The following is a 129,342-nucleotide window of genomic DNA, read 5'->3' as shown; positions in this document are numbered from 1 at the left end:
GGGGCGGAACCTAGAAGTAAACACTTCTGGGTCCACTGAGTACTTAACCTGAAAGTACTCAGCCTGAAGTGTACTTAACCCGAGGTATGACTGCTCACAGGACAATCTAAGGAAGCCAGCCCCCTTCTGCCCCATAGGACCCTTTTAGGGTCGCCATATTTTGAAGAGCAAAAAAAAGGACATTATGACGACTCTCATTTTAAATACCCCTACTATATGTAGGCTACAGAAGCTGTGATATATTGTGGAGGAGGACAGGAGAAGAGAAGAGGAAAGCAAGCCTTCAACCACTAGTTATAGCTATGTCTCATCCAGAAAGTATAGCCAGAGACATTTTCGGGGGGGGGGATCTAACCATACAGAGATTTTACCCCTGAAAAAGAGGGCGTGTCCTGGAAAAAGAGGACACAGGTTAACCCTACAAGTGCCCAGTCTCAGATTACCAGAGCACCACTGCCGCCTTGGGAGTTTCTGAAGGCATTCTGTTGGTCACAGTTAGAGGGCTAAAGGCAACTAAATTCTACTCAGAATAGACCCATTGAAATTAATCAGCCCAAGTTAGCCATGTCCATTAATTGCAGTGGTATACCCTGAGTAGAACTTAGCTGGATACAACCTCAAATAATAATGGACCCTTGGTCTGATCCTGAAAAGCTGTTTTTCTGAGCTTAAGCTCCACCTAATGCAGTGCTCAGGACAACACTGTTCATCGCCTGTGCCACAAACACTGCAAATTCTGTGTTCAGAAAGCATAAATCCACTCGCACCAGGGGCTGCGTTTTGCTCTGCTAGCAACGAATCCAGAGAAAGGATATTCCCCACCTGAGCAGTAAAATATTCAAGGACTGCTTTTAATTTGTAGCAATATTGTGCAGTAAAACAGCAGGTGGCACTATAATATCTAATATGTGCTGGAGTCAACAACTAAAGACAAATAGGTTGCAGGACACTTTTTCTCTTTGCCTGCTTTTAAGGAACCTATTGCCACTTTCTGCCTTTGACTTATGCAGCTCATTATTTGAAAGCAGCCCATAATAGTCTGCATAGGAGCTCTTTCTTAGCTATCCATTGTAACGGTTACGCTTCCCGAACGTTAGCAGCCAAAGTTCTAAAATGCTAAAATATTTTAAACCTAAGGATGTAGGCTTCTTTAAAATGTTTAACCACCAAGCTAATCCTCCGCCTGCCCTGGCTTGGGAATGTGTACCCAACACCAGAATGAACACCATGCAAAGATAGTCAATGTGGCACCCTCCAGATGCTGTTGAACTACTCCTACCATTACCCCTGACTATTGGCTATGATGTCTGGGGATGATGGGACCTGGAGTCCAACTGGATCTGGAGGGCAACTCAATGGCTAATCTTGGCATAATGAAACTTGTGACATGGTCCCATATACATGGATAATAACAACAACAACAACAACAACAACAACAACAACAACAACAACATCCCAACAGGATATTAAAAACATGATAAAACATCAAACATTAAAAACTTCCCTAAACAGGGCTGCCTTCAGATGTCTTCTAAAAGTCAGACAGTTGTTTATTTCCTTGACATCTGATGGGAGGGCGTTCCACAGAGCGGGCGCCACTACCGAGAAGGCCCTCTGCCTGGTTCCCTGTAACCTCACTTTTCGCAGTGAGGGAACTGCCAGAAGGCCCTCGGAGAGCAAGGGTGGAGAACATTTTGCAGCCTGAGAACTGCATTGGGTAACCTTTTTAGAGGACTGTGTGCCTGTGGTGGACAAGGCCAGAGCCAAAAGGTAGGTGGGATAATGGATGTGACTCTTCCCTTTGTACAGAAGTCAGAGAATGATGCAGGCAGGCACGCAAGCAAGTGGCCTTGTCATAGTTAAGGGCATATGAGGATGACATGTTCATGATGAAGGACCAGTGAAAGGGAGAGTCCCAAGGGCTGGATAAAGAGTGTCCTGAGCCCCACACTGCTGTCAGGATAAGTCAGGCTCTGGTGCAGGAGGAGGAAGAGGAAGAAACAAAGGCGGGACCTGAAAGGCAGGAACTTGAGTTGGAAGGGGTGAGGATCTCCCCTTTCCACACCATCTTCTGTCAGCTGGGAAGAAGGAACAGAGATGCCAGTTCTGCCCCCTGACTTTCCTTCAGAGTGGAGAGTCTCAGCAGAGACTTTGGAGGGCTTGGAGAAGCAACAGGGATAGTTGAACCAGAGGCGGCAACAGCTGAGCAGGAGCCCGAAGAGGATGGAGCAGTCTTGTCACTTAGAACCAGGCACCGCCTCTGCAGGTGGGAGCAGGCCCACCTACCCTGCAGGAGTGGCACATCTGCATTCTTGTAAAGTAAGCAAGCCTTGCAAGTGAGTATGCCAAACCTTGGCTTTAAAAGCTTGGCGGTGGAGGTGTGGAAACTTGTTGGGACAGTTTTGTTGCTTTCATCCAGTTCTCAGTTTCTTGCCCTGCTCTTGAATTCCTGAACCATGAACCTTGTGCCTGCCGCAGAGCTTGGAGTGTTATTTGCCTGAATGAATACCTCATTCTTACTTACAAGAAAGAGCCCCTGCTTCAGGGGGGTTTCTGGGTTGGCATTGGGAAGATAATGAGGCCTAGAACCCTAGGCCTGAGGGTCTTCACCAGAGTCAGTTTTGGGGAAAGTGGAGGATCAGCGCAGGCTTAAGCCTGTATTAATGTGCCATGAATATCTTCCGATGTTTTTGGAGGTCAGCTCCCATCACCCCTGACCATTGGCCATGCTAGTGGGGCCTTGTGAGAGTTGAAGTCCAACATCTGGAGGAGAGCAGGCTGGTTCCCCCTGTGCTCACACATTAACCCAACTGGTTGCCTTGGTATCCCTCCTGGGATGGGAGTAGATACTATTTTACTGTTAAAGAAAATGTATTTTAAAAGCAGGAAACATGCCTATACTGTGCATGTTTGATGTCTCCTGGGAGCACTCCACTCTCTGAAAACTAGTGAAGATGTATCCGGTGCTTCCCATTGCCTTGTATCGGTGTGTCATATAACAATAGCAGTCTAGTACTGGATTCTTAATAATATAACAACATTAACCACAGTAATTAAGCCTCTTCTGTGTGCAAATCCCCATAATTAAACACAATCCTGTCATTGTTCTATATAAGCCTTTAATAGGTTTTTGGAAGATAATAGAATTACCGGTACTAGTTCCTTTATATTATCTTGGGATGTGGATGGCGCTGTGGGTTAAACCACAGAGCCTAGGGCTTGCCGATCAGAAGGTCAGTGGTTCAATTTCCTGCAATGGGGTGAGCTCCCATTGCTCGGTCCCTGCTCCTGCCAACCTAGCATTTCGAAAGCACGCAGTGCAAGTAGATAAAAAAAACGTATTTTTCGCTCCATAATACACACTTTTTTCCTCCTAAAATGTAAGAGGAAATGTCTGTGCGTCTTATGGAGTGAATTTGTGGTCCCTGGAGCCGAATTGCCCAGGGGTGAACTGCAGATAGTGCTTTTTTATATATAGAAAGAGGTAAAGGCTATAACAAGAGGGAAAGAGAGTGTTGAAAGGACCCGCTCAGCAGCTGATTGCAAGAGATCGGGGAGGGAGATAAGGGAGCTAGCTCCCGCCCCGCCCCACCCCCTTGCCCGGGCCTTCATTGTTGTCTGCAGAGAGAGTCTGCTTGTTTCCCCAGCGACAAGTGACTGGCTGATTAGATTATCTGTCTGGAAACTGTAGAAATGGGTCCCTTTCCTTTCCTAGAGAAGCTGCAGAACTGTGAGTTGAACCCCATAAAACAGGATTTTTTTTCCCTTTGCAAGGTAACCTCAACAACTTTGAGCTGATCCTCAAAAATGGAGCTTTCCCCCTTTGCAAAAAAGATGCACAACTGTGAGCTGACCGCCCCCCAAAAACGGGACTTTCCCCATTTGCAAAAAAAGTTGCACAACTTTGAGCTGATCTTCAAAAAAAATGGAGCTTTCCCCCTTTGCAAAAGAAGCTTCCTCAAATATTTAATTGGGGGGGGGGGACAAAGGCACCTAGGCCTGTAGGAGTTGGCTGCTATGCCTAGGACAATTCAAGAAAGCAAAAAAACAATTCTTGTTTTCCTGCTCTAAAAACTAGGTGTGTCCTATGGTCAGGTGCGTCCTATGGAGCGAAAAATACAGTAGGTACTGCTCTGGCGGGAAGGTAAACGGCGTTTCCGTGCGCTGCTCTGGTTCACCAGAAGCGGCTTAGTCATGCTGGCCACATGACCCAGAAGCTGTACGCCGGCTCCCTCGGCCAATAAAGCAAGATGAGCGCCGCAACCCTAGAGTCGTCCACGACTGGACCTAACGGTCGGGGTCCCTTTACCCTTTACTTTATATTATCTGTTTGGGAATTTATATTCCATTCGATATTGATCAAACCTTCTAGTGGTGTAGAAAAAAAACAAAAAAAAACAAATTATCAGTTAAAAGCAATGATTTAAAGCATTTTTAAAAAATGAAATCAACAATCAGATTAAAACATTGTTCAACAGTGGAATGGTCTCCCTTGGGAGGTTCTGGACTCTCCTTCCTTGGAGGTTTTTAAGCAGAGGCTGGATGGCCATCTGTCATGGGTGCTTTAGCTGAGATTCCTGCATTACAGGGGGTTAGACTAGATCACCCTTGTGGTTCCTTCCAACTCTACAATTCTATGATTCTTTGTCTAGATAGACTTGCCTAAACAAAAGAGTGCAGTGAAGATACCTTCCTGGTGTCAGTGGGCAGGGAGTTCCAAAATGTAGGTGCTACCACACTAAAACGACCTCAGCCCAGCAAACCTGAAGGAGCGCCTCCACCCCCATCGTTCAGCCTGGTCACTGAGAGCCAGACTGGGGAGATGATGCCCACAGGTTCAGTGGGTAAAGGCAGTGTTACAGATTGGTAAGTCACCTAAGACTTTGATCTATTATGCTCACCACTGCTTTCTATTAGTCAAGCTTAGGGCTGTTTTGGGGAGGCAAGCCACAGAAGAAACCAGGCCTGGGGATCATCTCCCCCCAACTGAAAAGCCAACAGAAAACATTTTTTTTAAAAAAACATAGAGTTTAAAAGCATTCAAAAAAACCATTTAAAACACTCTCTTAGTCAATGATTTCAGGGTGGCAGGAACAATATTTCAGGCCTAGGTAAACAGGGATGCTTTTACATTCCTCCTGGAAGTCAGTAATGACAGTCACAGATGCACCTCACCAGGAACAGCATTCCACAAACGTGGAGCCACCACTGAAAAGGCCCTTTCATGGGTCAGGTAGCCCCAAGTAGTGGCACCAGCACCAAGGCCTCCCTGGTTGAACGTAGGCTCCAAGATGGTTGACAGGAGGCGATTGGCTCTCCATATGTTGTTTGACTACAATGTCCACCATCCCTGATCATTGGCCGTGCTAGAGACCAGCAGTTCCTTGTCCCTGTTCCAGGGGCTGCTTTGATTCCCTCTCCACTAAATAATACTGCCTTTGAAGACGGCTGTGGCATTTATTAAAAGCTGTACATAGCTAAGGAAAATGAAATCAGAGCTAAGGTCCCGTTGACTTCAATGAACTCTGTGTTAGCTACAGTCTAGCACGCACAGAGAGGCAATTGAAATGAAGACTAATTTCCCACTGAGCAGTAGATTCTCATGCGTTGGAAATAGTAGTTCCATAAGTTTGGGAATAATGAATTGCAAATGGAAAATGGCATATTGTGCGCTGGAAAGAGCAATTTGTGTAGCATGAATAAGCGACTGCAAAATTACCATCCTAAATGTTGTGATATGTCCCTGCAGTAAATTCTTAAAACTGCCAGGAATTTATTTGTGAAACCTGACAAAGAAGCTTACAACTTTCTTTGGCTAAGAGTCCTAAGTAAGCCAATTTGTCAGGGCAGGCATAGGCAAACTCGACCCTGCAGATGTTTGGGGACTACAACTCCCATCATCCCTAGCTAACAGGACCAGTGGTCAGGGATGATGGGAATTGTAGTCTCAAAACATCTGGAGGGCCGAGTTTGTCCATGCCTGTATCAGGGTGATTTGTATCAAGTCAGGGTGACTGGATACAAATGAGTCCAGAGCATCTGAATCTTTTAACAGTTGTGTTGTCTTCTGGACCTTGATGATGGGATTCAGGCTCCACACAAGCGCGAGTAGCTTATCAAAGTGTTTCCTGGCAGGGCTCTTAAGAGAGACTTCCAGCAGGCTTTTCCTAGACCAAGGGTTCCCCAACTATGGTTCGCGAACGACCAATGGTCTGTGAGCTTCATTCAGATGACCTGTAGCATGTGTGTGAATAACATCCATCACATTAAATAACCACATGTATTTTTCATATCTATATTCATATTGATTTTTAATTCTATTTTTATTTCTCATTCAAGTTCAACACATTAAACTTTTAATTTCATATATAGTGGTTGTTGTTGTTTAGTCGTTTAGTCGTGTCCGACTCTTCGTGACCCCATGGACCATAGCACGCCAGGCACTCCTGTCTTGCACTGCCTCCCGTAGTTTGGTCAAACTCATGTTCGTAGCTTCGAGAACACTGTCCAACCATCTTGTCCTCTGTCGTCCCCTTCTCCTAGTGCCCTCAATCTTTCCCAACATCAGGGTCTTTTCCAAGGATTCTTCTCTTCTCATGAGGTGGCCAAAGTATTGGAGCCTCAGCTTCACGATCTGTCCTTCCAGGGAGCACTCAGGGCTGATTTCCTTAAGAATTGATAGGTTTGATCTTCTAGCAGTCCATGGGACTCTCAAGAGTCTCCTCCAGCACCATAATTCAAAAGCATCGATTCTTCGGCGATCAGCCTTCTTTATGGTCCAGCTCTCACTTCCATACATCACTACTGGGAAAACCATAGCTTTAACTATACGGACCTTTGTCGGCAAGGTGATGTCTCTGCTTTTTAAGATGCTGTCTAGGTTTGTCATTGCTTTTCTCCCAAGAAGCAGGCGTCTTTTAATTTCGTGACTGCTGTCACCATCTGCAGTGATCAAGGAGCCCAAGAAAGTAAAATCTCTCACTGCCTCCATTTCTTCCCCTTCTATTTGCCAGGAGGTGATGGGACCAGTGGCCATGATCTTGGTTTTTTTGATGTTGAGCTTCAGACCATATTTTGCGCTCTCCTCTTTCACCCTCATTAAAAGGTTCTTTAATTCCTCCTCACTTTCTGCCATCAAGGTTGTGTCATCTGCATATCTGAGGTTGTTGATATTTCTTCCGGCAATCTTAATTCCTGCTTGGGATTCATCTAGTCCAGCCTTTCGCATGATGAATTCTGCATATAAGTTAAATAAGCAGGGAGACAATATACAACCTTGTCGTACTCCTTTCCCAATTTTGAACCAATCAGTTGTTCCATATCCAGTTCTAACTGTAGCTTCTTGTCCCACATAGAGATTTCTCAGGAGACAGATGAGGTGATCAGGCACTCCCATTTCTTTAAGAACTTGCCATAGTTTGCTGTGGTCGACACAGTCAAAGGCTTTTGCATAGTCAATGAAGCAGAAGTAGACGTTTTTCTGGAACTCTCTAGCTTTCTCCATAATCCAGCGCATGTTTGCTATTTGGTCTCTGGTTCCTCTGCCCTTTCATGGATCAATGCCTTGTCGTGGCGAAGGGGCTTGAATAACTCAGAGAAGCTATGAGCTATGCCATGCAGGGCCACCCAAGATGGACAGGTCATAGTGGAGAGTTTTGACTAAACGTGATCCACCTGGAGAAGGAACTGGCAAGCCACTCCAGTATCCCTGCCAAGAAAACTCTATGGACAAAGACAACAGGCATACAGTGGTACATTTGGTTATGAACGCTTCTGGTTACCCAAGCTTTGGGATTACGAGCTCCACTAACCCGGAAGTAGTTGCTCCTGGTTGCGAACTTTGCCCCAGGATGCGAGCAGAAGTCGCGCGCCAGAGGCACCATTAGCGAAAGCGCACCTCAGGATAAGAACAGTTTCAGCTTAAGAATGGACCTCCGGAACGAATTAAGTTCATAACCAGAGGTACCACTGTATAGCATGCAGCACAGTGTGTTGCAATTGGTCTGGAGCGGAATGCGGAGCTTGGAAGCCACTGTTTTAGGCCAAGGAACAGAAGGAACCTGGAGGCTGGGACATTGCACAATGTAGTCGCAGAGCCTGAGTGCAACAGAATTGTGAAGAGGCAGCTTTTCAGACTTCTGCATGATGAATTGCACCTGCAGAACTTCTACCCCGTATACAAGAGGTTGGGAGCCCGTACCACAACCCAAAGGGGAAGCAGTAAGGACCACAGACTGCTCCGAGTGAGCAACTTGCTTGTACCAAGGTTGGGAGCAGGCCAAGCCATTTTATGCCTTCTCCATTCCCTTGAGAGGACTTCAGAGCCTTAAAGGGCCAACCCTCTGGCAGTCCTCCTTCATTCCATAGGCTCCCTTTGGGGTGCGCTTCTCGCACTGCCATATGGGTGTTGGAGGCATCTGTTTCGTCAGGGGAAGGAAGGTGCCCTTGAGACTCCAGCAGCAGGCTGCCCTCTGTAAAGGAAGACACCTGGTCGTCACACTAACATACCTCTGAGCTTTGAGTTGAGGGAGCACCTAAGCAAAACACCTTAGAACAGGTGTGGGAGATCTTTGGCCTTCCGGATTGGCCATGGTTGATGGGGCTGGTGGGAGAATTGCTTGCTGGATCAGGACATTGGATAGCATCCTGTTCTCACAAGGGCCAGCCAGCCAGATGCCTGTAAGAAACCAGGGAGCAGAAGAGCACAATTTCCTCCCGTAGTTTCCAGCAAAAGGTTCCCCACACCTGCTTTAGAAGATCGGGGATCACTCCTAATGAAGGTCAATGGTACTCAATTGCATGGTCCTATGTGGAGTTCAGCCAGCCCCCGCATTCCCCCGTTTTGTAAGCTTTGAGCTTTGTGCTCTCTGCGGTACATGCTATTGTGGAAGGGAGCATACAAAGGACTTTTTCATCCCTTTGCTCACTATAACTTCATAAAGCTGCCAGTTCTTTTGAGTCATTATTTAAAGCTCTTGCCCCCTGGGACATTTCTGCGCAGCATTGAAAGACTTCACAATCCTCTCTTTGAACTTGAGTTGCATCTAGGCTTTGTTTTATTTTATTTTACGACAGTAGCAAACAATGGGGACAGAATCCGAGTTCAGTACATTTTCATACATGGCTGCAAAATGCATAATGATGATGATGATGATATTCATTTATGAATCGCTTCCCATGAGGCACTCCCAAAGAAATTTACAATATAGTAAAAACATATATAAAACAATTACAGTTTAATGATAATTGCGTGACTATTGTGCCGTTAGTCTATTTGGCATTTTAAATAGTACAGATATTTTGGACTCCACTCCCAAAAGTCCTTACCTGCATGGAGGGCACAAGGTTGGAAAAGGCTGGTCTATGGTACATGACTTTTATGTGTTTACCGAAAAATGTAATGTATGAAAACACCATTTAGGGAGTTCCAAAACACTGGCTAGGAATAGCACTCCTCATAGACCCATTTGACCACTTTGATCAGTGAAATTGGCACTAATACAAGTGCTACATAATACCCATTTGTAAGAACTCGATAATTTAGTGTGGAACTTTGGAACTCCCTGCCTATTGATATCAGCCTATTGAAATCAGCCAGGTACCTTCACTGTACTCTTTTCTGTGCCTGCTAAAAACATTCCCATTTAGGCAAGCTTACCCAAATGCTTAGAAACTTGAGGTGATTTTAATCCGTTTTAGTATTTTAACTTTTGTATGTTTTAAAACAGGGTTGTAATTTTTTCCTTGATTTTACTTATTTATCTTTCATAAACCGCTTAGTTAGTTAGTTAGTTAGTTAGTTAGTTTGTTTGTTTTTAGTTTAACAATCAAGTGGTGCATGCATTTTATGGGAATAAATACATAAATCCCACCAGTCTTTATCCAAGGAGCTTGTTCAGTAATGGCACAAGACCCTACAGGAGTGAAAATCCTCCCGTTTGGAATGCTCTGCATAAACAAGGCCAGAATGATATTTGCTCTGCCGAAAAATGGGAAATAAATATTAGCTTATCGGAATAACATACAAGAGGATCTGGCCTGCTGTCAGGAAGCTCATTAACCTCATGGAAAGTAAATAAATCCACAGAGAAAAGGATGGGTGGGTTTCCTCCTCTCCCCCCCCCCCCGGCAATTCAAGAGGAGCCACGTCATGTTTAAATACAAAAACAAGTTTCACGAGTTGGACGGGCCTGCTGCTGCTCAGGAAACTCCATTCCATCCTCCCTTCCAGCTGGTCTTCTGCATTTATCCCAACAGTCAGAATTCTGTGGCAACATCTAGGTCTCATTCACACTACCTATATATTTGAAGCAGTATCCCACCACTCCTCCACCCAAGGATCCTGGGAAATGTAGTTTGTTTACAGTGCTGGAATTCTCTCCCTCTGGGGGCGGTGTCTCTTAACAACTCCCTTAACAAATGACAGCCCTTAGAATTGTTCAAGGCCAGATGCCTCATTTGCAACTTGTTGCTTCCTGGTCTGGGGTGGCCCTTGAACATGAGAGACCCTCTCCAGAACATAGAAGTCTGGGAGAATTGAGTAGAAGTGTAGATTTTTGTCCCCAATAGCAAGATTTGGAGATCCGGCACTGAACAGTTCAGGGGGGTGGAGAGACAGAGAGATTGGAATCAGGACTGCAGTAATGGGATAGGAGCGGTTTAACCTTTCCCCTCTCACATCATTTTCCTGATGTAAATTGATGTTACCTGCTGTGATTTGCTCCAGGTTGCAATATTTGAGGCTTTTTACAAACACACTTTCCCTCTCATAATCCTAGAACCTGGGGCATCCAGGGAAGCAGAATGCAGGAGGATTCCCGGGGGGGGGGGAATGCACACAAAGTACTTCTACACACAACTCGTCGTTAAACTACAGAATTTACTCCCAAAGGAGGCAGTTATGGCAACCAACTTGAATGGCTTTAAAAGAGGATTGGACAAATTCACGAAGGAGAAGGCTGTCAGTGACTGCTAGCAAGGATGGCTATGCTGTGGCTCCCTGGTTGAAAGCTGTATGCTTCTGAATACGAGTTCCTGGGAATTACAGATATGAGACCTGTTGCATTCAGGTCCTTCTTGATAGGTTCCCCAGAAGTATCTTGTTAGCCATGCTGGACTACATGAGCCACTGGCCTGATCCAGTGAGCTCTTATTCTGTTCTTAGGAGAAAACAAACCACAGTCCTGATTCAGTATGGGTTCCTTTCTTCACGACAGCTTTTTAATAGATGTGAGATACAATCACCTATCTTCCACATAAGTCTATTTATTCCTGTGCTACTATGTCTTTTAGCAGCCTGTTTTATTTTTAACAACAACAACAACAATATAATGTGGGACTATGAGCTGGCATTCAACCCCCATGTAGTACTGAAAGGTGGAATAAGCATTATTTTATCTATATATATAAAAAAATGTAAACTGGGTACAGTATGTTCCTTCGTCTCCAATGTTCAACAAAACCGCTTGACCGATAGCATTGAAATTTGGACACAAAGTCAAATGTGACTACCCCAGTGACCCGATACCGTTTTCAAAGACAGATGTCTCCAGCCGTCTTAAGCATATCTGGCGCCATGGTGCGAAGATCCCTCTGGTGCCCCCCCCTGTTTCCCAGTGCGGCTGTCTGGAGGGCACAGTGTGGCTGCCATGGGCGCCGCAGTGCGACGCGCCCCTTGCGCCCCTGCGCCCCCCAACCTTGCCGTAGGGGCGGCCCTGGATGTGTCACCAAGCCAGATAAAACCCCCCAAACCCTGTGTTTCAGAACACACAAATCATACGAAAGTGCATGCTGAAAGCTCAGGAGATATTGCAAAACAGTGCCCTCTAGTGACGGCTACACTGGTACTGCACCTAGGAAAGCTTTCCTCTCCACAGTATCTCGGCTTGGCTTTGCAGACTAGGCCGCTTTCCAGACTAGGCCAAGTGGAGATGGGGCTTGCCTGGGTGGGGAAAGGGGAGGGGCGGGATAGGTCATGGGTCGGGACAGGGTGGGCCCAATCACAGGGATGAGCTGGGGGTGGGGAGAGGAGGGGGCGGGATAGGTTATGGGTCGGGACAGGGTGAGGGGACTCACAGGGATGTGCCTGTGTAAACATAACAAGCATAAAACAGGGGGACTCTGAAGGTGAGGGGAGTCTGAAGGGGGACTCTGAGGCTCCATTTAACAGACTGAGCCACAGCAATGCGTGGCAGGGCCAGCTAGTAAATAAATAAAAAGTGGGTGTATCCAGTGCCTTAACAAGCTTGGCCAAAAAGATGTACACCAGGTGAAGATGGGAATGAGGACAGAAGTCTGCAGCTGAGTGATTCCTTGCATCATCACACGAGTACTTGATTTGCTCTTAAACTTTGGTAAACCTGGTGTGACTTTTGCAGCTGCTGCTAAAGTTGCAAAACAATGAAGCACAGGGCGGAGCAATGGAGAACTTCTGAAACAACAATGGGGTATTAGCTCTGCCCAAGGCATGATGGAGAGCAGCAACAACCGGGAAAAGATAGACAATGTTTTACAAGGACAGAAAGAAACACCACGGACAGAATAATTGCCACACACAGGAAGAACAAGGATATCGTTTTAATGCTTCACCTGTAGTTTTATAAATCATTTAATGTGTCAATATGAGTGGAAGTTGTTAAAATTGCAGTTGTTGTACAAGGGATTGTTATTTTGACTTGAGTGTAATTGAAATTAATAAGATTTGGAACGCAGAAATAAAGTAAACCATCAAACTAGCATGCAGGGGCCACCTAAATTATATAATTTGGCATCTGAATGATTGGTATTAGTAATTGTATTATAATTTGGCATTGTTATAATGGATTGTTGTAAATGAAAACTAATAAAAATTATTTATAAAAAAACCTTTGGTAAATCTGTTCCTGCCTACCCGAGCCCTGCACTGTTGTGTTTCTAAGCTTATTAAAGGACACCAGACTTTGCAACGTTCCTTAGAAGTACCGGTAGGTGTGCTGGTTGCTGGTCCTGCAGATAGGATTTAGGTGGGAGTTCAGTTGTTGATGGTGCAGAGACACTGGTGTCTCCATCAAGTGGAAAAAATAGGTTTGCTTGCCCTCTCCTTTGTCACTCCTAAGGAAAGGGTGCTTGTGACAGACCCTGGTCCTGTTTAATGAGCTTTCATCCTGATTTGTTTGCAATGAGATTAGACAACATAATGATTTGTTTGTGGGGAGGTAAGGATTGAGCAATAATTGTCATACCCTTTCCAGTGCATTTCCTCATCATTCTTCTTACCGCAAAAACAACCCCCCAAAATAGGGGCTTTAATTTTTCAGCCTGGATGGCATGTGATTGAATCCCAGCAGAAAATAGTCTGCAAGCACCCACTGTCTGAAGTAGAGGTGTAAGAAGGCAGGGGTTTCCATTCTGTATTTGTTGCACTCGGCATGGTTTCCATTCTGCTGCAATCCGTCTTCTGCCAGGAACTGTTATTCATCTCACCGTCTGCTAGGGTTGAATTTAATGCAATTAATGACACAATTCATTATGTAATCACACACCATTCATTTCAACACAAAGGAAGTATCAGAAAAATGGGGTTGTGGGAAAACAAACTTAATTATGTATCATTTGTGGACTAAACATGTGCCCAAGACATACTTGCCTGATTTCCATTCCTGACCACAAACAATCATGCAAACTGCAGAAAATTCTGCTCCCTTGTCCACTTCAAGTGAAATTATCCACCATCCCTACTGCTAAGTAATTGGTGGGAGATCTTGTTTGCCTTTTCAGACATTACTTCTGTGTCCTAATAAAACCATTCAGAAGAAGGAGATGGACAGACAGATTTGCAGTAGGACATTACTCTATAAGATTACCAAAATACAAAATAATATTTACTGAGGACGTATGATGCAAATCTATCTTATGCTTCAGGCTCAGAGTTAGAATGTCAACACTTGTTCATGTCCAGCGGACACAGATTTATGTCAGTTTATGCTCAGCAGGGCCTATGTAATAGGAAGGAAGATGAAGGTGGAGCAGGACAGAGATGCTGACAGCCTGAGGAAGTGGAAGAACATCTGTGACCATGTTAAAATAGCAGCAGTTATGGCATTGCACAGGATATTCTCACAGAGGCTACAGCAGGTGCTTGCCTCAAAACACAGCCATTAAGCAAGTTTTGGAACATTTTGGGAGGCTGTGAGAACCAAGCTCTGGAGGCTACTAGATCAAGGATTTCATTGTGGCTGCAGATTGTATTTCCATGTTTTAACTGGTGTTGAAATGTGTCCTCCAATTTCTCAAAAGTTTACTTCCCCTGCAAAATAAGCTTCCATTTTCCTGCATATTTCTCAAGGTGACCATGGCTGAGTGGGCATTTGAACTCTGGCCTCCCAAGTCCTAGTCCAGCATGCTAACTGCACTGTCATGGTGTTAGATAAATGAGTGGAAACTCCTCAGTTCTTCCTTGGATGGACACTTTATCTCCCAGAAAGAGAGGCTTGACAATATGGCAATAATGGGGTCACATTAACTCCTGTTGAAATGTTGTTGTTTTTAAAGGTATATATCCCATTGGATAAACCTAGGCCTTTGGGTATTCAAAGTAGCTCTTTTGATCTCTGCCAAAATGTGCAGATAGAATTTGAGTATACTGGCTTGCATTCAGAACAACATGGCATTCTACATTGCCATCTGTCTAGGAATAGCAGTATTTACTTAATTTATTTAAAATATTTATGTCCTGCCTTCCTGACTTGAAGGGAACCTACAGATAGCAACACATAAAATACAAGAGCAAATCTTAAAATGCAACAAAAAAACTGAGTCAAGAAACTCCCCAGATTAACTAAAAGAACATAAATAGCAAGAAAGTTAAAATCACCCACACAGCTGTTTATATCCAGTGCTGAACATAGGATAAATTTAGTGTAGCTGGAGTTGATGTTCAATAAACCAGTATTGATGAATGAACCAATTTGGTCTCAATCCTAAATACATTTGCTAAGGAACAAACACAATTTAATTCAGTGGGACCTATTTCTATGGGGATATATGAGGAAGTTGCTTTATGGGGAGCCAGACCATGGGTCCATCTTGATAAGTATTGTCTCCACTGAGCGGCAGCGACTTTCCAATGTTTCAAGCAAGAATCTCTCCCAGCCCTACTTGGAAATGCCAGGAATGGAACCTGGGACGTTGATGCCCAACTATTGAGCTTCAGCCCTCCTGGGAAAATATGCTCAGGATCAGATCACTGGGGGAGATAGCTATTTAAACCAAGCCAGAGATTATCGTTTTACAGCAGTTAAAGAGAAAGAGTCACAAAGCTGTGTTTAAAGAGAAGTATTCCTGTGTGCCTACATTCTATGTTTGCATGTTCCCAGTTGCCACCAGTTTCTCCAGTTTATATCTCAGTCAACAGATGGGGAGAAAGAGGCTGCCTGAGACTTTAAGAAGCTGCTTCCCGTCTGAGCAGAGAAACCGATCCTGACCTTAGGTAGGTCAAAGCACAACAGATTCTCGACCCCAGTGCCAACAACAGCTCTTTCTGTAAAATCATATTTCATATTCTCAGATGCTCCTTCAGGAATATCCTTCAGCGTTGTTAATGAGATCACAGGCAAGGTTTCCAGTTGGCAGGCCGGCCGGCCTAACCCTTCCTGTTGCCAGCAAGTCAAGAGTGACTTTGTAAGACTGCCAGACCCTGCACTGATCGGCTCTCTCTCATTTTCCTTTGCCTGCCCTTGGCTTCTGGCGGTTGAATCCTTCCTTACTGGGACCAGTTTATGCCTACATAACATCGGTACTGCTGACCTCATCCCCAGAAACTGACGCCAGGTCTTCATCACCCCTGATCCAGTTCAGGTGTCAGCGTCAGTTCCCATGGGGGGGGGATGGTGTAGCAACAGGCAATAAAGAGTGTCAAAGGCTCTCACCAATCATATCATTACCTGACTGAAATCCCCCCTTGTTTGCCTTATGTAAAAGGTACAGTATCCGTCACCCAATTTTGTCTGTGTGTCAGCACTGCCTTCTTTCTTTGGGTTACGCTGCACCGCCTGATAGCTTTGCCTGGCTCTGAATGGAATCACAGAATAATAGCATCAGAACAAATAACCTGCAGGGCCCATCTTGCCTAGCAAGCCTAATATCTCACACAGAGACAAGGCCAGCAGCTCCCTCTCTCCCCCAGCTGAAGACGGCAGCATTAGCACATTGTGGCACAGGGCTGCTTCGCCAGATGAATGAAGCCATCAGAATCAGTGGCAGGAATGAGCCCGCCTAGATAAAGAAGTGCAGTGAAGTTTAAAATAAGTTTGTGTGTGTGTGTGTGTGTGTGTGTGAAGGTGGTGTGTGTGAGAGAGTGAGAAGGGGGGGATGGGGGACAGGATGCAAAGCCACATGGCTGCAGTCGCTGTGGAACGTGAAGGCATTATATAATGGAAACACAGCCTGCATTTTCTGGAGCATCATGAATGTGAAGCTCAGAAAGCCAGTGCAGGAAAGCCAGGTGTACTTTGCAAAGGCCCCAAGGGGTGCACAAAGGCAGAGGCAGGTGCAGATAAAAGATATTGCTTTCTTACCCAAAGGCAGTGGGAGAGTCAAGGTGATCTGTGAAAACTGAGCAGGCAAGTTGGTGATATATGGGGAAATGCTCCAAAGAAACCATATTGCGGAAACCTTACTACAGTGTGATTATCCACCAAGATCTATCATTGCTTTTAGGGCTGATTTGCAAGGGTTACTGCACTTGCAGTAAATCAATGTTGTTGTTGTTTTGTCTATCACCACCACCCGTTTACTCTCTTTGCTTTATCATGCTTTCTGAAAGACCTCCGTCCCCACTTTTCTTTGGTCAAATTACAAGTCTGCAGGAAATATCTTGTGAATTTTTCAAGACTGGTCCAGCACCTAATACATTTCAGGTGCTTTTAGGAATACTCAGTGATGATCACACGAGTCTTTCTTGCTTTACAGAACCTTTGACGATAAGTATCAACCAGTTCCTAGCATATCAGAGAAGATTTCAAAGATTGTGGCAATGGTGTCCTCTCATTGACTGCAGATGTAAGTAGCAACCCTGCTTTGTTTGTCTTTACAAACCTGATGTTTTGGTTACTTTGTAAAATACCTTATGTCTCTTGTTTTGCTTCCTATCTAGCAGCCCTCCCAGTTGCCGACTCTTCGGACTAAGTGGATCAGCTCCAACCTCCTCCTTTTCTGAGTTCATTCGCGCCTGCTTGTGCTTCCGGCAAGCTTTGGCTGTGTTCTAGCCTGCTTTACTGGAGCCTGTCTTGTCCGTAGGTTTCTCTGTTTCTATTCTGTTTCCTTGAATGAAGAATCAACTTTACTGCTTGTCTCTGAGACTCTGTGCTGACCTGCAGCTGAACCAGGCCTGACAGCATGCTAATTGAAATGTACTCGGAGTCGAGAGTGAATTTCATGCTCTTTATTCAGCTCATAGTCATCAAGGAGAAGAGGAGAAGAAGAATGGCTCTTTTCCCAAAACCATCTACTTATATACATTATTTACACAATGGGCCTTGCGTGATTGGCTACTTCAGGGCTACACCTGTGGGCCAATTATATTGTGGATTGACTTCTGCCTGCAGCCTGATTGGCTGCTCCTACAGGCCAATCAGGTAGCAGATTCACTTCTGCCAGCCGCCTGATTGGCTGCTCCAGCAGGCCAATCAGGTTGCGGATTCACTTCCACCTGGAGTTGGATTGGGTAGCTCCCGCTGATTCTGAATCCTATTGTTCTAGGATTCAGCTCAGTACATAACACTAATCATAGCCGGAAACAGGATACCATTCTAAATGGATCCACCAGAGCCCTTTTTGGGCTATCAGTCCGCTTAATTTCTACAGAACTTACTTTTAAGCAATTCTGTTTAGAACCTGTTCTCTAGCATTACGTATCACAAAGAATAGCCTGCCATAAGAACACAAGGAGAACTCGTTGGATCAAGCCAATGGTCCACCTAGACCACCAGCTTGATCTAGACCAGCATCCTGTTCTCCCAGTGGCCAACCACTATGGGAAGACAAAAGGCAGGACTTGAGGGCAACTTGTCATTCTCAGCAACTGGTATTCAGAGAAGCTTACTACTTCTGATAGTGCAGGTAGAACGCAAAGCTTAATGAAAACAGAAATATCTTTGGAGATGCAGATGGTATAGAAACATCATGAGATAATTTTATTGATTTATTATCCAACAAGGCAGGATAAAGGGGGGGGGAATAATCTAGATTTTTCTCTCACTTCAGCACTTTTGTGGCAGCTACCGAGGTGTTTTCCTTGTTTACCAGACACTGCCAAGGGGAAATCACAAGAACACAAGATAAAAGCCACCTGGCTTCAGGCTTATCTTATTATGTTTTTTGAAGAACCAACTCCTAAGCACAATTCCCAAAACCAAAAACTGATGATGAAATACTTTTGCTCTCTGTATTTCAATTTTAATTCAGGCAGGATCCAATTAATTCCCATCTGCTTACTTCCAAGGTTCTTCTAAGAGGAAACTTTTTTATATTTATAAGCCAGAAATATCATAGAGGAATAGTTGTAATTCATTAAGTTCAATGCTTTTTCAAAAAGTTGTGGGTTGTTGTTTTTTTGGCAAGCTGACTATCCTTGAATATTTAAAGAAGGGTTTACATCTAGGGAAGCTTATAATGAGCAAGACTGCTCATAGTGTTGCTGTGTTAAAAAAGGCTCTGCTCACTGGATACTAATTAGGGAAGTTCCAAGAGAATGCATAGATTCCTAGCACTTTCATTCCAAATATATATAAAGTTGTAATCCCCCCTTCTGATGAGTAGAATGCCTTTCCTTCCAAGCTCTGATGGGCAGACCCAAGAGAAATGCCATGGTGTTGACTCAGAAATATATATTTTTACCGTCTTCTCTCTTTTAAGCATGCTACAAACACCAGTTTCTAGGGACGGTAGTGAATATTTGCAGGGATGGAGAACCTGTGGCCTTACAGTTCAAATGTTTTTAGACCACCGCTCCCATCGTCCCTGACAATTAGTCATGCTGGCTGGGCCTGATGGGAGTTGGAGTCCAGCAACATCTGGTGGGCACCATTTTCGTTACTCCAGTTACTTGTCCATTAGCCCATCTGGTTGCCTTAGTATCCCTCCTGTGATGGGAGTAGATATTATTTACTCTTAAAGAAAATGTGTTTTGAAAGCGGAAAATATGCTTTGATTGCACAAGCATCCCAGTAGCACCGGATCAGAGGTGGAAAACCTGTATCCTCCAGATTCGTTGTACCACAACTCCCATCATCCTTGCCCATTGGCAGTGCTGGTTGGGGCTGATGGAAGTTGTAATCCTACATCTGGAGGGCCACATACTGTCCATCCTTGGAATGTTGCCAATGCAGTACAGCACTTGCAAAAAGAAAGGCAATTTTCAGCTTCTCGAGCATGAGATTTTGGCTTTCTTCTGTATTTCCTTAATGTGTTCTGTCTGTTAATCAAATCATGCAGCTAATCTGACAGCAGTACCATTGGCTATAGACCTTGATATGGGGGCTGACTGGCCATTTAATCATATGGCATAATTTTGCTGACTGGATGATGAGAGGACCCCAAACTTCACTACACTGAAATTGCATTAATGCCTCTGAGCTGGAATTATTGGAGAGGCCTTCACATTTTGATGCCATTAAATGTCTGGGGCCTGGTTTCTTAAAGGGCTCCTTCACTCACACAAACCTGCCTGAGCTCTTCCACCAACTTCAGAGGTGCTGCTCTTGGGCCTGTTTCCAGTGGCAGGTAACAGAGGCAGGACCTTTCTTGTGGTGGCACCACAATTCTGAACCCCTGTTCTTGGGGATGTCCGGCAGGTCTCTTTTGAACCTCCCTCCAGGGCAATTTTATTTAACTAAATGTTTGCAGTTTGAATTTTGTCTTGCCTTATTTGTTGCTTAAAATAATTGATTTCATTGACTGATGTTGTTTTACATTGACAATTTAATGATGGTGAGCTGAGCCCCCCGCCCCCGCCCCAATTCTGTTTCCCACAGCTTAGCCTTGGCTTCTCAAACACTCAAACACATCCACGGGATGGGAAGCATTTTAATCAGAAGCAAAATGTTCTCACATGAAGAAAGATTTCATTCAGCCACATCAATAGGAGGTATTATTCTTTATAACGAAAGGAGACATAACATTTGCATGAAGTTCAGACATCATAATGTGAGTTGGCTGTTTCTAGGATTTTTCTTTCTTTTGTTTGAACTTCCTAAACTGATGTCTACTCCATCAGTCAAGGTAACACACTTTAAAAAAATACTGTACAATTGTTAACGAACCATAGGCTGTGAGTGAGAAGATATTTATCCTATAATGTGCCATTTCCCTTGAAGATATACAGGAGGGAAGTTAATCTCTGGACAATTTCCTTTGCGAATACATTACCTTTCTTTCATTCCCATACAAAGTTCACCGCCACCGCCACTTGCAACAAATCACGTGACTGATCCTCATTTCGTTCACTAAACATATAGCTTTTTAACTGCTGAAAAAGCAGTTTGGAGCAACTGGCAGCAGCAGAGAGTGTCTCCATGCCACCCAGGGAGCTGTGTGTGCGTGCGTGTGCGTGTGTGCGTATGCCCACGCCAAGGGCAGGAAAGGAGTGGAGGACAAACAGAGCCCACCATGTCTGCCCAGCCCATGCCACCTCTGGAGCAACAGCAGCCCCCAGAGGCATGGCTATTGCACACACACAATAGCCTCTCTCTCTCACACACACCCCAGGATCCAAGCCTTGCAAGGCCGCTCGGGGGGGGGGGAGCGTGGGGATGCGGCAGCCATGCACCATTCGATCCCAGCCTCTCTGTTCTCAATGGACTGGGTAGGCCTAAAGGGGTTGTGTCTTTGCATGAATCTACAACACATGCTTTTGGCCCTGTCCATCAAAGTGACTAAAATGTGTGAGGCATTTGAAACAAACAAAAAAGGACTGCCAAGCTATTCTGTGGGTGTTTGCAACACAGGCATGAGGGGCAGTGTTAGGGGCTGGCTGGATGGCGAGGAGTGGCGCGAGGCACTAGTTGGGGAATCCCCAAGGTGAAGCTCCCAGTCCGGGGATTGGTGGTGGGACACTGAGGAGAAGTCAGAGGGAGAAGAGTGGTTCGAGTCTGAAGGGGCACGTGGCTTTAGTGAGCAGGGAGAGCCTGTGACAGGGAGCAGTTCAGAGTCAGACTCAGTGGCTGAAGCAGAGGAGGGTGGGCCAAAATCTGAAGAGTCTGCCTCTCCTACTACAACAAGCTCCCCTCCCCACTTGTCTCCAAAGATGCACAGAGTGATGCGTAGGGCAGAACAGAGATTACAGGTGTGCCGGTGCAGTTGGAGACTGCTTGGGAAACATCTGGCAGAGGAGGACCCGTAAAGGCGGGGACCATCAGTCCTAGCAACTGCTCCACAGAGCAAGGTCTATAGGGAAGTGGTATGTACAGTGGTATGTTGGTTCTCAAATGCCTTGGTACTCAAACAACTTGGAACCCAAACACTGAAAACCCAGAAGTGTTCCGGTTTGTTTTGGAAGCCGAACATGCTCCATTTGAGTGTTATGCTTCCGTTTTGAGTGCCACACTTCCATTTTGAGTGTTATGCTGAGGTCTGTCTGCTTTTGATATTTATTTTGCGTTTTTGTTTTTGTGGCTTTTTTGTTTTGTTTTTGTGATTCTGTAGAACCCAGTTCAGCTACTGATTGATTGATTGATTGATTGATTGATTGTGTGTCTGCAGTACATTGTTTATTGCTTTCATTTTATGGATCAATGGTCTCAAATCAGAACCAGTGAAGGCGGTGAAGGTCCTGTGTGAGTGTCTGGAGGCGGTTGGAGGATGGATGGCGGTTAACGGATCGAGGTTGAATCCTGACAAGACTGAAGTACTGTTTGTGGGAGACAGGAGGCGGGCAGGTGTGGAGGACTCCCTGGTCCTGAATGGGGTAACTGTGCCCCTGAAGGACCAGGTGCGCAGCCTGGGAGTCATTTTGGACTCCCAGCTGTCCATGGAGGCACAGGTTAATTCTGTGTCCAGGGCAGCTGTCTATCAGCTCCATCTGGTACGCAGGCTGAGACTCTACCTGTCGGCGGACTGTCTCACCAGAGTGGTGCATGCTCTGGTTATCTCCCACTTGGATTACTGCAATGCGCTCTACGTGGGGCTACCTTTGAAGGTGACCCGGAAACTGCAACAATCCAGAATGCGGCAGCTAGACTGGTGACTGGGAGCAGCCGCCAGGACCACATAATACCGGTCCTGAGAGATCTACACTGGCTCCCAGTACGTTTCCAAGCACAATTCAAAGTGTTTACCTTTAAAGCCCTAAACGGCCTTGGTCCTGTATACCTGAAGGAGCGTCTCCACCCCCATCATTCAGCCCGGACACTGAGATCCAGCGCCGAGGGCCTTCTGGCGGTTCCCTCATTGCGAGAAGTGAGGTTACAGGGAACCAGACAGAGGGCCTTCTCGGTAGCAGCACCCGCCCTGTGGAATGCCCTTCCATCAGATGTCAAGGAAATAAGCAGTTATCCTATTTTTAAAAGACATCTGAAGGCAGCCCTGTTTAGGGAAGCTTTTAATATTTAATGCTGTATTGTTTTAATATTCAATTGGGAGCCGCCCAGAGTGGCTGGGGAAACTCAGCCAGATGGGCGGGGTATAAATATATTATTATTATTATTATTATTATTATTATTATTATTATTATATGTTAAATTGCTGTTTTAGGGTTGTTTTTAAAAGTCTGGAACGGATTAATCCATTTTGCATTACTTTCTATAGGAAAGCGCGCCTTGATTTTGGAACGCTTTGGTTTGGAACGGACTTCCAGAATGGATTAAGTTCGAGAATCAAGGTACCACTGTATGGTGTTGCATGCATAAAAGTTAACTTCACTGACGACTGTCTCTGCTTTTTTTGCGCTGAACAGCACTGAACCCAGCCCTGACACCTTGCCTCATGGTCCTGTTCCCCTGTACTCAAGCCCCACCCGCTGAGAGGGGAAAGTAAGGGCGTTGCTTTCAGTAGGCATCCAGAGAAGGTGGGTGACAGGCCTGGGGGAAAAGAGCAAAGCAGCAAACCATCTTCTTTCCCAGCTGCGGTCACATTTGCACCATACATTTGAAGCACCCCAGAGAATCCTGGGAATGTAGCTTGTTATGAGTGCTGGGAATTGTAGCTCTGTGAGGGGTAAGCTACATTTCCCACAATTCTTTGGGTGGGATCAGGTGCTTTTAGCGTGTGTTAAATGCATGGTGAGGAGGCGACCTGCATGGGTTGTTAAAGGAACAGGAGGGCACGCTAGGTGGAGACCTGGGACCCCTATACCTATCACCTTTAAAAAAATGCAAAATTAGAACACCTGTGAAAGTTGCCAAGATAACCAGCGACAGGGCAGGATCTAAACAGAAGCAAACAACGGGAGACCCAAATAATCACCTGTCCCCAAGTTCTGTAATGAGCAGACTGTTTGTCTGGGGCAATTAACGTCTTATGAACCTCTTCCCCATAGAGTTGCTGTCAGCAGCTTTGCTGGGTAGTTTTTCAAGCTCATAAGGTGGCCTCATTATTGCACACCTTGTGAACCTTTCACCCCCTGAACCAGCACGGCCTTCTCTTTATTTCCCTTCATTAATCACCGATCCTTACATAAGCGTGCCTTGACAGGAAAAGTTGTTCTCTTACATTTATTGCGCAACCAAAAAGGTTTTGGGTGAGAATGACTGTTCCATGTGAGAAGAAACTTTGGCGTCTCTCGAGAGAACAAACAAGCATGGATATCCATGAATTGGGCCATGAATCAAAGTATTCTTGAGGGAAACAATCAGTTCATCCATTTACATATATGCTACATAGTTCTGGAACCTTTTTAAAAAACATTTTATTGTCGTATTGCTATTGTTGTTTTCCTCTGCCTTTTAAAATGATTTTTCTGTATTCTTTTTCTTTCCCCCTTTTTCTTTTTCTTATTTACTTTAGCTCACTGTAATTCTCGCAATAATAATAAAAAATTAACACAGCCTGCGTCCATCTGGCAGCAGCTCTCCAGGGTTTCGGACAGGAACCTTTCCCAGAGACCCTCCCAGGGATTGAAACTGGGACCTTTTGAATGCAAAGCATGTGCCCTATCATGGCGTTAGAGCCCTTCACTGTGACATGGACAGATTGACTCAGCAGCATCTCAGGTGACAATCTGAAGACACTGCTGTTTGATCTGCTGATGGAGACTTTGACGAAACAAATAGGAGGAAGCAAAGGCCAGGATGAATGGTACCAGCATCCGAAGCTGGCCAGCTCCCTGTTTCACAAAATGATGGTTTCCCATTAAAATTCCAGTTCTTATCTGCACACTTCCCTCCTCCAGCCATGTGCTTCAAATGCAAAACAAAATTCCTGCCCAGTAGACACACTGCTAGTTTCAGATCCCTCAATGGGGATTCTTTGTTTCTATCAATGCTCCTTTTGTGTCCTTGGAGTGGAGGAATGAGGTAAGTCTGCTGGATCATGCCTAATTAATTGATAATGATACTGTGCAGTATTTTACCAGGAAGCAACATAATGAGGGAGCTGTGACATTTTAACTGTTTTGCAAAGCAAAATAGCTCTCGCTGTTTATGATTGCAGCGCAGGAGTCCCAGAATGCTGACTTACGAATGGCTGCACACTCCAAATGTCAAGTATTAAAATGCACCTCTCTTCCTCACAGATTACTTCTTCTGCACTGACATTATTTCATTTAAGATGAAAGGGCTGAAGATCACCATCGGCAAGCAACCACACTTTTCCTTTCTAGAGAACCAAGCTTCATCGAAACTAGCTCCACAACCTTCTCTTGCAGTTCATTCATTAATTTTGGTGGAGCCTCTATGGGGGGATTATGCTGCTTGAGTCAAATCTTGGGATCGGGATATTAATGCCAGCAAAGTATTAAATTCTGCTCCTTTACAGATGGCCGTTTAAAAAGGTCATTCAATCACACTTACTTTTAAAAAATAAATTGCTCAGATGGGTTGCTGTTAAAGAATCTTATAAAATCTTCCAGTTAATATTCATGGAAATGCATAACCCTCTGCAATAAGGTAGGCTCTACAGAGAGCTCAAGAGCCCTCTTGCTAAAGTTAGGAAATCTATACGTGACACAAAACGTTCTGAAAAGATGTGGTAGCACGATTACTTGCGTTCTCAGGATAAAGACTTGTCCATAATCTGTTAACCATTGGCAAACATCTGCTTGGATTATGAGATTTAGCAATGGCCAACCACTCAGCACCTAAAGAAAGTGGTCTGGGTCATCCTAGGCATGCTGACACTCTAGAAATACATCTATTGCTGCAGCTGTATGGCAAAGAATTTGAAAACCAAGTGTCCATTGAGATCTCTCCACAAAATCCACCTTTCCTGTGATGCCCTTTGGTTAAACCTTTAGTATTTATCCACAACAGAATACTTATGTATTTATCACATTCACTCCCTACGGTCAAACTCTATAGTGTAAGGCCTCTCTCTTCTTCTTATTTTGCAAGGTAACCGTTATACACATAACCAACAGTGCTGCATAAAATACATAATGTTGAATATATCTTTATGCATGCATGAAAACAGTAACATCTATGCAGTCCTGTGCATATTCATCCAGAGGTCCTACTGAGTTCATATTGTAAAGTAAATGCGCATAAGGCTGAAACCATAGAAGCAAGCTAGACAGGGCATGAAATGCGTCAGTTTTGAAACTGTTAATAGGTACTGCCCCATGGGCATAGCCAGGATTTTTATGGGGGGGGGAAGAACCTCAGATTTATATTGATTTTGATTGATTTAGAGGGGCAACTGCCTCCCTGCTCCCCCTTGGCTACTCCCATGTACCAGCCCCTCCAATTCACAAGGGGACCATGGTGCATGGCCATGGGGAGGAGCTTAATCCTGCCCTGCTAATGCAATCCTGATGAAAATTCACCCGCCTCCAAAGGAGCTTGCTAGGACCAAGCAGCCACCATTGAGAAGGGCGATTCTCATCGAGACCATGGGGAGGGAAATGGTCAACCCCAGTGCTTTCTTTCGGGGGGGTGCAGGGGGATACATACCTCTAAACATTTTGTGCATCTTTGTACTTTTGTCCATTTACCGTATTTATTTCCCCCGATTTGAACTATAAAATGGTGATTTTCTTGTGTCAAAATGAGAGTACTCCTAAACATTTTTTAAGAAAAAGAAAAGCACTGGTTAACCCTCTTTCCTGTATGCAACAGTCCTTATGAAAAGTGCCCTCTCCTGAAACACCTTTTATTTATTTATTTTGTTAAAGAGCACAGCCCTTTAAGTTATGCATTTACTATTCAGATCTTTTGAAACAAAGCTTCTGCTTATTGCCTCTCTCACCCCTCTCACAGGCCCTTATTCCTCTGGTATATGCATAGCAGTTTTCCAAGCATTCCCGCCCCCCCCCCCCCCCGCTCAACCACTGACTTCACATCTGGAGTCTGAACTGCAACAGTAAGGAGTCTTTGGTTAAGCACTTTCTTTTTCGAAAGGTTGTTTCTCCCCCCCCCTTGTGACCTCGGAAAACCCTTCTCTCAGCAGCCATGCAAATGTAAACTGATCCAGGCTGCAAGCTGCAAGCCTGAAGAATACACTTGAACAGTGTGAGTGTCACTTGAGAGCCCACTGTTTAATTATGCAAGAATCTCAGTTATGCTCTGCCAGAGCATCAGAGTCAGGAGGTTAAGAGGACTAGAACTTTATCTCTGCACAAAAATAATAAAACATTTCAGAGCTCGGCGGAACCTTACAACAGATTAGAAACAGGCCGCATTCTGGAAACAGGAAATTCTTCCTATGACAGAACCCCCCCCCCTACCTTATTTACAGCGCTTGCTGCAATCCTATCCAGAGCTATGCATGCTTAAGTCCCACTGACTTCAGAATTTAAGCATGCTGAGACCGTAAAATAATCCTTGTGATACCAGGGGAAACATTTGCCTGCTGACATTATGCTATGCCTGTGAGAGACACAGATAGACCTTTGGGGATTTGCACGAGGGTCCATTAAGTTCCCTGCAATGAGCCTTGCCTGTGATGGTGGTGTGGCGGCAGAACCAGGTGAGGTGAGCCTAGCTGTATCTCTTGCTAAAGCGGCAAAAGTTCTTTATAATCTACCCCCAGGTACAGTTGCTCCAACTGCTGGGCAATGTATTTATAAAGTAGGGTTGCCAGACTCAATAGAGGACAGGACTTCTGTGCCTTTAATTGCCCTGCTCTCTTTTGAGTCTGGAAACCTTAAAGAGAAACCAGCAGACCCTTTGCTTGGAAATTAAACAAAGGGCCTGCTGGTTTCTGGGCAATTAAAGGCACAGAAGTCCTGCCCTCTATTGAGTCCGGCAACCCTATTAGAAAGGCAACTTTTCCTTCTTAACAATTATTCAGCGGCTACATTCATAACTTGAGGAAAATAAACCTGTTTCATGGCTCATTTGTGCCACAGCCATTTACTTAAGGAGGGCCTCCCAAACTAATTGACATTAAAGCTCCTAGACCGAGGGGGGCGGGGCGGGAAGAGACATCTAAGCATACTTGTTCTCCTCACTCCCCGATAGTCCTGGCAGCCCTGGGAGTCATCTTGTTGAGGAAGTGAGTGGAACCAGCTGTTGCTGATGACTACAGTCAGAGAGCTACAAAACCAGTAATGCTGCGGGTTGTAATAGGGGTGCCCTCCAATTTCATTTTTATTAAGAGTGCCTCTTGTGTGGGTTGACCTGACTGAGGGCACTTCTTGGTGAGAGGACGGAGGGCCAGGGAGGGGCGTGTGCAGTTCCAACCTGGGCGAGAAGCCGATTGCTTTCTGGAGCAGTACATCTGTGCGACTGATGGCTTTATTTATACTGCGCTGGCAGCGAACAGCTTCACTGTCTCCTTGGTGTTCCTTCCTGCAATACAATTTGAGGCATGGAAGAGGACTGAATGCTCATAGTGGTGGTTGGTGACTGGGTGGGAGGTATTGGCGTAAATGATGTGCTTGGTGTGCCAGTTCAATGGGATGGCTGATATTGAATGAGTAGGCATTATATAATTTGTATAGATGTAATGGCAGAATTTGGGGGGTGGGGCGTTTGTGCTAGAGGGGTATGCACATTTTGTGAGGCAGGATATGCCTTGGCAAGAAGGAAGGAATCCCTGGCTCTAAATATATTTCAAAATGAACTGCTATGGGTTTTTTTGGGGGGGGGGGCTTTGTATTGCTTTACTGCTTTTCATTGTAGTTCTGTTTAATATTGCATGGCATTGTTTGCAGTTTTTTAGTTCCATTGTTGGTTATCTATTTATTTTGTACAGTACTGCATTTATTGTTTTGCAAACTACTTAAATACTGTCTGAAGTCTGTTAAAAATAGGTCAAAGTCTGAGGCCTGTTAAATATAGGTTGGATCCCAAACACTGAATCTTTATAATGCCTTAGGGCAGTGGTGATCAAACTCAGCACTTCAGCTGTTTTGGGACTACAACTCCCATCATCCCTAGCTAACAGGACCAGTGGTCAGGGATGATGGGGATTGTAGTCCCAAAACACCTGAAGGGCCACGTTTGGCCATCACTGCCTTAGGGCATCTGAGCTTTAAATTCGAGGATTAGAGGCACAGGTTCCAAGTTGCAAGGTGTGGTAGGGATGAAGAACTCATGCTGTTGGGCTCCAATTCTCATAAACCCTAGGCAGCATGGTCATCTTAGGGATAATAGGAACTTCCCCTTTAGGGAAGTCATAGGTTTCCCATTGCTAAATGGCTTTCAGGCCCACCCAGGGCTTTTTTCAGCTGGAACTCGCCGGAACTCAAGTTCCGGTACCTCTCAGGTGGGCGCTATTGCTATTATAAGAGAACAAGGGAGGCGTTCATGTTGAGGTCTGGCACCTCTTTTTCTAGAAAATTATCACTGGTATGCTTCAGCCACCCATCACCGACCATATTACAAAATAAACAATCCGTTACATTACAGATCTTTGCCCATGCCCGCTGTCAAAACAGAGCTTTTTCAGCTAGTCTGCCTAGGCATCAGCTGCAAGTGAAAGGACAGTGGGACAGGCAATGTTGCAAAGAAATACAAGGTTTTAAGGTACCTCTCAGAATGTGAAAAAGAGACTCCCAAGACTTAGGTCTGAATTTTAAAGCAACGTATATTAATATATGAATTCAGGGCTGCATGTGTCACATATTTGGTCTTCCTACAACCTAGGTAAGTAACTAAGTAAGTAATTCATTAGAGAACACACATTTTAGAGCACATTTCCACCCTAAATGAATCCTGGGAACTGTAGTTTACCACTCACAGCGATACAATTACTAGCACCCTTAACAAACGTGTTTTTTGGAGGGGGCTCAGAGTGTTCTTTAAATGCATGTTGTGTACCCAATCTACAGACTATTGGCAAAACAAATCTTTCTGCCAGAGCTGCAATTCTATGCCTAGCAAAGCATGCTTAAGGCTGGGTACTGGGTATCAAGAGTCCTATTTAAAATGTGTATCGGCCTTCTATCGCAATCCTCCATTTTCACGCTTAGAAATATAGCACTCATTTAGCACAGTCCAGCATGCTAGCTTTTGAAAAGAAACTCAAATTGGTGGAATTTTGTTGTCTCTAGTGAATGAAAGAATTTCAGCCTGCACTAAATCAGCTAATTGTTCTGACAGCTACTTGATCATATTAAATTAATAATGAATAAAACATATGAATATTTAAAAAGCATGGCGTTGAAAATGTGCAGCACATAAACATATACTGTATTCATAATAAGGGTAAGTGCAAATATCTTGGTTCTAAAAATAATGGTGCTGCTATTAAATAATTCACATACATTGAAAAGGCTCAGGTCTTATCCATACCTTTCTTCTGCTCCTTCCAGGTCTGTGCCAAAGCACCCCCACTTATCCATACCTTTCTTCTGCTTCATGTCTTATCCATACCTTTCTTCTGCTCCTTCCAGGTGTGTGCCAAAGCACGCCCACCTTTTTTTTTTTGCTCTGGAGCTTTCCCTGCAAAAACCCGCTCTTGAAAGCTCAGTCAGAGCAAACGTCAATTTGTTCCCTAATTGATACCACATTGAACAATATTGAGCAGTATACCACATTGAACAATATTGAGCAGTATAAAGCTCAATATTGAAGATACAAGGAAGACTTATGAAATCAAAAAATACCCACAGTCCTATCACATTTCAGGCGACGCTGCCCTTCTCAAGGTTACTTAACCTACGTAGTTACAAGAGAAAGACAAAGCTTGGCACCACTTCTGAACAACAACCCCCTTTGAATAACTCCCTCAGATAAGGGGTATATAGCCCCAAATATGTTGGGAATCCTTTTTTGTTTTTTTTACATCTATATACACATTGAGTAATCTACTATGCATCTCTGGGATGTACCCTTCTGGGATAGCTCCGTCAGCAGATCATGAGACTCTTCATCTCAGGCTTGTGGGTTTGAGCCCCACGCTGAGCAAAAGATTCTTGCGCTGTGGACTAGGTGACTCCTGAGGCCCCTTTCAGCTCTACAATTCTATGATTCCACAATTCTACTACTTTCTAAAAAAATAAGCTGCAAACTGTACTGCTAGTGGGCTTAAGAAGTCAGAACAATTCCCCTCCTCAAACATTGTGTGGTTGACACTAAAACGGCATGCCTCTGGCCCTGTGTGTTCAACTGCTGCTTAATCTGCACTATTAGCCTCTGGGCAATACTCAGTGTTGCACTACGGAAGTTTGATCTGGCTTTTGAAAGTTAAGTTGCTGTTAACACAAAAGCAGTCCTGCTAGTCTTCTTCCCCAGCAGGGGGCCGGTCCACTGTCCCTCAGACCTTGTGGGGAGCTGGACTATATTTTGAAAAAAAATATGAACAAATTCCTATGCCCCACAAATAACCCAGAGATTTATTTTTAAATAAAAGCACACATTCTATTCATGTAAAAACATCAAGCAGGCCCCACAAATAACCCAGAGATGCATTTTAAATAAAAGTACACAGTCTACTCATGTAAAAACATGCTGATTCCCGGACCGTCCGCGGGCCGGATTTAGAAGGTGATTGGGCTGCGTCTGGCCCCCGGGCCTTAGTTTGGTTAGTTTCGGGACCCCTGGTATAGTCACTGAAATTACTGGACTAAAGTTGGTCATGTTCATTTATTCCAGTGAGTCTACTCTGAGTAAAACTTAATTGACTACTACCTTCTTCATACTCCGGAAAATATTATAATAAAAGAGTTTGTTCCCACCTAATATGAGATACACATTTTTATTTCTGTTGTAAGAAAAAAGCCCTTTCCAATGGGTTTGACACATTATTATATTTTAAGCTGTCTTATCCCTAAAAGAACAAGGCAGATTTAAAGCATCAAACATAACGTATTTCCCTTGGTGTATTGCAATTAGGCTGCTAGAAGACAGCACACAGAATCTTTGGAATATTTTAGAATGTTCATAGCTGGATAGGAGAAGGAAACAGGGAACAGTTCCCCCTGGTACGTATGTTTCATTCCACAGGCATGGGAACAAACCCAGGCTACAGACTGTGGTTAAGGAGGAGAGAGCTGAAACAAGATGCTGGGTTCAAATGACACTTGGCTTAGGTGTCACACCATGTTGAGGTAAAAGAAGCAAGAAGCAAAGCAGCTACAATTTTATCTTTGGAAGTCTGTGCATTTGCCATGGCATGTCTTAGTGTTATGGGCAAATGTGGTCATTGTGACAAGGACCCATGCTGTGTGTAGGGTGGGGAGCATAGTTTATTTAATAAGCATTAATTTAATAAGGATTTCACCCTGAATTGGGAACTGGCATGTTTGTTCTAGAGCCCACAAATCCCCTAATTAGCAATGGGCTTCCTCTACACACAGGAATGTTGTAGAAACTCTTGCCCAACATTGTTTTTTAGCTATCCTATTTTTGGCAACTAGCAGGGCAGGCAGATTTCAGGCTTGTAGGATTTACTGTGGTTTTTTTTTACTAAACCCTGGAGGTCCACCAACTGCAACCAGGTGCAAAATAGTGGGTGGGGTGGGATGACACACACTTAAAGGTACAGGATGCTTCCGAATGCACGCTTAACTCATGAATTTGTTTTCAGAACCTGAACTCCACACAAAAGTCCATGCCTGGTTTTGTCACCAAAGCTTGCTTTATTTCAGCAGTCAAGAGAATTGGTTTTTGCGGCATTGTTAAACAACTGAGAATAAGAAACTCTTGCCACAAATTGTCCCCTGATATCCTTATAGACCTTGATCCATTTACTGCTCACCAATATTAAATAGCATGATAGGAAATCAAGTTGGTTTTACATTTAGAAAAAAAGTAGGGAACAGGAGATCCAGGGCCCAAGACCTGAGGTGCCAAGACCTGGGGCTCAGTCTGCTGGGCCATCTCATAACAATGCCTATGAATGCGAGAATGGATAGAATGCTGAAAGCACCTATGTATTAATTAGACCAGGAGGAGCAGGGCAGTCATACAGGCATGGGCGTAGCCAGGAGGGCAGCTGCCCCCCTAAATCAATAAAAATACTCAGCTGAGGTTTTGTCCGCCCCACCATAAAACCTGCCCCCCAACATAAATACTGACCAGTGCAATGCTTACAGGGTCTATTTTATCCAAAAAAAACCTTTTATTTATTGACTGACTGATCCACCAACCAGAGGCAGGTGCAAAGGTGGCCAGGAGTGGAAGCACAATGTGTGTATTAGGATACATAGTACATAGGCATGGCTTAAAATGCAGCAAAGCTATTTCCTCCCTGTTGTGTTTGATGTGTTGTGTATTGAGTCAAAGGATTTTATATCTGTATTATTATTGTCTGTATTTGCATTAGGATAAAGTAACTGCCTTTTGGTCCCAGAGGGTACAGCTACTATTGGTTCATTTAAGCTGCTGTATTTGGATCCTCTGTCTTATTGGTTTCCTCCAAAAGGCAGCACTGTGATTGCGTGATATTGTTCCCTCCAAAATGTATCCCTTCCTAGCTAGTCCCCTGTCCCTATAAATGTAGCTTTCCTCTCCTCAGTCTTCAGTCTTGTTCACTTTAATAAAGAGCTGTTACTAGAGAACTGTCTCCAGCATGTTTTGTCAAGAGAGCTGAAATCACAAACCCCACGTCACAACAACTGGCGACGAAGGTGGGATCCGGAATGCTGAGGAGCGGTTAAACACAACCCTGCCTCAGAGTCCGGATTGCAGCTTAGAACAAGACTCACTGGCCAGCTGAGAAGACGACCCTGCCCGCTAGGACAATGGAGAGTCCAAGGGTATTGGAGCCCTTCCAGCCATCAGAGCCCCACACCTGGGAAGACTACGTCGAACGCTTCGAGTTCTTCGCAGTGGCTCAAGGGATCACCGATGCCAGCAAAAGAAGGGCCACATTCCTGAGCTACTGTGGGCCCGAGACCTTCAAGCTAGCCAAGGCATTACTTGCTCCAGCGAAGCTGAGTGAGACATCTCTCCAAGATATTCTTGCCTGCCTAACAAGCCACTTGGCGCCTACTGAGACCAAGATGGCCCGGCGGATGGAGTTCCATAAGAGGCAGCAGCATGCTGGGGAGTCTGTATCCGCATTTCTGGCTGAACTCCGGAAGCTCGCTCAGCACTGCGGCTTCCAAAATCTGGAAGAGACTCTCCTGGATCGGTTTATTGGTGGTCTGAGCAGCAAGAAAGCCAGAAGACGCATCGTGGCTAAAGAAGAGGTTACCCTTGCTTCAGCCTTGAAGGAGGCCACCGCCACGGAGAATTATGAAAGAGAGGAGCTTGATGCCAGTCGCAAGGCCACTAAGCCACAGATAGAAGTTGCGCATGCCATGGACGAGCTAGAGGCTACTCCAAGCCAGAGCCCAGTCCGTGGGGTTGAGTCGGTGCGTCAGGCCTGCACAGTGCACAGAGATCGCCGAGGCAGTTGCCCAGGTTGTGGCGGAAACCATGAAAGGAAGAGTTGTCGTTTCAGGGATGCTATCTGCCGGACGTGCGGAAAGACGGGTCACATCGCCAGGGTCTGTAGATCGGCGGCGTCGGGAGCGACAGGAGCACCTAGACTGGAGCATCGCAGACCGCCCACAGCAACTCGTTTTCTAAAGGACTGCCACTACGTAACGGAGATCAATGGGAGGGCCGTGCAGTTTCCAGCGCAAGGCAAGGCACACGTCAAGGTGAAGATTGAGGGTCAGCAGTGCGACATGGAGGTGGACTCCGGATCTGCATTCACCATCGTGTCAGACCAGACCGCGAAGACATTCTTCCCCAGGGGTAAGTTGCCCCCTCTGGAGCCCTTTCCGGCAACCTTGCAGTCGTACTCAGCAGGCCGCATCCATGTTATGGGAATGTGTGCCGTGAGAGTACAGTTCCGGGACAAACAGGCTGTACTCAAACTGGTGATTGCGAAGGGCAGTCGCCCCAGTCTCCTGGGCACTGACTGGTTCCCTGCCCTGGGACTGAGTATCTCAGGGCTTAATTCAATCCAAACCTGCCCTGAGATGAGCGAGGTATTATGCAAGGAATTTGCTGGTCTCTTTAATGGGAAACTGGGTTGTTATAAAGGGCCCCCAGTTGACTTCGAGTTGGACCCCGGGGTGGCTCCAATCCGACTCAAACCAAGGCGAGTGCCATTTGCACTGCAACCCAAGATCGAGGCAGAGCTGGATAAATTGGTCAAGCAGGGAGTTCTCTCACCCGTGGACTCTGCTAAGTGGGAGACTCCAATCGTCACGCCCCTTAAAGCAAATGGGGAAGTCAGGATATGTGCAGATTACAAATGTACTATCAATAAGGCACTCAGGGGAAACTCATACCCCATTCCAGTTGTATCACATCTGTTGGCTAAACTGGCTGGGGGCAAGGTGTTCGCCAAAATTGACCTGGCACAAGCTTACCAACAGCTGCCAGTAACCCCACAATCAGCGGAAGCACAGACTATTGTCACACATAAAGGGGCGTTCAGAGTTAACAGATTACAGTTCGGAGTTTGTGTGGCCCCAGGGATTTTTCAAGGGCTCATGGAACGCCTGTTAAGAGGTCTGCCGGGGGTCTTGCCATTTTTTGATGACGTTTTGATTGCTGGAAAAGACCCACAGGAACTGGTTGCGCGTGTCCGTGCAGTGTTGCTCAAGTTCAAGGAGGTGGGGTTGCAACTGAAAAAGGAAAAATGCAGTTTTGGGGTGCCAACGGTGGATTTCTTGGGGTTTAAAATTGATGCATCAGGCATCCACCCCACAGATGCTAAGATTAAGGCCATCATCGAGGCACCACGACCACAGAACAAGACGGAGTTGCAGTCATTCCTGGGACTTATTAACTTTTATCATTCGTTCTTACCCCAGAAAGCTTCGGTAGCTGAACCATTACATAGACTATTGCAGAAAAAGAATGTGTGGCGATGGGGGCGGGAGCAGCAGAAGGCTTTTGACTCCTTGCGAGGAATGCTGAGTAGCAGGAGCGTCCTTGCTCATTATGATGAGTCAAAGCCGCTGGTCCTGGCATGTGATGCCTCTCAATACGGTCTGGGGGCTGTGCTGAGTCATAGGGAACCGGATGGGTCGGAAAAGCCCATCTCTTTCTATTCCCGTACGTTGTCGCCCACGGAGCGCAACTATGCTCAAATTGATAAAGAGGCACTGGCTATTGTGTCCGGAATCAAAAGGTTCTATGATTATTTGTACGGTCGCCAATTCTCCATTGAAACGGACCACAAACCACTGTTAGGGTTGTTCAACCCAAACAAACAAACGCCACAAATTCTCTCCCCCAGAATGTTGCGTTGGTCAATATTCCTGAATGGGTTCCAGTACACCTTGACCCATGTGCCGGGGAAACAATTGTGCCATGCTGATGCGCTGAGTCGCTTGCCCCTTCCTGGCGGGAGCAATGAGGATCCTGCTCCGGCGGAGCACATTATGATGCTAGAAACACTTCCGGGGGCTCCTGTAACAGCTACGGATATAGCTGAGAAAACGAGGAAAGATGCTGTTCTCTCCCGTGTGCTCACTTGGGTGGGGAGGGGGTGGCCAGGTGGTCCGCATGAAGAAAAATTCAGGCCTTATGCGACAAGGCAGCACGAATTGTCCATGCATAAGGGTTGTCTCCTATGGGGAGATAGGGTGATCATCCCAGCACCACTGAGAAACAGGGTTCTTGAGACGCTTCACATGGGACACCCGGGAATGGTCAGGATGAAGTCGCTAGCCCGATGTTATGTGTGGTGGCCTGGAATGGACCAGAACATAGAACAATGGGTACGAACATGCAAGGCATGCCAAGAGGTGCGGCCAGAAGTGGCCAGAGCACCAGTCCACTGGTGGGAGCAGTCCAGGACTCCCTGGAGCCGGCTGCACATAGATTTTGCGGGGCCATTCCAAGGGAAGGTCTTTTTGGTTATCGTTGATGCATATTCCAAATGGTTAGAAGTGGCGATGGTCCCTAGCATGGCATCAGCTGCCGTAATCAAGGTGTTGAGGCAGCTGTTTGCTACCCACGGGTTACCTGAGACCATTGTATCAGATAATGGGGCAGCTTTTGTATCCCAAGAATTCAGGGCATTCTTGGCTGATAACTTCATAAGAGGGGTCACATCCGCGCCCTTTCACCCATCCTCCAATGGGCAGGCTGAGCGCATGGTAAGAACAGCCAAAGAATCCATTGCGCGCTTAATGGAGGGTAACTGGTTGGCTCGCATTGCGCGAATGTTATTTTTGCAGCATGCGACGCCGTGTACTGCGACGGGCAAGTCGCCAGCCGAGCTGCTCTTAGGTAGAAGACTGGTAACGGTGCTGGATTATGTCCACCCAGACAAAATGCCAAACCGTAATTCAAGAGCAACCCCCCAGGCTGAGACTGACACAACAAGGTATCTCGCCCCTGAAGATCTGGTCTGGGTGAGGAACTATTCACGAGGTCCGCGGTGGGTGGCCGGTGTGATCACCCGGGCTAGTGGACCTGTGTCCTATTATGTGACCTTGGAAAATGGGCAAGTTTGGAAGAGACATATAGATCAGCTGAGGCGCCGGGCGCTCAGCAGGGAGGAGTCAGATAATTCATCCCTGGCTAATGACGCACAGCTGCGAGACCAGAGTGAAGATGGCCCAGAGGTGCAGTCACCAGGGGCTTCAGCAAATGAACCAGGGTCTGCTAGTCCTCAGGATGATGAGGTACAGGTAGGGGACCCTGAGATGTCTGGGACTCCCTCTGTTCCTGATGAAACCCCTATAGCAGCCCCTCCACCACAGGTAACACCCAATCCAGAACCTGCAACACCTGTTGTCAGGAGATCAGGTAGAAGTTGTAGGACCCCACAGTACCTGAGGGATTACGTCTGCTGTGCTCACTAGGGGGGGAGGGGTGTTGTGTATTGAGTCAAAGGATTTTATATCTGTATTATTATTGTCTGTATTTGCATTAGGATAAAGTAACTGCCTTTTGGTCCCAGAGGGTACAGCTACTATTGGTTCATTTAAGCTGCTGTATTTGGATCCTCTGTCTTATTGGTTTCCTCCAAAAGGCAGCACTGTGATTGCGTGATATTGTTCCCTCCAAAATGTATCCCTTCCTAGCTAGTCCCCTGTCCCTATAAATGTAGCTTTCCTCTCCTCAGTCTTCAGTCTTGTTCACTTTAATAAAGAGCTGTTACTAGAGAACTGTCTCCAGCATGTTTTGTCAAGAGAGCTGAAATCACAAACCCCACGTCACAACACATAGTACATAGGCATGGCTTAAAATGCAGCAAAGCTATTTCCTCCCTGTTGTGTTTGATGTTGCATTCTTAAATTGCTGTACACAACAAAGAGGGGGCAGGGATGTCTTCACCAGATGTGCATTACTCAATTTGCCACCTTTCACCTACAACACCCCTCTGCCCCAAACTCCAATGAAGCAGCCACCTGTGCATGTGCAACAGCTGTCTCAAATGCACACGGCTTAGGTTTTCAAATCAGATGCAAGCCGGCTTGAGAAAAAGATCGTCCAAAAAGGAGGTTTTTTGCAATATTAGAAACATAATCCAGGCCGGCCCAAAACATTTGGGTGCCTGAGGTGAACCACAAAATGGTACCCCACGCCTTGCTGCCATAGAAGGAGGGATGAGTGAAGATGTACATCAGGAAGCGCGTGGGGGGGGGGTTCTGTTTCCCCTGTGGATCCTGCACCTAAGGCGGTTGCCTCACCTTCCTTCCTGGAAGGGACTGGGGCTGGGTATGATACTAAAGGAATTGGGACCGGGAGAGTAGGAAGCACTGGCTGATGGGCGGGACCAGGTTCTTAGCCTGGCGTCCTTCCTGGGAGATGGTGGGTGCAGCCTCCCAACCGCAGCTGCACCAGGGCATCCAAAGCGTGCACCTCCTTCCCGATTCAACAGGGTTCTCGAATTATGCGCTCATCTCAGGAGGAAGCTCAGGGAGAAGCAACCAAGCAAAAATGCGCCAAGAAACAGAATTCACAGCCCCGCGCTGCCCCGTTCCCCACCTCCCGATTAGAGACCACCTGGGAATAAGAGGCCAAACACGCCTGCGGATCTGCCTAGCGGACCTTGCTAACAGCGACTCCCCACATAGCCTCACGTGACAGCCTCTAGCCGTCGCGCGGCAGTCAATCAGGGGCCAGCTTTGCGCTTCTTTCCGCAGCCAATGAGGCGGCCGGCTACGCAAGGCGGGGAGAACACCTACCGCGGCCAATCAGAGCGGCGGTGGCCTGAACAGCGGGGCGGGGCAGGGAAGGCGCCACGCCCCTCCTACTCTCACTCTCTCTCCCCGTCCCGGAGCTCCTCCTCTTTCTCAGGGGGAGGGGTTGCTTTTTTGCGGTTTGGCTCCGCCTGGGCAGCCCAACCCGACGGGCACCGAGCGGCGCGGCGCGGCGAATGAATAAGGGGCTGCGGAGCGGTCGCGACGGCCCCCGGAGCGGAAGGGGCGCCGTTGGGCGCTGAGGTAACGAGGAGGGTCTGTCGCCGGAGATTCTGGCGGGATTCTTTTCCCTCGACCTCTCTCCCTCCGCGCTTTCGCTTTTGCCCTGAGGGGAGAGAGGCTGGTGCTGCTGGGCGCGCGGGCAGATGGGGTTGCGCTGCTCGGCGAACGGACTTGGCGGCAGGGCGGGGCTCGCGTGAGAGAGAGAGAAGTAAGCTGCTCCTTTGACTGACGGACGGAGTGTCCCCCTGGCGCGTGAGCGGGCGGCGGTTGGGACGGTTGGGAGCAGGTGAACAGAGCTCAACCGCCGCCTCCCTCCCTCCCACCCACAGGCGTGTTTGTACTCGGAAGTCAGAAAGCAACAACAACAACGGCGCGCCGTGTTCCGCGGGTGCTTACCAACCCCTAGTAAAAGTGCGCGCGCGGTTGTCGCGCTTTCCCCCGAAGGTGAGGGACCTGCTGGTCGTGGGAATGCCGTGCGGGAGAGAGAGATGCGTGTTGTTCCCTATTTCACGCCTCTCCTTCCTCGTGGCAGAAGAAGCTGCCCCTCGAGTCCGCGGGGGGGGGCGGTTTGAGGGCACTGGGTGTGGAAGCGCCAACCCCCCACCCCCGCCCCGCCTCACTTCTTGCATCCTCCTGGCGAAGGTGTGCGGAGCTGCCTGCTGCTCTCCCCAGGTGGTGAGGCAGTTATGTAAAGGGAGCCTCTGAGTCTGCCTCAGAAACAGGGATCTTTTGCGGGAAACGGCTATACTGTATAGAGCAGTAGGAGTAGAGCTCCTGCTTTGCATGCATAAGGTCCCTGGTTCAGTCCACTGGAGGACCAGTGCTGTGACTTGGTTCCTGTGTTGCAATGCCCTGTCATTGCATCGCTTTGGGACAGTTTTATGGGAAGTGATTCACAAGTGAAGTAAGTACCCTCAGTGTCCTCTTGCTCCAGCTTGGTGTTTTGTGAGGAGTTGGAGTAAGGTTTATGGATTTAACTGGAGTGGAGTTACAGTACATTCTTGGTTGTACTATGGACCCAGCAGATACTCTTTATGAAGTGAAAAGTATTGGCAGGTCAAATCTGCTTTACAATGCTTGTTATCTAATTATAGGGGTGTAGGGTGAGGCAGTGACTGCTCACTGGAAGTGCATGTTCAGAATATTAGTCTCCTCTAGCTTGCTTTCCACATGCGAGGGGGAAAGCATTCATGCTCAGATCTGCTTTACATTCCTTGTTACACTTGCCAAGCAAGATAGGTCAGTATTACAAATAATTTTATTTGCATGCTGCCTTTCCTCAGTTCAAACCGTGTTGAAGACGGCTTACAACATGAAAAAGAACCATAACGAAAGTAGTCACAAACAATAAATAAAGCATTTTAAAAATACCATTATCTCCATATCACAGATGGAAAGGGGATTTTGGCAGCTGAAAATATAATTTGAACTGGCAGCTTTCTGGAGTTTGGTTCCTGCTCCTAATCACTGCAATACTGTATACTGAACCGGGGTCATGGCTCAGTGGTAGAGGACATGCCTTCCACCCAGAAGCTCCCAGGTTTGATCCCTGGCATCTCCAGGCTGGATTGGGAGAGGCCGCATCTGAAACCCTGGATAGCTGCTGCCAGTCAGTGTAGACTGAACTCAGGTTCATATCACGGTGTGTTGGGCAGCCCTTGAAAGTTAGCAATGGAATATTAGCAGATTGAGATGTACAACATGGCCATTTTCAAAAGGAGTTCAGTATATGGTTAAGAAATTATTGATTCTGACAGATCAGAGGCAGAGTCTGTAATGGAGTGAGCTACGATTTCTAAGAGCATGGGATTTCTTCCACTGTTAAGTTGAGATTGCATTTTTGAATTCCCGAATAACTTATTGAGTTGCAGTATTTAGTTGATCAAACAGCTTTTTAAATTGTTTGAAAGACTTTTATCAACAAGAAGCAGGTTTAAAAATAATAATTCATGTCTTATTCACATAAGTACAACTCCATGTGTGTCGGGGACTTCTATCACCCTGAGGGTTAGCCTTTTTATATTTGGTGCCTGGTTTGATAGTTACCTGCATGATGTAAAAATGATGGTATGCCTCTTTCTTCAGAACTAGTGTTGTCTAATCTACATAAATTTGTATGAATCCATTAATATATAAGTAGGATTTTAAAGGTTTCTGTAATTGAATTTTTCAAGCATCATCAGGAATATTTTTATTTTTTTTAAAAAAAATTCCACAGGGAAGGTTTTAATTTAATTTTAAACTGCCCTGCCCCATTTTGTTCATAACTGAATAACTTTTACATGTTAAAATAAAATTGAAAGTAGCATGTGGTGTGGTAGTGCAAAACATAACTAAATAGTAGTACAGTAGCTGTATATTTCTTTGTTAAACCTAGGCCAAAATTTCTGGAAAGTCTGACAACTTCATGAGTCATAAGACTTGTGGGAGACATACTTTTGTGGCTAAATTACTGTGTGGTGTTATGCTATGTATCTAATCCCATGAGTCTAATATAGGCCATCACATCTGAGAGGTGTACTCAGAAGTTTGTTTAAAGAACTTGCCAGTGAATTAACCTATGAAGAATATTCAGGTTTTATTAAGATCTGCTGAACAGGCTGTGGCAAATTATAAATTACTATTTATAAATGACTAGGTTTCTCTTGAATAAAATACATTAACTTGATTCAGGTTGCAGGTGACAGAATCAAACTTTTTGATATATTGTAATATAGCAGTTTCAAACAAGAGTCTCAGTTTGACCTAAAATGAGCATTCTTGAACCAAGGAACTTCAAAACAAGACTCCAGTGTGAAATGGCTGAATCACAACTTACTGAGAAATTTAATTCTAGCACATGTGGTCACTTTGGTGCTGCTAACTCAGTGATTTGACTTTACCCCCAGAAGCACACTCCATTGTCTCTCAAGACCAGGCGCCCCCAAACTTTGGCCCTCCAGATGTTTTGGACCACAATTCCCATCTTCCCCGACCACTGGTCCTGTTAGCTAGGGATCATGGGAGTTGTAGGCCAAAACATCTGGAGAGCCGCAGTTTGGGGATGCCTGCTCAAGACAGAAAGATCAACAGTTCTTTGTAAATGGCCTCTGTAATTAATTAGCTTTAAGCTTCCAAATTATCACAGTTTGCATGTTCTATATTTCAGTCCTTTATTTTCACTACTTACACACACACCACACCTAACTGAGAGTAAAACTTCATGCATATGTTAAAGTGAACTTTTGTCCATGAATGCAATTTGTGGCTTGGTATCATGTCCAAATGTGGTGAATGTAATGCCATCTTCAATGTCTGATAATTTAGACTGGATTCAATCAAGTGTATTAAGCACAGGAAGAAAGATAATTACATTACTTTTGAAAGTACAGTACAGTAATACATTGTTTTTTTCAAGTGTGCAAGTTTTATTTGCGTAGCAATACATTATAGGCATTGTTTTATTGTATCCACTTAATTACTCAATATTAGGGTGGATTAGTAAAATAGAGTGGATTAGTAAAATACGAAGGGAAAGAAGACCAATTGAGAATACTTCATATTTTTACTATTTTAGAAAAGAACACTGTTGCTAATCTTAGATAACTGGATCCTCAGTACCATTTCAAGTAGTGTTAGGATTATGCTCCCTCATGTCTCAAATTCAGTGCAATAATTGCTTTTTTATTACACAAATTTCAAAATTATCTTATGGTTACCCAGATGGCTCTGTGGATGACACCTGTGTTGATTTGTAATATATAAGTACAGTACTTAAGACGGTTGTGTTGATGTCTGTTACACAGATACTTATAAAAAAAGGCAGCCTTTCTTAAAGAGGGCTGTAGGTTTAATTCTAAGGTACTATCCTTGCATTAAGAGCAGATGTCATTTACAACTGGTTATTTTTTAAAAGAAGAAATATTATGTTAAGCCTTGAAATCATTTTTTAATTGCTTTTTTATTCACTGTTCCATATTAATTGAAGGATTTGCTTGCTTATGATTAAGTTACAAAGCAGGATAACTGGCCTCCGCTTGAGCTATGTAATATGGTAGTTAATATATCAGGTGTCAGGTTGTAGACTCTTGCTCTTCTTACAAAGTGTGTGTTTTCCTATTATACTTCATGTACAGATGTTGCCTTTATTAAATTTGACTAGGTTACATTGTACTTTATATTGATTTTGTAATAGCTATTAATCAGCTCTTTGTCATATTCATTTTTATCTCTTCAAGTGGTTTTCTGTTTGCCTGTTAACAATACCACCTCATATTGCATTTTGGCATTCACCCATGAGCACTTCTTAACCTCATGCCCCAGCACTTTTTTCTGGCCAAGTGTGAGAAAAGGCCCTGTTATCATAGCATAGTGTTGGTAAGTATTATCACTCACCCTTCTTGCTCCATCCAAACTAAATAGTACACTTGTACTAAGCATCCCCAATATAGTCAATGTAACATTGACTATTGATCTTGGCTGTTATCTGCAAGCTGCAATATATTTGTTTCCTTTTTCTGTCTATATATGACTTGCACTACTGGGTAGGATTTTTATAGTTCTAATCTTTCCAGTTGTGTTGAGGGTCTTTGGGTTACAGTTACTAGCTCAACATCTGCTGCATTTGATTCAGAACATTTTATATTAAGATGGGCATGCATAGCTAAAACTATCAATTTGGCATGAAAGGGGATGTTCAAGACACATCATCCACACAGCTATTCAATTTTGAATTGTATGTATCTTTTAAAAAAATAATATTTTATTAATAAAAATTATTACAGTTTGTCAATACTAAAACAAATTATATTTCCCCCATTTCCCCCAATCCCCTCCCTCCCCACCCCTCCCTTTACCACCCTCCTCGGACTTCCCTCAGCTCCCTTATCTGATTTATTTATTCATATTGTTTCTGCATGTTATACAATTATACATATTGTTTCCCTATTTGTTCTTATTGTTCTGATAAAAAGTTGTGTATGTTTATTCAAAACCTGCCAGTGAATCTAAGTCGCTTTGTTGTTTTTTCAAATAATTTGTAAAAAGTTCCCATTCTTCCTTAAATTCCCGATTGTCCTTTTCACATAAAAAGGAAAAAGGTAAAGGAACCCCTGACCATTACCGTAGGTCCAGTCATGACCGACTCTGCATGTTAATTTTGCCAATTCCGCATAGTTCATCAATTTTTCTAGCCATTGCTCTTTCATTGGAGTTTCTTCCTTCTTCCATCCTTGGGCTAGCAAACCTCTTGCTGCAGTTGTAGCATACATAAATAAGTTCTTTATTTTCTTCTGCAGATCTGAATTGTATGTATCTATGCAGCATTGAAGAGTTGGATTCTGATAATTCAGGAAGAGTATTTCAAATGGAGAGAGGAAGTTTATGGGAAATTGCATTTGGTGGTTGGCATTCCCTTGAGTAAAGTATGTGGTCTGTGCTATGAAATAATACCTGGGTCCTTTATAGGCCTAGGACTCAGGCATGTCCAAAGTCCGTTTCGGGGGCCTAATCCGGCCCCTGCAGCAGTATACGTCCTGGGGTAAAATCCTAAAAAAAAAAAGCTCAGCAACTTCAATCCTAAAAAAAAAAAGCTCTACAACTTTGGTTCGCCCTCATGCACATTCACTTCATCAAATCTGGCCCTCTTTGAAAAAGGTTTGGGCACCCCTGGTAGGTGATATATTGCCTGAACTGGTATTAGGGGCAGATCACAATGGTGGTTTCACACAGTGAAACCACCATCTCCTGAGTCCCTCTGCCCCCAGCATGCTGAGGGAGAAGCAAGTGGCAGCTGGGTGGTGGAGGTAGAGGGACACAGGAGCAGTGGCAGTTTCACCAGTGATATACCGTGAGTGAAACAACCGTCACAGTCTGCCCTCATACCACTGCAGAGGGAGAAACAAGCTGCCCAACACCACCATTTGCACTGCTGCTTCCTTTGCATGAACTGTGGCCTCCTTCATATAAACTGCTTCCCAGCTGTCTTTCTGCTGAAAGTGGAATTTTACAGAATGGGAGGGTTTGGACACCAAGAGAGGATTTGAGGTCACCTGTCTCCATTGCAATCTGGGGGAGGGGTGGGGGGTGGGGAGTAACAGACATGGTAAGGGGGAGAGAAACCATGTAGTTCTGGTAAAACTCCTCTAGTGGCTTGTATAAGCATTGGGTGATGGCTGCATTCTGCTCCAGCAATGTTTGTGCATTTCTCATGACATAGTTATTTTCTATCTACTTAATATCACATCATCATATATGCTAATAATGCATTTATTCTCCAAGTGTAGGTTTCTGGAAACTCATGTAGGTTTGTAGAAGTCCAAAAATCTTTGCCACTTCCTCTTAAGGTCCAGGGAATTTTGCTGAATGGAACAGTCTTAACTTTCTTTCCATTTATCTCTAAGCTACTGAACATGCAATTTACAGCATTCCAGCAAACAGTTATAAACATTTATATCCAGTTATTTCACCCAGCAATATAGGAAACTCTGAAACACTGCAACATTGAAGATGACAAAAATGTTCATCCAGTCCTTTTAACTGGTCTAATGTACAAATTCCATTATCTACCCACTTCTACAAAAAGAGTTGCATCTATTTTCAAATCTGGATTACCCACTGTTCAGTAGCCCTGACTACTTTTCTCATTCCTAGGAATCTCTTCACCTATTTACGGTACTATCGGTACTACTTCCCCATTCTGCCTATCCTGAAGCAGCCCTACTGTTAGCCCATGGTACAGAATTTGCTTTGTATCCACTTCCGGCTATGCCTCCTTTCCAGGATGCCTTATCAGGAGATGTGAGCCACAAAAATGGTTGCATATGCCTCAGTCAACATCACTTAAAATTAAGGGGCATGACTGATGGTAGTAGGGACAATAATGACAGGACTCCTGACGTAGCTTTACAATATAGCTTCATGCCAGATAGGCTGAAAGTATTTGGTTTTGAATGGGAGGAACAACTGAAATAAGAGACAAACACACATTTTTTCACTTAAAGTAATGGAATGGTGAGAGCACTTTGTTGCGGGCCAGTTGGCGGCTTTCCAAGAGCTGTATTCCGATCCCTGCCTTCCCGTTGTTGGTCTCTGTTCTAAGTACAGTGGTACCTCAGGTTACAAACGCTTCAGGTTACAAATTCTGCTAACCCAGAAATAGTAACTCAGGTTAAGAACTTTGCTTCAGGATGAGAACAGAAATCATGCTCTGCCAGTGCGGTGGCAGCAGGAGGCCCCATTAGCTAAAATGGTGCTTCAGGTTAAGAACAGTTTCAGGTTAAGAACGGACCTCTGGAACGAATTAAGTTCTTAACCAGAGGTACCACTGTACTTGGTCCTTCTGGCTTCTGGGAAACTCACACTTTTCCACACCCCTGCATATGTGCTCTTCTTTGCAGATACTAGTACCGTAGACTGCAGTTACAAAGTGATTAGGTACAGCTATAACCCTTGAAGATGATCAGCTTAATACAGGACATGTAAATTTATGTTACATCTGTTACATATGTATTTTCATGGCTAATAGATGTTACATGGATTAAGGAACTTTTACTACTAAAATTCACAAGTGAGGTTAAACATATTCTAGTTACTCCATTTACTAGAGAAGTCGGCTGAGAAGTCGTTGGGGAAGGGAGGGAGGGCTTAGGGTGGGGATGGGGAGGAGGGAGGATAGGGTTGATTCTACGAATAAGATATTTGTAACACAAAGTTATAGATGTATTTTATTTTATTGATTTTTTGTTGAAGCTGTTAAATTGATGTACAGTTTGAATGAATCAAATAAAGTTATTTTAATATTTTTTTTAAAAAAATATTCTAGTTACTGTTGTCAACATGAATTTGCTGTATCTATTTGCTACTTGGAACATTTTTTGATGGACGGTTAAAGTTTAGTACATAGTGTGCATACTGGGTGGGTGACCAGTATAAAAGTACAACAGTCCTATTGCTTTATATACATAGTCTGTTTCCTTGGTCATAGTGTTTTACATACAAACTCCCTTGACACTATCATTCATTTCATTGAAGGAATCAGATTCTTTCACATCTAGAACTGCTTCATTTGTTAGCCTGGTTAGGGCAACAGGTGGGTTCTTCATGTGCCCATGATAACATCTATTGCTTAAGGGGGCAGGGGGAGACTTCCCAACATTTGAAGGAACTTTGCCAGTATCCTAATTTATTCCTAGAGTGAAGTAGGAGTTTTCTGTCTATCATAAATATGCATATAGTGTGTACTTGGACACAAACATTTTAATGTGAGTTTATACAGGTTTTCTTGTTAGCAGATTTCAGTCATATATTCATACAATGCATACTTTTCTATTGCAATGTCCTTCAAAAGTAGTGTTTCAGGGCAATTTCACCAACAGGCATGTATGTTTTCTTTTCCACTCTCATCCACACTAGTCCTCTCCTCACCCCTACTGCTCATCCTGCACATGTGCACATGCTTCCGCAGTTGAATTAAGAGCACTTGTAGTGCAATCCTAACTATGTTTACTCAGAAGTGAGCTCTGATGAATTCAGTGGTAGTTACTCCTAAGCAAATGAGGTTAAGATTGCAACCTTGAGCTATAGCCTTTCCCATCTGCTTAGAAACATCTCTCCATACCCCCGAAACCACAAGTTTTTTAAAATAAATGTGGGGATGACAACACAATGCTAGTTCTTTCCCTCATTGCAAAAGCAGCGAAGATCCAAGGACAGGAGTATAAGTTGCTTGCATGCCCTATGATGCAGACATGGCCACGACTGTCCTACCAGTTATGGAATAACTCTCTACTTTCTTTCCATCCATGAAATGAAAGTTGAAGAGAGGCAGGGATGCTTGCCATTTAGAACTCACCCACTCACCTCCTTCCCACTTCTGGAAGACAATTTATATGAATGGAGGGTGTGGTGTGGTGGGGAAGATAATCTAAGAATCAGAATGGAGACTGAGGAATCTGGATAATCTAGAAGTCCAGAATACTGACAGACCATACCCACCACAACATTACAGGACTGGTGGTAAACAAGTGATGGAACTAAGCACCGAGTTTTATGGGGGGGGGGGAGAAATGGATTTCCCTAATAATAATAATAATATGGGAAGCATTGCAACATTATCTGAAAGCACTGTGAAAAAACAAGGAAAGGGGAAGAAAGATGGACCAAACTAGACAGTATGGGTGCAATGAGATGGTAATGGTTTTTTTTTTTTGTAAATGACCATCACATACACCTTTCTTATGCATATTAGAATAATGATTTGCTTCGTTCTGTTGGTGCATTAGTTGTTTTTGCGTAAAGAACTACAGTTATTCTTCTTAAAAATATAAGAATAATCGTGTGACTTACTCTATTCCAGCAAGAGGGAATACACAACATTTCAAAGTCCTGGTTCTCAATACTGGGAAAGTATTTAGAAGCTGGTTTTTCCAGTTGTCTTGAATGGGAGTGCCCCTCATGTTACAAGGAAAAGTAATGACTTGCCATTATAATGTGTTGCAATAACAAAAGATAGAGTCCCTATTTATGTAACTGTGTTCCAAACATTGTCCTAAAATATCAACAAGGATTCAGTGTATAATCTTAAAAGGACAGCTTAAGGTCACGCCAGAGTAATAAGATGTTTGAATTTAAGCAGTCTGCATGGTGTTGACTACTTAATAATAACTACAATAGTTAGTATTTACATAGTACTGCTGAGTGTTCAGAGTGATTTACATACATTGCCTTGTAACCCTTACAACTGTATGCCTGTGGCATAATTCTGATGTCATGTCAAATCTTTTTTCTTTGCAAAGCTTAACAATGGCTTGATGTGGCATCGGAACTGGCAAACCATGATTTTTGTCACCCTTGACAGAGTTGGGAATGCCAAGTAAGATAGAAAACAAACACATCTAAGTATCTTTCGCTAGTTTTCCTCAAAGAATGCTTTGCATCCTGCTCTCGCTGTTGGTTCCTTGAATCTGACTGCTTCTAATGCAAGAGCAAGAGACCAACAATCCACCCTGTTGAAAGGCATATATTAGGACACAAAAGTAACCATGACAACAACTGAAATACAAATATCTACCTGTAGACCTTTTATCTGCTGTGTTTAGCCTGTAGCCCCACTTACCTAGTTTCCAAATACATAATGTTCCATATTGAGGACAGCACATATTATGTCTCATGTATTTTGTGTGATCTAGGTATTTTCCTTGGTGGTCTTGATGCTTATTTGATAAATCCCCATCCCATTCTGGATTGCAATATAAAATGAGTTCAGCAACTTCACATAGTTATCCTTGGGTGTGCAGCAGGATGTCTTGACACAATTTTGCTGCTTCCTTCCAGAATTCTTGGGCCTTGAAGGACAAGAATGCTGAACCATGGGCAGATAATAGAAACACATGTCTTTTGTCTGATGAAAACTATACTTAGGATATTCCAGAATCTTCTGAAGGGGGCAGTTTTCAACCAGTTGCATTGCTAGGTTGCCTTTTACCAACTGTGACTGGTTCTACTGCTGCGGCCACTCTTGGACTGGGAAAGTCTTGCCACAATAGTTCATGTGTTGGTTACTTCAAGACTGGATTTATGAAAGGTGCTTCATGTGGAGCTTCCCTCACACTTGATCTGGAAGCTGCAGTTAGTGCAGAATGCTAGCTAGGATACGATGTGTGAATTGGGGTTCTTGATATGGTTAATGCAAACTATGATTAAGTTTGACATCTGAACTGAGTTTCTGATCTAGCTCCTTTCAATTTATTGACTTCTGAAACAGCATGGCTACCTTCTATTTTGGTAATTTAATTATGTTACTGTTATATATGGGTGCTAGATAAACATACATTGACATTCACAGTATGCATAATAAAATACAATAATTATGAAAATGTAACATGCTAATGAAAAACAGGATTAATAGGTAGAGCTAACAAAAAATCAAGTTACAGGTAGGTAGCCGTGTTGGTCTGAGTCGAAACAAAAAAATTCCTTCAGTAGCACCTTAAAGACCAACTAAGTTTTTATTTTGGTAAGAGTTTTCGTGTGCATGCACACTTCGTCAGATACACTGAAACAGAAGTCACCAGACCCTTATGTATATTCAGAGGGTGGGGGTGATGGGAATGGGTGATGGGCTGATAGGAGTGGTAAACCTGTTGATGCGACTTTTAATGACTGCAATTGGTCTTGCGGGGGGGGGGACAAGGGCTGAGGTGCTAAGGAAAGCTTGATCATGTATAATGAGATAAGAATCCTATGTCTCTGTTCATTCCAGGTGGCTCCATGGTTTTAAGCTTGCTAATCAAGTGCTAATCAGGTGATTCTTGTCTTTGTGTTTGTGTTGATTTTAACAGGCTGGATAACCTGCATGGATAACTTGTGTGGTACCTGCATGATATTAAGCAGTCGGGAAGATACAACAATTGTTGCTTCAGTTGCTTCTTCAAGATACTGAAGAGATCTCTAATCTAAAACAAATATTCAGAGTTACAGTAGTACTGTAATCCTGTTGTAAGGAGAATATGTAATTTGCTTGATACTGGTTGTTACTGATCTTAATGCTAATGACTGTATGAATCTTGAGGTGGGGAAGTTATAGGAACCAGTGGCTTGGCTGTTAAGGACCATAATTGGAAGGACCTTGTCAGTATGCTGCACTTGGTAGTCTCTCTCTCCTCCCCGCTTCCCTGGTAAGGACTTCATACTGTGTCTCTAGTCAGAATACTTAGTTTTAGCTTGCTCTATGAAATGTTTTCACTTTCTGCTTGGACTCTTAAAGATAAATTATTTTACTTACTTGAAATCAGGATGCAAAGTTCCTTTTTCTGATGGTATTTCTGATTGCACTGGGAGCAGTGCAATGATAGTAGAAGTATTCTATTTAAATTGATTAAGAGCTATACTGGATTATAATAGTTCCATCCCAATCTGACCCTCATGCTACTCAAGTTGTTTAGATTCAACTGTTGACTGAAAAATGCTGGAATGGCTTTTTCCGCCTTCAGGGAATGGAGTGGTTGGGTTGTTTTCTCCACTGTTTTTTCAGCAAGTGTCAACTGATGATAAATCCTTGGCAGCCTAGTTTGTCTCTACTCTCAAATAGCTATCTGCACGTACAGCACAGGTTGCTGTTGTATGCAAAGGAAAATGGTTGTCCTTCCTGTATTAATATGAGATCCTGCCTATAAAATCTTTCATCTTTCCCACTGCTGCATTTGTTGCCCACCCCAACATTCCTGATCATGGCTAGATGCACCCTGCCAGGTTATTGGCTGCCTCCATGGTTGCCACCTCTTCTCTCCTATCCCTTGAAGCAAATTTCCAGATTTCCCCCTTCCCAAAATCAATACTTTACAGAAGGTGGGGGGGGGAAGTTGGCAGCTGACTAATAGATAATTGAAATGCGTTGACAAGGACATGAATTTTTTGAGTACATTGACATACTCTTTTTACCCAGCTTTCAACATAAGGGATTTGTTTCTTGCCTCTGTCATTCTAAAGGTCGAAATGGTTGCAGTGGAACAACAAACTGAATTCTTACAGCATGATTGTAAATGGCATGTTGTACAATGATATTTTACAACTTGTTCAGTTGTAAGTTGACATTGCTATACTGTATTTTTATAAGGCATACAAAATTATATGAGGTTTGTTGATAAGATTTTAAGATTATCAGCTTTGGTGTTAATGACATTTGAAGGCAAGACCTTCAAATAGCAAAAAGGAATTTAATAATGAAGATCAGCCAAGTTGTGGTAAACTCTCAGTAACTGAACTAGTGCCAAATAAAAAGCAGAGATTAGAAAGTGAATACGTTAACAGTGCATAGCCTCTTCACTATAACCTTTAAGATGGTCCACCCACAGAGACTTATGGAATCCAAGGGACTTTGGAATGCTCTGCAGGATTTCTCAGGAGCCAGAGCTGGCAATCATCTTAAAGCCTTGCTTTCACTATGTGAAACAGGTCTGATGTAGGCTGCCCCTTCTTGTTGTAGGATGCGTAAGAGGGTAGTGGCTATCCAGACACTCTGGGAGGAAATAGATTGTCTTGCCCTATTCTGGTCTGGGCTCAGACCTGGTTTTGAAACAGAACCAGCCTTTATTGCTCTGAATGATGATGATGATGATGATGATTTATTTGTACCCTGCTCATCTGGCTGGGTTTACCCAGCCACTCTGGGCGGCTTCCAACAAAGATTAAAAATACATTAAAATGTCACACATTAAAAACTTCCCTAAACAGGACTGTCTTCAGATGTGTTCTAAATGTCAGGTAGTTCTGCATCTCTTTGACATCTGATGGGAGGGCGTTTCACAGGGTGGGCCCCACTACTCAGAAGGCCCTGTGCTTGGTTTCATGTAGCTTTGCTTCTCGCAGTGAGGAAACCACCAGAAGGCCCTCGACGCTGGACCTCGGTGTCCGGGCAGAACGATGGGGGTTGAGACGCTCCTTCAGGTATACTGGGCTGATGCCATTTAGGGCTTTAAAGGTCAGCACCAACACTTTGAATTGTGCTTCGAAACATACTGGGAGCCAATTTAGGTCTTTCAGGACCGATAAATGCACACTTTCAGTAGAGGGACAGGGGAGTGTAACCCTCTGCTCTTGATCTCTTTCTAACTTTCATTGCTGTTGATCATAGTCTCCTCCTGGAGAGTATTTGTGAGTTGGTTGCACTGTGTGTTTTTTGAGGGGGGGCGGGCTATGTAGCAGGATACCACAATGCTATTTAATATCTATATAGAGCTGCTTGGAGCAATTAGAAGACTGGGGCATGGTGTCATCAGTATGCTAATGGCACCCATTTCTATTACTCTGTTACAGCAGAATCAGGAAGCCTTACTAAATATGTCCTGCTCTCCTCGTGTCCTTAGTGCTATTTCTTTGCTCTCCTATCTTTTAAAGCTCCTTTTTAATCTGTGAGTGCTTTGTGATACTCACACACTGCATATAAACAGTCCCAAGTTCTATGTGAAGAAAAGCTGAATCCTGTGACCTGGATAAATTATGCAAATGGAAAAATGCATAATTTACTTTGTAAAAAATTACATAATGATGCAATATTGCTCAATTTTGGGTTTGCTTATCAAAGTGAGAGGAAAAGTAGGATTGTGGGTACTAAAGCCCCATGCCCAGTTCCTAGAAATCATGTTCAACTGCCCTTTCTGACTTCAGGGAACTCATTATGTATTACACACTCTTAAGTGCTAGAGTTATATGTGTATGCAAAACAGATTCTCAAGAACTGAATTATGTGCCGCAAACCATATTCTGTGTTCTCACATGCAGAAGCCCTTGCCTTGAGTAATTGGGTCAGTTCCAACTGAAATTTATTTCCAGTAGCAATTATTTACATTTCTGGGAAATTCTGAGCATTGACTCTAAGTCTGCTAACAATAAGTCTGCTATAATGTTTCATGTTCCCTCTATATTACCCTGTCCTGAAATAGGTCTGTCACTAATGCTGCAAAACATTCACTGAACGCTACCGGTAGTAAATGCCTGCATATACTTGTATAATGCCTTGTACTCCATGATGCTCTTTGTTCCTCAGCAATCATGGCTGAAAGGTAACCATAAAAATATTATTTGTGTTAGTCTGCACACTTAAAAATACTATTTGGCGTAAGGGTTACTCAGTAAATATTTTGACACTGTTGCATGTTTTGATTTCAAATATAGGAAGTGCAGTACTGTTATGATGGGAGGACTGCATAATTGCTTTACTTCTGGTGTACCACAGTGAAGACATGAGAGCCAGGTAGTTCTTGATTGAGAGAGCATTTTCTCCACAAACTCATTGATGGCCTTTGGCAAGCTGCTATGATCTTAGACTCAGTTCCCCACCTGTAATTTGAAGATAATACGGGGCTTTTTAAAGGTTTATTGATGGTGTAATACCGGTAGTAGCTCCCCCACCATGTTTAAGTTTTCTGGGAATAGACTACTGGATTATGCATCCCACTTCTATTTTAATCCTTACTCGTGATTCATTGTCATGTATTCTGATACACTATTACCCAGTGTATGTACTGTATCTGAAGCAGTGTGAGTGCTAAAAGTCTAGCTGTTTTACAGCATATTGAAGAGAATGTTGCTCTGGTTGCTCTTGTCTTCACTTGTTTCCAAGTGAGAAAAGGGTTATGGTGTAGTGCTACCTAATGTTGTTCATTGAGGCTAGTTTATACCTGATTTATGCTCTGAGTGCATATGAATCATTTCTGAACGATCCTATCTTGTCACAGCAAATTGAGGCTACTGTGCAGCTCCAGCATGACAATGCTACATGCTCTGATTGGAACACTTCCTCTTAAGCAATCACCAGTTGTTACCTGGGATATTTGTTGGATATTTGTGTCCTGTTCATGGAAATGTGTTCAGCTGCAGTGAGAGACTGGTTGTGTTGTTGTGTGTAAAGAGTGGAGTGCAGGAGAAAGCTACCTGACCCACTCCAGGTGAGAGAAAGGGAATCATTTGCAACAGCTCAGGTAAGAGATGAGGTGGTTTCTAGCTAGGATGGTTGTGTTTGGGCCAGGGGGGTAGGGCTGCCATCCCTGTGATGGTAGATAGGGGGAGGTATGAAGTTGGATGAAGGTATATGAGTGGAGGAGTACTAGTTACACCAAAGCCCTAGCCCTTCTGCTGCATTCTCAGTATCTCAGCATCTGGAGATGCTAACCAGTCAACTCTCTGGGCTTGTGGCTTTGCTGCTAAATGCCAGGTCTCTCCAGAATAAAACACCTATCATCCATGATTTGATTGTGGTTACCTATGACCATAGCACCCTGAACACCCTGAGCACTCTGCATGGAGCTGCCCTTGAAGGTGACTTGGAAACTTCAAAAATGCATTGGCCTGATTACTGGCCTGATTGACTTTAGAATTTAAATAGCCCCTGTTCCATTGGCTGCCTGTGTGTTTCAGGACCCCCCCCCATTTCTGTGGCTAATTTGTTTTAACTGTTTTCAGTACTGATTTTAAATCAGGCATCCTCAAACTGCGGCCCTCCAGATGTTTTGGACTACAATTCCCATCATCCCTGACCACTGGTCCTGTTGGCTAGGGATCATGGGAGTTGTAGGCCAAAACATCTGGAGGGCCGCAGTTTGGGGATGCCTGTTTTAAATTGACATAGCCCATCCTGGGAGCTGCTGGTAAAGGACAGGTAATAAATTTATTACTGTATCATTATTACCAACAGCAACATCATCAACATCACTTTCATCATCAGCATATTGGCACAAGGGTTCAATTGGTTTTTGTGAATTGCACAATTAATTTTATTCCCCTCTACAGAGGACCAGTGGTTCATGATTTGCCCCCTCACTCAAGTCATTTGGTATGCACAGAGAATATGCAGTCAGCCTGACTTTCACCAGACTGGGAGGCACTAAAGTGAGGGAGGCCTCTGTCTAATGAAGTGGCTGTCAGAAGAAGCTCAACTAGTGCACACATTAATGCCCTTTTAATGTCAGGGAAAAAAGTGGGGAAGTATGCCATTGCTGGATTCCTTCATATTTTCCCTACACAACGATTTTTTTAATTGACCTCCCTGAGTGCTCTTTATTGGGGTCTTTGTCTCTACAAAGGTATTATCCTTACATATGGACTGGGTACCATGCTATGACTTGGACACCAAATTTGTTTGTCCATATGCCATTTAGAATGTTAGCGGCTCTGAGATTGCCACCTTGGAATCTAGAGATTTATCTGTATAAGAGTTTTAGATGATCATGCCATTATTTAACAATTTTCCTCCAGTATGGGTTTCATTATTCCCCCGCAAATAAGCTTAGTACATTACCTTGAAATCTTGGACACTTCTTTGCTACTGGCTTTCATTTGTGTAATCTTCAATGACAAGCTGCCTTAAAGTCTGTCTATTGCACTATTTGGGGACCAGCTGTTCCAAGGTTTTTCATCTTCCCACTGTGCTAGGACTTAAATATTTGGCTGAGGTAACCAGTCAACTTGCTACAGGCACAGTGGATCATGGTGCCAGTCAGATAGGCTTTAGAAATATACAGCTTTATGTTCAAGAAATATACAGCTTTATGTTCAATGTGCTTAAGGAATTATGCTTCTCACAGAGCGTGGGCCCCCTCTTCTGGCCAAAAGAAGCTACTGCTAAAATAGACCACTAGGGCATGACATTTACATTTCTCTCTACTTCAGTTCCTTGATATTTTAAACAGTATGTAATATCCTATTTTCCATATTCAGTCTAGAGCATGGGAGTGAGCTGATGGCCTAATGAAAACAACTCAAATAAATTCTCATCTAAATTCAATCAGCCTTTACAGTGTTGTTTTCAAGTATCCAGGCTCTGGAGTTTAGGAACACTACAGACCTCATTTTAATGCAGGTTATCAACATGTGTGTTGTGAGGTCCTAGTGACTAAACCATTTAATGTGGTATATCTACACAGATTATATATTGAATCGCTATTGAGAAACAAGGAATTACACTGCTTATAGCTTATAGCAGATAAGAAAATTTCTGTGTATTTGTTTTCTTTATTCAAAAGCAATGGACTGTATATATAGGACTGGGAATGTCTTTTGCCATAAATCCCAGAGCATAGCTGCCAAGTTTTCCCTTTTCTCGCGAGGAAGCCTATTTAGCATAAGGGAAAATCCCTTTTAAAAAGGGATAACTTGGCAGCTATGTCCCAGAGATCTGATCCCAATCAATGTAAGCAGTACCAAGATAGAGGTACTTGAACTCTTTCAGTAAAAGGTGTTTAGTGCTTTTGTGGTTCAGGAATGGGGGGCTGTCCCCCATTCCTATTGTCTGCTTAGAATATGATGGTGGCAAGAAAGAAAGTCCCATTCATACAAAGTCAGTCAAGAATAAACTGTAAAACTACTGGAATTTATGCTTCAGGTGACCAGAGACAATTTTAAATATTTATTAATAACAGTAGGAGTTACAAGTGTAAGCCAAATTTAAGCAACATTTTTTTTAAAGAAAGAGAGTTCCTAAAGCTTATAGGCTTTATTTTAAGAAAGTCTACTAAATGGGGAGGGGGGGTTGCATACTTGGATTGCTCCCCTCACCCTCATAGTACTATTTTCTCTTATGAAATGTATACTGTTACTATACAGGATATGCAGGAGCTCCAAGTTAATGTTTGCATTTCCTGGCTTTTTGTTATTTCAGCAAAATGAACAATGCTGTATTGAAACCATTATGGACTTAGAAAAATTATTGTGCTGAATTAGATTTTCCTATTTTAGTAGGAAACTATATTATAAAAATTTTATGCTCTCAAATAGAAAAGGAGCAGAACTAAACACAAATGGAGCTCTTTGCCTTTCCATGAGTGTTTAAGCTCCCAGAACGGAATTGGGTCAGTAGCTCTGTGACCGTGCTTAATACTTTTGGCTCTGAACCTGTAGATGTAAGGAAATATTCTGTTTCTGCATGAACAGGATGCTATTCACCATTTCTCTTGTTGAATTAATTCATGAAAAAGGTTTCAGCTTCAAATGAGCACTCACGCTAAATTGTTAGTCCTAATGTAATTTCGCTTTCATATCAATTTAAAAGCATTCAAAGCCCTTTCTGTGAAATATATAGATATAACATTTGAAATGACTAACTTTAAATCAATTTTCTATTTCATTCCCTCAAAATAAAAAACCCCTGAGAAAATGTATGAATTTAACAACGTAATTTAACAACGTAAATTTTAAATGTCCTGTGGTGGAATTTAAATACTTAGGTCTCTGGGATTGTGTTAACAGACTCTGTTAATCTCTCTAGTAGTACATAGAGTAAATGGTAAAATATGCATTGTGCCAAACTGTCCTCGCTTAAAACATATTGGAATCTGGAGGGTTCAAGTGAAATAGTTTTCCATAAGTTTTTCCTATGAAGCCCTATACTTGAGGGTGATCTTATTTAGCATGTTTAGGTTTCTTGTTTTTAGTAAAACAAAACAAAAAACCTTGACAAGCTTGCCTAATATTTATTTGTAATTGGCACTCATTCATTCTTAATGAAGTTACAAAGCAGAAAAATTTCCACCCTATATCATTTACTGAAGGGGAAGAAAAATGTGAAAACAAACGTTTTAAAACTTAATTTCCATTTTCACCACTTAGTAAAACATTAAGTACATGTTTGCTTTGGGCTTTTATCTTTGATTTGGGATTTTAGACTTTTTCAAATAGAAGTATGTTAAGAATAATGTTTTGTAGCTTTGTTAAGGTGAGTTAAATATTGTGTGTCTGTCTTGGAAGTTGGATCCACAAAGGTCAAACTTTGTCAGTTTCCTGATATGGAAATACCGTCTTTCTCATATTATAAGACATGTCTTATATTTATTTTTTCCTCAAAAAACACACACTATGGCTTATTTTCAAGGGATGTCTTTTTTTTTTTCCTCCTCCTCCTGCCGCAGCCGGCATTGCTGCTGCGCCTATCACTATGTCTTATTATATTCCTTGAATGCTTTAAAATCCTGCTATGGCTTATTTTATGGGTATGTCTTAAAATATGAGAAACAGGGTATAAAAGAATAAATTCCATCCAAATAAATAATTGTGACAATGGGAAATTCTAATAAATTGCTTTTTAAGCTTTGTTTCCCAGGTGCAGTTCAAGTAGAGATTTTTACATTTTAGAAGCGGGGATAGTTTGAATACCATACGTGGGACTTGTTGATCTTTGCTGCATCAAAATCTAGGCGCTCCAGATGACACATATAATAAGAACCCTTTTGGCTCAGCTGAAAGACCCATGTAGTTCAGCATACTACAGTATTCTCATAGTAACCAACCAGATGTCTGTTGGAAGCCCTTAAGCAGGACTTGAGTGCACTAGCATTCTCCTGTTTGTGATCTATAGTAATTGATGTTTCAGGGGCATAACGTCTGTGGTACTGGAGGTAGTTCACAACAGTTGACAGGAAGAACTGAGAACTATTATATTTTTCCTGCTTGTTTGTAATGTATTAATCAGCTGTTGTCTTAAGCACAGATGTGTTCTGGAGAAGATTTTATATTGAATACCAGTTTAAAATTGGAGAAAAAGCTGACAAAAACTGTTCATATTTACCGATGTGTGTAATATTTCCACACTTCCCAAAGTTGTTCTGTACTTAGAGCAAACTACCATACTTTTCCGTGTATAAGACTATGTTTTTTTTACTCAAAAATCATGTACAAAATTAGGGGTCGTCTTATACATGTGTAGCGCATTTTGGGGACGTTCGGATTGGTTGCTGCCACAAGTTGGAGATTGTTATTGGTGGCGGCAGCAAGGGCTGGTGTTGATTGGCTGCCACTGCAGCAATTGGGTGGGCAATGTCCTGTCTTTTTCAGCGATGGGACAGAGGATAGGTTGCCTTGGCGACGCGTGTGAGTGGCATTGTCGGTCTGGCAGGTGAGCAATTTTTTTGCATCCCCCCCCCTAAGAAAAGCTCAACAACTCTGCCCCCCCCAAAGCTCAACAATTCTGGGCAACCTTCCCTCCCAAAATCTCAACAACTTTGGGGAATCCCCCCATTTTCTTAATTTTGAGTCCCCCAAAATAGGAGGGGTGTTATACAAGTACAGTAGTACCTCGGGTTACGAACACGATCCGTTCCGGATCACGGTTCGTAACCCGAAAAGGTCGCAAACCGAGCGCCGCTTCTGCGCATGCTCAAAGCGTGTGCACCGCCTCTGCGCATGCGCGGGGCGCGCGCGCGCCGAAAACACTTCCGGGGGTGCAGAGTTCGTAACCCGTAGTGTTCGCAACCCGAGCGGGTCGTAAACCGAGGTACGACTGTACAGTAATTCTGAAATTTCCTATAACTTACTAGAGTTACAAAATATAGCAGGGGAAAACAAGAGGAATCACTTTCAAACATGCCCTAAAAAGTATTTTGTGATTGACAAGAAAAGACTTGCTGTTGAGTAGGAAAGCAATATAAACTTCTCAAAGAGATGTAATTTTGCCCCAACAATTCAGTGCAATGATTACTTTTGTGGTCTTGTATGTGTGTTATGTGCTGTGTGAAACAGCTTGCACGACTGAAGTAAATAAACACCCTGTTCATATTTTAAAATTTCACTAATGTCCCCAAAACAATGGTAGCATAGTTGATAAAAGGCCTGAGCATTAGGTTCTGAAATCAAATTTCAGCTTAGCTGTGATTAGTCTCTCATTGGTGATATGGGGATAATGTTGACATACATATTGCTAGAGCTGTTGCAAGCATTTCTGAGAAGACATATGAAATACCTGTGTGAAAAATATGTAGGAAGTGTGCTATATACATGCTAATATAGAATCTCATGTGTTGTAGCAAGAGCAGCTGTTGTTTATTGTAGAGGATTAATTGTACTTGGCATATTATAGATTGGCTTCTTTAAGGTACATTGTCACTTTCAGATGTTGCCTTTTCTTAAGCTACCAAACATGTATTTTCTTTTTTGAAGAAGGGAATGAAGGGTCCTTATTGTGTCATTAGATATTGTGAATAAAAACCACTGCACCATTCCACATAACCACTAGATGTCACAAGTATTACAGGAGCCTGAGAGGTTACTAAGGGCCTGGTGGAAATTCAACATGTCACTGAACTTCACATATTTCACTGTTTCCACATGGTAGTTGCCAGAAGAATCTGATACAGTGTGATATAGAAGCAAGGTACAACTGGAATAATGAAATTTCAAAAAATGAGCCTTTTTAAAGGGCTGGTTCTAACAGTCCTATTGGGCATTGTAAATGCCTCAGGTGCACTTGATACTCCTTTTACGTTCCTGGCTTTCGCTTGTGTTTTTATGGAAAGATGGATTGAACTTCAATTTAAGAATATTTGGTAATCCCTCTCAGGACATACTATAACAGCTGGTATTTCTGTGTTGCTGCAAATCGATTCCATGCAGCAGACAGCAGTACTTATAGCTGGATTCTGACACAAAATTACAAAGCATTTTGAAACAAATTTAGCCAAAGCAAACATCACTGAAAAAATGTAACTTAATTTACAAGTTTTGGGGAAAAGAATCTTGTTTCATTCCAACAAAATATTAAGCTTTTAACTGGTAAAGATTTCACCAGGTCATTTATTTTCACTAATATATACATAGAGATTCTGAGGGGAATAACTTCATACCACACAACCCTTTAGAATAAGGGTTTTTGAAAGTTAATATCAAGGAATTTAACCACAATAAAGAAAAAATGAGGAATGGCATCCTCACTTGTTAATACTAAGTGTTTTCTATATTTATTAAGGCTTTGGTCTTTAAACTTAAGTATCTGCAATCACAATTAGTACAGTATTTTGCAACCTGGGTGTTAATTAATATTGATAATGCACTTTTGCTGTGGAATAAAAGGTCCAAGGAATATACCTAAAAAACTAGTGGATGAACATATAAAGAATATTTTTAAAGACCTGGTTGGCTTCAATAACTAGTTTGATTTTGCGATAGCTTTGTGACTCTCTAGGACCAGATCTTAAAATTTTATTTTCCAGCTTTGACTTGTGCATGTTACACTTGCACCAAGACAAACTGAATTGATGCTTTGCAAAACTTGTACAGTGTGTCCTTGGCCTGGCATCAAGTGCCTTAAAAAAATCTGTTTGTAGATATTCTGCCTTCTTCTGTTTTAAGACTGAGTAAATGGAGTTGTGCCAGAACACAATAACCGCAATGCAGCGCAGAGTTATATAGGCCCATAGATACAGCCGCAAATAGCCCATTTATCTATTGAATATTAATAATCAAACTCTGCAAAAATATCCGATGAAACGTTTGAACTTCTATCTTGGATATAACCCAGTTTTCTGTCTAAGAATTTTGTAGGCTGTCAAACAAGCCTGTTAAAGAGCTGAAGTTAATTATGTGAAAACAAACAAATAAATGGTGCTTTAGAATGAGCTTGAAATGAAGTTATTTCTTGCCAGCAGTAAATGATGGGTTTTAATTATAGTTCTTTGATTACTTTTCAGTAATCTTTCAGCATGTGATCATTTGTATATTAAAACATGTTTGTCTCTAGTTCCATTAATAGGAATTACAAAAATGACCTGATTAAAAACTTAAAATAAATGTTGTAGTTATCTTAAGCTATTATAGTGGACAGGACACAAAAATATATTTGAATATATCCATGGAAAAAGCTAAAGTTACTCTACGTTCATTACATTTTTTACAAGTTAAAGTTAACTTTTCCTTCATCCTCTCCACTTGAGGACACTAATTGTTATCCCAGTCTTAATGCAGGGTGTGTTAATAATTATGGCTTAATATTCAACATGATAATTCTGCAGAGAAGTGGTCATTCAGCATGTGGTAGAAGCACACAATAATCCTAATAACAAAAATTTCAGTAAATTAAAATTTTACAATTTCATATCTGCATTTCTGGAGTGAGTACTGTCATTGAGATCCATACCATAGGGATGACTGTTAGGATGGTTATAGATATTTGTATTAGTGGAAAGTACTCGAACTGTAAAAGAAACAAAACAAAAACAACCACACCAAAACATTTTTAATTGTCAAATGCTCGGTCTCCAGGTTTCTTTCTTAAATAGACTATATTGGAAGTTGATTTTGAAATGATGTGGAATTCGAAAAGCAGTTTTTTATCCAGGTGGTGAGGATGTCAGTTGCTCCTAGTAAAATAAATAAATAATCTGCCAGGTTAGCACAAGTCCAAGCAACTGTTTGGTTTGTGGCTGTAATTTACACATAGATTAGATTAAAGGAAACCATATCTGGATAGTACGTATTATATTTAAGATCCTAAAATAACGTAGTATAAAGAAATAGTTTTCAAGTTGCTAAACTAGGTTAGATATACGTTGGCAAATTACAGCAACTTATAATTCTAATAATTATTTGTTTTGTTTCTGTTCTTTCCAGGATTGCTTTGAAATTGCCTCAATCTCGTAGAAAACTCAGCTGCGTGTAATTGAACTGAAACTTTCTACCTCCTTCTGATCCAGCACTGTTCTAGTGTGTGTCCTTGTTGCAGCTCACAGACTAAACCATGCCAGCTTTATCAACTGGATCTGGAGGTGACACAGGTAGATAAGCTCCGGGGTTGCTAATTTTCTGCAGTTTGTTAGATTTTACATTATGTGTAGATAGGAATATATTGTCCTGCTCCATCTACAGCTGTACATAAAAATCGTGTGTGACTTGTATAGACATCCCCCCACTTATGTGTTTGTGCATGACTGCACATATGCACAGTGCTTTCCCACGTGTTCTGCTTCCTGCTGGCCCCGGAGATTCAATTCTACTTGTGGATATTTTTGGATACAGTATTTTTGTATGGATTAAAGAGAGAACAGCAGAGAGGGTGTTTAAGGGGTGTTTAGAGGGTGCTACCTACTTTACGCAATTTCTGTTATGCATGCAGGGGCCTGTAATGTAACTCCCACATAAGTGGGGAGTTGCCTCTACTATAATATAGTAGGGAATGTACATTCAAAAACACATGTTGAAGACAAATGCATGCTAGTGGACAACATCCATACTTGGATGTTATTTTAGATGCATATCCAAGCCACGCCTATAATTCTCAATCCAAGAAGTGATATGCACAGGCAGAAGCAAACACCAACCTGTGGATCTCTTTTTCGGGGTTTGTATATGCTTTTAGGGGACTAACATAAGCTTTGTTGCAAATTAAAGAACTGTGAATTGTATAACTTATAGTAAAGGGAAATTGATGTGTAATAGTTTCAGATACCAATAATTGCAGCAGGTTTTATAATCAGGTTTTATTGTAGTTTTTTTTAACAACTGCATTCTACCTCCTTCACAAGGATACCAAGAATGTGTTTCAGTTATGACTTATGCTGAAATTTCTCTATAAGGTAGCAACCAAATGTGCATATCCTTAGTTTTGAGTCTGCTAGTACAAATTCTCTGTTGTTTAATTTTAGAAAAGCAAACTTTTAGACAAAACCTAAAGAATTTGCTTGATTCCTTGCTGTATTACCACTCTGTTGCAATTGAAAATGGAATCTTTGCTTTACCTTCCTGCAAATGCTGTTAGCAATTCAAAGTGTAGAGACTCCTAAAATGATAAAGACCTTCCTAAGGTCTTCTGAAATGAGGGTTAGAAATTGGATCTGTGCCTAACATTCTTAGACTGACTTCTTGAGAGCAGCTCATGGCAAAAAAATGAAAATAAAAAAAGAAAGAAATACTTCTCTTCCACAGCTGACCAATAGAACAGAACTCCAGTTGCTATTCTTTTGAGGTAACATGATACTAGGCAAGAAGAGCCTTGTTAATTTGAATGAAGAAGGGCTGGCTATTCTTGTACTCCCTCACAATGTTACTGTAATATTGCCAAGCTGCTGTTGGCATACGAATCTTGACTGTATGCAAAACACCATGATTAAAAAAAGAAGAACAGTAATGCACACATTTTTAAAATATCATTATTGTTCATGTCTAAAGTTAGGACAGTTTTCATGTTTGTATTGTTGTAATACCTTCTGTGGGTAGTATTGTTAAAACTTGAGTATACAATTACTACCATTGCACGTAGTAATAAGTTGTTTAAATTTACTTGGTTATTAATTGTCCATTTTGTGCATAAACATATGTGATATTTTTACATATATACAACCACTAAAATGGCAATGTGAGTGAACCTTTTTCAGGTACTTGATACTGATCTTTAATTGCATTGTACAGTAGCAAATGTCAGGATGCAGGTATCTGAATATTTAGTTCCATATAAGAAAATGTTATACGATCCTTTTACAGAACTGTGAAATAATTTTTTGCTGTGAAAAATGTAAGCCTGTTAGAAATATCAATGAACAGTAATGATTATTCTACTTTTGTCAAAGTGGAAAAATTAAAGGCTGGTGTGTTCTATTTTATTAATACAGTAAAATTTTACAGTGTTGTTCTGGGCTTAGGTGTATGTTCTTTAGCGTTTATTACCCCTTAGTTACAATAAAATATTGAAGTTGTAGCTTGGCATTATGGTTCAGAATTCTGATGTAGTAAATTACTTTACAAATGAAGGTAAATGGACATCCATTTGTCCTAATATTGATTTTAAAAATATATCTGACAAGATTAGTTCTTTCTTGTAATATGTAAGAGTGATGGAACGCAGTGACCATATTTTTTTATCATTTAGTCCTACTTTATAGCTTCCACAGACTTGTTCTAATAATGAAGCTATGAAGGATATGACAAGAATGGTGATATTAAATTTCTCTAGACTAACAGTAAATTTTTCCACTCTGATGTCAAGAATGTTGAGCATCTGGACTCTGAGAGTGAGTAGTTTACCACGTGAGCACTTTCCCCAATTTCTTAGCCATTTATTCTTCTCCTAGGAGCTAGCTGTCTTATGTAGAAAATAATAATAACGGAAACTGCTCTCTAGAATTGGAAAAAGTTGTGTGCTGTTCATTTTCCATTATTTGTAAGAATTATTTTACTACATTTTTCAGGTCTTTTAAAAATAAAATCACTGTTATGACAATGTATCCATGTATTCAATAAGATTAATAAAGTTTAGGAAAGCAGTACCACGGATGTACTGTAGACACTGTTTACAAGTCCGTGCTGCAATAATTGTTACTAGATTTTTATCCTCAGGGGCCTCCTTTAAGGCAGTTTACCTTGTGAAACTACTTTCATGAACAACCTATAGTTTTGGAATCATTCATTCCATCCACCTCTCAGAAGTCTTCCAAAGACTTTTGGATCAGGCATTGTTAGGAATGTTGGATTGATCTAAATATCAGTCCCAGATAAGGTAGGCTTTCATTCATGGAAAAACTATGTAATAGGTTTTGAACTTGTAATTCTGTTAACTGAGCTTCATGAACAAAGTGCTGTATAAATCGAAACCTGGATTAAAAATGCATACCACTACCCTGTTCTTCAATCAGATGGCCAGGTGTTTCAAATAAGCAGTCGCTATATATAAACATATACACATAATAAACTTTGAACAAGTAAGATGAAACTTTGCCCTTGTATAATTCAACTACAAGTGTAATATCTGGGAAATCCTCTTTCATACCCCCTTTCCTTCTACCGTTTTCTAAGATTTTTATCAGGCCTGGAGACAAGGGAGATGCAGCTCAACTTAAGTGCAAGTGAAGTTGGGTGTAATAATATTATTATTTCTTTCTTAATCCCCACTATTTTTAAAGCTCACGTAATGAAGGTGCTAGATGCACCTCTGGGGGGGGGGGATTCCACAATTTATAGGCTGCCACAGAGATTGCCCTCTCCTGGACAACACCCTTGAAATTTGTAGGGCTGTCAAACCACCAAGAGGGCCTCTTCTACTTCTCTTAACACTTGGAGAAGGTGGTCACCTTTCCGATATTTGGAAAGCACTTAGTTTTCCTCATGTATTAGAAATTGGAAGTATGGTTTGAAGACCAAGATAATGTTAGAATATGTGAAAGTTTAACATTTTGAATCTAAAATAGTACTAGTCTAGTGTGAACCAATATTGTAGAATCATGGCCAGTTATATAGGTTGTAAAATGTCCGAGGGCTTTATTTTTACATGTGCATGCTCGCGCACACACACACACACACACACACACACACACACACACACACACAGAATGTTCAATAAGTTGTTTGGTAGCAGTGAATGGATGCCAATTAAAAATGCAATATTAGGCAGGATTGGCAGTTTCAAAGTTTTTTGCTTTGTTTACTAAATACAGGTTAAATGTGCTGAATTAGAGCAATCTTATCAAATATCTTATCAAGATATTGATAAGAGCAATCTTATCAAATTTCCCTAATCTGCAGATCTTATCAAATTTCCCTAATCTGCAGAGGAAAATTTTCAGTGTAAACTTAAAATTTTCTGTTGCACATTACATTAATTTACCAATGCAAAATTCTGAAAAACTCACATGAGTGATGAGGCAAAATTTTGGGGAAGGTATAAGCCTTCCATTTCCCCTCACTCACCCTATAAATTATTATTATTATTATTATTATTAATTATAAAGGATTATAGGAGGCTGTAGCATCATCCTTCTGGAGAGCTCAGTTTCTAAGAAGAGCTCAGTTTCTAAGAAGAGCAAAAAAAATGTAAAGAAGTTTTCTAAATGCTGGAAGAGGTGACTGGCTAGTAACTAGTGATGTCATGAGCCTTTAATGAAGGATAATATTCCAGTCATACAGATGGAGGTGCTAGTTGGATGAAGGATGTATGTGTAAGAGCAGAAATGTATTTAGGCAGCTACAACAAATAGTTTATGTATTGTGATTGCTTGCTCATCTTCACCAGTTCCACCTAGCTCCTGCCCCCCATGCCACCTCCCATGTCCTGAAAGGTCCTCCAATCTTCATTCTTTTGGAGGGTGGGATGGGGGGAGGTGGAATCAGTGAAAATCACATTCCTGTCCTCACATTAACAAATGCATTCAATAGATCAACATTTTTTCAGAGAACTGTGTAATTCCTTTTTGAGAACATCTCTAATAACAAGCTTCCCTGATCATTTTGTGCAATGTTCAGCTGCAGCATGGTGTTTGGGTGTCTTCTAGAATGCATTTTTCAGTCACGGAGGGCAGCAGTGATATCCAACAGGCCTAGCCTATGCATTTTCTGAGTTAACTATGTACATTAAGAACATGCCCCAATATTTTCAAAACACAGTAGTTTCAGAGGAGATAAGGCAATGGGTAAAATATGCCTGAAAGTTCAAAAACCGCTCCTGTAGCTATTTTAGTCTGCTTTTGGTGGGGTGATGCCAGTGCTGCTATAGCTTATGAATGGAGCAGCAGAGGTTATGCAGACATACTAGCAGGAGTGCTGTGTGAACTCCTCTGGTGTATCTGTGCAGCCCTTACCTTCTATAGTTCTACCCTGATAAGTTAAGCTGCAGCAACATTGGTTTGGGGAAGGCCACTCAAGGCTTCACCACACCAGCTGCTGCTTTTTGAGCGAGGACAGTGCATGTGCAAAGCTATTGAAAACTTGCCACCATTTTGCCTTAAGTGACCACCAAAAATCTCTTCACTTTTATCTCTTAACTCTACTAAGCTTTTGTGATGAAGGTTCTGGGTCATGTTAAGTATAAAAGCAAATCGGTGAGAAAAGGAAATGGGACTATCCAACAATATTGTTATAAATAAATGGTTATAATTTTCTACTTACTGTAGAATCCCAAATTGTTGTTTTTAGAAGTGTTGGGCTAATTTTTCATTCACTTTCTATTCCTGTTTCAACAGCATAATTTCCCTCTTGCAGTCTCTTTTTGAGAAAGTGTTTAATATTTACATTAAATCTCTTCTTTAACAACGGGATGGAAAGAGATCTGTGCAGTACTCCTTAAAATAGTGTATCATATTCATGTTGATAAATGTTCAGATAGCCTCTACTGTATATAAATCTTATAAACTAGGCGCTTTGCTTCTATGAATCCAACTACTGAACCAAGCCTTTAACTTGTGATCTCTCTGTGTGAGTACAGCCCCTGATACAAGGTGTTGTTTCGTGTAAGTTCAGTGCTTTTTATACTAGGAAAAATTGTAGTGATTTTAGTGTTACCCTGTTTTTGTGCTTAAGAAATACTATAAATAAGAGTAGGTATAAAATAAAGCAAGATTTGAAATATGAACATTGCCTCCCAAAAGCCCATAGAAAATGATGTCTGGAAAGAATGTTTTTTTCCAGCATACTTTAAGTAATGCCAGGAAAGAGGGGAAAACATTAAACCAGTCCCCCAAGGTGCTGTATTTAATTTTAGAAGAGGCATCCGATGCCTCCAAAGATCATGTAGTAGCAGTGACTTAAAATATGAGAACTAAGGATATAATCATCACATTGATAGATTACTAAGTAGCTTGACAGAATATGCTTGAATGGAAATTATTTTGGAAAGCTGTTCTTGTGATGCAACAGCCCTTGGTCTGATCATAAACATTTTTACTCAGAAAAGTTCAGTGAAGCTTACTTCCTAGGAAGTCTAGTCAGGATTGCAGCAATAGAATAAAAATAATAGTAGTGACATACTATGGTGGGGTAGCCAGGAGGTTATCAGTGTTTTCAAAGACTATGGCAGGGAGAGACTTGTGTCGTCTTTACCACACACACCCCCAAAAAAATCCCACTGGAAAAACTAAACATATGCTATGGATTGATACCTGATCATGCTAGGTTACCTCCTCTGGGAAGGCTGCTGCAAGTCATGTTGCTATGTTTCTTGGACAGCAGCATGATGGATGGTTTTATACTGTATGCTACTGTGAAAACACTGTGCTACTGTCTGCCCCTGGGAAATTGCTCTGAGATGTGCCACAAATAACTGGGAGCAGCCATTGCTTTAATCCCCGTGGAGAAGCCTGGATAAATCCTATGCATGCGCTCTCTCTTTAACAAAATATAACTTAATCGTACAATGATTTTGCTGAAAGAATTGACTGCTGACTAGCTAGCAATGAAGTGTTCATTTTCTGTGCATCTATTACACCCAAGATCTCTTTTTTTAAAATAAAAAAGCAATGTATTGGTGAGAAATATCTAGAGAAACCACAAACTCTTTTTAATGGACCACCCTATCCATTTTCTGTTCTTATAAGGATGTTTTTCCTATTCATGACTCATTTCACTCTAACATCAAGGGAAATGGAATAACGATTAAGCAAAGGAATGCATGTGTTTCTGGGTTTTGTCCCTTTCCAAAAAGCTTCATGAATTCTTGGTACAGTGTTAAGTAAATATATTGCTATAGAAGGTTTAGCAACTGTTAATAAAGTAAAAAGTACCCTGTTAGTAACTTCTTTTTAAACCAAACTTCTGTTTCTGGTTCGTTAATGTTTTTCTGGCTACTTCCAATCCCACTACTTGCTTAATATAAAATGGTGTAGGCTGCAAGGTACACAGGAGGGTTAAGTGAAATTAATGAGATCACCTTTAGCTTTCACTTTGTGTTTTATTTTCACTTTATAGGTTTGTATGAGCTGCTGGCTTCATTGCCAGCCCAGCTGCAGCCACATGTGGACAGCCAGGAAGACCTGACCTTCCTCTGGGATATGTTTGGTGAAAAAAGCCTTCATTCACTGGTAAAGGTAAACCACACTTAAATGTTCATTCTTTTGGAGAAGTGCTTATGGAAAAACATTTTGAGCAGCCTCTAGTAAACCAGGAATCAAACTGTTTCTTTGTGAAAACAAAACAGCCTTGTTTCAACTCAGTGCTTCTGTGAGGGGTGGAAGTTGTTAAAAGGATTCTACCCAAAATACAGAGATGATTTCATTTAATAGTGATGTTTTGGCAGTATACACTAATGTAACAAACATATGATGTTTGCCCTTGTTTAGAATGAGGTAGCACGAAATAGTAGCAGGAAATCTGAGACTCCTTCATGGTCAACATTCAAGGCCTGGAGTTTAGCTTAAACAAACAAATGTTCACAGCAAAAATTAGACGGGATATATTTTTGAGGTAAAAGATGGCAACAGTTCTGTAGCCACATTAATTTAAAATAATTTCCTTTAACAAAGTCAACTGAAATTCTAGTAAGACTCTTTATTTGGCTTGCATCCATTGAAAATTGTGTTCAGCATATAAATATATTCAAGTAGATCATGATAAAATAAACTTAGTAGAGTAATTCATGGATGTGTCCAGAGAAAAATGGTAAATATTCATGTATATAGTACTTTCTAATTTACAAAATACTTTACAGTTTTAATGTCCTTCATTGCAATCATGCCACTAGTATTACGATTTCACAGAGAGCTAACATTAAAAGCCACTTGCAAAAGGCAAGTCCTATAATTTGAACTTGTAATACTGTACATTGTTGGCTGGGCCTCTGGGTAGGAGAGACTGTATGGGAAAGTGGGAAGTACACTGGCTTCCCATTCCAGGAATAAAAGGTTCCTTTCCCAGAGGAAAGGAAAATGCTTTCATTGAACTCTGTTGCAGTCCCTTAACACATTTGTGGCTGCATTCCCACCAAAAGAAATGTGCCCATAATCATTTGCAACATATCACAAAAATAGGGTGTACTTGGCTTCTGAATCACTTCTCAGGTTTTTAGCCTTTGGGTTATTTTACATATGTAGCTGCTTCAAGTTATGGAGATGTCTAGGAGCATTTCCCTCCAACTTCTCCTGGTTAGATGACTCAACCCTATTTTCATCACTTAGAGTGGGGGTAGCCAACATGGAGATTTCCAGGTATTGTTGGACTCCAACTTCTATCTCCCCTGCTCAGCATGGCCAATAGTCAAGGGTAATGAGAGATGTAGTCCATCAATATCAAGGGGGCACCAGGCTGGCTATCCCTGACCTAAGGCTAGACTGGGAATGGGGAACTTGTGGCCCTCAGTATGTTAGAATCTAATTACATTTGGAGGGCCACAGAATCTCCCAACTAGACAGATATAATGCAAGATATAATACCGGTATGTAGATACGTAGATAGCATATGAGGCGTATCTGGAAGATAATTGAAAACCTTAGCTCAGGCATCCCCAAACTGTGGCCCTCCAGATATTTTGGCCTACAACTCCCATGATCCCTAGCTAACAGGGCCAGTGGTCGGGGAAGATGGGAATTGTAGTCCAAAACATCTGGAGGGCCGAAGTTTGGGGGTGCCTGCCTTAGCTTATACTAACTTCAATGGTTGCTTGCTTTGATTGGAGCATCATGCTGAGAGTCCATGGATTTGTCTAATCCTTTTAAAAATCCTCCTTTGCACCAAACTAGATGACATAAAATGACTAGTTGCAAATGTAAGATTTGGGGGAATGATTTCTGTCAGGACCACAGGAAAGGAGGAGAGATTAAACTCCCTGCTCACTGCCTCCTGTGATCCTAATAATATCAGACATCTTCCCATGGCTGCTATTTACATTAAATGCAAAGGTGTAGTTAGCATCTTTTTATTTGCATGTATAGATTGACTCTAATTCCAGGATATAACCCAATGACAGTTGAGAAAATAGTCGTAATTGAAAATCCTGAACAGCCAAAATGGTGTGTTTTTCTTTCAACCAGTGTTATATCTTCTGAATATTTTTTTGATAGATGTTGTTTAGTTTGGTCTTTTGCCATTATTTATGCAAGTTATGTTACATACATTGAGCACAATGTAGTACCTTTTTATTTTAGATTTTGCTACAGTTCCTGCTTTAATTTGACTCTAAACCAGGGGGCATCTTGGGGTGGCTAATTTCTTTAATTATGCATTGTTTGAAGTACTTTGTTTTGTCTGTTCTGAATCTATTGCTATTAACTTAATTGAGGGATATATAGGTTTCTAAACTAAAAAGCCTTAAACTTTGGCCTTTCCTCGTGGGAAAGTTGTTACAATCTCTTGATAATTTTGGCTGCCCTTTACCAGCTCTTTCATTGTTCTTTTTGAGATGAAGCAATCAGAATTATAGATAGCATTCCAGATGGAGCCATTATGGTTTCAGTTGCTTTCCTAGTTAGTTCTGGCATAAAACTAGATTATTATTATTTATTTAAAAAATTCTACAATTAAAGTTCTCTACTGTGATGACAGGATCTATGTCCTGGTTAGTCACTGCTAGTTCTTCCATCATTTTATATGTGAAGTTGGGATTTATTTATTTATTGCTCCAATATGCAACTTATACATTGGGTAACAAATGAGTAAGTAAGGTTGAGTCACCTAATTTTTAGACACTTGGTTGGGGATCTTCACAGTATGATTGGGATTTTACCACCTTGCATAATTGGGTGTTATCCTCTGACTTGGCCACCTTGCTGCTCTCTCTGTTTTGAAGTCCATATAACAAATAACTGAATACCTTACAACATTTTATTAATAAAAATATGACAAGACCACCAGCATTTTCTCTTTTATCTGCTATTCATCATTTTTATATCCTAACATAACATAACATAAAATGTAACAACAGCTAAAGCTGGCCATTTTGAGTGATAAAAAGTAGGAGAGAATATTTGTATTAATTAGCAAGAAAATATCAGTCTAAAGGGATTTTATAACATATGTTTGGCTGGTAGGACAATGCAAATCAGAGGGACATGTGACATACTTTCTGGTGATTCCCCGGAATCCATCAGTGGCAAAAATGTTAAAAATCTAGAAAAATATTTTTGGATCAGCTGTAGCTTTAGCCAACTCCCAAGTTGCTGCTGGGAGAGTTCCAAAGAGAAGCAGCAATGCAGCCAAAAAGAAATGGGAATGGAGAATGCTTCATCCTTTAAGGAGAAATAATTTTTCAAAAGGGTAATACAGTATGCACATTTTTCAATAGACAGCTACTGATAATATAGAAATCCCAGTTCTTTGATCATGGCTCACTTTTCTTCTCTTAGATATTGTAAACATGGGTTCATCTGAAGGCTAAGCAAAGTCCAGTCTTTTTATAATTAATTCTTGACAGTGAATATGGGCATTGAAAAACTTACTTCTGTGATTCCTCTGAGGAAAAAAAAGGGGAAAAAAGACTTTAAAAAAAGAAGTGGGGCTGTCAATGGTTTCCCATTCAAGGGATGGATGAGATTAATACTTGCTTGGCTTCTTCAGTGCTGCAGCATCAAGCATTTCTGTGACCTCCAATTTGAACAGAACACTTCCTACTTCCAAAGATGTACTGTACATTCATTTGCTCTCTGGTTGTTGCCTTCAAAGAATTAGATTGTAACCCTGGAAAGATACCGGTACTTATACAGTCGTACTTTGATGGACGACCGCCTTGCGAGTCGAATGTTTTGGCTCCCGAACGCTGCATACCTGGAAGTGAGTGTTCCGGTTTGCGAACGTTCTTTGGAACCCGAATGTCCGGCATGGCTTCTGATTGGCTGCAGGAGCTTCCTGCAGCCAATCAGAAGCCGCACCTTGGTTTCCAAACATTTTGGGAGTCAAACGGACTTCCGGAACAGATTCCAGTTGGCTTCCAAGGTACAACTGTATCAGGGAGTGAAACTGCAGCTGATGTTATGCAACAAGATACAGGGAAGTACAAGGGCAGTTTATTTATTCATTTACGACATGTATAACTTTAGCCAAAAAAGGCTGTCAGAATAGCTTATGTATCTTTACATATCTATATCTAGTGCACCACACCATCTTTAAGATACAGACCTCTTCACTTGGTCTGTGTTTTCAGTTATAAGTATGTGGTTCTCATGTTTATGTTCTCTTAATTTATAGTTGACATTCTTGTTAACAAAATCTTCTTATCCGAAATATTTTAAGATAGCTGCTACTTTGTGGAACATGTTTGCTGTGCAGATGGCACGATGTCGTTAGAAGTTATCTTCAAACAGAAATCTAATTCAGCTGCCAATTGTGGCATGAGGCTACAATCCTGTACCTAGTTTTCTGGGAATAAGTAACATTCATATCCATGGAACTTTGAGTCAACTGTTGATATGTTTGCACTGTACATGTGGTGTCTGTTCTCTGTTTTAACATCAAACAAGGGGCTGAAGAACTGGAAATTGTAAAATCTGTGTGGTGGAATTCTGCATTTTACATGCACATGTTTTTTAATTGTTGCGTTTTACACACATGCAAGAGGCACACCACCTTTTATATGGCTTTATATTCTTTGATGAGTTGGCTATGTCTGTCGTTAGTGTGTGCCAAATTGCCATTTAATACAAAAAAAGATTATCCTGTTTCAAATAGGAATGTTTAAGCACAAAGTTGCTGGATTGAAAATTGTGCATTGTTTTTGAAAAGTAAGATACTAGTTAAAATAATTGTAACTACTTTTAAGCTGTAGTAAACATCTACACACAGAGAGAGAGAGAGACAGAGAGAGAATTTTCAATACATATTTTGCATTTGGATTGTTTAATTTGGATTAATGTTTATAGTATTGCACCCTTGTTCTCCAGTTATGGCCACTTTACAAAACCAGTAGCTTTTGTTTTCACAGATAAAGGATGTTGCAGACAAGTATATATCACCACCTCCTCTCTTACAACATAATGCATTGCAGCCATCAGTTCACATTTGCTCCTCATCTTCTAATGATTGCTGCTAATGACCAAACATAAATAACATTGCGATGTGAAGCCAATTGTAGATTTTCATTGAAATGGAGATTGTAGAAGTAATCTGCTGTAGCCTAGAATAAAGGATAACATAATGGGTGTGCTTTGGGCTGCTGTTGAAAGCACCTTTGTGTGCAAGTTTCAAGGTTAAAAAGTCAAATAGAATTCATTTCTAGCTTTGATGCTATGTCAATAATAGCGTGCATGGAAGGAATCAGTGTATTTCAAGAAGGAAGAAGTCTTCAAGCAAATTCATTTTTTAAAACTAAAAACAACAACAATAGAATATGGTTTTACTAAAGATCTCTTGAGGGACCTCGGGCTTTAAAGGAGACAAGGTTTAGTAATGTTCTGTGTACAGTGCATGTATAAAAATAGGTTTATTGCTAAAGCGTCATGTTCTCGTCTCAAATGGAAGAGATTAATTCAGCTTTCGAAATGTCCTGAAGAGTGTACAAGTTCTAAGAAACTTGAGCTTGAAGTGCACAACAAAACCTCATCCAATTTTGGACATTCTTTCTGCAGTAGCTGAGCAGGGAGTTTGGCTCAAAAAGGGGCAGAGAAATTTATCTTGGAGGAAGGGTGACTTGTTTGGCTTTAAAGTGAATTTCCTCTACCCACTAAGGGGACCTCTTCCTATAAGCAAAGTCATCAAAAGCTTTCCTTACTTACTGAACAAAAAAGTACACTTGAATGAAGTCTCTGAAATGTCAAATAATAGTTGCTTTATTGTGTTGTGTGAGGAACAAAGAAGTCAAAGTATAAAGTTGCTTTCAGAAATATCAACTTTAAAAAAGGAAAGGAAAAGAAACTGTGTGAGGAGTAAAGGGGGTTTATAGCCCATATTGAAACTATTCTGTTCAAATGGGCAAAAGTAGAATGCCTTTCTGCATTATAGTAGTTTCCTATTAATTTGGATCTTGAAATATATTCTTTGTCTGGAACTACTGTTGGTAAGTAAAGCAAATATATTGAAGTAGAAGGCAGAATAAAAGTAATAAAACTAAAAACCTGGTGCATATTGAAACATGGTACTAAAGTTAATAATTCTTAGTTAATGTTGAAAGTGAAAGGTTAGTACAATTATTTTACTGACCTTTTAATCGTGGCTAACTAGAATTTCAAAGTCATTTCATACCCTAGCTTCAAATCAAGATTAATAGTAAACCTTGGTTAAAATTAACTCTGGTTAAGTTTTGTGCTACCATAAGTTTGAATAATAATAATAATAATAATAATAATAATAATAATAATAATAATAATATATTATTTATACCCTGCCCATCTGGCTGGGTTTCCCCAGCCACTCTGGGCGGCTTCCAACAGAAAAATAAAACACAGTAATCTATTAAACATTAAAAGCCTCCCTAAACAGGGCTGCCTTTAGATGTCTTCTAAAAGTCTGATAGTTTTTGTTCTCTTTGACAACAGATGGGAGGGCGTTCCACAGGGTGGGCTCCACTACCGAGAAGGCCCTCTGCCTAGTTGCCTGCAACTTGGCTTCTCGCAACAAGGGAACTGCCAGAAGGCCCTCGGTGCTGGACCTCAGTGTCCGGGCAGAACAATGGGGGTGGGGACGTTCATTCAGGTACAGTCTGGTGTAGAAGATTTGGAGGGAGTAGTGGGGAAGGGAGTTGGTGATGCTATGCCTCCTTACAGATCCTTAACCCAAAGTCTGCAAACTTTGACTTGCTAAATTACCAGGGATTATTTATGATCCCTCCTTTTCTCCAAGTCCTGTGGCTTGATGTCTGCTGCAAGTGGAGAGTTATTTTTTTCTGTCTTAATGATGGGTTTTTGTAGATTGCAACACAGTGCAACGAGTTCCATCACCTATCTGGAGCTGAGAGCATTCAGATTTCAAGAATACAACAAGAACAAGGATATACTGATCCATATCAGCAATGTAGCTACAAAAGTGTATGTGAACAGACAGGAAGGCATGAGGCCTGTGACTTCACTAAAAGGCATACAAGGTTTTAAACTGAGCAGGAAAAAAATCCTGTTGTCGGAATATGTCAGTAGACAGAGACAAGGTAGCTCACTAGTTGAGCCAACAAATTCTGAAAGATGCCAATAGATGTTTCACTTGAGGTTGTTGCTTCAGGGATCCTGATACAGCCCTTCCCTTGTTTCCTTGATAAAAGTCTACTCCCTACTAGTTCAGGGGTTGCCAACCTGATGCTCACAGGTGTCATGGCATTTAAAACCAAATAAAACATAGGCACACATGCTCTAAGAATAATAAAATCAGTGCAACAAACTAAAACAATTAAACCACCCATACAGACTTTAAAGACAACGAAAGAGTTTCATCAGATATAAAATTGATCTTCCATAGATGACTTGAGTAAACCTCAAGGAAAAGTTTCCTTTTAAAAATGTTTTCAGTAAGCACCGAAACATCACTCTAGGCACCTGTCTGATTTCAGCTGGTTATTGATTCCAGAGAGCTGGACCTGTAACACTAAGACCTTGTTTCTAGTACAACGGAACCTCGGTTTTTAAGCGTCCCGAAGCCGAAAGATTCGGAACCTGAACACCAAAAACCCAGAAGTAATTGCTTCCATTTTTGAATGTGCCTTGGAAGTCGGATGGCTTCTGCTGCATGTTTTTCCATTTTTTTCAATGGATTTTGCTGACCTCCCATTAATCCTCAGTTTTTGAACGTTTCGGAAGTCGAACGGTCTTCCAGAACAGATTACGTTCGAAACCTGAGGTTCCACTGTACAGATTAAGTGCACTGTATTTTTTATAGAACAACTTGCCCCGTGGGGCTTTGGTGGTATGGTTAATGAAGACATTTTTATGCTTGCTTATTTTGTATAGCCAGGTAGTTGACAGTTTTAAAATATTATGTTTTATATGTACCTGTCTGTTGTGTTTTGTTTTATTATACTACTGTAAACAAAAATGAAAACAGAACAAAGTGCTAATTCCACTACTTCAGTCAAGGGATAGCAATAAACAATTACATAAGATGCTAAGATCTGAAGTGTTGATACATCACAAGTACTTTTTATTCTCATTTCTTTATCAGAATGTTATTTTTTTATCTTTAGAATTTTATACAGACACATTTTATGCATACGGTTTTGACTATGTTTATTGAAAATGAATAAATGTGAATTATTTATTTATTTTAAATCGCAAGTCCTTAAGTATAAAGTGCTGGTGTAAAAGATATAGAAGGCAACAATGGGAAGATGAAGTGCTCAGTGCTACTATAACTATAATCCAGCAATGATATATCTGTTGTCCCCACTGGTGGCAGCCAACTGAATACATTAAGGATGCAATCTTATGCATATATACCTGAGATTAGGCTCCATTGAAAACAGTAGGACTTGCTTATGAGTAAACATGCATAGGATTGCACTCTTAAGATTGTCTTTATGATAAGGAAAAAATTGGGGTTGTACAATGAAATTTTGCTTTAGACTGGTAAAGGAAGTACTGTTTTATACAATCAATAATGAATTAAGTTGGCTTAATTCATGAGTTGGCTTAAAAAAGGTTTCAGGCATATGGATTGAAAGAAAAGACGTAAATGATAAGGAAGGAAATATGTGAGAAATATAAGTCCAGAAAACCTAAAAGAGGGAAAGGAATAGCAAATGTTTAACTTTTCTGTGGGTTGATCTACGTACCCAACATTTTTTCCATCTGACTTCATACTCTCAGTGCTTCACTAGAAGCTGATGATGAATTATATCTACATGTTCACTGCTAAATGCTTCCGTAAGTTTGTTTCTTTGCAAATGTTTAACTTGCCAACTTGTGTTGTCAGATTCTACTTCTACTGCTAAGTAAACTGCTTTCTTCCATTATCTCCTAGATCCATGAAAAACTGCATTACTATGAAAAACAGAGCCCTGTGCCCATGTTGCATGGCGCATCAGCCTTGGCAGATGATGTAAGTGTCCCTGATGAGGCCATTGGCACCATATTTCCCCAAACTGTCTGAAAGCAGAGTATAGAATCAGTATATGAATGGGACCGTGTGAGCTGGTTGTGCAAAGGTTTCCAGCGATTTGTCATCACAGGATTGCTAATGTTGTTTTGATTTTTATTAGACATGTTTCTTTTATAAATACACAGCATCTAGATAGACTCTTGTTCAGCCTTGGTACCACAAAAGAAAAATGGCAGGTTAGAAGTCTACAGTAAAGGTGAAGCTGTTAGCGACTGGTGTGTTATGAGAGTCATAGTCAAGAGGAATGTTTTCTAAAAATAAAGATAAATGATATAGCTGAAGTGCTGACAGAATATGAAAAATGACTGATAATACTAAAAGAAATGAGGCTTATGAAAGATATAGGAAGGGGTTGTCAGAAAATAGCTGTTTAAAAAAGAAGCAGAGATTTATATATATTAAAGCTTTCCAAATTACTTTCATAACTAAAAACTAAAATCTAGACGGGTTGGCATTGATAGAGTATTTAATTTCCTGCTACTATAATTTTTATTAATAAAAATCAAGCCTGCCTTTTCTGCATTATATGGTGAATTCTACAACCCTGATGAATTGTGTGCACACCTGTATAAACTATGACAGAGCTTGAGGTAGGCAGAATAAAAAGTAAGTTAAACTGATTTAAGTGAAACTCATGCATGCTTGACACAGTGGGAGCACACTCAAGGGCAATATTTGGTACAGTACAGTTTTTTTTGTAAACAATCTATATAGAATACATTGATGGTATGTGTGGTTGCCCATTGTAATTTCTTGTAGGTAACAGTACTCTTAAAAATGATTTGACATAATCATACACAGAATTGCTTCAGGCCAGTAGAGATATAAACACAATTTTGCAGATTCACTTTCACTGTTGCTGGATGTTCCATCATTGTGAGGTGTTGCAAAATTCAGAACAAGAATGTTTCGAACTGAGAGACTCTCTCCCGAGAACTTAAAATGTACCCCCAAATTTGTCCTTGTTTCCTTTATTCGAAAGCATGGATGCAGAACCTGTAGACCTCAAGATGATTTTTGGAATCCAACTCCCATCACCCCCAGCCAGCATGACTAGTGGTCAGGAATGAAGGGAATCATAGCCCAGCAACATCTGGAGGGTTAGATTCCCCATCTCTGTTCTAATCCTGTAGCAGGCATAACATGTTAAGCCTAAAACTAATTTTCAGATGAGTTGAGTAATCCTGGCATTTGATTAACCTGTTGTATTTTCAGGGTAGTGTTTTGTGATATAGTCCATATATGATTGAGTTTCTTATTGAAGGTGATCTTTCAGCCTTTAGAATGCATTTATATCTGGTAACCTAATACAAGCCATGTTCCTGTGATTAACTTGTCTGACATTTAACAAGCTGCTTGTCCTGTGTATGTAAACATGATAAATTTGAGACTATTAGCACTATATGGGCACTCTGCTTCCTTATCCCAGCCCTAAACAGAATAGCTACTGTGGCGATTTGGAAGCAGTGTGGATTTCACCACTTCATTCAGAAGCTGTTTTTTTATAGACAGTGTCAATGTTTGATCCAGTCATTTTTACAAGCAGCCCTTTGTCTGCACGCAAAGGACCATTCACTTAGATGAAGTGCAGGGATTTGCCCTCATTGCTATAAATCAGAATGTGATCTGGGTGTGCTGGTGCCAGATATGATTACTTTAGTCAAACACAGTTGAAAGACCTGGCCAGAATTTAGCATGAGGGCCAGAAAATGAAGAGTAATGATTGATAGTCTGTTTTTCTTCATGCTGAACACACTGGAAAGTAATAACCTTGAACAAGATTGATTCCTGGTTGTCACTGACACGCTGAGTAAAACAATGCTCTTGCTAATGTTCTTTGTGTCACTTCAATCCCCTTTGCAGCTGGCTGAAGAGCTGCAGAGCAAACCACTAAACAGTGAGATCAGAGAATTGTTGAAACTACTGTCAAAACCCAATCTCAAGGTGAGGATGTGTTGCTTGCACCTGTTGAAATGAACACATGGTTGCTTCGCTTAGCTTTCAAAGTCTGCTAAGGATTTTGCTGTATATTTCTTGAGTCCATGTGGATATGCAAAACTGCAGGATTTCCTTAAGTAGTTTAAAAAGGGCTCTATCACACATTGTGGTTAGTTATTGATATTTGCAAAACACTTTTAGTGTATGAGTGCAATTGGATATTCTGGTGGAAATCATACCTTGCATCTAAGCAGGCCTTTGGGGGAGTGCTGAGTCGAAGCAACTTCACATTTTTGTTGCATGAGAAATATGCCAATAAGAAATAACCTGACAAATAAAACTTTTATTATGAGTATTTTGTTTGTTATCATTGTCTGCAAGAAACATGTAGACTACATAGTTACAGATAGCCTCCACTTGCTTGTATTTGTAGCTAATTCCATTAAGACACATTTTGCGCTTCTTCCTGTCCTGCTTTTTTTCTGTAGGAGTGCAGAAACAAGGAGTGCTGGCAAACCACTGTGGCACTCTTGGGAGAGAAAGCAAAATGGCATAAACAGTTGTACAGATCTAACATTGCCTGAAGGCAAGATATATGCTGCATATAATACCTTAAGGCAGTCTCTCTTCCATACTGTTTTCTATCATAATGTACACACACACAAACACACACACACACACACACCCCAACAACTGGGGAAACAGCCAAGTTCTTCCATTCAATAAATTTATACTGATTGAAGATATACCTCTGTTAAATTTCAGTGTAAATTGTGCCAAGTTTAATTTTGTTTTAAAGCAAATTCCTTCTCAGTTACCACTCTGAATAGATTTAATTAACATTTTAATAAAGCACCAAAGCTACTTTGCATATCAAATTCCATATATTCCTCAAATGAGTGTGTGCTGATATTACTTGCACCTGCCATTTCTAAGAATGGTGCAGCTCTTACAACCACTGCAGTCACAGAGATAGCTGCTGCAGGCTGTATCCCAGTAGAAGCTGGTTCACGCAGAAGCCATTCCATACAATCCTGTGCATGCTTCAATGGAAAGAAAATGCAGTTGTTTTGTATGTATGAGGCAGCCAGAAGCTGAACTGAATCTCATACTTTAAGAATTGTCACAATAGGGTCAGCAGAGACACACAGAGATGTATTTGGCAGCTACTGCACAGTGTAGAACTATTTGTTGCCTGGAGCCATACAGTAAGACTTTTGGCTTTTGCTAGGTAGAAATAGAGAGGGTGCAGTTTTATTACCTATTTAAATTGCAATTATTTATCCTGAAATCACTTGCTAGGAGTTGTAAATAAACATATTTCCAAAGGCCCTTTATCCTCTTGCAACTCACCACCATGGGAAATTTATCTAAATTAATTGCCCGAATATCTTAAACAGTGTTTGGGGTGGAAGCAAGTTAATTGGACAAATTGTTGGGAAATGTTTTATTGGGGGGGGGTGTTTGTGTGTCCCCTAAGTGAATCCTGGGTAATCAATATGAACTGGGATTAAAATTCCAAATAAACCATATCTTCACAGAACAACATCTAAGTCAAAGAATCTAGTGGATTTCAAAATACATTCCATCCTTTACTGGATGAGCTTCATGGTTAATTACAAGTTTTTGCTCCAAGCCAGGAAAATACTATTACACTATTGGCTTGTCTCCCCCTCAGTGGTTTCTTTTTGGCTTCAGTGGATTCATAAGAAACTTTGGGTAGATTATTATAAGCATTAATTACAGGCCAAAGCAGAATGTTCCATGACATATTTGTTAATCATACCCTTATTTGAAACAAAGATATTACACTTTCATAGGAAGCAACTAAAATAGAAACATTATTCGTGTAAAATACACTTTGGCTGTGCTGCTTAATACCAAAGAAGCCTATGGCCCTGATGCAGTAGTTGGCAAGGATAGAAGTGATCACAGTTTAACCTGCTGCAAAACCAATTATTTGTGGTTGCTGAGCTCATACGCAAAGTCTACTGAAATGCTTGTGGATTTCTGGATCTGGATGTTAATGAGGCTGGTGCATACCTGCTTGGAGGTTGCCACGAGTGTCAATAAAGTGGAAGTTGCATTGGTCTTCCCAGGATCAGTGGTTTACTAGTGGGAGAACTGCTCCTGCCTTTGATTAGCTGTGCTTCAGCTACTTAAGTGTTCTACCATTAGTGGTACCTCGACTTACGAAGGCACTCTTTTTAAGTCAAAACCTTCGGTTGTCGAAGCGTCCATTTTGCGCATGCACGAAGCATGATTTTGCACTTCTGCGCATGCACGGACTGTGCGCACGGGTTTGCCGACTTCGTAAGTCGAAACCTTTGGAAGTCGAGACATTCGGATGTCGAGGTACCACTGTATATATAAAAAGGTGTTGTATGAAATGAAGTACACTGTTTTAACCTGTCTCAGTTTGGTATATGAATGGTCTTTTGTGGAATAAAACATAAGCTTCTTATGTCATATTTATTTATGCATAAATAACTGGGTACTCATGGCGTGTCAGGTTGCTATGAGTGAATTTGAAAATCTGTGCACATAAATCAAGCAACAGATCTGTCTCTTTGAAAACTGTAAAGCCAGAAAACAACAAATCAAATATCTGTCTCAGATCACTCAGGAAGGAAAAACAAAGTGACATAATTTTCCTCTTGGATGTTTTATTTTAAGAAACAAAATAAAAAAAATCCTTCTGGTAGCACCTTAGAGACCAACTAAGTTTGTTATTGGTATGAGCTTTCGTGTGCATGCACACTTCTTCAGATACACTTCTTCAGATATTTTAAGAAATTAACCCTGAACTGTGTACAGATCATTTAAGATGGATCAGTAAAAATGATGTTCCCTTTATTGCAACATTAAATCTGTTACAGATTCAGATGTCCTTTTTATTTTATATAATATCATAATTGCAGATACAATTTGCATACAGCCAGAACAAACAACTACAAGTAACCAAAATGCTCATTTTCTCTTGGAAGCAATTTACAAGCCTGCAGAAATTGTCTGACTAGAGATCATGGTAGCATATATGTCTGCTTCAGGTGTGAATGGCTCTACAATGTTATTGTTTAGGGTTTTGTTTTGTTTTGTTTTATAAAAAGGAACTTGATAAGTAAAGGACAAAGGATTCTATCCGATGCAGTCGGCCCATTAGCACAATGGCCTTTACCTGTGCAAAAGGGCTGCTTCCCCTCCCCCTTCAAATCTGTTCTGGAGGATTGGGAGAACCCTCAGAACAGCTTGGGGTGGGGGAGAAGAGAGAAAGAGAGGAAGTCTTACTGCACAGACAGAGGTCCTTGTGCTTCGGGAGTAATTTCATTGGACACTACCCAAAGCACCTGATGATTGAAAAACTCATTTTTATCCTTCTGAAAGAATGGAAAACTGAATTAGTAAAATTAGTAAAATGGTGGCAAGAGGTGCAGTCGGAAGGAATTTTAAACAGATTGCATGAAGTGTGAACTTTTAAGAATAGCTAGACAGTCCAAAGTTACTAGCCCTGAGCAGGAGTAAGCAGGAGTGTAAGAAGGCAAAAAGTCACTACTTTTGTGTTGACTAGTGGATGTAAAACGTTCAAAATACTTTCAGGATGGGAAATTGCCTTTTTTGTTACAGAAAGTTACATACAACAATAAAACTGAAAATAGTCTAATATGATTTCAAATACTGTATATACAAATATAAATATGCAGTTGAGTTACACTAGTGGAATTTTAATACCCCTAATCTGTATTCTTTTGACAGTATCAGGGGCAAGTAATATCATTGGGGTAGAGTTATTGTGGTCATCTCCACTTTCTAAACTTCTGAATTAGAATTAGGAACAGGCATTTTAAATGTTTCAGAGAATTGTAGAGTTTGGAATGGACCATAAGGGTCTTCTAGTCCAACCCCCTGCAGTGCAGGAATCTTTTTCCCAAAGTGGGTCTTGAACCTATTACCATGAGATTAAGAGTCTCATGCTCTACCAACTGCATTATTCTTTACAGAGCTATGCATTGTGAAATGATAAATGATCAATGCTTTAATCTGAAAAACATTGCACCACATCTAGACACGGCAAGGGGTTTCTCAGTATTCATCTCCAGCTAGATCATGTCTAAGAATTTAGTTGAACATCAATATTTATATTTAGGTAGTATAGGAATTTGAATCATACCTCCTTTAAAGTTCTAAATATGGAGCATGTTTATATTAATGAATCACACACATAGAATTGTAGCTAAAACAAAATAACTTTTCCAGAGCTGCCTGTGTGAATATGATCTTACTTTTAGATTGTGAAACTGGAAATGTAGAAGATTTTCCAATAGCATCCTCTGATGTAAAGACAAGTTGTAAGGTACACATAGTATTTGTTCATGGAAAGAAAATGAAAAGATTAAAGACTTCAGCTTGCATGGGATAACTTCCTCTTTATTCATGCCTAAGGAATTTACAATTGTATTATTATAGTTTTGCCAACTTTAATAAAGGGTGTCCTCCAAACCAAATGAGGGGAAAGATGTAACAAATATTCTTTTGCTCTCTCCCTGCTATGTTCATTCAGTTTCAGGGTGTGTAGCTTGCTCCAGTAGTAACTTAAGCAGACAAGTACTTCACTACTGAACTGTTCACACTTCCAGTTAGGAAAGTACTGTCCATAGGCTGAGACAAGAATTTAATAACAGACAAATGGTCAGATGTGAGCCCTGCAATAGTAATAGCAAAACTGCATTAGTGGTAAACTTCCATTTTATCAAGTGCCAATTGTGAATTGGGGTTTTTTATATGATTTTTTTTTCAGGCTTTGCTTTCTGTGCATGATACTGTTGCCCAAAAGAACTACGACCCAGTGCTCCCTCCCATGCCTGATGATATTGATGATGAAGAAGACTCTGTGAAAATAATCAGGCTAGTGAAAAATAGAGAACCGCTGGTAAGGTGGTTTAAAAAAAACAAAAACCAATAAAAATCATAACTGACTCTCAAAAATATGAGCCAGTGTCATTGCACAGTTTTGCACAAATTATACACTAATAAGGGGGACTTTGAAATAAAATTTCTGCCTGTTGGAGGACAGGCTATTCGTGTTTCTTGGAGTGGGGTAGGAAATGTAGGAAAGTGATGGGGTGCTAATAAATATGAGTGGTGCACAATATTTGTGCTCCACCATGACCAGCAACCTTTTCATTGACACTGAGCTGATTGGTATTGGTAAGGCAGCTATGGCAATGGCTTGCCTCACCAAAAGGGTATGGGAGAATGTGATGCAATGGCTAATACCAAGATAAGATCTACCATGCTTACATATTAAGCATGCTGCTTTATGGAAGTGAGTCATGGTCAACTTATACCCTCCAGGAGCGATGCCTCAACGCTTTCCACATACGCTGTACAGTATCAGGATGATTTTGGGCACCACATGGCAGGTACTCTCCCAAGCCCCAGTTCCCATGATGTTCACACTTCTGTCTCAGTGATATCAACACTGGCTTGATCATGACCACAGAATGGAAGATGGCAGGCTCCCAAGGATGTGCTTTATGGGGAGCTGGGTTCAGGCACCAGGTCCATAAGCAGATCAGCTCTGCCATATAAAGATGTCTTCAAATGTGACATGAAGGTTGGCAACTTTGACATCGCTGTGTGGGAATCCCTTGCAGACAACTGCAGTGCCTGAAGACAGGCAGGCAGGTTGTGTATGCACAGTGAGCAGAGGAAGAATGACTGCTAGGGAGTAGAAATTATTGCACTTCAGAGATATAGCAGCTAGGGGAAAGCACTTCAGCAAGGCTGGTTAGGTATATGGTCTGGGGAGAGAGGTGTGACCTGGGAAGAGTTCAGAAGGATATATAGGGAGGCCGGCCCTGGAGGGCTGCGTTCGGTCTCTGAGCCTGATGTTCCCCACCCCTGGCTTACTGGCGCTCTCTGCTGATAGGAGATCTGGTCAGATTTAAATTACAAAGTTCAGTTTCCATTTCAGCCCATCTCTGTTGCCACAAATCACTGCAGAGAAAGCTTGGTGGTGGTAATTTGTAGTGTGAATGAAAGTAGTAACTCATTCCTGTAGGCTTCCACAGCAGCCATCTCCTACATATGTCTTTGTTCATGCTGCTGCACTTGTCTTGTACATGTTTTATAATTGTAAAAACAGTTACCATAATGTAAGAAATATTCCACTTTTTAAAAACACTGAATCCTTCACCATGTGTTTTCCAAAGCAGTACTGAAATGTAGAATGATTTTCAAGTCACTTAATTTTGCTTGGTGAAACTATCCAAGATTCCCCAAGACTCCTTAGTCCAAATAGTAATTACTGTGTTTTAAAGTGGGATGTTATTTTAAGGATAGATAATGTGGGTGATGTGGAAAACTCCTCTGAATGTAGTCTTTTAAAACAAAAACAAAATCTGCCCTCTTGCACTCTTCTATATGTAGTGCTAATGTTTTCATTGTTCAGTACTCAAACACCTCACAAATACTTTAACACCCAGGGAATAGAGGGGTCCTGATAACTTCATTTGTAAAGACAGGAATCTCAAATATAGTATTTTCCTCAAGTTACTGAAAGGTTGCTGGTAGAAAACTGTTCAGTGTAGCCCAGCATTAAATCATAATAATGTTTCAATTTATTTTTAAAGGGAGCTACTATTAAAAGGGATGAACAGACTGGAGCTGTTGTTGTGGCTCGAATAATGCGTGGAGGTGCTGCAGATAGAAGTGGTAAGAATGTTTAAAAGTGTGATTGCTGGGATGTGATGGCCAGCCTAGTGCTTCAAATGAATTCTAAATTGCTTGGTAAAAGTAGGTAATTGCATCCAGAAACCTTTTTGTGGTTTCTGCCATGTATATTATGTTAGATTATTGTGATAGGATGGATCTCTGATAGGATTTTGGTATTATGGATGCAATTTTGCAGTTTGAAAATTATCTCATTAGTGAAATACATTTAGAAACTCAACAAGAAGGAAGGTATCAAATCAACCTCTCTGTATTGCAGTTTCACAGTTGAGCACTTCTCTGCACTAAGCATTCATATGCTCTCCTGTAACATAGGTTCTTTGAGCAGAGAGATTAAAAACAATCACATTACAATAAAACTATAGTAATATTAAAATAAACAACTACAAACACAATTCTCTTTTGCCTTCCCCAAGAAAGAGATACAGAGAGACCTTTCTATAAAATTGCATTTGTCTAGAAGAGAAGTAGAAATCTGTTGTGCTTTGCAGAGTAGGAATGACCATGACTTGAAACAATGTTAGATATGCACAATTGTATTGAACTTTAAAATGGTTATTAAATAAATATGCTCCACAGGTCTCATTCATGTTGGTGATGAACTTAAGGAAGTTAATGGAATTCCTGTAGATGATAAAAAACCAGAAGAAATTATACAAATTCTGGTAGGTTACAAATGGAATGATTTAAGGCAGTTGATTATGAGCTTAATGGGTTGTGTTACAACCCCTGGCATGTGATGGAGGCAGGAGCAAAGAACTCTGGGAGGCAGGCACAGTCCTCAGTTTTTTCCTCCTGCCTGACCTTAGCCTTTCTTCTTGCCTTTTTTCTTGTATTGGTTATTTTTATATCCTTTATTTCTTGGTTCATTAACTCTTTGATAAATCAAGAGAGGTTGTTCACTTCTTTATTTTATGGTGTGTTTTTTAATCCATAACAATTGATACACAACTTGATTGTAAACACTCTGTTAACAAACTTTTGCATAAATTATCAGAACGTGTCTGTTTTTAGGACAGAAGAGAATATCGTAGCACAGCCTATTATAAAGAGGTACTAAGATGTTACTCACATCAAGTTAACAAGCACTACAAATTACATTAGCTCTACCTTCTTTCTTGTTTTTGTTTAACTTATATTGAATGCTTTAATAATTTGTTTTTCACATCTTTTTAGTCTCAGTCACAAGGAGCCATTACATTTAAAATTATACCCAGTATCAAAGAAGAAACTGCATCTAAAGAAGGAAAGGTAAGAGGTTCTTTACTTAGAAAAAGGGACTTACTCAGATTGCTAGCTGAAATATATTTTGTACGCATATGTAAATGTATTTTACAATTGTATTTTTACACATGTTGTTTGTATGCCAATAAGCAATAAAAACGGAGACTGGGGGTTGTATTAAGACATTTAATTACAAATAAGACCTTCTTCTTCCAGATCTTCATGAAAGCTCTGTTTGACTATGATCCCAGTGAGGATAAAGCAATTCCCTGTAAAGAAGCTGGACTTCCTTTCAGAAAAGGTGATATTCTTCAGATCATGAGCCAGGATGATGCAACTTGGTGGCAAGCCAAGCTTGAAGGTAATGCCAATCCCAGGGCAGGCTTAATTCCTTCAAAGCATTTCCAAGAAAGGTGAGCAGTTTCTGATTTCTCTGATACTTAAAATGTGATCAGTATATCTTTGATATAATTGTTATGCCTGCACTTAAGGATTATAAAGTCAGCAAACTTTCAAGTTTTGTCTTATGGTAAAATGTCTGAACTTTGTAAGTTGTTGCCCAAGTAGTTTTGTTTTTTTTATTTGTCTATTCACATTAATAATGACAAAACCTTATATTTGTGATCCACCTTGGAAAGGAAAAACATATGGAAAATAGTCCATTGGTATCTGTATCTTTATTGATGTACTATGTATGAATAACAACTGCAGCTGTGTTTGGAGAACATAAAAAACCCTTCTAGGATTAAATTTCATAGACTTTGAGTAGACTGCATTGTTTAGGAATATGTCTTCTAAAAATCAGGATACTTTGGAAAAGACTGATATGGAGTGTTAATCTCAAAATACTGTAGCTATGAAAATTAAAGAGTTTTGCTTCTCTTCCTCCCCTCCCCCAAATCATTTTATAGGAGGCTTGCACTAAGAAGATCAGATGTACAGGTTCAGCCCTTGAAAGTTTCCAATAGGAAATCATGTAAGTCTGCTTAGAAATCATACTCCTTTGTTCACACAAATTTGGCTTGTATCTTAAGATATATCAGCAGGCCGAAACCTGTGATGCTGTAGGAATGGGATTTTCATGATAGAAAATGGTTTATCCCCACTTCCGACATCAATACTTATGCAAAACCTATTCCCTACAGTGAATAAAATGATAAATATGCAAATCTCTAATTATTGGAAGGGCATTCTTAATGACTCACTGGGTATAAATACTACACAAAGGGGACACCTGTGAAGTAAGTGCTTTTTTCAGGCTTAACCATCTACTTTTGAAACATAGTCCAACAATATCTGGAGGTTGTGTGAAGCTGCTTTGGAGTATGTTTTTAGAACATACCAATAAATAACATGCTGATATATGATCTATTACCACTCTTACATGCTTATCAAATTTTCTGTCTGCTTTTCTCATTAGAACTGAATTGGACTTATAAGAAGTGGGTTTGATCCAAAATATGCAAAAACATTAAGGCATATCTTTTAAAATGTAGCAAGAATATTCTAGCAAGTACTTTTTCTGTGTGCCTAATTAGAATTATATCAAAAGCAAATGATGTGAAAGCACAGTATCATCATGGACTGAAAATAGCATGCTTGAAGGTTTCAGGGTTCTAGTTTTTAAAAAACACAGTAGTTCATTCTTCTATAGAACACAGACAGTAACGTTCTCTAAACCAAATCATTTTATTGGCGTACTTGAAGTTGGCGTAATTGATGAACCACTTTCTGTGAGGTTTTGGAAAATTAATATAAAATGGTTGCATGGAATTGTGTGTGTGTGTGTGTTGCAGGTCAGGAGCATGGAGAAGCAGTTATTTATATTTGTGAACTGGCTCTATTTCTGACATAGGATAGCACTGGACTACGTTTGCATGAAATTGGTGGCATTTGTTATATGGTGTAACTTACACACATGTCCTTAAACTTGTCATTCATTTGATGTCATATGTCTTCAAAAGAGAGCATGAACCATCAGTAATTAAAATCAGTTAAACTAATACTGGCGAAAACAACTTCTTTCCAACAGAACCATGGTAGTTTGCTTTTATATTTAAGCTGTATCACATGTGTTCTCATTCATATGACTAATAATAATTTAATATTTTTAATCCATAATTAGCATGGTGTAATGGATAGGGTGGTTAATCTCTGAAAGACCTAGTAAGTGTATAACCAAAATAAAAGAGTAATTTTGATATTAAATATGAACTGAATTATGTACTTTTTGAAATTTTCACTAAGTGTGAGAGAAGAAATATTTAATCACTGTCAAACATTTATATAGTTCAATATCAATATCATGTGATTTAGTATGGTGTGCATTCAAGCAAGATGCAACCTATTTTATTATTTTGAGAATTAATTGTGCACGATTCAAATTTTATGTGGCGCCCAAACACTGAAAGTAAAACTCATTTTGTCAAATTCTACACTGTGTTCACTCTGTGTAAGAAAAGCAAGGAACTCCTTATACCACTATCTGTTTTGTCAGGAAGCCAAGCACATCTTCACTGTTCTTTCAAACCTAGTATTCTTCCTGACATCTGGTGAGGAGTCTTCCAGCAGACTTTGACCTTACTTTTTATGATTATTTGCAGTCCTAAATTATATACATAGTCAGTGTCATCTTGTCTTGGGTCACTTGCTGCTATGGTGACGGCATTAACACAGGCTTCATCTTTGGAGTTTGCTGTGTCATCAAACAGAAGAGTGCATTTGATGAATTTCAGTATTTTTGCCTAAAAGTTATCCATTTAAAAATATATTAGCATTTTTTGTTTTTATACTTTCTCACACAAATCTTTTTATGTACAAATTTTGTTAAATATTTTCTGTCTGGCTAGGAAATTCAATTTTATACCTTAAGATTTTTATACTTCTGCAAAAATCTTTGTGATCCTGCTTATGAGAGTTTGTCAATTGATGCTCATTTATAAAACGGAGCTGCTGTGCATTGTGATGCAGGCAAGTGACTGAACTGCGTGGTTCCTGCTTTCCCCCAAATATACTGGATAGAGTCATGCATCTGTTGTGCATAGCAAATGGCAAACATTTAGAACCTTGTCGCAAAGCAGTTGCATGTTCAACTAATAATGAAACAGATCCTTGAGATAAAGCCATCAGTTGTGTTCCAATTTACATTCAAGTAATTTGTGTTACTTCATCAGCCCAGTTTTTTGGTCAGTTCCTTTTCTTTTGCATGCTTAATTTTTTCTTTATCCAGTCTAACCAAACTTCCCTTTCCATCTTAGAGAAATATATAAGGAAGTGGAACCCAGTTATTATTATTTGCATTGTGGCATGCTCCTGTTCAATACACACATGTACACAGCCTTTTTTCATCCACCCCCAGCCAGCCAAGATTTTTGTTCAGTCACATTTTAGTATTTTTGTATTGTATATTGTTTTAAAATCTACTGTTTATTTTATTTTATTTTAATCTTTTCAAGTTGCTTTGAGATTTTCAATAGAAAGTGACTGATAATCATTAACATCATAATGCTCATTGAGCATGCTCAGTCTCCAGTGTGCTGTTTTGGAGTTTCTTGGCTATTTCTTCCCATTAACCCCCCCCCCCCCAATCTCTGTTTTGTGCTGTTTTAGCTGTATAAGGGCTTGATATCTAAGAACTGAAATGGTGAACAGAATTTATAATTCATGCCAAATTTAAGTAGGCAACGTTATGGAACTGAAATGTTGGATACTTTGGTTCACATCAAAGTAGCAGTTACCCACATTGGTGACTAATAATAATGCAACGTCATGGATTTTGCTCCATGCGGGAAGCTTTCTTGTTCATGTAGCCTCCAAAGGGGTTCAAGCATGCCAATGGAAATCTGGTGTTTCCTTTTGAATGCGAGGGGCTTTCATGATAATGATCTGGCCAAGTTTTGTGTTAACAGAGCTCACACACTGCTCACTTCATAGATGCAAACCAGCCTTAATAGTTCAGGTGGGAAAATTTATCCTCATTGAAAAAATAAATTCTGAAGGAAGATTTTCTTCCCTAGTAAGTATTTGTCCTCTTCTTCATTTCTTTCTCAGCTAAGCAACTAAGCTCTTCCTGGGTTCAAAGAAGGCAGGCTATGACAAATTTAGCAGGGGCCTATAATTTAATTCTGTCTTAACAGTGCAATCCAAAGTGTTTGGATTTGGCAGATCTTTGGCTTTCTTGGCTGAGAAGGTAATGGTATTGCTCATAATACATTGTATCAGTTGTAAAGAGCACATATATGAACTATTATTAATCCTTTGCCTCTTAAGAATGCATTTAAGTACAGTGGTGCCTCGCTAGACGAATGCCCTGTAAGACAAATTTTCCGCTATACGAATAGGTTTTGCGATCGGAGGTTGCCTCGCAAGACGATGAGGTTTTTTATGGCCACTACAGCTCCCATCCTTCATGACCATTAGCCATACTTGCTAGGGCTGATGGGATTCAGAGTCCAGCAACATCTGGAGAACCCCAGGTTCCCTACTTCCGGGCTCAGACAGCTTTTCAAACTGTGTGCCATGACAATGTGTGGGTGTGTCACACAAATGCTCCCTGTGCTCTTATAAGGGGTTAGTTTAACCTCTGGTTTGCTAGTAGAACTGAATCACAAAATGATGCATGTCTAAAAAGTGTGTCACCGATATGAAAAGTTTGGAAAGTTCTGGGCTAGAGGAAGTCTGGATGAAAGCAACAACCTGTAGACAAGTTCAACTTAAGAGTGTAACCATTTCAAAATTACAGTTGAAAACCCAGTGACTCTTACTTATGATGCTAAGCAGAACATGACTAGTTAATGTGTTGTTTTTTCATCCCAGGGCTGGTGCAAACCTTTCTGTCTCTTAAACAGTGTTAGGGGAACATAGCATTTGCATATGCACCAAAAAAAACTTACACATTTTGAAAGTGAGGTTCCCTCATTTCCCACTCCCATAAAAGAAATTGGGGTACAGGCTTTTGCAGCAAAATGTTGAACGTGCAGTGCATCATACTTCTGCAAAATATGCTCTTAACCTGTTCTTTATATTACTCAGCTCTGTTTTTCCCATTTTATTATGTGCTGAATATAATGTAAATCATGTCTGCTTGTCTTTTGGCTGTTCTAAGCTGAGGAAACAGTTGAGTGTGGTAGGTGCCCCCCCCTTTTATTCTTCCATTATGTCTTCAGTCCATGTAATCACTTTGCATCCTATTTTTTCTCCTTTTGCGCTTCTCAGAGGAAGTTGAAGGTACATGTACAAGTTTCCCTGCTGGGCTGCAAGAGATGGCTTAAAAACTGAGTATTCTAGGTCATCACTGACTTAGAAGCAATTAGAAAATAATCCATATAGATAGCAGTATATGTAGTCATAACAGCCAGTTGCTTTGTTGTTGCTAAATAGTTCAAGTCCTGAGAATCGTGGTAGCAGAAGACTTGTGAACATGTTGCTTTCTGCACGTAGTTCCTACAGCACAGTACTGGCATGTGTGCATGAAGATTCCTGTGGGGTAAGGCACAGGGATCCACATGTGTTATCCCATTGTCAGATGTGGTTTCTTCCTTTGTATTTTTCCTTCTCCTCACATAGCAGGAATTTTGGGGGGCCCAACACAACAGATCTGCCTATTTCTGCACATGGGTCAAGTATGCAGAACAGGAGTGAATGTGTGCTAAAACCTCTGAATGTTAGCAAAGTAACATAACTGAACAAAGCAGATATGTTAATACAAGACATTTCCGTGGAGCTAAAGATGATGGCAGTCCTATTGCACAGCTCTAATAGATTATCCTTAAATTCAAACTTTGGCACTGAATAAAGTGGATCTTTTCCAATCATTAGGGGTGCAATTTTTGGAGCACAACTTAACAGATGCTTTACTGCTGTGGTGTCAATCTTTGGGGGACTTTTCACTTGCAGCATATATTTAAAGAGTTGCAGCTCATTGATTTCTTTAGATAGGTTACACACACACACACACACACACACACACACACACACACACACACACACACCAAAAAGCTGTAAAGTGTTTTGTTAGACATTACCTAAGAAGTTATATTCATTAAAAATACCCTTTTTGTCTGATCCATTGAGCCAAATACAAAAACTCCTGATATTCTTTGTAGATTTCTTTACCTTTGTGTTTCAGCTGTTGTATTTTTTATCCTACATTAAAATATAAAATAGAACACCTTTTAAAAACACTTCTTTATTTTCTGTCATGAATAAGGCAATAAAACAGTGAAAAGTTAAATATGCATGTTGCTGTACTCCAAAATCACTTGCTCAACTTCAGAACAACACAGTGATTTATTTTTAAGCAGTGGCATATAGAAGGCTTTTTATGCTGTGCTTTCTGCAGTTGTCATTTTTAAGTAACTCTTCTTTTGCATTCATGGCTGGGCATCTAACTATTCTGCTTTATTTCTTGGCTTTTGTTCTGTATGCTTTTACACTTCATCCAGAGGAAGCTGAATGTGCTGGTCACAACAGTGGAGCCCACATAGGTGAGCAGTTGCTTACAAAAGACTCTCTTTCTTTCTCAGCTTTTTCCTGGATGGCTACAGAGTTTGCAGGTAATGGGCATCACTGCATGCTATGAATCTGCTAGATTAAAAAATGGCTCACTGGATTTGACACAAAGGATCTGCATCCTAACCGCAAAATATGTTACTAACATTGAAATATAGAACGCATTGAAATGCTACCTTGAATAAGAGGAAATAATTTACTTGGGTAGAATTTGCAAATAAATTCCATCTGACTACATTATTTTTCTATCACAGTGTTCTTCAATCTTGGGTGCCCAGATGATACTGAACTACAACTCCCATCAACCCTTATCAGATTAAGCAGATAGGAATGGTGAAAGTTGTAGTCTCGTGACTTAGTGTAGGGATAGCCATTGTGGTACCTGACATATGTTGTGGGTTACAATTTTCATCATCCCTGACCATTGGCCACTCTGACTTGAGTTGGTGGGTCTATAACATCTAGAAGGTACCGCATTGGCTACTGTTGACTTACAGGTAATTTAGTACTGTTGGATGGCTGGGATTACTTTCTTGTCAGTGAGCCAAGTAATAATACCACAGACTGGCTCATCTTTGCTTACCTATTCTTGAAGTGGTTTACTGGTCATTCCTTACAAGATGCTACTCAAGAACCATTGTAATTTGAACACACATACAGTACCATATTAGGTTTTCTTTATTATTCAAGGAAGAGATGTGGGAAGAGGACACAAATTATTGGTAAGAATTGGCCCATATTGGGGTATAAAGTGGGGTAGAATAAGGAAGGAGGTTGAGATCATGGTGATGCAGAAACTACTCAGGGTAAATCAGCAGCACAAGAGTAGATGGAAACTAATTGAGGGCATGCTACATAATTTATTAATATATCCATGTCTCATGTTTTATTAAAGGGGAAGGTGACACTGCAAATGAGTAGACTGGTAGAGAGGTTTGTGTGTAACCATGCTTCCAGATAGATTTCAGAAGCTGTGCATTAAATCTGTATTCCTGACATTTGCATGCCACAGGAGGCCTACCAATCCAAACAGAAGAGCTTTCACTGTTAAAGCCCTTCATGATTTGGGACCTCAGTAGCTGAATATTTTATTCACACTTACATTTATCTGTGCCTTGAAACAATCATCTGAATCTCTTCTCCAAGTACCCCTGCAAACTTAGGTGTCATGAGGGAAAAGTCTTTCTGGTTGTGGAATGCCAGAGAGGCCCACCTGACACCCATTTTAATGCCTTTCTGGTGCCAGGCAAAGAACTCCCCCCCCCCCCCGCATTTTAAAATAGTTTATATTTATAAATTGAAATAATTAATTCTTTAATCTTTGCATGCTGCTGTGATTTTCGCATGGTCATTTTAATTCTGTGAAATTCATTTTGGGAACTCTCTCTGTCATACTGATTATTGCTGTGATTTCTAATGTTGTAGTCTCTGTTTTATAGTTGTTTTATTCACTTTAATGACTTCTTGTTTTGTTTAAATAGTTTTTTATCATTGACATCACTCAGGGAACTGCTATTGGGAGACTGATGAATAATAGCAGTACCACTGATGACATTCAAATTAGCAACTTTAATGCCAGACCTTGCTAGTTGATCTCTTCTGTTGAAATATATATTTTCTTTAACTTAGTAGAATTGAGTAGGGTGGACCTTAACTCACACTTTTTCTCATACAGAATAAAAATGCATAACTATGCTGTTATCATAAGATTATTCTGAGTAGTTCATGGGATGTGTGGAGGTACGCCATAATTCATAGATAATGAGAGGGGGGAGAGAACTCCATCACTACCTTTGCCTTCCTCCTACATACCTCTACCAGCAGGTCTCTATGAGCCTCCATGTAGGTGATACTTACATACCCTGAGGTATCTGCAGTCAGCCTGCTCAGTTTTGTACCACTCTTGGCCCAGTATGTTCACTGATCTCCACTGTTCCAACCAGGATCTGAAGCAGGTTAGTTTAGAAGGGAACCTTGTGAGTGCCAATGCAGATGCATATCAAGCTAAGCCTTGGAAGGAAACTTTTGCTGGAAAGTTGGAGGAAGAAGGGGAGACCAATGGGTCATTCCCAGTTTCTTAACTGTGGATACAGGGTGGAAGTGTTATAGCTTCATTCAGTTTTCATGAAATGTTATTTATGGGATTCATAATGTGAAACCACAGTGGTATCAGACATACAGAATAAAAACTATTTGAAAGCCCTAGTCGTATGTCAGGGATTGGGTGTACTGTTATAAGGTGGCCTCAGAAATGAACTTCCTACAGACTGGAGTTGTCCAGAAATAATTAACAATGTTTTTACTGTGCTAGTCAATGATATGGTGCTTGTTTAACAGAGAACTTGCTACTTGTCTATAATGTATGTCAAACTGTATTAAATTTGACACACAAAACACGTATATTATATTATTATAGATTGTGAGCCTGTGGGCAGGGCTTTACCATTTATGTCTATATGATACCTACTTTTTGTGAGATGTTTGCTGTTGATACTTATTGGAAACAATGGCTTTTCTTTTTCTCTATATACATTGAAGACAAAGGGTTGTCTTCAATGTATATAGAGAAAAAAGTGCATACAATTTTGAAAAAACAGTGATTGGTATTAACTGGGCAGCAGTGAAGGACAGAAGTTGAACTAATTTTCATGTAGTTTAATGGTTCAAACCACGTAGTTAAACTATTTTGTTGGTAGTAAACTATTAAAAACAATAATTGGTTTCACCCTTTTGGAGAAAACTATTTAAATAGAAGACATCTGAAGGCGGCCCTGTTTAGGGAGGCTTTTTATGTTTAATAGATTATTTTATTTTATTTTTCTGTTGGAAGCCGCCCAGAGTGGCTGAGGAAACCCAGCCAGATAGGCAGGGTATAAATAATAAAATTATTATTATTATTATTATTATTATTTATTAACATACTTACAAACTCTATAAACCAAATATAAATGCCAGTTTGGTCTCCAAGAAGAATGGTGTGAGCAGTTACCAGAAGAGGGGGTGTTGCTCCCTTTTGTTTCTAAAGCTAGTTGCTAGGAACATGTTCAGTGTGTAGTATTTCTAAGGTGGCTGATTGCACTTGGAATAGTTTAACACTTTAACCCAGGGGTCCCCAAACTAAGGCCCGGGGGCCGATGCGGCCCAATCACCTTCTAAATCCGGCCTGCGGACGGTCTGGGAATCAGCATGTTTTTACATGAGTAGAATGTGTCCTTTTATTTAAAATGCATCTCTGGGTTATTTGTGGGGCCTGCCTGGTGTTTTTACATGAGTAGAATGTGTCCTTTTATTTAAAATGCATCTCTGGGTTATTTGTGGGGCATAGAAATTTGTTCATATTTTCCCCCCAAAATATATTCCGCCCCCCCCCAAAGTTCTGAGGGACAGTGGACCGGCCCCCTGCTGAAAAAGTCTGCTGAGCCCTGCTTTAACCTGACCAGGAAGAGGGGATTAGCATTAGGGGGAGGGAAGTCCTGTAGTGTACAGTGTTTGCTAATTTGTTACAATCTAGTTTGACCAAGAAATGGGATCAATGCAGAGGGTTATGCACCCAGGAGCTGGCTTAATTTTCAGTGCCTTTCACTGATGATCTGTGGAACAAAACAGAGGAAAGTCTTTGCTTTCCCTCAACTATGTACTTTAGATCTAGAGGTGGAGCCTAAACCTTGAGCAGCAGCTATTCTCTTGTAGAGTAAGGAGGACATTCAGATACCCTCCAGGAGTGCCTCTCCCACCAGCAGGAAACAGGGTTAGCTTGCAAAGTTGATTCCTACTCTATTGGAAGGAGCTACCAGGCTGCCATAAGCACCATGGAACTAGTGAAGGCCTTATTTGGTGCCCCCAGCTTTTATTTTTCAAAAGTACATGTCTCTACCCCTCCTAGGAAAAAGTTAGAATCAAAGTGTGCAGGTACCCTCTAAGCACCAGTAATTTCTGTGAAATGATTAGCCAGTGAGTGAAGTGAGAGCTGTGATTGATAAGTGAGCTGTTTGGACACCAGGCAGTGGGAAAACCTGGGGCTCTGAAGAGCTGCTGTCCCCCTTTAGTGCCCATTTCCTGCTTCTGTCTTACATCCTAGTCCTTGGAACCACCTGGTTGCTGCTCTATTTGTTTACTTTGCTTCCTGCCATCCAAAATGTGGGAGATGAAATCTGGGGGTCCTTCCCATTGCTGCTCTGTTTGTTTTGCTGCCTGTTGGAATGTAGTGGGTGGGTGCTTGATAGATACCTCAGTAGAATACTGGGGGGAAGTTATGACAACCATTTGTTGTTTCTGCTGCATATCTCACAATGGGGATTGTTCCAAAGTTGTTTGCGTGAGGGCAGTGCAGAGGCTTCATTTTGATGGTGATAATAATTATCACATTTTCCTGGTTCTTTTTTATGAGTGAGCAAGTTCATAAGTATTACTACTACTACAGCATTTCCGTGCACTGCTCTGGTTTGCCAGAAGCGGCTTAGTCATGCTGGCCACATGACCCGGAAGCTGCCTGCGGACAAACACCGGCTCCCTCAGCCTGTAGAGCGAGATGAGCGTGCAACCCCATTGGACCTAACAGTCAGGGCTACCTTTACCTTTACTACTACTACTACCACCACCATCACCTTTTCCCTGCTTGTTCTCAAGTGGTGGTGGTGGTGTTGTTTTGCCAGGGGTGGGACATTTCCAAAGAATCATTCTCATCATCACCTCTTGCCTGGCACACCTCAAGGATTGTTCCCAAGTTGTTTGGGAAAGGGAGTGCTTAGTGCAAAGGCAGAAACACTATTACTGTCATCTTTTCAGACACATCTCATTTCAACAACTACTCTGATGAGTTTTTTAAATGACTTTCCCTTGCATTTCTATTCTTTGTTGTTGTTGTTGTTGTTGTTGTTTATTAAATTTGTATACCACCCTTCATTCAACAATCACAGCATTAAATTTTTGCTTATTCAGGTGTATGGCTGGCTGTAGTGATTTCTGCATTCAGTTATCTTTTAATTTCTAGCTCTGATCTACAGCAGCACGTCAGAAGTATTCTCTGGCAGATCAGTATGCTGGGATGCAGTTGTGATTGGAGTTCAGGGTGGGAGTGATAGAATTCTTAGATGTTTATCTGTGATATAACCCATTCATTTAAGGGACAAGGCATTCCTGTGGTTCTATTATAAGCAGTCACTATTGACTCCGAGCACTGCCATTTTGTCTCACTGCTGCTTCTATGGTGTTTATGAAGGTTCTGGTCATACCAGTAGTGCACCAGAGGATGCAAAGTTTCAAAACATAAAAAGGTATCAAGTGGCTTGAATTAAAGGCAATCATACTGACACGTTGGGCTTTTCTAGGCAACATAAAAGACAAGCAGATCCTGGTAAGGACAAACACCAGCTCAGTGAATTTCTGTCTCAGCAGGCAAGGAGGCATGAGATCTGTTTCCCACCATAAGAACCCTGTTCTGGATTGGTCAAAGAGTCATCTGGCCTTGCTCAGAGTAGAACATCTGACTCAAGTGACAAATACAATTGTAGACTGGCAGAGCTATGTCGTCTAATATATTGATTGTTTCTCCCCTTAATTATATTTTATCTTATGCACCATTTAATGATGCATTTGTTATCAGAACAAAGCATATTGATGTTGCAATGATTAAAATGGATTTTTAATGTAATTCAAGACTGTGAAACATAGGTTTTTGGAAACATTCATCGCTGTTGTTGACTTTCTTTGAACCAATGTGGATGTCAAATATATGATCTTAGCTGGGAACATATTTAGATAAAGAATGAGCAGCTTTATCTGAGTGTCTTTTGTTGATTCTGCAAGCACTTATTAAAATTATCAGTATCTGGGAGTTGGGATAATTATCAGTATTTGGGGGTGGGGATATAGGTAAGCAAATTTTGCAAGTCTGTATTACAAATGTGACATTTCCTCATATTCCTGTTCTCAGAGTTTAACAGAGATCTAGCCTGCTATACCAATGTTGTTGTTGTTTTAAAAAATACATCATTCCTAATTTTCACCAGCAACCCATCAACCCATACACCTTGAAATTGGCACCTTTTGAATAAAAACCATTTGATAATGTGTTTAGGCCACAATCCTATCTAAAAACATTGAGGAGCTTCAAAAGTAAACACAAAACAATGGAGATTAAAAAGAAGTCAAATTTTACCCCATATGGCTCCCATATCCCCTTGCATGAGCCTAATCAAATATACATGGAAAACAATTTGGACTTCAAATTTGGTCCTTCAAGATACAAGGAAGAAAAATTACTAAGTAACAAAAGTAACAAATGCCCATATGAAGGTGCGTTTGTTGCAGATGGGCTACTGGCTAGGCTGATGACAGTAACCCCTGCTTCTGCTTCTTTTTTAAAATCTTGTAACTACAGCTGGTTTTAGGAGGAGTTTTCGTCTCAGCAGAAAAGATAGAAAAACAAACAAGACTATGTACGAATGCAAGAAGAGTGATCAGTACGATACAGCAGATGTCCCAACTTATGAAGAAGTAGCAATGTATAGACGACAGCCTAATGAGAAATACAGACTTGTTGTCTTGGTTGGTAAGTTTTAATTATTTGAATTAGGAACCTAGGTTCTTTAAATAAAGACTAAAGTATTTTGTGTTTTATGATCTTTTTTTTTGAACTTTAAAAAGCACATGCCAAAGCAACCTTAAATGCTCAGAAGTCTCAAGAGGCTCATGTGGAAGCAGATGTTTCCTCAGGTCCAGGTCCATATATTCAAGTATAATTATGAGGAACCACAAGGGCAGGCAGGTACTGTACAAAGATAAAAATGTGCATTAGTTGCTCTTTTGCCTCTGGCCTCCTCCACCGCTGGCATGTGACCCTCAGAAAGCTGATAGCTGAAAAGTTCAGAGGTGCCCCAGCACAATGGCAGCTAGAGCATGTGTCTATATGTATATTTGAGAACAGTAAGCATCCAGCATGAAAGTCTCATGGACTTGTTTCAAGTCCACCTAGCAATGTTGGCCTGATTGCATGAATATTCACCATATTTATCCTGGGCCTGAAAGCAAGAAGGATATGAGAAGGCTCTCCTCAGTATGTGAGGCCCAGAAGCAGAGAGAGTGAACTCCTGTCTTTACAGCTTCCGTCATTCTTTTTCCTGGCCTGACAGCCTGTGCTGCTGAAAAGATGATTTTCATCCCTTCTCAGTCACTTGCATTGTTTTCCCACATGGAAAAGGAGTAGCTGGAGATCTACCCATGTTTAGCTTATAGCCTTTCTGTAAAGGATTGTGAGCTCCTCTTTGATGAGCACTTAAAACTTGATTCAAAATCTTGCCTGGTTTTGTGAATTACCCTGCAGAGGGGGAGGCATTATAAGCTTTGTTTGGCTTTATTTTACCTGTCTCAAAAAGACAACATAAGAAGAGCCCTGCTGACTCAGACCAAGGCTCACGTAGTCCAGCCTCTTAACCACATACCTGTGGGAAGCCCACAAGCAGGACATGAGTGCAATAGCACTCTCCCAAGTCATAATTCCTACCAACTGGTATTCAGGTCATAGTCAACAAATAGGCAACTTGTATTCATAGTCAACAAATGCCTTGAGATGGTTCACAAGACATTTATTTATTAAGCTAGCTTGCTCGCTCGCTCCCTTTTTCCTGTGCTCTTAAATCTCATCACTCTGTAGGGATAGCTAATCACAAGCAGATCTGCAGTCATGGTGCAAGACTTAGTATTATTACAGTATTATTATTAAGTGTTTGACACATAGCCAAGGCAGATTTCATCAGTTTTCCTTCTGCTTGCTTTAGAGTGCCATTCTATTCGACTCCATGGTAAACTTGTCAGAGTTTTATTATTTGCCGGTAACCAGCAAAAAAATAAAACCAATAAATAAAATAAATTATGAAGCTAAGGAATATAACTTTGAAGCAATCAGTATACCAAACACTGTTTGCTAATGTGTTATATAAACAAGTTACCCTTTTCTTCCAAAGAGATTCCTAGTCTTCCTTAACTGTGTTTTATCAAAAAAAAAGTGGGGCCAATGTGGACTAGTAGCTGACTATAGTTGCAGGGTAGCCCAAGCAGTGTTCTGTTCTGTTCTTGTGTTTGGTGATTGCTATATCACCTCAGCAGTTAATTCCATCATATGCTCAGGACTGGTCACTTGCAGAAACTTAAGATATGGTCCAGAACATAAATTAGGGTGGGGTTGTAGTCTTTGGATCTAGTCAGCAATCTCAACACTTAATAACCAATTTAGAGATCTTACAAAAGCATTGCCTTTTAGAAATATTTTCCAATATAATCAATTTATAATCCAACAATCATAAACTGTTCTTGTACTTGTTGCACTACATTTTAGTTTCTTTTGCAGTAGTGTATAGGCCAATGTTTCATTAGCAGAATTTCTTCCATTATAAAAAGTTGCAGACCAGAAGAAATATGACCCTCTATCAGGGACTGTTATGAACTGTAGGACTGCTGTTTTTATATAGCTCATATCCAAGGGAACACTTAAAATCAGTTTTTAATAAACAGCTTTGTCATTCTCTAACGCACAAGTTCAGGCACCTACTACTGTGAGCGAGAGATTGTGGGTTCTACACAGCAAGTAATAACATGCTTGAGTTGATTTTACACCTATATCAACAGAGTTCTGTGAAATGTGTGATAAGTAGACTTTTTATAACAAATCACATATGCTGGCTCTGAGGGATATCTAGAAATTTCGTTTTATTTTGGTGGTACTAAATCAAGTGAAGAAAGTGTGCTTTTACAGTAACAAAAGCAGCTCACAAATTTATTGCAGACTTCAGTAATTTTGATGTTTTTCTCTTGGTATTAGAAGCAGCATAAGTCTGGCCAATATCATAAAAATGTCTTGGGTAAAATGTGGAAAAACTGGCACTGTTAATATAGGTACAGTAGAAATGATCAGATTTAAAAGCTTTAGACATGCTAGTAGCTGCATCCAATACGATGTGTGAAATACAATTTTGATGTTAGTGCCAGGAAATACAAGGACAAATAATTAAATTTTCACATAATTGGTTGTGGCAAAAATGTTCAGCTATAGTAACTGAAAACACAATTTATTATTGAGTCTATTTAAAAAATAACTGGATGCCAAGTAGATGTTTCACTTAAACTTACTTTAAATAAATGAATTCTAATTCACAGAATATAAACTCGATGTACAGTTTAGACTATCACTGTTTTGGGATGTGATTCTCCTTTCTATCTAATCCCAGCTCCCACACCTCTGCCTTTCCCCCCCTTCTCTTCCACCTAACAGGCCCAGATGGAGGCTCTAACCAGTTTTGGTTTACCCCAGTAGGATAGTGAATGCATATTTAGCTGCATTCTGGCTCCTAAAATAAAGTAGCCATTATTTTTGGGTACGTGGGCCCTGAGCTATGGGGTGGTATGTTAACCCACTGGAGAAAGCACAAGTCTTGAGCTTGAGACCCTTAATCTCAAGGTTGTGGGTTTGAGCCCCATGTTCGACAAAAGATTCCTGCATTGCAGGGCATTGGGCTAGGTCAGCGTTTCTCAACCGCTGTTCCGCGGCACAGTAGTGTGCCGCGAGACACCGGCTGGTGTGCCGCAGCGTGCCGGGCTGCCAGGGGCGCCGAGCCGCTGCGCCCGCGGCAGTCGTCCGGGGCCCGCGGCAGTTGCGCCCGACTCCCAAGCCGTGCGGCGCCTGAGGCGCCCGTCATCACAGCCGCGCTGTGTGGGAGGGGTCAGGGGCTGACGCTCCCAACGTTCGGGAGTCCTTTGCGCATGCGCAAAGCGCAGCTGTGGACTCCGGCGGTTTCTCCCGAACGTCGGGAGTTGTCTGGTGTCCTCCAGACGGCCGCGAGGCGCCCGCCGGAGTCCGCGCTGTGTGGGAGGGGGCAGGGCTGACGCTCCCGTGGTCTCCCGACTCTGCCAGCCAGGTCTCCTTCTCCCGATGTTGGCAGCCCGGCGCAGCTCACGGGGCGCCCAGGGGCCGTCAAGGCAGGTGCTCGGCTCCCGCCGGCGGCCCTTCTCCCGCCATGGCTGCCGCCGCGCACCTGGCTGGGATCCAAGCAGGCGGCCGCGGGGCGGGTGTGTCGCTGGGTCCGCTCCTCCTCCTCCTCCCTCGGCGGGGCTATGAACTCCGTGTAGGTGTGTTTAAACTTTTATTGATGAAAAGTAAACTCTTCAGCATAAGTCTGTCATGATATTAACACGTATTTTCATTTTAGGCAGGCTAAATCATTTCGATTAATGACACAGCACTTCCTGTCGAGAATCCCAGCAAAACAATTTTGCATAGGTGTACGCCACACATTTCATTAAAGTGCGCATCCAGGGAATCCCCCCCCCCAAAAAAAAACCCATTTATTGAGTACATAATCATAAAAGGACATCATTTTTATTCATCAAACTAATGAAACAAAAGTTTCACTATTTCTTTTAAATTAACAACCAAACTTTAAAAATACAATCTTAAGTGAGACACAAATTACTATCTTTATGGCAAGTGTTTCTTACAGTCATAATTATATAGTCAATATAGGGCGGCACAGAGTTAACTTTTTAAACTTTTTTAATGGTGGTGTGCCTCGAGATTTTTTTCATGGAACAAGTGTGCCTTGGCCCAAAAAAGGTTGAGAAACACTGGGCTAGGTGACCCTTGTGGTCCCTTCCAACTAGAAGTCTGTGATTCTATGATTGATTAACTTTAAGAGTATTGATATTCAGAAAGGCATTGGAACTGATCAGCTGACAAAATAAAGCGAATACTAGCTGGAATGGTGCTTTGTCTAAGAGACAAGCAGAACCCCAAATGCTGCAGGTCTGAATTTAACATTAGCCTACATATCCTGACTGACATTTGCTCCAGCACATAATGATGAGCTGTGATCTCCTCTCCTTATTGCAGGGAAGCAGGGAATCAGAAGGGGTATGGTGGGAGATGAGGCAGAATATGGATCACCAGCATTGGATTTACAGCAAGAGGGTTTACCCCAGCTTGCAAACATCTTGCTCTAGTTGCATCTTGGATAAAAACCATAAAATGATATCTCCTCAACAAGTATGGAATAAAAGGGGCAAAAGTAATTATTTAAACTTAGTAATTGTGTTTGTGGTAGGCAGCTGGAGATTTTTAATTAATACACAAGTGGGGGTACACAGGGAAGGCTGAAATTAGCCCCTTAACAATCATTCCCTTTCTGAAAAACGTGTCTATTGATACTTCAGTGCAAAGGTTTACTCTTGGCATGTTAGGAAAGATGATCAGTTTGTACAAGAAAAGCATCCATTTGGGTAAGACATTCTGCAGACTGTCAGGGGGGGAAACTGATTAATTTCTTTGGTTTATTTTAAATTCTAATATCATAGTCCTGTGGTCCCTGTATGTCACTTTATCCTTAGGTAAGGGTGAAGTAAGAAATTGTGTAGAATACCTTAATAGAGGAGCTTGATTCAGAGTAGTGGGGGGGGGGATGAATCTTAACCTTTACATGAAAAGTTAAAATGATCGAACCAACTATTTGTTTAAATATTACGGCTTGGATCCTAATTTTGGGGTCTGTGAATGGAAGGAGAGTTGAAATCATGGGAGTAGTTCTTCTGTATGCTCAACTCTTTCTGTGAAGCAAAAAGTGAAGCAAAAAGTTTGGATGCAAGCCATCAATTTTACTGAGTTTTATTTCAGATACAGGTGTTCAGACCAAAAATAAAATCAGATGAAGTAAGCTGTTACAGATGCCTTGCCATGGTTGCTGATCATCTAGATCAGGCATCCCCAAACTTCAGCCCACCAGATGTTTTGGACTACAATCCCCATCGTCCCTGACCACTGGTCCTGTTAGCTAAGGATCATGGGAGTTGTAGGCCAAAACATCTGGAGGGCCGCAGTTTGGAGATGCCTGATCTAGATACTCAAAGCACTGAAGACTGTTCATATAACATTGGTTCAGTGAAAATTTCCAAAATGGTTGGATATCGAGGCAAAACAATACAGGAGAGCAACAAAACAATACAATAATCATTTTCAAACACCTTGAATGTTTCACAAACCTTGTGAGGAAGACCATGAATAAGTGGAAATCCGATATGTTTTCATAGCTGTGCAGAGCTTTGATACTACTTTAAAGAAGGCTTTTTATTCCTAGTGCTCATGAAAAATCAGTTTTCAACCTACCAGTAACCATTCCATTTCTATAGAGATAAGATTGCAATTTACTTTCATATAAGTCACTGTTGTCTGGAGATGCATAATTGTAAGAATGGTAATATAAGAACAAAAATCTAATGCTGATACCTACACAGTCATTTTTAATTTTCAGACTGTGCCAACAAATTTTGTTTACATTTTAGACATTCATCTGCAGTAATAAATTATAGTTCATGCAAAGCAAAGATTAAACTTGACATGCCATTTCTTGCTTAAGTGCACATGGTGTAAATTCAGCAACAGCTTGGCTTTTCTGGAGAATCTATAGTTTGGAAATAATGAAAAGTATTTGGCCTTCGTTAGTACCTCTTTACTGCACATATGGGTTGGGGTGCAACTAGTCAGATCTGAATATTTAATAACTGGTGGGCCTGAATATATTAAACTATTCAGAAAATTTATAAATGGCTCGCACCCTGCCCTGGCCCCTTATATATCAAATTATATCATCTGGAGCTAAGAAGAGAAACGCTAATCACTTAAGTGTCTCTTTCAGCTTTTCCATCTAAGCAGAAGATGGGCTGAACATAATACACCTTTCAATTTTGTGTGTCTTGTCTTGGGAAAGCTAAGAAGATACAACAAAGTCACATGAAATTGCTGCCTGTATTCAAAGTACAGTGGATCCTAAATATGTTGGTGGGAAGATGGATATCCAGTCATGATTCTTGGGTATATCCAATAATCTCTGCTCTGTCAGATTCGTATTTTTGTGTATTTAGTAACTCTGTGTGTATATCATTCTTTGACAAAACTGGGTTGTTCATTTTCCAGGTAATGTAGAACTGCAGTTCCTGAAGCCCACAGGTCACAAGAATGAACAACCTGCTGCCTATTTTGCCAGATAATGATATACACAGAGAGTTACTTGATTTAAGGACAATCTCTTTATCTCTGCCTAGAGAACGCAGATGGTGCTGAAGTTACACATCTTGTTCTGGCCTTGTGTCTTTTAAATTTCACATCATAAGGTGCTGTATGATCAAAGGATAATTGATTACAATGCATTTTAACTTTCAGGGCCTGTGGGTGTAGGATTGAATGAACTTAAACGGAAATTGTTAATCAGTGATACTCAGCATTATGGTGTAACCGTGCCACGTAAGTGACAATCAGTTCTGCATACAGTTCAGTTTTCCTTAATCTGGCATAAGGTGAACATGTTTGAACATATAGGGCAGGGGTTCCCAAACTTACCACGCTTCAGGCCAGTGCCCCAAGTGCCAATTGCGCAGTGAGCCGGAGGGCAGGGGAGCGCACACACTATTTCCGGCACACTTCCGGGTCGCCGGAGCACCGGAAATAGCTTGTGCACATGCGCACGGGCCTCCTCCGACCCGGAGGTGCACTGGAAATGACGCTTGTGCATGCACACAAGCTATTTCCAGTGCTCTGGCGACCCAGAAGTGGGCAGCCATGCCACGCCGGTAAGAGCGGGCGGCGGCAGCGGGCAGCAGGGGTTGCCGTGGGCCGGATAAATTGGTCCTTTGGGCCGTATGCAGGCCGTAGTCTGGGGATGCCTTATATAGGGTATGCTAAACACTTTAGAACATAAACTCTCTGTGTTAAAATCTCTGTGGGAGATGGGGAAGGTACTCTTCCAACATTGTGGAGCTTTGTGCAGCCTGTGAAGTTGTGTCACAAATGGCACTGAGAGTAAGGATTTGTGGCCCTACTGGACAGAATTAGAGTGGCCCAGGGGCCTGTTACACCGTAGTCGGGTTTGCACTCCTATCTGCAACTTTAATGCTGACTTGGTGCTTCCACATTTGGTGGAGTAGAGGCAAAACCATTCCAAGGGATGACTAGAACTGATCCATATTTGATACCCTTGCTTTGTTAACAAATTTGAGCAAGCCACCCATTTGCTGAGTGTTGATGCAGCTGACTGACAGGAATGTGTACTTTAATTATTTTAAGGGTAGGGAAGGGAGCATGCAGGCTTAAGGCTCATCTGAGCAAGGCCTGAATCTGCTCTAACTATTGAGAAAATCTAAAATAAAATGACAAATGAAACACCGAATTCAGTAGCACAGGAAGTAAATAAGGAACTATTGAAGCAGGGGTTAAAGCACTTGTTTTCAATATAACTTGAAAGCTTATTGAAAGTTTTCATTTTATGAATGAAGTGGGGGGGGGGGTACAGCACATGTGTAATACCAGTGCTTTAATGTGACTGTTTTTATTGGGTATGTTGCTCAGATGTTACAAAAAAGAATGAGCAGTATTGGCACAAAGTCTTGCAAGTGTTCTAATTTTTAGGATGTAATGTTAAAAACTATTTTCAGGAATTGCAACAAAGATATATCATATCAACTTGAAGGATGTCCGAAAACTGAATTCTTTAATTCTGTGCCATGAGATCAATAATGGTCCTTGGGCACACACGCTTTCTCATATGTCCTTCTGACTATTGAAACCACTAGAGAAAGGTGATTTGATATCTGGGTTGCTTTCAAAAACTCTGGGAACACTTCTGTATGTTATGAAGGGAACATGAATGAGGAGAGAATGCATGGAACCTAAGTCAATTCCTGATCTTGGTCAGAGGAGGGAGGAGCTTTTGTGTTTAATCCCCCTCCCTCCCCGAGCTTTGAATGGCATCCACTCACATTGCAACAATGTCTTTGTAATTAACATCAAGCTGATAGCATGAGACTCTTAATCTCAGGGTTGTGGGTTTGATGCCCACATTGGGCAAAATATTCTTGCATTGCAGGGGGTTGGACTAGATGACCCTCGTGGTTCCTTCCAGCTCTACAATTCTATGATTCTATGCTCAAACAGAAAAGACTTCTGTTGGTTTTCTAGTTTTGTTGGTTCATTTGTAAACTGTTTCTTATTTCTTTCTCAATAAAACCAGACACAACAAGACCAAGAAGAAACCAAGAAAGTGATGGCGTTGAGTACATTTTTATTTCCAAGCACTTGTTTGAGACAGATGTACAGAACAACAAGTATGTGAGAAAGCAAGAACTTTCGTCATAACAATTGTTTTTTGTCATTTTGTGGCTAGACATCAATTTATAAATGGAAGGTGCTTCCTCTTCTAAATATGCATATTAGAACAAACTTGATTTGAATTTGAGGGGGGGAGGTTTAAATGTGTATTCAGTTTCTCTTAAATATCTGCATAGTTCCCTACCTGTGATCTGTTGGGTTGCCTGAACCATTTATTTGCACATTAACTAACAACTGCTGACCACTAATGGAAAAAATTAATTACCACTAATGGGACTAATACAATTACATATACTGTTGCCCTCAACTATGATTATAATCCATATGAACACAGTAGCAGTTCTAGACAGCAGATCTCCTGTTCTGCCTTTGAGATCACTTCTGAAATGTCCAGGACAGATGTCAGAAATCTTAACTCTTTTTATTAACTTCAAAAGTGACTTCTGTAGTCCTGCTCCTGTGCTGAGGGTATGGATGGAAGGAAGAGGGAAGGGCCTCGCTGATTCTTAAATTTGCAAACAAGTTTCTATATAAGAAGTTACATTGAACAGTTGGACTAGATTACACTCATGGTCTCTTCCAACTCTATAATTCTATGATTCTATTTATTCGTGTGATAAAACAGGTCAGATGTGGAAACAGCTGTATGTATATAGAGTGGTACCTTGGTTTACGAACTTAATCCGTTCCGGAAGTCCGTTCTTAAACCAAAGCATTCTTATACCAAGGTGTGTGCTTTCCCATAGCAGCGGGGACTCAATTTACAAATGGAACACACTCAATAGGAAGCGTTCACAAACCAAAACACCACCTTCCGGGTTTGCAGCATTCTTAATCCAAGTTGTTCATAAACTAAGCTGTATTTAAACCAAGGTACCATGTATATATATAATCTCAAAGCAAAAAAATCTGTAATAGACTCTCACATAGAAGTGAAAAGAACTGGATTGTGTGAATCATCTCTGTATAATGCTAAGTTTGGGGAGTCTTTAAAGAAAACATTCAATAATGTTTTTCAATTACAGGTTTATTGAATATGGGGAATATAAAAACAATTACTATGGAACCAGCATAGATTCAGTTAGATCTGTTCTGGCTAAAAATAAAGTTTGTTTGTTGGATGTACAACCTCATGTAAGTAAACAACATTTTGTTTTTCTGTTGATAACCGAATGCTGATTTGCATTGCTTTGTAGAAACAAATAAGATACTTACGAGGGTAAGAGCTGAAATGTGAAATCTATGTTCTACCAGCCACCTTGGGACTGAACTGCTAGTAGAGGGGAAAGTATGGACCTGGGTGCTAAAAGACTAGCTGCTTACCACATTAACTATGAAAACAGATTTATTTTTGCTAAATTAATCTAACTTGAGAACTTTTAGCTGCCTGTTCAGAACTGGACTCTCATTCACATACATTCCTATGTAATGGAACTAGAATACATGAACAACATGACTGATATTTCAGGAAATACTATGGAGGATCTTTCTGAATGAACGATTGTAAATTACTCTGCACAATTAAAATGCTATATAAATTATGCTTAATAGCAGTAGCTCTGGGGGATGAGGGAGAATAATATAGAGAAGTGCCAGATGGAAACAGGAGAGTGCCAGGTGACTTGGCTTACTCAAAGTAAATAAATTTTGAAACAGGCCGCTCATAACTTAGCATTTTCTTCCCTCCAGACAGTAAAGCATTTAAGGACATTAGAATTTAAACCGTTTGTCATCTTTATAAAACCTCCTTCAATTGAGCGTTTGCGAGAAACGAGAAAAAATGCCAAGATAATTTCAAGCAAGGATGAAAAAGGTGCTGCCAAGCCTTTTCAAGTAAGTGACTTCTGCGTTCCTGCAAGTATGACAAGGTGCCAGGGGGGCTGTGTCTGTCAGTGAAAGTGACTACACACCCTTGTTCACAATGCACATAATATTTTCTCAGCAGAACATTTTTTTAAAGTATTGGAAACAGAATCAGAGAGGCCGATCACTTCCAGAACCGCCACCTCCTCCCTCCCTCTTCTCCCTTCACGTCATGTTCTTATGACCTGTCTTTTGGGCAGTGACAGAAACAGTGTCACACCTAACATGTTAGGGGTGGAGACAGTTACCGTATTTTTCCGTGTATAAGACTAGGTTTTCTTAACCAAAAAAATTGGTTTTAAAACTGGGGATTGTCTTATACACGGGTAGTGCTGAGGGGTGTTTTCTTAATTTGGAGTTCCCAAAAAATAGGGGGCGTCTTATACATGGGGGCGTCTTATACACAGGAAAATACCTCCAGCATTCTTTTCAGCTGCCACTGCAAGATGAGTGAGTCACAAGTCTGGCCAAATATAATTGTATCAGGTTTCTGTAGATTTAGCTGTAGTTTCGCTCCAGATAGGCACCTAAACTATAGGAATAAGTATGGGTGACAAGAAAAGGCAAAGGTGGTTTAATAAACGTATTGATGCACAGCCTCCATGTCCGGCAATATCTTGTGAATGCAAGCAGGAATGTCTCTCAGTATTGAATCCTGTGGAGGTTGTTGAAAAGGAGTGCGTGTAACAGTGGGAATGCCTAGCAAGGATGCCAACTGTGGATATTGTCAATTTATTTCTGACAAAATTTTTGTAAATGTTGGTTTTTTAAAAATACATGAATTTGGAATAATCAGGCTAGTGAGACTTCACAAGACTATTAAATACACGAATGGTTTCTTAATTTGTAAAAGTATAACACAGTCCTGGGGACTTGCTCTGCTTAGGATTTTCTGTCTTAATTTTATGTAGTTACATTCTATGTTTCCAAAAACATGAGCATAAACCTACTGAATGAGCCCTAGTAAGACCCAGGAATCTGAAAGGAACGATTCTTTTGGATTTTTACCAAACTTTCAAAAATACAGACTGTGTTCTAGAAAATCCCTTGCTAATAGCAGGCAGAGTCTTAGGTAATGTAGTTGGTCAGTACATCATTAATGTAAATAGCTTAAAAACATTTTTCCAGTGCTTTTTCTAGCACAGAGACATTTCTTTAATTATCAGTTAGTGACTAATAATGCTGATATGCGGATAAAGAGGAAGGATTTGTAAATTGCTGGGCAAAATAAAGTTTTTAAAACAATAACAAAATAGTTTGAAATGAAGACTTGTGTGAATTTTGTAATAAAGAACATAATTTTTATTCACTGCTTTATGAACTATTAGCTAAGCATAGGCTTTGATGCAAAATCCTGGTATGCTAGCATGTCTACTTATGCAGGAGGGGCACAGACCTGACCCCCCCGGTGGCTGCTGAGGATCAGGGGACTTCAGAATAGTTTGCGGGGGAATTCAGGAAATTGGCAGCTTCCCCCAGCACAAATGGAAATGTCTTCTACTCACACAGCAAGATCATTGGAACCAGGCCATAAAACTTGATTCCTTGTTAATTTGCAACTTGTTTTGCTTTTCCTCTTGAATGACTACTTCTCTTTATTTTAGGAGGAAGACTTTCAAGAAATGATTAAATCAGCACAAATTATGGAAAGCCAATACAGCCACCTTTTTGACAAAGTTATAGTAAATGATGATCTTACTACAGCTTACAATGAGTTGAAAACAACCTTTGACAGACTGGAAAGAGACACCTTTTGGGTTCCAGTCAGTTGGGTGCATTCATAACACTAAACAAATAAAATGTTTCATAATATTTTAATAAGGTACTTAGTTGGATCTAAATGGACATTTTGTTGGTGGGAAGCTTTTCTAGCTTTGGCAAACTGGTGCATTTACAAACGTGGTGCAGTGGAATGTTGATCTTATTTTTGTGTGTGTAAACCTTCCTGTTTGGAATAGGGGTTCGGAGGCAGAATATCACAGTGAAGCCTTATTTTTTACCAGATTCAATTTACTGGTTTTTGAAGTGAATCTTCAGCTATTATGATACCACATTTCATCAATCCAGTGTGAGATATCCTGAGCATTGATATTAAAAGGTCTGATATCAGTGTTTAAGTGGTTTCCAATGTTGCTATTTCCAGACCTGGATGATAGTTAGCACTTGAAATTTTTAAAACAGGGAGATGCAAAAGTGGTTATCATTTCTTTAACTCAGATACAACTATTTGAACTTGCTTACGTTCAATCCAAATTTTGTGTGTGTGCTGAGTATTGTCTTCCGCATCCAGACTGACTTTTACCACAACAGCAAATTTTATTTATGTTGGTGGAAAAACTTTCTTGGATCTTTTCAATTAGCAATAATATTGCTCTGCATTTTGAGTATTTGTAGATTACCCTTGAGTAGTATTCAAAGCAATGCATCAAAGCTTAGATTGGGGTAATTCTAACAAAGATAACAGGGTGGAGGGTTAGTCTTTGGGAAAGAGGCAGTTGGGTAAATGGATTTTATTTATATAACTACTTCATTGTTTCAATTATAAACCTTTCTAAAACAGTCTTTGAGAAAACCCAGAAGCTATTTTTTTATTTGAAAATTTGTAATTAAAACTAGTGGATCATTCTCATTTTACACTGACCCAGAGCTGTGTTTTCTGGAATGAAGAAAGGTGTGGGGGTTTTTTTGTTTGTTTTTGCTTCTTCTTGATTTCCTCTTGACACAAAGTTTATTAGTAGATGAAAAGAGAAATACTTGTTGTGTTCAAGCGAATTTGCCAGTTTATATGTGACAGTGATGTATCAGAGCCTTAGTATGCAAACAGGAAGTCCAGTTATTTTATGTTAATGTATAAAAGGGTTAGCTGTCTTATTTAAAGGCAAAAGAATTTAGTGAGACTATATATATTTATGAAAAGGGGTGAGAAGGGATATATAATTTTTTTGCATTTCTTGTCAATGTGATCATTTATTAAACAGATCCGTAGGTGTCTGTGATTTGAAACACTGGCTTTATAAACTCAACATTCCATGTAAATGTTTTAGTTTTGATACAGATAAACCACCAGGTCTTTGCAAATGTAGTCTAAATAGATGGTTGGTTTTTTGGTTCATTGCATTCATGTTTTAAAATTGTGTAATACAAGGGAAGTGCCAACAACCAAAATATCGTCTTTGGGAAACATTTGTGCTAGAGTGACGCATGTAGCCTGGCCCTGAACATCCATCATGTAATGTTGAGTGTCTCAGGTTTTACTGTTTTTGGTGATCTATGGTTGTACTTCAGCACCAATTAATTGCATGAAAAATACTGAACTGGATCCAAAATACTGAACCGGCTGTGTTTCAGTACTGCTTTAAATAAATCACTGTGGTTGTTTGTTTGTTTGTTTGTTTGGCATTGTGTATCTTTGACATTCAGTGCGTACTGCAAGAGCCAGTGCCAAGAATGCTGGGTATCTGTCAATATCTACATTTTGTATATGAAAGGATCAAAACACTTGTTTAGAAATACATTTGTCCTGTTTGTCAGCTATAGTTTGTGAGACTATTATTACCATATATTTTTATTGAAAACAAGGGAAAATTGGGCATATATGTTTCAAATGTTGTGACAGCCCAGAATGCTGTTTGAGAGGAAACTCTCTTCCTTTCATCCTGATTGTCACTCCAAAGACAGCATTTCGGCACTGTGCTCTTACTGGCAATAATTGAGACTATTAATCTGTGTAAGCTTCCCATGTTCTTTTTGTCAAGAGAGAATTTACTATCCTTTGAGTTTACTAGCTTTGAAGCAGCAACTGAGTCTGCAGTGACCTTGGACACCTTTGTTTTAATAAGAGCAGGATCCCAAAAGCTCTGGTGTTCCTGGAGCTTTGCATAAGTAGGAGCTGCCTGTCCTCTCCAATGCTGCGGCATGTTCTATGTGTGCACACTGAAACTGTGTGGAGCCTTGGATCATACACATAGCATGGGTATAGTTCAGAAAAACTTAAGTCATTTTTTGGCTCAAAGTGAAACTGACTTTTTTCAGCCTTTTAAAATTGTACTGCATGGGTTTGAGTACAATGGTTTTATGGTTTTAAATATAAATATCCTTATTGTATTTTTGCTGTTTTGTCATTGTAAAACAAATGTTAAAAGTTTTTATACTATTGGATTCAGAGCAATACTTGAAGTTGTCATCAGTTCACTTACAGATGATGTGCCTGAATTGCAACTTTATCAATCTTAAATCAATAAATTATTGACAAAATGTACCGTGGGAAAGCTTCTTTTTTAAAAATAAGGAACTCAAATCTATCATCTTTAAAAAAATTGAATTGTGCTTGCAATACCTGTTACCATTATTGCATTCAAACAAGTAGCATAACTGAATGAGCTAACTTAAGCCATGATTTTGCTCTAGAAAACAACAATTTTGTTGAAGCATACTAGTCAATGCAGCAGAGCCATTTCTGAAATGCCTGGGGCCTGTACCCCAGTATATGTTTTTATGATTAGGACCAAAATATTTAACTTGTCCGGAGATTTAACATTTTCTTCTGTGTCTTGTAATTGCCCACATCTGCGCACACAGCAAATTCAGATGTGACTGTGTAAACAAATTGCACAAGGTTCTGTCCTCATTTTACAAGTGATGAAATTATTATAATGACAAAATAAAAGCAACATATTACAACATGTGAGTTTAACAGCCAACCAGCAAGTTTCTCCTTGCATAGTGCATATTCTGGGGAGCTTTCCATAATAATGGTGTCACCACACACCCTATGATGGCATATTCACAATCAGCTCTAAACATCTGCACCATAGAAGCCTTCACTTGATTTAGAGTAGACCTTCCTTCTGGAAAACCTCTAGGGGTTTAAAGATGAACCCTAAAGTCCATTTTTTCCTCTACCACTTCCTGAAAGCCCATAGCTTGTCTTGCATGCATTGGATTCATGCGCCATTGGTGCAAAATATTTTTCCTTGTTGCATGCTACTGTGCTTTGAATAATTTGAATTGCATACTTAAATAAGTTGATTAATCAGCTAAAGAGAAAAATTAAAGGCAGGTTTTCATAATTAAGGCAGCAATGTCTCTGTTCTAATGTGTCACAGCAAAAGGGAGGAAAGTAGCCTTCTTACAATGGGAGAGAGTCTTGAAATTAATTGAAAATCTTTGAATAAGTTTTCCTTTACAATAAGGTGTCTGGAGATTCTAGAATAGGTGACAGTTTTGTGATTTCTTTTTTAAAAAACAAGAACCAATTTTATTTGTTTTTAAACAAATACAATACAGTAAATATTTCTATCATCCTAGAAGGGGACACAAAATGTATTTGGATAACTGACTAAAACTGGGTACAGTATATGTTGATAATATGTTGACCACATTTTCTTGTTAAGGTGTTTAGTTAAGTCAGCATGTTGACTTCTTAGGATGGATTTACTGAGCTAATCCACATAAGTGTTTTTTTTTTAAAAAAAAATGCTAAATAGAAAACAAAACGTTTACTATGTCACAATGACTCTGACTTAACAAGTGTGTTACTCCAAGTAAATACTTTACTGCTTAGTCAATTGCATGCATGTGGGCACCCACAAAACTTTTTTCCAACTGCAGTTAGGACTGTAGATATTTTTGTTTCCTTGGAAAAGCATGCCTACAAGAGTTTCTTTCTTGCCTAATTGAATGAGTATAGCATTTTCCTGTGCAGTGTAGCAGTGAAGTTATAGGTGGAGAAAGATATATGTTCAACACAAGTGGAACATTCACACATCTCGGGAAGCTTAGAACTGTGTATTTCCAAACACTGCCTTTCCTTATGTTGCTGGAGCTGGGAGTCTGACGGAACCCAGGTTGCAAAACATCTTTACAAACTCAGGTTAAGATTATACCCACCCCCCACCCCACCCAAGAGATTAATGCAATTGTTCGACTAAAAAGGCTTCTTTGCCCACTTGGTGATACTTTATGTAGGCCAGATACAAAGGAATGTGAACCTGCCAAGAATTGAAATTCTTTTACCTTTGGGCTTCCGGATTCAGCGCCAGCGTCGATCGGCGGGGTTTCGTCTCGTCTCCGAGACGGCCCGTCTCTGCTAGGAGTGGGGAGGGCAGCGAGAGCAACGCTGCGCCCCTTAGAACCTCGGGAAGGGCGTCCCGAGGGCAATTTGCTCGGCACAGACCCAATCCGGACTCCCCAACTCTTCGGTTAGCTCTAATAAGAGCTCCGGAGCGAGGAGGGTAGAAGTCGCGGGGGCCATTTTGAGCGGCAACGTTATTCTAGTAGGGAGAAGCTTCAAGCCGAAGGCGGAGAGCGCTGGATTCTTCCGAAAATAAAACGATTGGAAAAGACTGTAAGTAACCTCACGATTTGGATTATAAAACAATTTGGTCTGGGAGAGAGGGGAGAAAAGAGGAAGCCACCCCCCCCCCCACGGCAACAAAGAGACAGTAAATAGAAACCCGAAGCCATAAACAGAAGATTTGTAATTCAAAAGGATCCCTCAAAGGCATCAAAGAGAATATCCCCTTTGATGCAGGGTGAAAAGGGGAGAGAGACTGTGGTTTATGACTGCCCTGCAGCAATGAGGTAAAGCCTAAGAAAAACCTTTCTTTCCCTCGGGAGCCGGCAGCCTAGGCAATTCAGTGAGTTGATCAGGATTTATAAGTCAATTTTTACTTCACTTTGTATTTCTGGACTTTGTGGAATTTCTTTTTTGGCTTAAGTGCTTGTGAAATGTGAGTTCGAACTTTATTGTTAACAAGACTTGAAGAATGCAGCCAGCTTGTTAAAATGGAGTCGAGAAAATAAACTGTGATCATATTCCACCCCACGTGATAAGTTTTGACCTTGGCAGGACTGAAATATGTCAACAAAAAAGTGTTCCCCTGAGTTCCAGCGGTCTGTTTTGACCTTAATGTGGGAAACAAGAATAGAGTTATGTCAAGAGGAGACACGACGACAGGAGTTACAGCAGAAATTTCAGGAGGTGATGGCGGAATATGATTTTCTAGGAGATGAAGCTTTTGACACTGAAAAAGAGCAATGTGAGAATGACAATGATGGGGAAGGAAAAGATGAAGATGAGGACTGTGATGATTTAACACAAAATGAAACACACCATGAAAAAAATGATGACTCTACTCTACAAAAAGTTGGATGGAGTGCCCTGTCTTTGAGGGGGGCACGATTGGTATTATTGGAACTCCAGAACGCCCACAGGGAAGAAGGAAAAAATATGCAGAGAAGAGAAGAAATTCAGGGGTCCTGTATGGTGACCTGGATGGCAAGAGACTGTAAACAGGGGGTGGGGTGAAGGGAAAGTGATGTTGTGATTATAAGGATGGATTAACAGGTTTATAACTGGTCTGCTGATTTTGGAATTTGCTGGATTGGGGGGGGTGGAGCCGGTAATCGGGGATGTAAGGTTAAATTGAGAATAGTTATAGTTTTAAAAGTGAATGGATTTTGGAAAATGTGAAAATATGGAGGCTTATAGAGGGAGAAAAAAAAAAAATTAGGCACGGGAAGAGAAAATGGGAGTTTGAATTTTCAGTGATTTGAATATTAGATGAAAATGTTAACAATTGATTTATAAGTTGTATAAGATACAAAGGTGTATTTTTATAAAGTAAGAAACTGTTGCAGATGATAAAAAAGGGATGAAAACCGGGGAAGGGGGGGAGGGGAAGCCCATAAAATATGGTTTTTCAACTATGAATGCAAGAAAAATTTTTCTGTTTTGTATTGTTTTTTTCTTTTTCTTTTTTTTCTTCGCCCTTTCTTTTTCCCCTTTTTTTCCTATTTCTATTTTTCTCTTTTTTTGGTATAACAATAGATGGTTGGATGGATGTCCTCCTGCGTACTGCCCTGGTTTGCTGGAGCTCCCTGGTGGCAGGGGGGGGCTTTGGGGTCAGGGGAGGGGGAGGAGGACAGAAATCCAAGCATAAAATGGACCATTTCTGACTGTTCACAAACATGGGATACTTCTGTGGCAGGGGAGGACCCATGTGGGTGGGTAGGAAGGAGGTGGAAAAGGGGTTTAAGTATGTACCGTTTTTTTGTTTTTTTGTATTTTGTAAAATTAATAAAAAGTATGTTTAAAAAAATTAAAAAAAAAAAGAAATTCTTTTACCTTTGTGACAGCCAAGCTACCAGCATGCTAATTTTTACTCACACAAAAAGGTTAAAGACTCCAAAAGGCACCAAATTATCTTTTATTTTCCTGCCCAGATTGAGCTGCTCTGATGTGACTAAGAAATAGATGATAGTGTTCTTGAAGAAATAGATGATAGTGTTCTTGAAGAAGTGTGCATGCACACGAAAGCTCATACATATGACAAACTTAGTTGGTCTCGAAGGTGCTACTGGAAGGATTTTTTTATTTTGTTTTGATCATATTCATGAGAACTAGTATCTTTGGAGATGCCCTGGAATCTTCAGATGAGTATAAATTTAATAAATAATAACAATAATGTTATTAGTATGAGGTCACTCATATCATGAAACTCACTGGGTAACCTTTAGCCATTATTTGGTAAGGTAAAAAGAAAAAGGTAAAGGACCCCTGTATGGTTAAGTCCAGTCAAAGGTGGCTATGAGGTTGTGGCGCTCATCTAGCTTTCAGGCCAAGAGAGCCAGCATTTGTCCACAGACAGCTTTCCAGGTATTGTGGCCAACATGACTAAACTGCTTCTGGCGCAACGAAACACCGTCACGGAAGCCAGAGTGCACGGAAATGCTGTTTACCTTCCCGACGCAGTGGTACCTATTTATCTACTTGCACTGGCATGCTTTTGAACTGCTAGGTTGGCAGGAGCTGGGACAGAGCAACGAGAGCTCATTTCGTCGTGGGGATTCAAACTGACGACCTGATTGGCAAGCCCTAGGCTCTGTGGTTTAGACCACAGTGCCACCCGCTCCCTTTACCTTTACCTTTACCTTTATTAATACTCTCAGTGAAACTTACCTCACAGAGTAACTGTGACTATACAACAGCTGGGGAACCTCCAGCCCGCCAGGCCATCTTGAACAAACCTCTGATATCACCTGATATCATATATCAGACAGGGGAAACTTAACGGCTTTTATTATCTCTAAGCACCACAGCGCTGAGATCAGAGGTAAGCCCTCTAAAATGCTGGAATAGAGAGGGTTGAAAATGATTGTGTGCTTGCTTGCCTGGTATGTTGAGAGTTTATGAGTCTGACTGCATGCGCTTAGTGTGTGTGAGAGAGAGACAGAGACAGAGAGCTCTGTGCTTGGTTTCGGGTTCATGCATATTTGTGACACTGGAGGTCAGAAGAGGTACCGTGTTTCTCATATTATAAGACATGTCTTATATTTATTTTTTCCTCAAAAAAACACACTATGGCTTATTTTCAAGGGATGTCTTATTTTTTTCCTCCTCCTCCTGCCGCGGCCGGCATTGCTGCTGCGCCTATCACTATGTCTTATTTTCGGGGTATGGCTTATATTCCTTGAATGCTTAAAAATCCTGCTATGGCTTATTTTATGGGTATGTCTTAAAATATGAGAAACAGGGTACAGGGAAGTTTCCTGGCACCTTCATTACACACCTTTAGGCGCCAGGCAAAAACATTCCTTTTTAACCAGGCCTTTGGTTGATCTGATTGACATCTAGCACCCTTTTAGAATGGGACTCTTTTGGGGTTTTTTTTAATTTAAAAAATGGGTTATTGTTTTGGGTAAAATAAAAAAAATCCTTCAGTAGCACCTTAAAGACCAACTAAGTTTTTATTTTGGTATGAGCTTTCGTGTGCATGCACACTTCTTCAGATACAGTGAAATAGAAGTCCCCAGGCACTTATGTAGAGAAGGGGTGGGGATGGGGAGGGGAGGGGAGGGGGGATCACTCAGAAGGGTGGTGGAAGTGGGTGATTGACTGACTGATAGCTGTTGATGACCGAAAACGACTGCAAATGGTTTTGCATGAAAAAGCAAGGGTTGAGATGGCTGAAGATCGCTTATCATGTATAATGAGATAAGAATCCGATATCTCTGTTCAAACCAGGTCCCTCCATGGTTTTGAGCTTGGTGATAAGTTGTAATTCAGCAACTTCTCTTTCTAGTTATTGTTTTGGGGTTTGATTTATATGTTGTTGTCTTGTTTGTGAACCACCCTGAGACCTCTGGGTATAGGGCGGTGTATAAACTGAATTAAAAATAATAATACATGCATGCATTTTTCTTTTGGGGAGGGTTTGCTCTACTGCTTTTTCCCCACCTGGCATTGGAATGTGGCTCCCAGAACACAAGGTAAGTTCCTTGAGCAGAAATAGCTTCCTCACCCCTACAATATGAGAGCCAGCGTGGTGTAGTGGTTAAGAGCGGTGGACTCTTAATCTGGTGAACCGGGTTCGCTTCCCCGCTCCTCCACATGCCGCTGCTGGGTGACCTTAGTCACACTTCTCTGAAGTCTCTCAGCCCCACTCGCTCACAGAGTGTTTGTTGTGGGGGAGGAAGGGAAAGGAGATTGTTAGCCACTTTGAGACTCCTTAAGGGGAGTGAAAGGTGGGATATCAAGTCCAAACTCCTCTTCTTCTTCTACAATATGAGGAAGAGCCTTATATACTGCCATGAGGGACTTGGAGAAGGGCCAAGGCATAAATCGAATAAGCAAATGACCTTCAGGTCCACTTCTGACATCTAACTCAGAGAGATGGTTGGTCCTGGGTGCTTTGGGAGACCTTGAAAGTGCAGGTAAACCATTCTGCCAGTAGAGGATGATGCATCTAAATCAAATTCTGTGTGTGTTCATATTTAATTGCTTTATAGGTATCTCTAACACCCAAATAGAGCTCTTTCCTAGTCTGGATCTCTTTTGGAATTGTTCTTACATGTTTTTAGCTGTTTTGTTTTACCTTTGGCCTATTTGCTGCCCCGGGTCTCTTCATCTACCTGGCGAGGCTACGGATTGGATCCTTGGGCTTTTTGCATGCAAAGTGGGTGCTCTTTGGTCAATGACCTTTGGGCCGTTTTTCGTTTCATGTATTTTAGTTTTCAAAAAGAAATATAAGTTATGTTAAAAATGAAAAACTGGTTATTTTCAAAGAGTTGGTTCCGTGGCCTCATCACCAACCAGTTAAGAGGCAAAAAATGAAATGAAATTAAATGCTTCAATTTTTAAATTTAGCTTCAGAATCCTTACATTTTAAAACACATTCTAACTTGAATAGAATGACATTTCGAAATTACATGTAGCCAGTGGGGTTTTTTCTTTAAAAAATGTTTAGGGGTACTCTCATTTTCCTACTCATATTGAAATACAGCCCCCCAATGAGGCCAAACTTGGATTCACAAAATGTTTAGGGTTATGTGTACCCCTGCGTACCCCCTGGGAAAAAGCACTGCATGTAGCTGCTTAGTGTGGGGGGGGGGGGCAAGGGAAGACAAAGCAGGCCAGGCTGATTTTATGGACTTTCCCACCCATGCTTTCAAATAAAACATAATTTTTCTTCCTATTTTTTTTTAAGATTACTTCTCCTACTGTACCTCTCAATTTGTTTGCTTATTACTTACACTTCCCTAAACCCAGCCCTTTATTGTATTCTAGTTTAAAAACCACCTGGATATTCTTTTTCTTTGTTAAATTCCCCCCCCCCCTAAGCCTCTTTTATATGCTCGTCTGATGTATAAGACAGACTCCTACAACATGAAAGCTTCAGAACTCTTGTGCAGCTGGCAAGTTTTTCATTATTATTATTTTTTAAATGCAGTTCTTCTATATAAGTGTAGATATTAACTCTGAGTAAAATGGCTGTTGTCCTAAATGTTAGCAATCTGCTTTGTTTCAAATGTGGCATTAGCAGTTTCAGTGGCATGCTTACACCTGTAAGCTTGTTATATCACACCTTGTTATATTGAAGAACAGCAGAGTGTAGCAGACACATGTAGGCATAAGACGGGAGAAGGAACGTGAAGGTGGCCTTGTAAATCTTTGGTGCTGGAGTGTGGTGTGATAGCTTCAAAGAACAGCTCATGAAAAGATCATCAGGTGTTCTTTAGATATTTATGTCAAAATTCTATACTGGGTTCTTTAAAAATGTGAAACCCTTAAAACACACAGTTATGGCTAGCAAATGTTAAGAAGGGAAAACGCTTCTTTAAGATATCAAACTTCAACTGAGACCAATATTTTTTCCTTCTTGAACACTGGTGGCTTTTCCCACTCTTGGAGTTGCAAATGACGAGAAGGCTTTAATCTGGGAAACTAACTGCTGAAAACTGGCATCTCCTTCAGGCTGGTGCTTTCATTGCAGTGTTTTATTATGCAACATGTTTTTAAACACAATAATCTGCTTCAGTTTGGGCTCACCCACCCTTCCACTTATTGTGTGATTTATAGGCACAGGTCTGAGACGTGTTTGGTTTTTTTTTTGTCCCATTACTTTCCTCGAGAAAACCCGCTGTTTACTGCTGAATTGGAGCGAATGTCAATCTGCAGAAAACCCAATTGACATTTGTTCCAACTCAACAGTATACAAGACAGAAAGCAGCAAGACAAAAGAGGGGGGGCACTCTTGAACCCATGCCTAGAAATTGCAGGACAAGTGTGGACGAGCCCTTTGTTTTGTGACGTTTCCCCTGTGCTACCACATTATTGCTCTCTGGGAGGGCTATAGTTCAATGAAAGCAGGGCAAAACTAAATGAAGGGAACGCTGTGGATGTAGCCTATCTTGATTTCAGCAAGGCCTTTGACAAGGTGCCCCATGATATTCTTGTAAAGAAGCTGGTAAAATGTGGGCTAGACAATGCTACCATTCAGTGGATTTGTAACTGGCTTACTGACCGAACCCAAAGGGTGCTCATCAATGGCTCCTCCTCATCCTGGAGAGTAGTGACTAGTGGGGTGCCACAGGGTTCTGTCTTGGGCCCAGTCTTGTTCAACATCTTTATCAATGACTTGGATGATGGGCTTGAGGGCATCCTGAGCAAGTTTGCAGATGACACCAAATTGGGAGGGGTGGCTAACACCCCAGAGGACAGGATCACACTTCAGAATGACCTTAACAGATTAGACAACTGGGCCAAAGCAAACAAGATGAATTTTAACAAGGAGAAATGTAAAGTACTACACTTGGGCAAAAAAAATGAAAGGCACAAATACAGGATGGGAGACACCTGGCTTGAGAGCAGTACATGTGAAAAGGATCTAGGAGTCTTGGTAGACCACAAACTTGACATGAGTCAGCAGTGTGATGCAGCAGCTAAAAAAGCCAATGCAATTCTGGGCTGCATCAATAGGAGTATAGCATCTAGATCAAGGGAAGTAATAGTACCACTGTATTCTGCTCTGGTCAGACCTCACCTGGAGTACTGTGTCCAGTTCTGGGCACCACAGTTCAAGAAGGATACTGATAAGCTGGAACGTGTCCAGAAGAGGGCAACCAAAATGGTCAAAGGCCTGGAAACGATGCCTTATGAGGAACGGCTTAGGGAGCTGGGTATGTTTAGCCTGGAGAAGAGAAGGTTAAGGGGTGATATGATAACCATGTTCAAATATATAAAAGGATGTCATATAGAGGAGGGAGAAAGGTTGTTTTCTGCTGCTCCAGAGAAGCGGACACGGAGCAACGGATTCAAACTACAAGAAAGAAAATTCCACCTAAACATTAGGAAGAACTTCCTGACAGTAAGAGCTGTTTGGCAGTGGAATTTGCTGCCAAGGAGTGTGGTGGAGTCTCCTTCTTTGGAGGTCTTTAAGCAGAGGCTTGACAGCCATCTGTCAGGAATGCTTTGATGGTGTTTCCTGCTTGGCAGGGGGTTGGACTGGATGGCCCTTGTGGTCTCTTCCAACTCTATGATTCTATGATTCTATGATTCTAAATGAGAGCATTTGTGATGTTAAAAAGCGATGGGCTTTCAGCAGGAAGTTCTGGGATATGCACTGGTTGGAAGGGAAGCAATGTGCTTGCCCCAGACATAAACAGAATTGAAAGCAGGTTCTACTTGTGACCATCCCAATAGCCATAGCTGCCAAGTTATCCCTTTTTTCAGGGATTTTCCATTATGCTGAATAGGCTTCCTCGCGAGAAAAGGGAAAACTTGGCAGCTATGCCAATAGCATCAAATCATCATGAATCTGCAATAAACATAATATCTGAAGAGGCCAACAGTCTCCTTTAAATGCAGTATTTCTGACCCATGTCCCTTCTTATGGTATTCCCCCTAGGAGGGAGAGAGAAAGCGGGTGCAACCCCACTTACCTGCTCTTCCTTCTCCTGAGGCAGCTTTTCCGCTTTAAATAGGAACACTGGCTTGATGTAGAAGTTTGTGGCATCTAGTTTAGACTTAAGGCTTTGTACCGTACAAGTGTCTGCCCAAAGTCCAAAGAGAATAAACCAACTGTCCTTCCTAGGGAGCAGTTGCTCCTGATGGAGTTAAAGGACAGTGAGAAGAACCATTTCCTACCCCACATCCTGGTTCTAATGCAAGATGGCGGCTCTGGCCCAGCAGTTTTGTAATGTTCCCTTAAAAATTGAGGGGGGGGGACATTCTCACAAATCTAAGAGACCACAACAAGACCATCTGACAATACTCCCAAAATAACATAGGACATGCTTTCTGAATATCCACAGCAAGGCTGACATAATTTTGGCCCAAGGCAGGCTGCTCCTTGCTGTATCGGTGTCACTGTTTAAAAATAGGTCTCTTTTGTCATCTGTGGCACTGGTGGCCAGGTTGAGTCATGATTGATGTCACCAGAAAGAACACTCTGAGCCTGCAAAACTGACAGCAGGCTCCTCTGAACTCGGTAAGATTTACACAGCTCTTGGAAGTTGTGTCTGGATCTGTGTCTTGTTGTAAATCCTAAAAGCTACTTTGTGGAAGACGGACAATATGCTGTCAGAACAGGAAGGCACGCTTCATCCAGAGTAGAATTGCAAATGTCCAGGCTCCTTTTGAACAAAGCATTAAAATAGATAATTCCCCCGTATTCACAGACATTTTCTCTTTTGAAGGTAAGGCTGGCCACTTATGCGTGACCAAAAAAGTAGAAGGAAAACATATCCGCATAAAAATCCCAATGGATGTGTGTACTTGCAGATTTAGAAAGAATTGGTATAATTTACCTACCATTTTCTATACCATACATCTTGCCATAGTGGGGAAGACTGGGGCCAGTTGGCCTGTGTGCCTACTCAGTGTGGCACCTCAAGCCCCCCCCCCCTTCTTAAGACTTATTTATCTTCAAAGCGGTCATGGACTGGAGAGCCCTGCAAACAGTGGGTTCCTTCAAACAGCAGAATGTCCTCTGCTAGCCCTTCGACAGAGGACTGCCCTTTGTAAAATTGGAGGCCTGGTCATTCTAATCAAATTACATATTAGGTGACTAAAAGGGCGTCCCTTGAGCCTTTTGATGCTGCTCATTCCCTCAATTCCTATCCTCCTTACCCTTCACATAAAGTAAATCAAATGACACTTTTCTCAGGCAAATGATTATGTACAAGATCATTTAACTGCTGGACGAATATTTCTCATAATGTGACCCTTTCCCCATAGCTCCTTAATGGAAGCATCAACATTGTTGGGAAATTGACTGGCACTGAATTCATGTATTATTACTTCTTAAAACAATTGATCGAGAGCATTTTTAAAAAACATTTCACATGAGCATACAACACAGAATAAAGTGGTGTCGAACGTGTAGAATGGACTGTCCCATTTCAGCCACAAGTTGGGAAATATATTCAGTGGTACATTGGTTTTCAAACGTAATCCATTCCGGAAGACCGTTTGACTTCCAAAACGTTTGAAAACTGAGGCGCAATGGGCGGTTGGCAAATTTAATTGAGGAAATTGAGAAACGCGCCTTGGAAGTTGAATGGCTTCCGAGGTGCATTCAAATATGGAAGCCTTTACTTCTGGGTTTTCTGCTTTCAAAAACCAAAACGTTCGGCAATGGAGATGTCCAAAAACTGAGGTGTTGTTGTTGTTTAGTCGTTTAGTCGTGTACGACTTCGTGACCCCATGGACCATAGCACGCCAGGCACTCCTGTCTTGCACTGCCTCCCGCAGTTTGGTCAAACTCATGTTGGTAGCTTCGAGAACACTGTCCAACCATCTCGTCCTCTGTCGTCCCCTTCTCCTAGTGCCCTCCATCTTTCCCAACATCAAGGTCTTTTCCAAGGATTCTTCTCTTCTCATGAGGTGGCCAAAGTATTGGAGCCTCAGCTTCACGATCTGTCCTTCCAGTGAGCACTCAGGGCTGATTTCCTTAAGAATGGATAGGTTTGATCTTCTTGCAGTCCATGGGACTCTCAAGAGTCTCCTCCAGCACCATAATTCAAAAGCATCAATTCTTCGGCGATCAGCCTTCTTTATGGTCCAGCTCTCACTTCCATACATCACTACTGGGAAAACCATAGCTTTAACTATACGGACCTTTGTAGGCAAGGTGATGTCTCTGCTTTTTAAGATGCTGTCTAGGTTTGTCGTTGCTTTCCTCCCAAGAAGCAGGCATCTTTTAATTTCGTGACTGCTGTCACCATCTGCAGTGATCAAGGAGCCCAAGAAAGTAAAATCTCTCACTGCCTCCATTTCTTCCCCTTCTATTTGCCAGGAGGTGATGGGACCAGTGGCCATGATCTTGGTTTTTTTGATGTTGAGCTTCAGACCATATTTTGCGCTCTCCTCTTTCACCCTCATTAAAAGGTTCTTTAATTCCTCCTCACTTTCTGCCATCAAGGTTGTGTCATCTGCATATCTGAGGTTGTTGATATTTCTTCCGGCAATCTTAATTCCTGCTTGGGATTCATCTAGTCCAGCCTTTCGCATGATGAATTCTGCATATAAGTTAAATAAGCAGGGAGACAATATACAACCTTGTCGTACTCCTTTCCCAATTTTGAACCAATCCAGTTCTAACTGTAGCTTCTTGTCCCACATAGAGATTTCTCAGGAGACAGATGAGGTGATCAGGCACTCCCATTTCTTTAAGAACTTGCCATAGTTTGCTGTGGTCGACACAGTCAAAGGCTTTTTCATAGTCAATGAAGCAGAAGTAGACGTTTTTCTGGAACTCTCTAGCTTTCTCCATAATCCAGCACATGTTTGCTATTTGGTCTCTGGTTCCTCTGCCCCTTCGAA

At 41.1% G+C, this 129,342-nt stretch overlaps 2 protein-coding genes across 8 annotated transcripts; both read left to right on the top strand.

Annotated features, from left to right (window-relative positions):
• The first annotated feature begins 26,967 nt into the window (after nucleotides 1–26,967).
• MPP7 (MAGUK p55 scaffold protein 7) lies at nucleotides 26,968–115,617 on the top strand. 7 transcript variants are annotated; one of them, XM_035130417.2, is made up of 18 exons: nucleotides 26,968–27,093; nucleotides 62,744–62,907; nucleotides 69,797–69,915; nucleotides 78,692–78,769; nucleotides 80,693–80,773; nucleotides 85,563–85,694; nucleotides 87,400–87,481; nucleotides 88,079–88,164; nucleotides 88,676–88,750; nucleotides 88,940–89,136; nucleotides 89,635–89,699; nucleotides 95,248–95,277; nucleotides 101,613–101,783; nucleotides 108,432–108,512; nucleotides 110,275–110,368; nucleotides 111,398–111,506; nucleotides 112,062–112,205; nucleotides 113,840–115,617. In XM_035130417.2, exons 2-18 carry the CDS (start codon nucleotides 62,871–62,873, stop codon nucleotides 114,017–114,019), a joined length of 1,761 nt encoding a protein of 586 aa, XP_034986308.1. In that variant the 5' UTR covers nucleotides 26,968–27,093; nucleotides 62,744–62,870; the 3' UTR covers nucleotides 114,020–115,617. The 7 variants fall into 7 exon arrangements, with proteins under 7 accessions (XP_034986308.1, XP_034986312.1, XP_034986307.1 ...); XM_035130421.2 differs by lacking the exon at nucleotides 26,968–27,093 and adding an exon at nucleotides 38,787–38,920 and having other exon boundaries at nucleotides 69,797–69,909; XM_035130416.2 differs by lacking the exon at nucleotides 26,968–27,093 and adding an exon at nucleotides 38,788–38,920.
• On the top strand, nucleotides 32,984–44,300 carry LOC132592878 (uncharacterized protein K02A2.6-like). Its single transcript, XM_060281064.1, has 2 exons — nucleotides 32,984–36,782; nucleotides 44,176–44,300. The coding sequence occupies exons 1-2, from the start codon at nucleotides 33,257–33,259 to the stop codon at nucleotides 44,298–44,300; spliced, it is 3,651 nt and encodes a 1,216-aa protein (XP_060137047.1). The 5' UTR covers nucleotides 32,984–33,256.
• Nucleotides 115,618–129,342: the final 13,725 nt, after the last annotated feature.

This window comes from Zootoca vivipara, chromosome 12 (assembly GCF_963506605.1).
Source record: "Zootoca vivipara chromosome 12, rZooViv1.1, whole genome shotgun sequence".
NCBI classification, from domain to species: domain Eukaryota; kingdom Metazoa; phylum Chordata; class Lepidosauria; order Squamata; family Lacertidae; genus Zootoca; species Zootoca vivipara.
Note: the sequence above shows the minus strand (reverse complement) of the source record. Positions and strands in the feature narration are given on the sequence as shown.

Bases quoted from the DNA above. Each gene is read 5' to 3' on its own strand.
- LOC132592878 (XM_060281064.1), top strand. From the start codon at position 33,257: ATGGAGAGTCCAAGGGTATTGGAGCCCTTCCAGCCATCAGAGCCCCAC. The intron at 36,783-44,175 runs ATGTCCACCCAG...TTTCTTCTGCAG, and splicing joins ACTGGTAACGGTGCTGGATT to ATCTGAATTGTATGTATCTA.
- MPP7 (XM_035130417.2), top strand. From the start codon at position 62,871: ATGCCAGCTTTATCAACTGGATCTGGAGGTGACACAG. The intron at 80,774-85,562 runs GTGAGGATGTGT...TTTTTTTTTCAG, and splicing joins TGTCAAAACCCAATCTCAAG to GCTTTGCTTTCTGTGCATGA. The intron at 101,784-108,431 runs GTAAGTTTTAAT...TTTAACTTTCAG, and splicing joins CAGACTTGTTGTCTTGGTTG to GGCCTGTGGGTGTAGGATTG.